At 40.9% G+C, this 128,878-nt stretch overlaps 1 protein-coding gene and 1 non-coding gene across 2 annotated transcripts; one reads left to right on the plus strand and one right to left on the minus strand.

Annotated features, from left to right (window-relative positions):
• Positions 1-42,420: 42,420 nt before the first annotated feature.
• LOC122646970 lies at positions 42,421-42,533 on the plus strand. The gene has a single exon (XR_006330768.1). It is a non-coding gene; the product is annotated as a small nucleolar RNA snoR100 (small nucleolar RNA).
• Positions 42,534-72,335: 29,802 nt separating this feature from the next.
• On the minus strand, positions 72,336-116,072 carry LOC122645609 (rust resistance kinase Lr10-like). The gene is made up of 6 exons (XM_043838920.1): positions 116,061-116,072; positions 115,703-115,729; positions 114,442-115,608; positions 101,841-101,853; positions 88,475-88,477; positions 72,336-72,411 (listed from the first exon to the last, which is right to left on the minus strand). The coding sequence occupies exon 3, from the start codon at positions 115,568-115,570 to the stop codon at positions 114,491-114,493; it is 1,080 nt and encodes a 359-aa protein (XP_043694855.1). The 5' UTR covers positions 115,571-115,608; positions 115,703-115,729; positions 116,061-116,072; the 3' UTR covers positions 72,336-72,411; positions 88,475-88,477; positions 101,841-101,853; positions 114,442-114,490.
• Positions 116,073-128,878: the final 12,806 nt, after the last annotated feature.

A 128,878-nucleotide genomic window follows, 5' to 3' on the forward strand; every position in this document is an offset into this window, starting at 1 on the left:
AGGCATTCGATGAGCTGAAGCAATACCTCAAGAGTCCACCACTGCTCGAACGACCAGAACCTAATGAAGAATTGTATATCTACTTGGCAGCAACCCCTATCGCGATGAGCACGATACTGTTAAGAGAGGAAGGTAAGATACAGAGACCCATCTATTATGTTAGTCATGTTCTGATTGATGCAGAGACTAGGTACACAAGGATTGAGAAGGTTGCCTACGCGTTGGTGATCGTGGCTAGGAAGCTAAGACCTTACTTCCAAGCCCATACTATAGTGGTCCTCACCAACCTACCATTAAATAAGGTGTTGCACAAGCCGGATGTCTCTGGACGTTTGGTCGCCTGGGCGGTCGAGTTGAGTGAGCACGACATTAGGTTCCAGCCCAGGACGACAATTAAGGGCCAAGCCCTGGCAGACTTTGTTGCTGAATGTACCCTGCCAGAGATCGAACCAGGAGCAGAGGAACCAAAGGAGCATGATCGAGGATCGTGGGAGATGTACGTGGACGGTTCGAGTAACACAACAGGAAGTGGGGCTGGCTTCATACTCACTAGCCCTGAAGGATTTCGAAACCAGTGTGCTCTCCGATTCACCTTCCAAGCATCCAACAATGAAGCAGAGTATGAAGCACTACTGGCTGGACTCCGGGTGGCTAAAGCCATTCAAGTCACATACCTATCCATCCGGAGTGACTCCCAGCTTGTAGTGAACCAGGTGAACGGAGAATATGAAGCAAAGGTCGATCGAATGGCATCATACCTAGCTCGTGCTCGAGAATTGATCGGGGAGTTCGAGAAGTTCGAGATGGCTCGGGTTCCCAGGATCTAGAATGCCACCGTCGATGCACTGTCCAAGCTAGCCAATGATGAACCCAGAAAACTTAGTCAGTGCAGTGTACGTTGAAATACTACACGAGCCAACATATCAGGAGAAGCATTTTAATGAAATTGAGGAAGGACCTAGTTGGATGGACCCTATACTCAACTACCTACAGAACAATGTCCTACCAGAAGACAAGGTCGAGGCAAAAAAGATAAGGATGACAGCTGCAAAGTACACCATCCTTCACGGAGTACTGTATAAGAGGGGGGCCACAACATCGTGGCTTCGGTGCCTAAGACCCAAGGGAGCCCAGTACGCCCTGGCAGAGGTACATGAAGGGATATGCGGAAGCCACATGGGGGGAAGAGCCCTAGCCTATAAGATCCTCCGCCAGGGGCTCTACTGGCCAAGAATGCAAGAGGAAGTAGTACAGTACGTCAAAGTGTACCAGCAATGTCAGTTGTTCGCCCCCGTACCCCATCTACCCACCACTAAACTGACATCGATCCTCAACCCCATTCCCTTCGCCATGTGGGGGGTAGACATCCTAGGCGACTTCATAGCAGCATCAGGTAACCGCAAGTACCTAGTGGTCGCCATAGACTACTTCACCAGGTGGGTGGAAGCCAAGCCATTAGCCAAGATCACAGAGAATGAAATGGAGAAGTTCATCCAGGACGACATCATCTACAGGTTCAGCGTGCTCAAGATCATAGTCTTTGACAATGGGAAGCAGTTCAACAGCCCCAAGTTCAGAGCCTTCTGTCAGAGCTACAACATTGACTATCGGCCTGTATCGGTAGCCTACCCACAGGCCAATGGTCAAGTAGAGGTGACCAACAGAACGTTGTTAGATGGAATAAAGAAAAGGTTAGAAGGAGCCAAAGGGAAGTGGGTCGAGGAACTACTGAGTGTTCTGTGGGCATATCGTACCACAGTAAGGACACCCACAGGGGAGAGCCCATTCCGCTTAGCATATGGCACAAAAGCATTGGCACCGGTAGAGGTCCTCGCCATGTCTCACAGAGTACTACACTTCAATGAGAGAACATACAGATGGATTGCGATCCAACCTGGATTTCCTGGATGAGGTACATGAGAAGGCATTGCTAAGGAATGTGGCATATCAGCAGCGAACAACCAAGTACTACAATACCAAAGTGAGAGAGAGGCTATTCCACAAGGGAGCAAAGTCCTGAGGAAAGCAAGTGCATCGCAGCCAAGGAAGGAAGGAAAGCTATCAACAAACTGGGAAGGACCTTACATAGTTTCCAAGCAGGTACGTCCAGGGACATACTGCTTGAAACCTCCGGGGGCAAGAAGGTAGATCGTACCTGGAACTTGGAACACTTGAAGAAGTACTATTAGTAGAAGTGACGGCAGCAGCACCGCCAACAGTAGCAGTAGTGATAGTGGTAGTAGTAGTAGTAGTAGTAGTAGCAGTAAATTGCATTACAGTTTTCCAGAATAATTTGAAAAATTTTTATTTGAAGTAAATAGTTGGTTTCGGAAATACTTGTCTCCTTCTACTACTACTCAATGGAACCAAGGTCCGTTAACCACCAAGGCGTAATGCTACCAAGGTCCGTCGACCACCAAGGCTCGTTAGCCACCAAGGTCCATTGACCACCAGGGCGTAATGCCACCAAGGTCCGTTGACCACCAAGGTGTAATGCCACCAAGGTCCGTTGACCACCAAGGCGTAATGCCACCAAGGTCATTGCTTCATGCCCTGAATCAGAGAGTTTCATAGAGGTAGACATCGGCGTGGACACAGCCTTGCAATTGTCCATTCCAGATCGTTTCAATAAGTCTGAAAATATATCTTGTCTGACATAATAGAAGGCCCTTGGAATGGGGCAGCACCTCAATACCCAAGAAAAAAAGTAACGGACCTAAATCCTTGATAGAAAACTCATGAGCCAGCTGTTGTAAAGGAGATTGGACCGAACTAGAGTCATTAGAGGTTACCAGTATATCATCTACATAGATGAGGATGTAACATATCTGACGGCCTTGGCAACGAATGAATAAAGAGGTGTCAGTCATGGACCCTACAAAACCAATCTAAAGTAGAAACTCAGTGAGGCGTTGGAACCACGCACGCGGGGCCTGCTTGAGGCCATACAGAGAACGTTCAAGCTTACACACATGATGAGGCCGATTGGAGTCCACAAAACCTGGAGGTTGGGACATGTACACCTCCTCCTCAAGGCGGCCATGGAGAAAGGCATTGTGGACATCCAACTGCCGAATCTACCATCCCTGTGAGACTGCAATAGATATTACACTCCGAATGGTTGTAGGTTTTACGACAGGGCTGAAAGTTTCTCCATAATGAAGTCCCTACTGTTGATGAAACCCTTTAGCAACTAGCTTGGCCTTATACCTTTCCAAACTCCCGTCAGCCTTCCTTTTTATTCTAAAGACCCACTTGCACCCTATAAGATTCTGATTTGGGGCAGGGGGTACCAAATGTCAGGTGCCATTTCGAATCAGTGCATTGAACTCTTCGGACATTGCAGCCCGCCATTCAGCCACTTTAGACGCCTGTGTAAAACTTGGAGGCTCAACAAAAGCATTAGTAGCATTAGTAACTGTAAAAGCACTGGATCGATGAACAATCGGTTGGGTAGAAGCATAAATGTCCTGTAAAGGACGATACTTGGCAGGTGGGGAAGGAGGGGTGGTGTTGGGTGATGGGCTCGACTGGGGTAAAGGAGAAGGTGAAGACGGTGGTGTGTGGAGCTGCTGCTGGGCGGGCAGTGGGCTTGGTGAGGGGTTGGGGGATGGCAGCGGGCTTGTGGTGAGGTTGGGGGATGGTAAGGGCGCACCATCATGCGGAAGCCGCACTGGTGCAACACCCCACGGCGAAGGAGAAGAGGGAACCATGGGAGGTGGGGCACCAAGTACAGACTTAGAGAAAGGAAAATTACTTTCATCAAAGCGAACATGCCTGGATATGATAAACTTTCCTGTAGCGGGATTGAAGCAACGATATGCATGATGAGAAGAACTGTAGCCAAGAAAGATACAAGGAGCGGACCTAAAATCCATTTTGTGATGGTTATAGGGCCTAAGATAAGGAAAACAAAGACATCCAAACACATGCAAAAAATTGTAGTCAGGCACTTTATGAAACACAAGCTGATAAGGAGAAACACCATTGCTAACAAGGGACGACATTCTATTAATGAGGAACACAGCCGTCTCAAAAGCATAATGCCAATATATCCGTGGAACATTACTCTGGGCAAGGAGTGTGAGCCCAGTCTCAACTATGTGACGATGACGACGCTCAACACTCCCTTTCTGTTCATGGGTGTGAGGAGCAGACAAACGATGAGAAATACCCAACTAAAGAAAGAAAGAAGGAAGAGTGCGAAACTCGCCACCCCAATCAGTTTGAAAGGATTTTATTTTGCGCTCAAATAGGTGTTCAACCATTGCCTTAAATTGAATGAAAATAGAACAGACATCAGACTTGCGCAAGATAGGATAAAACCAAATATACTTCGTACAATCATCCACAAAAATAATATAGAAATGATGTCCATTACAAGAAACAGTGGGAGAAGGCCCCCAAACATCACTGTAAATAAGTTCTAAAGGGAACAAACTACGAGTACCAGTCATAGGTAAGGACAGACGACTAGCCTAAACCATTTGACAGGCACTACAAATGGAACTAAAACCAGAAGAATTAAAGGACAAATTATTTAAACGAAGCATATTTCTAAGAAGACAAGCTCGGCACATCAGAGGAAGAAGAGATGGCGCCAGCGGTCATGGAGGTGAGGGCTCCTTCAGTCATGGTGAAAAAAAAAAAATTTTAGAAGATCAGAATTCTCGTTGGAGTAGAGGCTCTGATTACCATGTTAGTGTAGGTAAATTGTATTTCATTCCATATCATTCATCTCTCAATTAGAGAGTATAAATAAGAGTACATTGTGAGATATTCACTATGGTTTTATATGGAAACAAATCACATGAAATATAGAAAGTGTAAGATAAAATATCCACTGAGGTGCCATTCCATATCACATGCAATACCGATTCTGACTTGCCATTCTTGGACTGATTTGATATCATATGTGGAGATATTGAGCTTCGGATGAGAAGGACAGTTATATCCTTGATAGTACACACAGGTAACAGCTTTGGGAACTTCTTGACCAAGTTAACTTTCATTTTGCACTGCTCATCAGAAGTAAGTCCGTTTACCATCCTCAGGGTCATCAGGATCATTCCAGGAATTTGGAAACAGGTTGGTCATTTAAATTAATAGCTTCAAACAAAGTGCATCGAAATTCCAGTTCAGTTGATGCATATCCTAGCTTCTGAAAGATTCTATATTCACTCTGAAAGCTCTTATATCTTTCTGTTGTTTTCTTTGTCTTTGCTACTTGTGTTGCATAAGATGTACGAGAGGGAGAGGGAAGTGGGAAGTAAATAAACAAATTATAAACTGGATATCCCCTGCCATATCTCAAATCCTTTTCAACACCAATTCTGACCAACTCATTTGGTAAGGAGTTGTCCGACTGATGCACCAAATGGAACATGATGTTCAAAGAGGATGCAAGGTCTCTAACCTCAATGATAAGCCTCATCCTGCATTAATAGGCTTATGTTGTAATTTAGTGATCAGTAGTTGGTAACGTATGCTGCCTTGGGCTCTTCATTCATCAACACAGTGAGTTTCTAATCAATGCATGGATATATCAACCTTCTTGTACTGACTTGGCTGCAAGTTCAGGCAATCTCTTCACGGTATAATGTGAATGGAGAGAGCCATTCAATTCATTATAGAGTGTTACCTTTCAGATTTCAATTTAAGGATGGTTTTGTTTGAAATGCATTGTAATGAATCTTTGCTTCTTCTTTTTCTCTGAAATGGCCTCAGGGATAAATTCTCATGTATACCTCAATCTGTCAACAAAAACCTCTGAACCGTACTTGTCTGGTTGCTCTTCCTCGAATGGAAGCTCTAGATCGAATTGAATAGATGCCCACCAGGAATTAACTAAAAAATTGATAATCTAGGAATGAACTAAAAAATTTAGTAGCATTTGCTGGCATTTTAGAGTAGTAGATTTAAGGTACATCAGCTAGGAAATTATATTTGGAATGGAAACTGTCTTATTAAAAAAAAAAAAAAAAAACAGTAGAAACCTACTGGTGCTATAGTTTTCTCCCTGATATTTAATTATTTTTAAAATAACTCCTTGAATTTCCTATTATGTGGATTCAAAGCACTTAAGATGCCTATATCTTTTTTAAAATTAAATTCCAGGAAATCTCTGTTCAAGTGTTTGACATTGAGCCAAAAGAACCAGACTACTGCTTCCCAACTTGAGCAGTCAACATCCTCACCTGCTTCATTGAGTTACAGAAAAATATCAATAGATCGAATAACTCAAATGTGTACTCCAGTAAATAAAAATAAATCTGTGATGTATGGTGTCTCCCCTGCAAAAGTTGCACAGGTAGAGCGTCAAAGCTCATCAGAAAGTGAAAAATCTTTAAACTTGACTGATGAACCATCTATGCAAAGAAGTCGCCCTCTCATAAGATCTGCATCACCTAGAAGGTCAGCATCTCCAATACGAAGTGTTCAAACTAAAACAAGAAAAGACTCAAGGAAAAACAGAAAAAAAACACTAGGCATTTGACGTGGTTCAGCCATGGTGGCCTACATCCACAGTCTCAAACCCCATTTTTTCTTATCTTCTTGGGGTGATTTCATTATTCTTAAATAGAGGATTACAACGGTGGGTATTGTTACCGGATTTACAGTCCTTCAATAATTCTAATTGATCTCTTTCCATATAGGTGAGATTTCCTTGATTCATATGAGTCCTTATTAAAGAAAGAAAGGCACAGCTTGCCGATCTTATCTCCATCTCACAGCTTGGCATCCTTATCCGATCTTCAATCGGTTCAACACTCCCCCTCCAAGTTGGACTGAAAACATCTTCTGAGGTCAACTTGGACAAAATATTTCTGAATGCTCCCTTTGGTAGAGCCTTAGTAAAAACATCTGCAAGTTGATCAGTACTCCGTATGTAGGGAGTTTCAATAGTCTTATCCTGGACCTTTTCCCGAACAAAATGACAGTCTACCTCTATATGTTTTGTCTTCTCATGGAAGACAGGGTTGGAAGCAATATGAGTGGCAGCTTGATTGTCACAGAACAATTTCATAGGATTTTTGGAAGAATTAACCCCCAATTCTTTTAACAGCAGACGAAGCCAAACAAGTTCACTGGTGGCAGTAGCCATTGCCCTGTATTCGGCTTCAGCACTTGATCGAGCAACAACACTTTGTTTCTTGCTCTTCCAAGTGACAATGTTTCCTCCCACAAATGTACAAAAGCCAGTAGTGGATCTTCTGTCAATAGGATTTCCTGCCCAATCAGCATCGGCGTACCCAACAATCTCTGTGTTTCCATACTTTTTCATCCATATACCTCTTCTAGGACAAGATTGCAAATGGCACACTATGCGATTAACCAGATTCATGTTTCCTTTCGTAGGAGCATGCATAAATTGACTAACATAACTGTTGACTGACATAACTGACAGCATAAGTGATGTCAGGCCTGATGATGGTTAAGTAAATCAAACGTCCCACGAGTCTCTGAAAACGACCCATACCAGGCAAAGGTGATTGGTCATCTTGGAACTTACTATTGTAGTCCATGGGAGAATCAACTGGTTTTGCCCCTAACTTCCCAGTTTCTTTTAGCAAGTCCAAAGTATATTTCCTTTGAGAGATGAACAGCCCCTTCTGTGAGCTTGCAACTTCAATTCCTAGGAAATAGCGCAATTTTCCCAGGTCCTTGATGTTAAACTTTTCATTCAAGTGCTATTTGAGCTTGGTGATTTCAAGATGGCTATCACCTGTAATGACAATGTCATCTACATAGACAAGGACAACAACTATCCCTTCATGTCCTCTTTTGACAAACATAGAGGAATCATATTCACATTTTATAAAACCAAAGTTTAGCAGGGTTGTACTCAGTTTAACATACCAAGCTCTTGGAGATTGTTTTAAGCCATATATGGCTTTGTTGAGCTTACAAGCAACACCTTCCGTGTTTTCAAATGGATGACCCAGTGGAATGGTCATATAGACTTCTTCTTCTAAGTCACCTTGCAAGAAAGCATTCTTCACGTCCATTTGGTATAGAGACCAACCAAGATTAACTGCAACCAACAAGAGAACTCCGACAGTAATCATTTTGGCAACTGAAGCAAACGTCTCTTTGTAATCGATGTCGTAGGTTTGGGTGTAACCCTTAGCAACAAGCCGGGCTTTGTATCTTTCAATGGAGTCATTGCTATTGTATTTGATTTTATATATCCAACGACATCCTACAGAACGAACCCCCTGAGGTAAATTAACAACATCCCAAGTGTGGTTCTTATCAAGGGCTTTCAATTCTTCATCCATAGCTTTAACCCAGTTTGGGAATTTCTTTGCTTCCATAAAGCTAACCGATTCCCTGTGGGTATCGATGGCAGTGATAAAGGCCCGATAATTGGAAGATATATTCTTATAGCTCACCTGAGCTTGAATGGGAAACGCTACTGTATGGTAAGTTTCATAATCCCTCAGTCTAGTAGAAGGTTGAATAGCACGGGTAGATCTTCGAACCGGTGGTATAGGATCAGTAGTGCCTCCAATGTCACTGATTTCATCACCATTTTCAACATCAACTGTTTCCAAAGTCGGATTTGGAGCAGGGCCTTCAGCCACTTCAACCAAAGTATCAACCAAAGTGTCATTATCAACAATTGGTACAGGGGAGGTACCAATATTAAAATCAAGGTAATCATCCACATGTCCATTCCCCCTGAATCTGATTCCTACCAGGAAAATACATGTGAGCTTCATCAAATTTAACATCACGAGAAATAAATAGTTTCTTGGTTGCAGGATCGTAACATTTGTAACCCTTCTTGACAGAAGAATAGCCCACAAAAACACATTTACGAGCCCTAGGGTTAAGTTTCCCCCCTGATTGGGAATGCACAAAACATATACACCCGAACACACCAAGGTGTGAAACATTAAAGGGGCGACCATAGAGCACCTCCAATGGGGATTTGGAGTTTAGGACCTTACTAGGAAGATGATTTATCAGGTAACAACTGGTAAGAACAGCATCAGACCAGTAATGTTTGGAAAAATTTCCATGAAACAGTAAAGAGCGTGTAACCTCCAAAAGATGCCTATTTTTACGCTCAACCACTCCATTCTGTTGAGGAGTGCCAACACATGAAGTCTTGTGGACAATACCAAGATTCTTGAGGTAGGTTTCAAAGGGTGTATTCGTATATTCAGTGCCATTGTCAGATTGCAAAACCTTTATCTTTGTAGCAAATTGATTTTCAACCAAGTGACAAAATTCTTGAAACACTTGTAAAACCTCATTCTTAGAGTGAAGCAAATAGAGCCACATGGCTCAAGACTTGTCATCAATGAAAGAGATAAAATACTTATATCCTTCTCTAGAATCAACAGGGGCATGACCCCACACATCCGAATGCACTAGATAAAAAACATTAGTAGAAAAATGAGTACTACTAGAAAAGGGTAATCTATGCAACTTTGAAAATTGACAAGTTTCACATGAACTAGAATCCAAAGATAAAGAGGAATCAGATGAAAGGAGCACTTTATCAGATGGGTGCCCCATACGCCAGTGCAATAGCTAAGACTTCTCAGTATTATTCCTGTGAGCAACAAACACTTCATGAGACACATCCAACAGATACAACCCTTGATGAAATCGCCCTTCACCAATCGTCCTCCCTGAAGTTCTGTCCTGAAACAAGACCTTGTTGGGCAGAAACATAACATTACACTTTAATTCTTTGGTGAGCTTATTGACAGATAATAAATTGGATGCAAGAGAAGGCACAAAAAGAACATCAATGGTAGTAGAAAATAAGGTGAGTTTCCCAACTCCCTCAACAATAACCTGAGCACCATTAGCAACAGTGATAGGGGGATGATTCTTATCACCCTGAATATCAAACAGATGATCCTTGGAACAACACATGTGATCGGTGGCTCCTGAATCAATAATAAAATAATTTTGAGCTAATGAAGTAAGGGCAAGAGTATTACCAGAGTTTTGAGCAACATTACTGGATTCGGGTGTGGCTTGAGCAGCATTGTTATGTTGAATGAGCTGTTGGAGTTGCTTAGCAATTTTTCCTAAAGAGTCCTGTAAATCACTTCCACTAGCTTGAGCAGCCACTTTAGGTCCCTCAGTTCCCTTATCTTTATTAAGGTGAAGACCCAACATCTGTCTTTGGTGTGACCATCTTTGTTACAATGGTCACAATGGTATGGGGGACGAGGTCCAGATCCACGACCTCTCCCTCTACCTCTTGTAGATTGAGATCTTCCACTACTGTCACTTTTATTGGTGTTCGCAGTGTGGGCAGAATTTTCAGCATTTACTCCCCCTATTTTGGATTCAGAATGCATTGCTCTACGCCTGGTTTCTTCTCTCTGTATAGTGGCACAAACAGTAGAGAAATTTGGGAGGGGTGTGCTCATCAACAGTTGTCTCTTTAGGTCTTCATAATCTGATCCAATACTAGCCAGTAATTGAAAAATTTTATCTTGCTCTTCACGTTGAGCATAGACATCAACAGATTGAGCAGGAGGTCTATATTGACGGACCTCATCCCACTTCTTTTTTAGGCTGCCCAGATGGGAGGTGAAGGACTGATCTGGAGCTTGCTTGATATGAAGTAAGCTCCTGTTGTAATTCAAAAACCCGGGCAGCATTATCAACATTACCATACATCTCTTTAACCGAATCCCAAAGTGATTTAGAGCTCTCAGAGTAGGCAAATATCTCATATATATGAGGTTCCATTGAGTTGAATAACCAAGACATAACCATATTATCAGTAGCAATTCAATCAGCATATTTAGCATCAGCCACATCAGGGGCCTTACTCTGCCCAGTAATACGTCCAAGTTTTGACCTTCCTCCCAAAGCAACAGACACAACACGAGACCATGGGAGGTAGTTCAAACCATTAAGCATAATGGAGGTGAGGCGATTATTCATCTCAGCTCCACTAATTTTATTAGAAGCATCAGATGTGGTATTAGAATCTCCCATAATGAAGAAAGGATGGAACACACTTATCTGAAAAACTGAAGTTTAAAGATGCTGCAGGGATACGGTTCAAAAGCCGATCAAAGGTGGTGATAATAATCTCAGCAAAAAATAGAATTTCTGCAGAAAACACGATCCACCAACGCTGCAGAGAGTCGCCGCAGCAAAAACAAAATTTCTGCAGGAATTTCTGTAGAAAACACGATCCACCAAAGCTGTCGAGAGTCGCCGCAGCAAGAGAAGACATGCCGGCAGAACTGCGACAAGATGAACCCAATATGGATGCACAGCAGAGAGGAGAGCACGAACGATCAGTAGCTTACCAGAATGGGTTGCTCTGATACCATGTTCAAACTAAAACAAGAAAAGACTCAACGAAAAACAGAAAAAAACCACAAGGCATTTAACGTGGTTCAGCCATGGTGGCCTACATCCACAGTCTCAAACCCCATTTTTTCTTATCTTCTTGGGGTGATTTCATTATTCTTAAATAGAGGATTACAACGGTGGGTATCGTTACCGGATTTACAGTCCTTCAATAATTCTAATTGATCTCTTTCCATATAGGTGAGATTTCCTTGATTCATATGAGTTCTAGTTAAAGAAGGAAAGGCACAGCTTGCCGATCTTATCTCCATCTCACAGCTTGGCATCCTTATCCGATCTTCAATCGGTTCAACACGAAGGATCCAAATTGGGAAGTTGGGATCACAGAGGGCTACCGTTCTGACCATTAAGAGCCTTAATAATGTTCCTGCCAGGGAAAGGGTACTATCTGTTAGAGATGCCATTGGGAATAGCAGTGAAGAGGAAGAATCTGATCAGCCACAGAAGAAACCTGAAAGTAGCACCCGGAGGATGAGTGTTCAAGATGCAATCAATCTTTTTGAGAGCAAATAGAGGGATCAAAATTCAGACATTCAGAAAAGGAGGGCTTCATTAGAGGTCTATTGAATCTTCACTGAAATTTCGGAAACTCAATGGGTTTTCTCTTTGAAGCAAGGTTTGTGGCAACATCTAATGGTTATAAATTCCAAATTCTATTTGATGGGTCTTTAGCTCTAATTGGTAGAGCTCTTGGAACATGAGCATGTCTCAAGCATGTTCCAAGGGGATAGAGGTTCAAATCCATTAAGAGCCTTTTTTAAACAAGGCAATTTTAAATTCAGATCTATTTTGTTCAAACACTCCCCCTAAGTCATAATTAATACAACCTCCTAAAGCTTCCGACTCTATTTTCTTGTTACTAAAGTTTAGAACTTGCCACTTGGGCTGTGTAATAGTTTCAATAGTAATTTAGTACAACTGCTTATATTTTCCCAAATTGTGTAGATATAATGATATTTTCATAATTACTATTAATGGCATTTTTTTGTAATTTTTGGTTATGGTATCTTGGATGGTAATGATATTTACAAAATTAAGGTTAATTATGATGATAATGACATTTCTGAAAATATTGGAAACAGTGTTGAGAAATTGTTCCGCAACAGGTTTTACCAAATGCCCTTTCTGTTCTTTTATATTCTGGAAACAATTCTGGAACAAGTTTTTTTTTTTTTTTTTTTTTTTTTAATGAGATTCTTGAACTAGTTTACCAAACACTAATCTAGACCCATATAATGTAGTTCTATAAAAAATTAAAAAACAAAAAAAGAGAAAAAGATGGTCCTGCCAAAGAATAATGCTCCTAGAATAGAAACGTTACCAAACGCAACCTTAACTCTCCCTACCTCCCCTGATCGTCATTCTCTCTTTGATTCTCCCTCACGTTCCTTCTCCCGGAAAGTCTCTCGTTCTCTCTATGATCTATCTACCCTCACTTGTAATATATATATATATTTATAAAAGTTTACCATAAGGTAAAAATACAAATGAAAAGAAACTTTAAATTACAATGAAGCAAAATAAAACAATCTCCCACTAACCAATCACATCCCATGATGCAACTAAGCCCATGCTCATGATATGTCTCTCAAAGCAATGCCACATTTCTTTACTGTCTCCTTTATGGTCAAATACTTGACTTCCATGTGTTTAGACCCTCTAAGTCCTTTATTGTTGTTTATAACCAACATAGCAGAACTGTTATCACAGTATATCTGGATGGGTCTATCCACAAAATCCACAATGGTCAACTCCTTTATGAGATTCCTGAGCCAAATAGTCTGAGTAGCAGCCCCATAGCATGCTACAAACTCTGCCTGCATAGTCGAAGTGGTCACCAATGTCTGCTTTTTACTCTTCCATGATACTACCCCTCCTTCCATCAAGAAAATATAATCTGATGTGGATTTCCTATCATCCTCATAGCCAGCAAAGTTGGAGTCTGTATACCCCACTAGCTTGAGTTCAGGAATGTGTATGTAAATCAATATATAATCTCTTCTCCCCTTTAAGTACCTCAATACTTTCTTGGCAGCAAACCAGTGGCTAAGACCAGGATCTGACTGACACCTACCAAGAAGTCCAGTCACAAAAGAAATACCCGGTCTGGTATAGGCCTGAGCATACATGATACTACCAAGTGCGCTATCATAAAGCACCTTCTTCATTTCATCCCTCTCAGCTTCATTTTTCGGGCACTGTGTCGAACTCAGTTTGTCACCCTTAAGAACAGGAACATTCCCAGGTTTACAATCCAGCATACTGAACCCCTTCAGAAGATGATTAACATAAGTCCTCTGAGATAGACTTAATACGGCGAGAACGATCCCTATGGATCTCAATGCCAAGGACAAAAGAAGCCTCACCAAGGTCCTTCATGTCAAATTCAGAACGTAGGGTATTTAGGGCTTGATGGATAATTAGGGCATCTGGAAGAGGAATGTTCAAGGCCTTGAGTTTAGTTTGGTAATCAACCATCTTAATAATGTAATCCCTAACACCCCCAGAACCATCATATTGTATATTAAACAACCCTTGTAGAAGTGTCCCAATCTCAGCATTCGATGAAACTCTGTATCTCTCAGAAATTGCATCTAGCAATTCTCTAGCAGTACATTGGTCAACACCCTATTCCTGATTGCCTGAAATTTGATTTAAAGCACAGGAACCCCTGACCAGACAACCAGGGACACTGTGGAGTATCACTCCAGTAACAAGGGTTGATGAAGAAACCATATGAGGATCATCCCACACACCTACCAGAAGATGGGTAGCTAATCCCTGCAGTTGCACAGCTCACAACTTGATGTATGGCCTGGATCCCAGGTAATCTCTCTCCTTCCCAAGTATGGTGGGACCCACCTTGTAAAAAAATGTGAAAAACATCTGTAGGGCATGTGGGGACAATACCCTAGCCAAGGGTCAGACCCTAGTTCAAACCCCACTGAATTTCAGCTTACTGGAATTCTTTGGGCAATGTAGATAAGGCCCATTGGCATCGCCCAGTGAGTGAAACAACACATTTTTAATAATTTTTAATTATGGGGACCACCCAATATGGACATGGACACCCTCCATAGATAGAGGGAAGTCTGAGGGACTACCTCATACTCTTAGTCCACTGTGGACCCCACCAAAGAGCCCAGAATCACCCAGAATCAATTTAAAAACACATTTTCAGAAGGGGCCTTAGTCGCCAAACAAGCCTCAGTGAGGGCTGGGCCTATAAATAGATGAGCTTTGGGCTCATTTAGAGCTCTATTTACTGCTCATTTCGTGGGAGAGAAAGGAAGAGAAAGAAGAGACAAAGAAGAGGAAGGAGAGGAAGAAAGCAGAAGAAGGAAGAGGGGGGAGTTGCACCCAACACCTGGGCCTGAATTTCGTGGCATCCAAGCACATCTCAGGTATAAACATACCTGCACATACCTGCTGCCCCCATTTCATCTCTATGTTTGATGTGTTCTTGCTCCCTGGGCAGCCCTGAACAGCTAGGGTTTGCCCAGAACAGCTCCTGATCTGCCATGCCGGCCTTGAGCATGGTAGATCTGAGTTATTTACTTAATTTTATAATTCTGTTTTGCTGTTCTTTGGAGCCGAATCTGGCAGTGCAGTCAGATTCACTTCTGGCTGACTGATTGAAGCCCTGGATGCAAGCCATGGCTGCAGAGACCAAACCCTAAGTGGTTGCAGGCTTGAACCACTATTTTGCATCCATTTCCAGCCTTGCATGTGGCTGGAATCGGATTCCAAGTTTAGAGAAAACCCTGTGACACTATTCACTAGGTTGTCTGGGCAGCCATTGGCAGCCTGATGGTGGGCCTGGTGGAGGATCCATTTGGATCAAAATGAAGACCATCCCAGGGGCTACACAGTACCCTAACATGCATGGGATGATGTTGAGCACATTTCCCAAGAAGCCCCACCTTGGAATCTTAGCCCATTTGTCGATTGCAGCCGCTGGGCGATGCCGACATCACCCATAGCCATCGCCCAGTGAATGGAGAATTGCTAGAATGATGATTTGGCTTTGGGAACTTCACCCATTAGCCTTATGACACTGTGGGAGGTTGGGAAATGACCGAAAAGCCCTTCCCCACATCTATCCTTCATGGGGGAACACTTTGGAACCCTAGTGGGCCCTGCAGGTGAAGAAAACCCTGCTGTGCTTGATCCTGCAGCACAGGTAAGCTGTGGACAGCACTGTGGACCTGATCTGACCTAGGGTCAGGTACTGTTACTGATAATGACCATTTTACCCCTGTGCCATAGACTCTGGCCATTGCACCGGAACATGAGCCTGAGGCCTAGTGCAAGGCCCAGTGATTCCAAGTGAGAACCGATTGAACACCGGGTCAACCCAATAAGCTTAGGTTAACCCTAGGACTATCAGAGACAGCCTGGTAACCTAACATGACAACTTTTGATTTATATCTAGGACTTGATCCCATGCTCGAGGTCAACAATCAGACTGCTGTCGGAACTGAGTTTGCAACTGAGTTCCTAGAACCAAACTCAGGTGAGTGAATAATATTATCATATGTGCGTGTGTAATTATGATGTTGTGCTGGCAATTAAAATTGGTAATTGTGAATGCTGTGATATTTACTTCTGTTCAAACTACTCAAATCACTGCATATTGATTGTCTGTTGATCAACACTATGAACTCTTGTCGATGAATGTTTGTTAGACTAGATGTCGTAGTCGGCTTGGAAATGAGGTCGGTGGTAGCCCGTAGTATGGGATATGGTTGACACTGTCTGACTCATACGATGCCATATAAACATGGGGTTAGAGTTCATCAACCGTGCTACACACCCTTGCCAACAGGGGTTTAGGTGTTGGATGCCTGTGAGGGTGACCCTATGTGAATATGAGAAAAAGAAAAGAAATGAAAGGAAAGGAAATTTGTTTACACCGGAATGGTGATTTTGCATTATATGCCAGGCTATGAGCCAGAAAAGAAAAGAAATGAGAAATGTGATGGATTACCTACAGGTTAATCACAGAGGGCTGGTCAGGCTGACCTTGGTGAATGAATGCAGAAGCTAACTGGTCCTCTCCGACAACTCAATGGGTGTATCGCGGGAAGGGGTTAGAAGCCCGCACCAGGGATACATGTATTGGGGATTGTAGTAGCACAGACCTGACTTAGCTGTATTGCTAGGTGGCTAATAAATAATCTGGACCTGCTTATCATATAGGATCATGTAGACTGTGAATTGTGATTGCATGTGCATACATGATTATATGATTTGCTCACGAGCTCAGTGGGGCTTACACTCTGTTATACATTGTTTTTCTTAGATGATTTTGTACATCGATGCTGCTGTGGCATGGAGGCTCATCTCGAGGAGGAGAGTCTTGGTTATTACGATGATGTTGGTGTGGACCCCGACAGAGGTCATACCGATCCTGTATACATTCTCGGTGGTCACTGATGAAGACCGTTGAAGAGTGCACGTGATGCTTTTATCGTGGGGACTCCTTTTTGGGTTGTTAGGAGTTTATCCCCGTCCTGACTTTGGCCTTGTTGTAGTTTTTACTTTCTTTTCTTTTTGGGGCTGAGTTAGCTCGCCCTGTATATATTATGTATGTAGTGACTGTAATTCTGCTCTTGTCAGCTTTGCTTTTTAGTTTATGGGTTGTTGGGAAATGTACAAACTTACTTATATATATATTATCATCACTTTCCCGTATCGCTATGCTTCTCTTTGTTACTGTTATTGTAGTTTTCCTGCAACACTCTGATCTTGCTTGTGGTAAGTAATGCATGTGGTTCCATGAATTGTAAGTACTATTTCTAGATCCGTGGGATTTGGCGGATTGCCGATACGTAATTTGGGTCACTTACCTAATCCTCCCAGGGTGTGGTTTGGGGTGTGACAACATTGGTCAGGCATACCACTTTTTAGGTGTTTCGGTATCGACCTCTTTATGGACAGTATACTGAGTTGATTACTCTTTTGTCATGCAGCATCCACGGATTTTTAGTCCTCAGTACTAACAGCAGTTAGATCCATTGGTTTATCCATAACAAGGGACGTGTGCACATCTGCCATTTCCATAGCAAACATAACGTCCTCTTTCCACTTCTTAAAGTTTGACCCAGTAAGAACCTCAATAGTGACCATGTTATTGTTGATAGAAAAGGTGACTGAAAATTTAAATAATAAACAGTATAACAATCAGCATGATGCAAGTATAGCTTGAAGCTTTATATGCTAATGAGAATTTTACACACATCATTGTAAAACACCTTTGGGCTGAATTCCCAACATGCAATTGTAAAAATTCCTACGTACCAGTGGCCATGGGAATACAACTCAACTTTCAAAATCCACTACCTTAGAATGTGTAGAATTTGAGGGTCAACCTATTCACATGCATACTGTATATGTACCCCTTCAAGTACCAATACATGACTACCACCTTTGGGTGTATGACCACACATTAGAGTTGAAGGACATCCCACAACTGTATGAGACCGATGTTTCACAAATCCAACAAAGAAGGTTGCTTTGGCGGTTGCATCCTATCGAACCCATAGAACCCTCTCTTGGGATTTTCTAAAATTACTTACATCCTTAAACAATTTACGTTATTTTATGATTTATGACAAGAGGCTTAAATATCTTAAAACTAACATAAAAAATCAACAATTTTGTTCATCAAGGTAGGTATTCCAACAAGTCAAAAATTGATTCGGTTTCCAATGGAACGAACTGACAAATTCCATAAAAGGGCATGCATCAAAAGAATATAAAAAATATTTAAAATATGCATATATGGTCAAAACAGAGGGTACCACTGTGTAGAACACAGAAAAACAGAGCCGACACAAAAAATGGGACTCCAAACAGAGTCTCGTAGCCCCTAGAAAAACCGGTCAAAGTTCAGGACAAAAAATGATTGACTGTACTGGTTCAACTGGGTCGTATGGTCAAACCAAAATCAATTCGGTTCAACCAAATCGGCTCAATTTTGGTTCAACCGGGTCTGGGTCAACCCCCAATCGGGTTAGAAATTTGGGTCTTCCGGTCGGGAAATGGGTCGACCCCGACCCGATCGGTCCACCCATATAGATGCTCAGCTCTCCGAGCTCTACATGCCTGCGTGATCAGATTTGCCTTTTGTCGGAGAAAAAAATCCGGCAGAATGCCAGTGTCCATATGGATTTATCAAAAAATTGAAAAAACCCTAAAAAACTTGATTCGAATAAATTTTTTTCCGATTCCCTTAGTATGATCTATTATTTTGAATCCATATAGGTTCAAGAATAGATCTATGGAGGCTCTGATACCACATGTTAGATTAATTTGATCCGAATAGGGACAAAATCCTAAAAGCTAGGGCGTTCAAGAACATAACCAAATAAATAATAGAAAATAAGGACAGAACCACCAACCTTGTTTCGCATCCATAGTGATGATGATCGCAACAAAAAATAAAGACCCAAGATCTAGGTACTTCCCCTCTATTCCCAAAGTAACTGGCTTGATGAGAATACCAAATGCATAGGGATGATGAACACTGAATATCTCCCTCTCTTACAAGAATGCACTTCTCAATAGCAATTGAGAATAATTAATAGGATGGGTAGAGGGGGGACCTAGCTCTCTTTATACAGAAATTCCTATAGGATCTGACTCATTACAGTCCCAATAGGAATCTATCTGCCCACACTAAAGCCAGTCCACATAGGATTCGTAATATAACCCAATGACCCCCTTAATTAGATCAATACCATAATTAGCCTGAGTTTTACGTTATTTAATATTAATCCTTAATAGATAATAAAGGATTCTATTCTAAATAGAATTTTAACAATGGATACTCTGTGTTAAGACCTAAAGAATTGTAGGTAAGAAGAATTAGGTGGACCAAGTAAGCTACTAGAACACTCCCTCAAAATTCTTGATTTATTAAATTTCACAGTCCAAATGAAAGTCCTTGTGAAGTAAACTTTATCATTGTGATAGGGAAAATTGTAAGCTACGTAGAATGGTGATAGTGAAAGGTCAATAATGGCTACTGCAACTTCCAAGGATTAATTGTTGTAGACCCTTCAAGTGGCATCACTTGAGTGAACAAATTAAATTGAAGGTTTCTGTTTCATCACTTTCAGAAATCTGATGTCACAGCAAAAAATATCGCTAGAGTATTCAATACTATGGGACTACTTGTACTGTGCATTGAACAATATTGTTGGACCATTAAGAAAAGAGGGATAAAACAATTTAATGATGTAGACTTCTTAATTATTTATTAATTAGATGTAAGGAACACAAGGGTTTATTAGAAAAGAGGGATATTAGTGAACACGTCTGTTTTCTTTTGTATTGGTTGTTTGATCTTCTCTTGAAAATTGTTCTTATGAAAGGTAGCTTATTGATATAACAGTAAAAGACACCTTGCAGAGGTGAGCAGTGGTGAGCAAAGGTGAAGGCTTCTTCGTTCGATTGAAGAAGAAGAATTTGCTTCACTTATTTTAAGTGGAAGGGTATAATAGTCTTTAAAACTAATATTACTTTACATCACCACTTAACAACACTATACGCTGTTAGTTTTTGGGTTCATTTTGATATTTAGGCTCCATTTGGTTTCAAGGGGAATTAAAGGGAAGGGAAGGGAAATTTTCATACTTAAAAAAGGAGTTTTGTAATCATTACCCCATGTGACATCATATGACAATATCAATAACTCCAAACCATTCCATATTTGGTTATTAAATTCCACTTTACTTTGCATCCAATTCCCTTTGATTTAAAATGTAAAATAAATATTACATGTAAAATATATCTTTACTATATATGGTAAGAAAATTAAGTAGTTTATACAATCACATGGGGTAATGATTACAAAAGTTTCTTTTTATGGTTTGAAAATTTTTCCTTCCCTTCCCTTTAATCCCCTTGCAACCAAACGGAGCCTAAGAAAAAAAGAAAAACAATATTTAGATTAGTAATTTTACCAAATAAACAAAAGATTTATGCATCAATTATACCCATGCCCCATGAGCCACAGCATGAATAGAAAACTAAAAACGACAATTCCTGATGGAGACCATTTGGAGGTCTTCTACTATTTTTGAACTCTTCCACCCCCGGCCCACGAGCCACGGCATGAATGGAAAACCCCTCAAGTCTTCGGGTCACTTCGAATTAGGGATGTAAACGGATCGGATTCGGCTCGGATAGTGCTATATCCGTATCCGCATCCGATTAGCTTTCGAATGGATTTAGATAGTACTAATCGGATACGGACACGGATACGGATCGGATATTTTATCCGTTTACATGTAAATATAGCTTTTCGGATAGCCACAGTCTATCCGTATCTGTATTCGTTTAGCTTTCGAACGGATTCGGATAGTGCTAAACGGATACGGACACAGATACAGAAACGGATTTCGGCTATTCATTTACACCCCTACTTTGAATCCTTCAATTAGACTAGAGAAAGATATGAAAGATATCATCTAAAATAAGATGTGGAAGTTTCGTGGTGTCCAGGGAATCTCCACTTACCGTGAAGTGATTAATAAATCACTGTTGTTACCTAAATTTTTTTTATAATAAATCTATATATGTATATATATATATGTGTGTGTGTGTCTCAAGGATATATTGGTTCCATTATTAGTTAATTATTTATTTATTCCTAAACACATGTAATGTTAAGTGAAAAATCAATTCACTTACATAAAGATTCTGCTTCCTCACGAGTAGGGCTGCAACAGGTCGGGTTGGGCCGGGTCTTTTAAAACCCCAGCCCAACCTAGAGTGCCCTTAGCTGGGCCTAAGCCTGGCTTGGCCTCGACTCAAGACTAGAAAATTCAACCCTAACCTGCCTTCAGGGTCAGGCTGAGCTGACCTTGACTGGCCCTAACCATGGGAGGGAAGGGAGATGCATGAGCTGGTCAGGTTGGGAAGAAGAAGAAAGAACAAGAAAAAAGAACATGAAGAAGAAGACATGGTCGGGTTGGGAAGCCCTGACTCAGGGCCAGAAATTCCTAACCTTGACCCACCCTCAGAGCCAAGATATCTCAACCCAGGCCTTGTTTGGGGTCAAGGCGGGTTTGGAACATCAAGGCCAAACTTGTGCCCCTACTCACGAGAGTTTGGATTAGGTCCCCAAATGGGAACATGTGAGGTCGGATCAGGACTCTCCATGGGGTGTGGGACCCATCTCTCCCCATGTGGGGACCTGATCTAGACTCTCCTCACGATATAAAACTTTGGAGAATGGTTTTTTTGGGGGAGCTTGTATGTTGCACCTAATATATACAGGAATGCAATGATTACTTTGTGCTCATGAAAGGCGAAAATGCCCATCTTGTTGATGCTTCTACTGCATGCACTCTCATTGGCCCCATTAATACAGGGGCCACATTCCCCCACAAAGAACTTCACTTTCAGATTTCGGGCTAGCCAAACTCTATCCAACAAATGATAATACTGTTCCTCTCACTACTGCAAGGGGAACAATAGGATGCATAGCTCCAGAACTGTTCTACAAAAGCATGGGAGGTGTCTCCTTTAAGGCTGATGTTTATAGTTTTGGAATGTTGCTAATGGACATGGCAGGGAGAAGGAAGAATGTGAATCCATTTGCAGATGCTTTGAGTCAATTTTACTTCCCATCATGGATATATGACAAACTAAATCAAGGAGAAGATATGGAAATGGAAGATGCAACAGACGATGACAAAAGAATAGCAAGAAAGTTGATCATAGTCGCATTATCTTGCATACAAATGCAACCTGTTGATCGCCCTTCCATGAGCAAAGTCATTGAAATGTTAGAATCCCCCACGGAGCTTCTACAAATGCCGCCAAAGCCTTTTCTAGCATCACCACTTGAAAGAGTGGAAGATGGTCATACAATTATAGAGTCATCACCCATATCCGGATCATCAAGTTATTCATTGTCATACAATTCGATGATTCAATCAAATTAAATGTAATCTGCTATAAATTAGTTATTTGGTTTCTAATTAAGGAATAGTTTGCCTATTGTAATCAAACAAAAAAAGCAATTCCCTTGATTATGTACATATGGGGATCGTGGGGAGATCATTTATGATCAAACTAAACCGGAGTCACCGGACTGTAGAGAAATGACTTGATTCTCATTTCATATGTTTTCTTCCCGGTTCAGTTTGGTTTAGAATCGAAATAACTGATGCTTCTAGACTGAATAAGAACTGATAAAACGGGACTGAATAAAACCAGTAAAACCGAAGTGAATAAACTCAATTTTCTGTACTACCTTATGTTCAAGAAAGTGTTGGTTCTTTTTCTAAGGGACTATGTTGCTAAGGTAGCTTTTTATGATGTTAGAATGTGTAGTAAGAGAATTCACAATATATATTGCGATGGTAAGCTTTAGTTATTCTAAATTTATCTGTTATGCTCTCAAATTAGGTGCAAAAGGAATCAAATTAAAGGAGACAAGGGTGAAACCAAAAGTGAACCAGTACTATTAGTTGCATATAAACAGGATGTGGAACTAGATACTGAAAAACTGAATAGAGAGTGGTAAAACCAGACCGAATACAAAATGATTCCAATTTTGGCTGATTCTTATCCTGTTTAATTTTGTTTTTGACCTTTAAAAAGAATAAATCGGACCAAGTGACACATTTAGTCAAAACATCAAAGACCCCGTTTGGATTGCACTAGGAAAACCAATCCAGGCAAACGTATTAATAAATAATTGGCTAATTTTCAAGTTGTTGTCGCAGACCTGTACTGGACCGGTTCGGATCAGACCATACCGTACCTGCAGTTTTATTTCCTTTTCTTCTTCATGCTTATCTGCTACTTCCATCAATGACGATCGCACCAACGATGGTGAAACCCCTTAATAGGAGCTTTCAGATGTAATTGATTCCTTAATTTTCATTTTTCTTCAAAATATGCAATTTCATCTTTCGATTGAATGGTTTGTTGGGTTAGTTCTTCTGTTTGAGGATTCAAGTTCTTCCCAGTTTATCTGAGTAGTAGTAATTGATTCCATTGAAGGTTTTTTACTTTTGAAACATTTAGGCTGTGCTTGGTATGCGTTCTTAGAAAGTATTGTGGGATTAGAATGCGTTCTGAAACACCAAGAACACAGTTTGTTATGCATTCTCGTTCTACAATCTTGGAATGTTCTTAGGAACGGACTTCGTTCTGAAACGAGATACAATCTTGGAATGTTCTTAGATGTATCTGGGGCCATGTCGTCGGTTAGACAGAAAGGCAGTGATGGTGATTGGCGCTTCTTCTGGTCTTGATCATGAATTCTGCTTGGATCTTGCTAAGGCTGGTTTCATCATCATCGCCTCTAATCATAGGAAAGATAGATTAATTGGTGTCTCTCTACAATGAGATCAATCAACTGATTTCAATTTCTTCATCTTTGGATTCTAATTCTGAGCCTCGTCCCAATAGAGTTGTTGTTGTAGAGTTCGATGTGAGAGCCAAGGAACTTGAAATTGATGTGTATGTGCATAGAACCTACACTGGAGTTAGAGGTGATGGGTCTCTCTCTCTCTCTCTCTCTCTCTCTCTCTCTCTGCACCCTAATCAAAATGTATAGATCAATATGGGGTTAGATGTATCATTTGAATTTTATTGGATTGCAGAAGTCTGACATTCCATCGAGTAGTGAAAATTTTGCCAATGAGTTGTTTGTTAAAATGTTTACATAGCCTTTTGTTTCTTGTTTGTACCTTTCTCGATCTTTTATACCGTATTGAATGTATATAGCACATAGTAGTAACCGCTATTAATCCATAAAATGATATTTGGGAAGAGCCTAAATGATGATAATTGTTTATCAAACCTGATTTTTAAGGACCTGGCTTGGATTTCATGACTGCAAATTCCTTTTTTTTTGTTAGAAGGTAGTTTGTTCAGTTGTTCGCTTGAGGGAGGAATGCATTTTTCTTTGTTTAATTATCTGTTTAAGGTGGTAACTCACCCTCTTATACTTTGCATGCTTTGTTGGTTTCCAATTGAAAAAAAGATGAATCATTTGATCATATGGACGGTATGTAAGGAGGCAGCAAGCTTGGTTTCCTAGTAAGGTTGGAACATCTGCAGAACAGAAGTGTTGGGGTGATCCTGTCATAGCATGAGATTGTCAATTAATACGTTCAAATTTTTATATTTTTATTTGTGAGATAGTGATGTCTAGGATTTTAACCAAAGAGATTTCACCAATGACGTATTTGATGAAATGGTTGCGTATTCTACAATCAAGAATGCATTTTAAACAAACATTCATCCAAACAATGTTTTCATTCTTAGTTAAGAAAACATTCTATATTATAAAAATGGGAATACATTCTATGTCAAGAATACATTATGGACTGTAAAAAATGATATTTGGTGAACATTCCATTCTCAAATTTCTGGAATGCGGTTAGAAATGCAGCCTATTCTGGAATTCCTAGTCTCCAGCTCAAGCCACTACGGATTCTCAATATTAACTGCCCTAAGATGAGAAGAGATTCACAAATGGACACTCAAGCCGGTTTCATTCCTGTTGCCCTATTCTCAAAACTTTCTCTTGTACCGATGAGTTTCATTCCTATTAGTCTCTTTCCTTGTTCTCCTTCACCTCGTAGGATTTCTTCTTCTCTCCTCGCTCATCCATGACTTCGGATCTCTCTTTTGTGTAGGGTTGTACTTCGATTCATGCTATTTTGAGGTCTGATCCGATGGAAAGCAGTGGTCCCCTGCGATTCTCTTACTTTGGAGTGTGTAATTTTTTTACTAAGATGAGTACGAGATTATTCTTCTTGTGAAGCAATGGATTGCATTTGGTGAATAAGGGCTTGAAGAATCGTTAGGGATGGATTTGCCAACTCTCTCAAAATCAGTTTTTGTTTGAATTTCTCACAAAGAAATGAGAAAATAAAAGGGGTTGTTCTTCTCCCTTTCAAGTATTCAGTCACAGGATTCATGACTCACGATAGTGTAGTTCAGCAGATAATCTTTGTGAGGTTAGGGTACTCGACAAATTGGTGAAAAAGAAGACTAATTGAGTTGCCATGATATTTCTGAAGCTTTGGTTGTGACCTACAACTTGAGGGATCACCAATATTACCCAATTGCAAAACTGAGAGAAGGGATTACTGAATTTTAAGACAATAGATTCAACGAATGAATTCACAATGAATATATTTTCAACTCAAAAACAAAATCAAAAGGTGTTGATCAGATTAAGTTGCCAGGCTTTGATCCGATAAGGTTGCCAAGCTGTGAAGATCGTGAAGATAAGATTATGTTGGCAGATTGTGTTTTTCTTGTTATAAAAGAAAATAATCCCTATATGGTAGGAGATAAATTAGTGATTCACAAGAACCATGATCACAACAATCGTTTTAATATAGGTCTCTATTGTAAAACCTATTTAAACTCAATGAACTCACCCCAAGATGATAAGTAAAACTGGGGTTTTCTTCATAGAGTAGGCAACAATGGTCAAACCACGTTAACTTTATTTGTCGTTTGTGTGTGTGAGAATTATGAACATGGTATCAGAGCTTCATCGAATCTACGAATGACGAAATTTTTTGAATCTGTATTCACATCCTTGCTCCTTTCCTAAAAGTTTTCTTGGTGCTCGGTGCGGTCTCCTTCTTTGATCTCTTTGTCTATGCATTCTCGGTGTTGAGGTGAGTGCTCTTGGTGTGCTGTTGTGCACTGTTGTTGTACAATTTAGATTCCTCATACTGATTCGGTGCATCCTAGGTGTCATTGGTTGTACTTCGGTGCATTCTCTGTGCCATCATGTTTGCTTCCTTTCTCAGATAAGTTTCTGTTTCACCTTCTCTTTTATTATCATGAGTGATTTAATTACTGGTTCAGCTGTTAATGGTAAAAATGGTGGGACTGAAATGCATAATCATCTTACGTCTCTTTTGTTGAATGGTTTGAATTATCTACCCTGGTCTCGAGCTGATTCTATAGCTCTTGGAGGTAGATCAAAATTGGGGTATGTTAATGGCCAAATAAAGGCCCCTGATAGTGGTGACACTAAATATGTTGAATGGTTTGCCACTGATAGCATGGTTATGTCAAGGCTTTTTAATTCTATGGAACCCCAAATATATGAAATATTTGCATACGCTGAGACATATAAATCCCTATAGGATCATTAAACGACATGTATGGCCATGCCAATAATGCTGCCCGCATCTTAGATATCAAGCAAGCACCAAATCAAACTTTCACTGAACATTTTGGTAACCTAAAAAAAAAAAGGGATGAATTTTGGCTGTATAGGCCACCTGCCCAATCTGTTGACACCTATACTCAACGTGAAGAACAAGACAAACTTTTCCAACTATTGGTCAACATTAGGCCTGAGTATGAAGACCTTAAAGGAACATTCCTATGAGTCCTATTCTTCCAAATTTTATTATTATTTGTGCCACCATACAAAGAGAAGAAACTAGACGCAGGGTAATGCACTCTGAATCCATAAGTGGAGGAGGAACTGTAGAAAACACTGCACATGTTGCTAATAGTAATTCTCACATTGACAATGGTGGGCGATCTCAATCTACAAGAGGCAGGGAGATAGGACGTGGATCCGGTTCTTGTGTTCCTTATCATTGTAATAAGGATGGCCACACCAAAGACAGGTGCTGGGTCTTGTTTGCACATCTTCGTCTCAACAAAGATAAAGGGGTAGAATCCACCAAAGATGTTGCACAAGCTAGTGTGACCGATTTCCAGGATTCTCTGGGAAAAATTACACACCAACATCAACAACTCTTACAACATAACATTACTTCCTAGCCAATTTCTAATTCCAGCAGTATTGTTCAGACATCTGGTAATACGTTTGCGTCTCTACATTATCTTAAAATGATTTTATTGTTGATTCGGGTGCCACTGATCACATGTGCTATTCTCAAAATTACCTATTTGATATCATAACTGATCATACTCGACCTCCCATTACTGTGTCAAATGGCAATTGAGTAGCGGTTGAGGGAATTGGAAAACTTACAATTTTTCTGCCATTACTGATGTCTTATTTGTTCCCTCTCTTGCATCAAATTTATTTTCTGTTAGTAACCTTACTAAAGACTTAATGTGTAATGTCAATTTTTGCCAAATAAGGTAATCTTTCAGGATAGAATCACCGGGGGGACGATTGGTGAAGGTCATTTTTATCAAGGGCTTTACTTGTTGGATCTGTCAAAAGGAGCGTTTGTTGCTCAACAAGATAAACTTGAGAAGGCTCACTTATGGCATTGACAAATGGGGCATCCCTCTGATCAAGTGCCTCGCACTATTAACGTAACGCCCCAAAACCCACCCTAGGAGTATGGGTCTGCAATGTATTTCTTGAGTAATGAGATGTGAAAGACATCATGTACTCCGGCTAAAGTTGGAGGTAGTGCAAGTTGGTAAGCTACTGGTCCGACCCTCTGCAAAATCTCAAACGGATCAATGAATCTAGGGCTAAGCTTCCTTTTCTTTCCAAAGCTTACTACGCCCTTCATTGGTGCAATCTTCAAGAAAACACTGTCTCCCACATTGAATTCCAACTCCTTCCTTTTTGTGTCGGCGTAGCTCTTCTGTCTATTTTGTGCTGCCTTGATTCTTTTCTGTATGAGCTGTATCTTCTCCTGAGCTTATTGTATCAATTCTGGTCCCATAACTTTTCGTTCACCAACCTCATTCCAGTGAAGAGGAGATCGGCATTTCCTGCATATAATGCTTCGTATGGGGCCATACCAATGGTCACCTAGAAACTGTTGTTGTATGTAAATTCAACTAGAGGCAAGTGTTTCTCCCAGTTTCCTTTCAAGTCTAGAGCACAGGCTCTCAACATGTCTTCAAGTATTTGGATCACCCTCTCTGACTGTCCATCTGTCTATGGGTGAAAAGTTGTACTAAACTTCAGTCTTGTCCTCAAGGCTTCATGTAGGCTCTTCCAAAATCTGGACGTGAACCTTGGGTCTCTGTCTGACACTATTGAAACTAGCACTCCATGAAGTTTGACTATCACATCAATATACAACTGACTCAACTTCTCCAAAGAATACTTTATAGAGTAAGCAATGAAATGTGCTAACTTGGTTAGACGGTCTACCACTACCCAAACTAAATAATGTCCCTTTAGTGTCTTCGGTAGTGCAGTGACAAAGTCCATGCTTATATGTTCCCATTTCCACTGTGGAATTTTCAATCATGTAATAATCCTGATGGTCTCTGATGCTCAGCTTTCACTTGCTGATAAATCAAACATTTTTCTACATGCAGAACAATTTCTCTCCTTATATTGTTTCGCCAATAATGTTCCTTTAGATCCTGGTACATCTTGGTACCGCCCAGATGAATTGTGTAAGGAGAATAATGGGCCTCCTTCAAAATTAACTCCCTCAGCTTAGTATCATCTGGTATATACAAGCGAGTGCCATACATCACAACTTTGTCCTCTATTAATTGGAACAGTATTTGTTTCCCTGCCTGGATTTTACCTCTGATCTTCACCATATAAGGGTCTGTAGTCTAAGCTAATTTAATTTGGTCAATCAATGATAGCAAGATAGTCAATTTGGAAAATAACGTTGCGGGGCAACTGACAATCAAATCTAGTTCCAGGCTCTTGATGTCCTCCTGAAGACGTATCTGCTCAGTCAAAATGGCTGCTGTAAGTCCTTGTGATTTTTTGCTCAATGCATCCGCAACCACATTCACCTTCCCTGGGTGGTAGTGAATGTCACTATCATAGTCCTTTATTAGCTCTAACCACTGTCTCTGTCTCATAGTTAGTTCTTTCTGGGTGAAGAAGTACTTCAAGCTCTTGCGATCTGTGTAAATCTCACACTTCTCACTATACAAGTAATGCCGCCAAATTTTGAGCTCAAACACCACCGTTGTCAATTCTAAATCATGTGTGGGATAGTTATTCTCATGATCTTTCAACTGCTTCAAAGCGTAGGCTACCACCTTGCCATGTTGCATAAGCATGTAACCCAAACCTTTGTGTGAAGCATCATTATAAATAACCATCCCTCCAGTTCCTACTGGTACAGTCAATACTAGTGTTGTCACCAATCAGTGCTTCAGTTCTTGGAAAATTTTGTCGTATTCCTCTAACCAATTAAATTTCACACCCTTCCTGGTAAGTCCAGTTAAAGGTATAGAAATATTGGAGAAGCCTTCAATAAATCTTCTGTAATAACCAGCTAAGCTCAAAAAGCTTCTGATGTCAGTAACTGTGGTCGGCCTGGCCCAATCTGTAATCGTCTTGACTTTTGTAGGATCAATTGAAATCCCACTAGATGATATAACATGACCCAGAAATACAACTTGGTCAAGCCAAAAATCACACTTGCTCAACTTGGCATATAATTGCTTTTCTCTGAGTCTCTATAGTACAACCCTTAAATGTTCCTCATGATCTTCTTTATTCTTGGAATATATTAAGATATCATCTATAAATACAATAACAGATTATCCAAGAAGTCATGGAATACCCTATTCATCAAATCCATAAATGCAGCTGGTGCATTAGTCAATCCAAATGGCATAACGACAAACTCATAGTGGCCATAACGAGTTTTGAATGCAGTCTTTGGTATGTCTTTTCCTTTGATCTTTAACTGATGGTACCTAGATCTCAAGTCAATTTTAGAAAAGACACTTGCACCCTGCAACTGATCGAACAAGTCATCGATCCTGAGTAAAGGGTATTTGTTCTTGATGGTCACCTTGTGCAGTTCTCTATAGTCAATGCACAATCTCAAGGTTCCATCCTTTTTCTTAACAAATAACACTGGTGCTCCCCAAGGAGACACACTAGGTCTGATATACCCTTTCTCTAATAACTCTTGCAGTTGGTCTTTCAACTCTTTTAGTTCTAATGGTGCCATTTAGTATGTGCCTTAGAGATCAGCGCCGTACTAGGTGCTAGATCAATGGCAAACTCCAATTCCCTATTGGGTGGTAACCCAATAAGGTCATCAACGAACACATCTGGGAAGTCTCTGACGATATGGATATCCTTCAATTGCTGCTCTTCATCCTTGAAATCAACTAGAGAAGCCAAAAAGCCATGGTAACCTTGAGCGAGTAACTTCCTGGCACGTACTGCTAATATCAAAGGGGATGCATGTTTACCCGTCCTCAACCCACTAAACTTGAATTCATTATCATCCTTAAGTCTAAAAAATATCTCCTTTTCATAGCACTATATTCTAGCATGAAAAGTAGATAACCAATCCATGCCAAGTATGACATCAAAGTCTGCCATGTCAAGAAGAATTAAGTTTACTGGCATATCTCTACCCTCTATCTGAACCAAACATGACTCAAAAATAGTGTTTACAATCAAAACTTCTCCAGATTGTAAGGTCACCAATAGGGAGGGTCTTAACGGTTTAGGGTCAACACTAATTTTCTTAGAAAATGATATAGATAGAAAGGAGTGTGTTGGCCTGAGTCAAATAATACATTGACAGATATGGTGGAAATGTTCAGTGTACCTGAAATATGTTCTAGGTTTTAGTTTTCATTTCCCAGTTCTGGATGCAATTCATCAATCAATCAAATTAATCATCAATTTATACAATAAATCAAGTCCTCAAATGTAGGCTTACCTGTAACCACTGTGGTTGAAACCTCAGCATCCTCTGTCGTCAGAGCAAAAACTCTAGCCTAGGTCTTCTGTGCCTGGTCCGCCTGCGCAGTCTGGTGTATCTGCTTCTGTTGCTGCCTCGGGGGCTGCTGTTGTCTCTGATGCGTAGGCTGCCCCTAGTAAGATGGCCTATGAAATGTCATTTGCAGCCTGGGTGCTTGAGCAGTCTGCTTTTCATTTTGTGGCACATTCTGAGCTGGAGGTGTAGCACAATTTTTGGCTCTATGGCCCTTTCCTCCATATCTAAAGCAATGCTCTGCTCCCTGTCTGCATGGTCTACTATGGTACTTGCCACAATTCCGACAAGTAGTCCGAGGTGTTTGCTTGTGATGCGTCTTCTGATGCCTCTGGGGTCTGTCATCCCTAGAGTGTTGTATCTCCATGAGCCTCTTCCCTTGTACCTTGCTAGTACTACCCTGAGTGGTCTCCCTCAGACTCTCCTCTAGGATAAGTGTTTTGTGTAGTACCTCAATATATGATCTCAACTCCAGTACTATGATCGTTCCCTTCAATTGGGACTTTAACCTTCTCAAAAATTTCTTTGCCATTTTGGCATCAGTATCGATGTGGTCTGGTGCAAACCATGCCAATTCTTAAAATTTCTTTTTGTAAGCCATCACTGAGTTTGACCCCTGGGTCAAATGTAAAAATTCCACTTCTTTTCTCTCTTTTAGGCTTTCAGAGAAGTAGTTCTTGTAGAAAACCTCTACAAACCTTGCCCAAGTAATCACCGGGTTCTCAGCTATTAAAATCTGTTTGGTAGTCTTCCACCAGTTATAAGCTTCCTCCCTCAACATGAAAGTAGCACACATAACTTTTTGAGGATCTATGCATTCCATAACATCAAAAATCTTCTCCATCTCTTCAACCCAAATAGATGGCCATACAGGGTCGGGTCCCACTCCCTTGAAAGCAAGTGGCCCCAGCTTCTTCCAGTCTAATCTTTCTAATCTTCTCTTCGTGCATTTTGTTGAAGTTGTTGCATCTGATTACCTCCAGTTGCGGCCTGTTGCTGCAAAAAGTTCATAAATGTCATGAATGCTCCCATAAAATCTTGCTGAGTAACCCCAGCTACCAAAGGTAGTGGTGGTGGTATGCAATCTTGAGGTGCTGTAGCATTCTCAGCTGGTCGTGGTGGAGGCGGTTGTCTACGGGGAGGCATTGTACCTAACAATAATAGGTGCACATTAGTTCGAAACATTAAATTATCTCCATACCAAAATTCTAATACAGAGAAAGTCAAGACAAACTTTTCTAGGGTTAATAGTTCAATCCTAGTTGTAATGTCTCTAAGTTCTCAAAATCCTATATCACCAGTTTCTAAGTTCAAGATTAACTACACCAATCTCCAATAATTCTCATGTGGTTTTATAGATCAAAGTTCAACCCAAACCACTGCTCTGATACCAAAGCTGTAACACCCCAAAACCCACCCTAGGAGTATGGGTCATCACGATAACCAAGATCGAAATACGGGTTATGATCGTGAACAATGATAAACCACCAATCATCTCAAAAGATCATCTCACATCATCAAGTCTTAGAATAAATACAGCGGAAGTCTTAATTAATAATAAATCTCATTAGGATCTAAAACTCTATGGTTCAGTGTGCTGGTGGCACCACAAGTAAAGATAAAAGTAACTACTAAGTTTCTATTAAAACCCTTGAAAATTCAAAACTAAAAATTAGTATCATCTTAAAACTCCAAATACTGTCAAATTTTAATCTATGCAAACTAAAATAAATAAGATCATCAATGCTAAATCAAAGTCTTGTGTGGTGCTCTTATGGTGGAGGAGGAATAAGGCATGTGTGGTGCTCTAAAAAATATGGCCAGCGTTGGTTATACTAGTGCCATACCACATTTGGATGGAACGAAATAGGCGGAGGTTCGAGAATGTGCAACGCAATCAAACAACAGGGTTAAAAGGTATTTGGAAGGACTTAATCGATATTTCAATTTCAGAACGGTGCAAATATCTACGGTGGCTGACCTACTGCTATCAAGGAAGCTTTCTCTCAAGGTTAATCGACAACCTCGAAGGCTGATTACCGAACTTTTTTGGCAGCCTCCAGCTTAGGGATGGGTCAAACTTAACATAGATGGGTGCTCTCTTGGAAATCCATGGCGATCAGGAGCTGGAGGAATTCTAAGAGATCACAATGGGCGATCTAGATGCTGCTTTGCTTATTACATAGGTGTGGGATCAAACTTCAAAGCGAAAATTGAGGGTTTGCTCAATGGCATACAATAGGCGATACGGCTGCAGGTGGAGTATTTGTGGATTGAAAGCGATTCAGCTGCGTTGGTGAGTTGTGTGGACAATAATTTGCTTCCTTGGGAACTTCAGCAGAGATGGAGGTTTTACAGTGGCTACCTTGCAAAGGTGCTGTGGAGGATAACCCATTGTTTCAGAGAGATTAATGGGGTAGCAGATATGTTAGCGAAGAGGGCTGCTTTAACAAGGATATCTAGTACAAGGATATCACGTTTTAAAGCCCACAACAAGGGGTGCAGGTTTAAACCTGACACCTGAGCGTGCCCTGACACCCCCTTGAGCCCGAACAGGACCTGGCTTGAGATATCTTGGCCCTAGGGTGAATTAGGTTTAGGAATTTCTGGCCCTGAGTTAAGGCCTAACTGGTCTGGGTTAGGGTTGAGGCTTCGAACCTAGCTCGGCTCGGCTCAACTCGACCCTGTCTTCTTCATGATATTTCTTCTCATTCTTTCATTTTTTTTTCTTTTGGGTAAATGACACTTAAGGTCCCTGACGTTTCAAGAAATTACAATTAAGGTTCTCAACGTTTCAAATATTATGTTTGGGATGCCTAAAATCTAGATAACCCTGAACTAGTTAATTAAGTTTTTTTTTTTTATTTCCAGTTTTTAGCTTTATACATCAAATTAAACCTACCTTCCCTATTAACCTCTCAGACGCACAATCCCACCTCTCATCTTCCTCGATTCCATAACTCCCACCCCCATCTCCCACCTCTCTCATCCTCTATTCCCGCCCCCCTCTCCCACCTTTCACCTCTCATCCCTTGTTCACTCTCCATCTCCCGTCTCTCTCAATTAATTGTTATTGATATTTTTGGATCTTGCATTTGAAGCAACATTGTCATTGCATCTATTCCTCTTGGCAATTTAATAATTCATGATCTAAAATATCCAATTTGAATGTATGCAAGACAATATAGAGAGCTGAGCAAAGCAAGATGGGTGGTTGGAGTTTTGATTAATAGACTTTTTTGTTTTGGTTGAACTAGACAATATTGTCACAAATAATTATATAGAAGCAAAAGCTAGAGGGCTTCTACAAAGCTTAATTTTTGTTATTTCTCATGGATACTTTGATTTACTGATTTCCAAGGACAAATTCTGTTTACTCCTTTTTTTCCCCATTTTCAGATACTCGGTTAGCCAAATAATTTTTGTTTTGCTTTCTTGGCTCACATGTAATGTCTACCACATTTTTCTCTAGAGTCCAAAATAGTTTCATGACTCATCAATCTTTCCATGTTTAAATTATTCTTTAATCACCATGATCATAAGCATCACTTCTGTTTTTTTTTTTTTGGTAAATACCATAAGCATCACTTCAACATCCAACAAAAGCAAAATTCAGTTCCTCATGCATATAGGACATTATTTAAGATGCAGCTTTAAATTCTCAAGTCAAAATTAGTAAATCTTGATAAATGATCAAAGCATTTTCCAACTTTAACCTTTGTTTGATATAGATTATAATTTTCAAAAGAGAATGGGTTCTCTGAACATGAGGTGTGGGTAATAACTACATACATGGATTTTGTTTAATTAAATTTCTTTAGAGAAAAAATTGTTAAAAAAAAAAAAATCAAATGGGAGTGGATGTTTCTTACACCTTATATTCATAGAGACTTTTCCCTTCTCAAAATTATCAATTTAGAGTTGCCTACCTTATGGGTCTGGAAAAAAATGATTATTAAGAAATTAGAACATTTTTCTAGAATTTACGAAGGTATGTCTTGTCTCATGTTGGAAATTTTGTTACCTTAGATGGATCTCATAAGGCTTATGTATTTGTGTGCCCTATGTGAATACATTGTTTTTTACAATATTATGGGTGGCCTAATTCAATTTTGGGATAATGACATATTATGTAATTATCTTAAATAATTTTATGATGTAAAATAAATAAAAAACAAACATGAAAAGTTTTACATGGAAATTTTTTGACATAAAATTTTACTTATGAAAATTTTACATCGAAACAAATAGAGCGTCAAGAAAAGATGGTTAATTGGTGAGGTTTTATCCCCTCCAGTTCCCTCCATGACCAGTTCTCCAGTTCCTCCAACAAGGGGGCTGGAATGACCACCCTACCCCTGCTCGAACACTCCGCTTGGGTGGGATCCAGCACCCCCTATTAGAGGAACTAGGGAACTGGGCCGGGCAGGGAATTGGAGGAGATAATTTTTTGAGAATAAATGCCACAAATAGTATAAAGTAGGAGACGACGCCCTTCTGAATGAAGGTTGGAGCTTCACTGTTTAGAAATTGTTTCCTCGTGGGTAAGCAACGAATTAAGAATCTATGGTGCTTGGTGGTGTGTTCATTGGCCATATGCCATCTCTGCAGAGAATCGCCCTGTCCTCTAGGCATGGCAGAAGAGAAAGGCACGTCTCTCCACAACCAAGTTCACCGAATGAAACCAAAATTGGTAGAAATTTGGTTTATGAATTATATGGGCTCATGTGCTCTGTGCCGCAGCGCAGGCTACGCCCAGACACATGTGCCTGCTACTTAGGGGGGCAGGGTGGTCATGGCACCCACCTCCATGTGTCTGGGCGCAGCCTGCGCCCCCGGCACAGAGGACATTTTTCTAAATTATATAAAGGAGTTCTGGAATTGGGATGTGGTAAAGGTAGGAAGGGGATGAAGGGGGCAGTGACGGAAAGAGAAAAAATGATGGGGGGAAGAAAACCGCTTGTTAGATGTCAGAAGAAGGGGAATCTTTGGAGGAGGAAGCGGTGGTGCTTGTCAGCGAGTTCTAGAGAGGAAGGGAAGCTCCGTCATGGGCGGTGGTTGAGGAGGTTTCAATTCTGAAACAATGATGGCAAGGGGGAGGGGAGGAGAATGGGTAAGAAAATGACAAAAATGACCTCATTAAAAATGCTGCAAGTGATATGACCAAGGGAACGAAGTCAGTCTATCTACTCCTTTTGAAGTGCCAGTCTACTTTGATATGCTTTGTTCTATCATGTTGAGCAATGCTTATAGATGTTATGTTATCACAGTAGAGCCGCATAAGTCCTTCAATGTCAAACCCCAACTCTTGGATCAATCGTCTCAAGTACACCTAGTTTTGTATAAAATTCTGCAATCCTAAATGTCGGTTAACCTTTTGAGTATTGGCATGTGGTTTGTGTATTTAACAATGTCAAAAAAGAGAAAAGAGGTTACAAGTGTATGTTGTAATTGCCAGTTAGGTTACAAACAGTTTAATCTCATTTATTTAGAAGTAATATGTTGCGATTTGCAAACCGAAATTGTTTATTGAAATCAAATCGAATCGTTTCAATCAAAAGTTCAGAACCAGAAAATTGTTTATTAAACAGTTCAATTTTGGTATTAAGAGATGAAGCAATTTATTAAATGGTTCTTCACCAAAAAAAAAAAATTTATTAAATGGTTCAATCTTGATTTTAAGTGAAACCGTTTAACCACCGGTTTTGAACTGACTAAAACCGATTAGACCCAGTATGCTATTGAACCGATTATCATACAAAACTAATAACAAAAAAAAATAATTGGTTTATCCTTGCATTCTACATATACTCTCAAAGTGTTTTTGCAGTTGATTTAAATTATGTAAATTACTTTAAATTGTTTTATTTCTCAAGTCACAATTTGAGCTAAACTAGCTGAATTGCAGGGACAAAATCCTATTAAAAGGATAGTATAACTCAATTGAATGAGTTGGAGTTGCCACTAAAAAGTTTCTACAGGACAAAAAAAATCCAAAACTCAATACATATGTCAAGGGGATAGAAACTCCAGGTTTTATCAAGTAGTAGCAAAATCTAATCTCCTATCTAATAGGTTATTGAAAAAGAACGCTAACCGGTCATGTGGTTCTTGCACCCAAACGTAAGATCACGCAAAATTACCACTCAGCCCCCAATGAACTAAAAAATCACATTCAGTCAGACGCTCCTGCAATCATTCTTATTGGCCCATGCACTGGTTCAGATGCTACATGACCAGATAGTGATCTTTTGCCCAATAAGTTATTAGGCATCAACAATGCAGAATTGCAGATGAAAGAGTGATAGACTAGTGACTGAAAGGCCTTATAAATTGCAATATTGCTTTCTCAACATCTTTGACAAATATATACTTACAACCAATTGGTCCCATAAGTACCTGAATCTCTATTTACTCCAGTAATTATCTCTGAAGATATGTACACACATCTACACCATCTCATGAGGAGATTAGAGAGAGATGATCTTCAACCTCTTAAGTCCTTTCAAAGCACCCGATTGTGATAGCTTACCAACCTTCTTCTATGATATAAAGGATTTTATCATCTAACTAGTTACATATTTCTTTGGAAGGAAAATTTGTTTTTTTTATTAGGCGAGTCATTCATATTCTTCTAACTCAAGGCTAAAAATAAAAAAATAAGGGTTTTAGAAAAGGGAGATTCCCTAGTGATAATCATGTGAGATTTTCAGCAGTTACTGTCCCTTGTATGTATAACTATTGAATGTTCACCTACTGCAGTTGAAGTATATCAGGGGAAACAGAAACCATTAAATCACACCATCATCTGCATCTGCAAGGAAACGGAGAAGTTCTAATTTAGTCACTCTGGGTCATTTACATGGCCAAACAGCTCATTCCAATGATCTGAAGCTTCTTCAGGTGTCCGAAAAGTCCAGATATGAGGTTTAGTTTTCTCACGAGTTTCCAAAATTTCCTGAGAAAAGCAAAAAGTCATACTGTCAAGAAAGAATTACGCATAAACTGTAAATGACGAGGACCAATAAAAAACTGCAAATATGAAACCATAGCAACAAAACATAAGGGAAGGAGAGCACAATTAAAGGAAATGTGATGAAGCAGATATATAGCAGCCTCACCGAAATACTCAAACCTGCGTCAACCTTCTTTCTGTTCTCCTCTCCTTTAGACTATGTTTGTATGCCAAGAATAGAAAAGGCGAAGAGAAAAAACATTACGAGACGAAAATCATGATGATGTAATGATTGATTTATGTGTCCATCTCTCCCCAAATTCAAATTTTTTATTATTTTATTTTTTCTATTCTTTTCTTTTCTTGAGATCCAAACGTTAGCTTAATATATCTGTCCCATATTTTAAGCAAGAAGAATCTGCGTCTTACCAGGGTAGGTCAAAATGGCCAAGTCAGATAATTCAAATCAAAAGCAAAACTCTTAAATTGCTGTGTCATGACCATGCATTATGGGATTACCCAGTGGCAAAACCAAACATTTCCATGGCATACTTAATAAGTTGGTGCAATTCCTTTTGCAATATATTACCATAAACCTGGGTTTGCATCTTCATCAACTAACCTACCAGCCCCCAAAATGCTAAAGACGCTTGTTCCTGACATCTTAAAATAGAGAAGTGTTTGCCATGGCAGAATTTCAGAAATTGAACTGCCCTTATTGTACAGAACACAAATCTAATACTTGCAGCAGGTTGCCCACCATACTCTTTGCCTGGCTCCCATTACCAGCCTATCGGATGATCGAGGTATACATCTTCCTTAAGTTCTGTTTTGGGATTTTCTCCTTTGAATTCCCTTGGATGCATTACCCACAATTATAATAGGGGATTTTCACTCCCTTGCCCACTTCACCAACATCCCAAAAGGCATATTAGTTATCCTTCAAAGATATTTGGATCCCTGCTATGAGACTAAGGTTCTGCTTGTTTTGTAGCTTACCTTTACAGCAAAAAAATTCTGGGAAAGTCAAATCATCATCATCATTGTTATTATCTTTTCCACACTCCAACATGACAAAGAAACATATTTGGGCATGGTTGACCGAGGAAAACAATCCAGCCATATGACCGGGGGAGGGGGGGGGGGTGGTCCAAGGGTGGCACTTGTATCATGGATCAAGATGCCACCATTATTTTTGGAAGGCTTAAACTTAGTGTCACAAAGCATTGTGAACTGACTCCTGTATCAAAGACAACATACACCCCTCACACTCAAAATATCCTCAGCCTTCCCCCTTGCCAACAATTCCCTTCTTTAATTTTTCAACCCCATATCTGCAACTATGGTGGGGGGTGAACTATAAGCAGCAAGCAACTCTAGTCCCGACGACCAGTGACTTGTGTGAAGCTCCAATGCCAGCAATATTTCGTTTCTAAAAGTCCCCCCCCCCCCCCATATCACCATCAAGTATCTCACCCTTTTTTACTTGTCTCCAACAAACTGATGTAGCCCTGATGATGAGTATTTAATGCCCACTTCACTTTCTCCCTCCCTTCCAATGTCTTTCTCAAGCAACGAATCTTTTTCAAATGCACTCTTTCCAAAACGTTTACAATGAATCTTTTCCAACAGCTATTTCTCTTACCCCAGGATTTGAGTGTGAAAAAAATTGGGAAAATTGCCAAAAATCTGAGTGAAATGTATCGAAATTGGAAACATATTTATGTTTCCACAGGGATCGAAATAACTTCACGAGTCGAGTTTCAGAAATTAACTTCATCTACAATGTCCTTTGCTTTCATGGACTATCAGATTGCTGCTGACTGACATAATTCCAATCTGTAAACAATTTCTTTGTCCCTTCCAGTTCCATTGCTTCTTATTGATTTGCTTCCTTATCACCTTCTTTAAAAATTCTAGAAGTGGATTTTGAATTTGTTCTTTTAGCCACTTCAGCAAAAAGCCTATTCATGGAGCTTGGCCTTTATTTTTTCCAGGTAATAGGAAGAAGGTTTCCAGGTTTGTGAAATAGACAGTTTAAATTGAGAAATCTAAAAAACTGGACAATTCAAATCTGTATGCAACATAAGGCATGTCACAAATCGTTGTTAGACTGGTCACAACCCTTTTTCAAGAACAGTATTGAAAAAAAGAAACTGGAAGTTGTTTTCCAAATTTTTGTATTACATTCAGTAAAATAATTTCTTATCTCTTTAGCCCTATATAATTTCCTTTTGCTTTTAAGACAGTTCTTGTAAAATATTTTCATTGAATCAACTAAAGCCTAAGTCAGCATAAAACACATTAGGCTTAGGAGGATCTCCGATGGCAAAACCATCAAAATAGAAAATATCTTGATGATACAAACACAAAAAGAAGTGGATCAAAATTATGTATAGAAAAGATTTTGATGATACAAACACGAAAACAAGTGGATCAAAAGTACTTAGCCTAACATACTAGGTGGTCCCATTATGCAGGCAAAAATAAACATGTTGCATGAACCTCAATATGACAAATAGAATCAGTTATTACTCACCTTCATCTCAGAAGATCGTTTTGTTTTGAGACTCAAATAGTCAAATAGAGCATTCCACTTCTCAGAACAGTTGTCAAGTACTCCAAGCCTGTAATATTGCTGCATCTGGTGAAATGGAGCTGCAAAGACATGAATTTCCTTCAGTTCAACAGCCTAATACGAAAATACAAAAGTATAAACAAATATGAAAATATATTAATGTAATTAAAACATCACCTAAAAATTAATTCACTTCAACTTTGTTCAGGAGTCAAAAAAAATCAGCTAGAAATTAAGTCAGCTCAACTTTGTTCAAAGAGTCAAAAAGGCGGTAAAGAATGATAACAAGAAAGTTACACAGCAGGTTAAAGCTGAAGCAGTAACCTAATGCTAAATCAGAGAAATTTTAAGATTCCAGTATCACACATCAATTATACATGTGTATCTCTTTTTTGATTTCTCTTCTGCTTATCATTTTTGATTGGTACAAAACAAAGTGCAACTTATCAAGCCTACTATGAAATTTTACTCTAAATCACTCCACTACTTGTAGCCCATTTCTTCCATTTGGAAGTGTTCAAATCTTTGGTAATGCAGGCTCAATCCAGTTGATGAGGTCAAACTTCAGCATAGGTTTGCAGTATTCTTTTTCTTCTACCCTCAAGAGAATCCTATTACATTTTTTTTTCCAAAGGTTCCAAGTAATGAATCCATATTAGGAGACATTTTTTAAGAGGATTGATGTGAAGCCAATTAGTATCAAATTCCATAATACAATACACATATTTCTGTCCAATAAATTAAACTACCATTTCTTCCATACATCTTTTTTCTTTGGTTTCTAGATAAATCAAAGAAGTTTTCTAATAAAGAAAGAAAAGATCCCCAAATCTTTACATGGTCCAAATGTACTAGCCAAAAATATGCTGGAACCCTAAGTGGGTTGTCTTCCATATCCTCAATTTGTTTATCTTCTTTTCTCTTCTTTATTTCTATTTTATCCTTTTTTCTTATAATAATTCCTAAATGGGTATTCTTTTCCAGCTATTATATTGAATCAGATTGTTCTGACTCTAAATTCTGAAAACCTTATTTCCAAATCCTAGAAACTCTATTCCTTAAACTCCAACGGAAACTACAGATCCAACAATTGTCAACATTTGATCACCTAACAAAATGAAAACCAAAAACTAAATGCCTCAAGTCAAACCCTCAGAAAATCTTCATCATTTCCCACCACCTTTTCATTTGGGTAGTCTTACAGCAGCATTTTATCCAAGGCCTTAAAGAGACTCCTTAACTTGTCAAAACCCTAGTACACAATAAGTCTCTAAATTATTAAATTTGAAATTCCATCTAAGTTAGGGATCCAATTAAACCAAGAACTTCCCAATGATAAAAAGAGATTGCCAAGGGAAAAGCTTTTAACCACCTCTGGTTTTTTTTTTTTTTGGAAATTTATACATACCACCCCTGAGGTTTGACGAAAGGATAATTTCACCCCCCCGTTTTGGAAAATTCTGCGTACCCCCCTGAGGTTTGCAAACGGTAACAAATAAGCCCATTCCGTCAGTTCATGACTAACACTGTTAAAAATTAGACATGAATTGACGGAATTGCCCTTCTAAGAAGAACCCAAAAAAAAAAAAGGTGAATGGACAAAATTACCCTTACAAAGGGATAAAAGAAAAAAAAACCTGCAACTCATCTTCCCCAATCGAATTGGGGAAGATGAGTTGCAGGTTTCAAAACCATAAGGGTTTTTTTTTTTGCTCCGCTGCTTGAATCCCCAATTCGAGCTCCCCTCCCTCCAACGCCACTGGAAATCTGGGAATTGGAGAGGTAATCTGGGAATCGTGCGAAAGTTTTTTAGAATAGCCGAGGAAGCTACTCTATTGGAGCTGGGAAAAGAGTGTTTTAAGCATGGTAGTGTGCACAGAGATTGAACAAACAAGGTCCTCATGTCTGCTCGCATTGAATCCTTTGTGGTTATGATTTGTGGGCCTGGATCCGACCTACATTCTTAGCATTTTTTTATTTTTCCCCTTTTCTCTTACTTCACAGAGACTTGCTCATGATTTCGTTTTCTTCATGTACTAAAATTGGCTATTGCCACTCCTTACATCCAAGAAACAATGGAGTTTGGCTATGAGAATTGATTTTAGGGTTTTTTTTATTATTGATTTGGGTCTATAAAACTGACTGACTTCAGTCCTTAGAATCAAATCTTCTATCCAGAAAAATAGAGTTTTTAGAGTTTTTGTGTGTGAATCTGTTTGTTGAAAGTCTAATATGAATCATTAGATTTCATATGTCGCTTTTGAATCTGTTGATTTATTGATCCAATTCTATGTCTTAAGTTTTCAATGGAGGCTTTAAGATGCAAATTCTGTGGGTTGGTGATAAAACACATCAATAGTTCGAATCTTTGATGACTTCGAATAGAGAGCTCCAGACCAACCATCCACATGGTCGAGATCCCATTTAATGGACTCCATTTAATTGGGAGAAAGGCTAACTTGTTGCAAGTGTGATCTGAATTGGATCTTGTCAGTTTGATCTAATTTTGTGTTGAATCAGTTGGAATGGATTTGTAGAATTGGCCACAATTAATCGGATTCCTTTTGAACTTGGATGGAAACCCAAGATATTTGGCATAATAAATCAGCCAATAGGAAATCGATCTGAACTGTTATGCCTCAATTGGCGTTGGAGGGAGGAGAGCTCGAATTGGGGATTCAAGAAATGGAGCAATCGAGGAGCAAAAAAAAAAAACCCTTATGGTTTTGAAACTTGCAACTCATCTTCCTGAGTTGCAGGTTTTTTTTTTCCTTTTTTTCCTTTGTAAGGGTAATTTTGTTCATTCACCTTTGTTTTTTTTGGGTTCTTCGTAGAAGGGCAATTCTGTCAATTCATGTCTAATTTTTAACAGTCTTAGTCATGAACTGACGGAATGGGCTTATTTGTTACCGTTTGCAAACCTCAGGGGGTACGCAGAATTTTCCAAAACTGGGGGTGAAAATATCCTTTCGTCAAACCTCAGGGGTGTATGTGTAAATTTCCCTTTTTTTTGGGGGGGGGGGGGGTTGTTTAGAACCATTTTCATAACATATGCACATTGGTTCTTCACTTCCTATAAGACCTCTACACTCCCTCCAGCCAACATCTCCAGCCTATATAGTGACTCTTATTCTTTGATCTTCCAGCCCATTTGGTCAAATATTCAAGTGCAATAAGATCAATGCCACTAACAGTTTGCCCATTACACCACATTCAACATTTATGCTTGAGGAATAAATCACTGATGATACGAAGATGTTTCGTATGTTCAGGAGGGGAATCGGAGAAGACGAGAATGTCGTTGATATACGCCACACAAAAAGAGAGAGAACCAAAGATGGAGTCAATCCAACGTTGGAAAATCTGAGGGGCAGTACATAATCCGAAGGGCATAACCGTCCATTGGTAATGGCGATTAAAAGGAGTGGAGAAAGCTGTGAGAGGTTTAGATTCCTCAGTGAGCTTGATCTGCCAGAAGCCAGATTTTAAGTCAAACTTACTATAAATCTTAGCTAGTTTGGCACGATGAATGAGAACGTCTTTGCGAGGGATGAAGTATCCGTCGAAGACAATGTGCTGGTTTAAATGTTTATAGTTTATAACCATACGGGCTTTACCACGTTTTATCTCCGCATGATTGCGTACCATAAAAGCTGGGCAAGAGTGGGGACTTGTTGAAGGTTCAATAAGTTGGAGGGCCAATAAGTCGGAAATTTGAGTGTCAAATTCTTCTATATCGGCCTTGATGTAGAGGATGGGTTTAACCCGAATAATCGTGTTAGGATTAGTCAGTTGGATGGAGCACCAACGAGGGCTTTTTTCCCAATGAAGAAGGGGTTGGTCACTAAAAGTGGGGGCTAATTTGTCAAGGAGCCAATGGGAGATGGCGTTGTGGACAGAACTAGGCCAATTAACGAAGGTAATCTGTTGAAGTACAGAAGAAGAAATCCGTTGTGGAGTGAACGCTGAATCATCACAGACAGATTTGTGAGAAGTCAGTAAAGGAAGAGACACATCACCAGTAGGATGGTGAATTTGAATAGAAGAAGAATGCAAGATGAATGGAAGATACTTATGCATAAAGTTCGTACCAAGAATGAAATCACCATGCATGTTCGGAAAATAAGTAATTTTAGGAATCATAAATTGCTTGTTCTGGAGAAAGATTGGGATATTATGAGCGCGATACTCAAGGGTCGTTGTTGGACCCGAAACGCCACTAATGTATGTGGGCTGTTCCAATTTTTCCCAAAGGTATCCAGGGATAGCAGTTGTTTTACAAATGCAGCCGGTAGCACCGGTATCCATTAGGACATCAAGAGTATAAGGTTTGAAACCAGAAAAATCAAAATGGCCCTTAATGTAGGTGTAGTTTTTGGGATTTTGATTGGATTGGAAGAAAATATCGGTGTCAGTTGTGACATACCGATGAAAGATATTAATGACAGCAGTAGAATCGGTGTCAGAAAAATCTTTTCGAAGAGGAGCTTTGAATGCTCGAGCAGAAGGAGGTATCCAATCTTGAGGATAAAGTCCAGGCACATGGTGAGGAACATAGGAAGAGTTAGAATGGCGAGAAGAAGAGCCAATCAAAGCTTTAGATGAGCCAGGTATGGCGGATCTAAGGGAAGGGGTACTAGCAGTCCTAGGTAAAGAAGGAGTAGAACCAGTAGAGCGTCTTCGGAAGTACAGATTGTTTCCAGAAGCCTGAAGCTCAAAGGTAGGAGGAGGAGGAGTAGTGATATTTTGAGAAGTGTCAAGAATATCTGAAAGCATCCATTCCTGAGGAAGTTGGATATCATGCCAATCGAGTAACCGAGGTTGGATCTCGTGTTCGAATGGTTTTGGTTCGAAAAGTTCTACAAACCGTTTATCCGGAAGAGGCAAAAGTTTGGTAGAGGTAACGTTGGTTAACTCGTGCAAACATTTCCAGCTAACAGCGAGATTATGGCTGTCGGCTTTCATGCCGGTCCATTGGGTCTTGATTTTAAGAACCACTGAATCACAAAGATTGGGATCATGGATGGAGAGGAAGAAGTTGGGTCGCAGTTTAAACCAAACTGAACCGTGAATGAGGTTTGACTCAATTCCATCGATTAAGGCATTAATTGGATCGGCAAGGAATCGGTTGTCAAATACAGCAATGACAACAGGAGTGTCTATGCCTTGGCGAAAGAGCGCCGTGAGTTCAATTTGAATGAGACCAATGTGAATGTATCTCAATCTAGGATGTTTGGCTACTAATCGCTGGATTTGAGCCGGATTGAACAGGGAGATTTCAAGAGAAGCGTCATCAGTAGATTGAGCAGTGGTATTGCCACAAGCTTGGTCAAAGAAACGCCGAGACCAGAGGTTAAGCTTTGAAAGCTTATACACCTCGTCATGCTTAATAGACTTAAGCTTAGTGAAGAGATTAGGGTCAAAAGAGACATCTTCACGAAGGAGGTTATTAAGAGAAACCGAGTCACTTTCAGATGGGGGAATCTGTTGGATTTCAATGGGAGTGGGAGTCGAATCGGTTGTAGACTCGTTTTCCATAAAGATGAAATCGAATGAGTCGTCATCAGATTCAGAGAAGACTTCGTAGAGAAGTTCTGTGGGGTCAGAAACTTTGGAAAAGAAAAGAATCTCGTAGTTACATTTGTCGAGATAACGAATCATTTTATGGGCATTCTTAGATTTGTTGGGACATTCGTTGGCAAAATGGCCCTTTTTATTACATAGGTAGCAGGTACATTGAGATTTGTCTTTTTTACCAGTGTAAGGGGTACGTTTGGAAACAAAACATTTTTTGGTGAAACGCTTGTTAGAATGAGAAGAAAAGTCTTTAGGGAAATCTTTTTTATGGAATTTCTTCCAATGATGCCTTTTTTTCTTTGATTGAAAAGGAAAGGGATTTGTAGATTTCGGTTTTGAGAAATGAGATGGCTTGGTACCAAACTCAAATTCATTTTGAAGAAGATCCTTACAGAGGCCAGGGGAGACCTTCTGTTTTAACTGTTTGGCAGCACGTGCCTTTAAACAGTGATCAAGGATGTGGCGAAACACGAAATTAATTCGGTTTCCAAGGGTATCAACACTTTTGGAGTTGTTGATGAAACCAGGGTATGTCGTGTGACATAGTTCATCCCATGGTGGGGGAAGTTTAGGAAAGAACTGTTCCTTCCAATAATCAGATTTTGTGGGATCCAATAATTGAAAAAGAGACATATATTTTTTAGAAAAAGCTTCAAATTCATTCAAATTATTAAGCTTAATCTTGGTGAGGTTGAAACTGACATCTTCTGCAAGCTTGTCAGGGTGATGGTAACCACAAAACTCAGATTTTAAGAGCTTCGTGAATTCGACCAGGACCTTCTCAGGGTTTGAGACATAGGTCAGGAGGGTAGTTTTGGCAATTTTGCCATCGTCTGTTTGGTCAAATTTTTTAATAAATTGCAAGACATCACCTTGCAGGGAACCACAAAAGTATTCTAGGAATTGTTCAACCTTCCATGTGGCTTTGTTATTGGTAATCAACAAAGAAAAGGTTTGAGCCCATTCAGTGATTGCCTTATCATAATCTTTAATGGCAATATTGGTAAGATCCAAATAAGTGCCATAGGAGGCTAATCCGTATTTATGGAAGTCGTCCTTTCGGGTAAGGATAGGAACCTCAGGATTAGTGGTAAAGACTTCATCTGTACCAAAAGAAGTGCGGGCCCCGGTGTGGGGTTGGAAGTCCGCATCAAAATCAAGATGGTCTGTTGAACCAATCTTGCGTTTAGAAGAAGAAGATTCGCTAGCAGTGGGGGTACTGTGGATAACGGGAGGTGAGTCAGGGATAGACTCGGGAGGTGACTCAAAGTCCGAGTCAGACGAAGCTGAGTCAGAGGACGATTCGTTAAGAATTACGTCGTCGTCGTCATCGTCAGAGAAGAGCACAAAATTATGTGCGACAAAACTCTGTTGGTTGTCAACATAGAATTGTTGCATCATGGAGAGAAGTCGGGATTGTTCATTGTTATCTGTTGAATCTTTATACCGGTCTTTCCAATGATCCATAATTTCCTTATGATAGATGTAGGAATCGTCTTGCGGAGGAGAAGAAGAAGAGTCCTCATCATTAAGGGTGCTAATAACAAGAAAAGTAGCCCGGGGAGGGCACTCAGGGGGTGTCTCCGGTTGTTGGGCAACCAGATCGGACAAGAGAGTGAGGGTATTATCTAATTTTTTTGATTTTTTTTCATTATGTTCTAACGTGAGATCTATTAAATAATTAAGTGCACCACTATTGCTTGTGCGATCGTGCTGTGCGTGAGTACAGTGGTCATATGGTATGAGCAGGTCATCACAGAAACAAGGAGGAAAAGAAGCCATCAATAAACTAAGCAATTAAAAAGATAATTTCCTGGGGGCTAAACCCGTTTGCAATACTGGGAGAGACAAGGGTCCTAAACACGTACGGTTCTTCCAACCTGGTGTTCCTCAGGACATCAATCTCCTATGCAAATATATGGCCGTGGAAATCACAAGATAAAAGCCAAGAAAATAAACAGCAAAAAACCAACCTCTGTGTGTGCTAACCGGAACTCTAGATCGATGAAACGACCTTCGCAGTACTCAAAGGGGGGAACCCTTAGTGATCTATCACTTCACAGACAGTCTTCGGATGGGTGCGCATAAGTCTCAACGAAGAACAGAAGTAAAATACAGAAAAGAAAACTTCAATATATGTTCATATGCTTACAAGTAGTTGGCAATAAGTTTGCCGCTTTCACTCTGTTGCAGATCTGAAGATAGGATTGACGATCCGTTGTAGATCCTCGATACTATCTAGCGATCATTAACAAATTCTATACCTGTTTGGTCAGGTGCAGTTACTAAAGAAAAGAAAAAGAGCGTACTAAAGCTCTGATACCAATTTTACATAGGGTCGATCCTTAGAGAAGGTATAAAAATGGAGATAGAAGAGAGAGAGGAGGACAGAGAGGGAGGCGAGAGGCGGAACTCGAGAGCTGGCGAAGCAAGGTCTGCTTTCTCTGAAGAAATGAGCTGCCTTATATAGAGGGAGAGGTTGGCTATGGATTCCAAAATTTTATTTCAATTCCGGAACAGTAACTGCTGACGTGTGCTGACGTAGGGCGGCTGGTACTATTCAGCACTGTTCATGGGTCCAGATGACATCATGGGTGACGTAGGGCGGCGGCACTGTTCATGTGGGACCATGCTGATGTCAGGGATGACGTTAGTCAGATCCGAGGTTGACATCTGAATCGTCATTGGCGGGGTTAAAGAAGGCGGCTGCGGCGGCTTCTTCGGCGGTGTCTTCAGCGGCTGCTAAAGTTTTGGCTGCTTCGGCGGCATCGGCCAAGAGCGTGACAGGGATGTCAAGCAGAGGTGAGAATGTCTGGGGCTGATCGATAAGCTGGTAGGTATCGGCAGCAACTTCAAGAGGGACGTCATAATCCATCGTGAACTGAGTGGCGAAGATGCGTCGTCCGTCAGAGACAAGGTACCGGTAGCGAGGTCCTCCAGTAGGGAAGGTGAGCAGTGAGGCTTCATCGTGAAGAGTGATGAGAGACTGCTTGAACAGATCTTCGGTGTGGAGGCCGGCAAGATTGGCCGCTTGAAGGGCTTGATCTTCATCTGTGATGAGTTCTGGTTCCTGTAAGGTGTAACAGGAGGCTGGAGAGAGAAGCCAAATTTGATAAGGTTGGAAGAAACGTTCGTGTTCGCGCCAACCGAGGGTGCTGAAGATGGTGAAGAGGAGTCCACCAGAGAATCTCCAATGAGAGATGGCACGAGAAACCATCGTTCGGATCATCATGGGAAGTTGGTCGAGGATGGTGGTATTGTCAAAAGAGAAGACAAGTTGATTAACCATGCCCCATTCAACAGCCGAGATACTCCAAGGTTCGGAGTCGGGGTAGAAGACGAGCCTGTACTGGTTGTGAGTTACAGTCCGAAGTATATTTTTGGGAAATTCCAGCAAGAAATTTTTATAACGCTGGTATTGTTCTTCTTCGCAATGACGTTGTATCATTGGAAATATTTCCCGGGGGAGAATTTCTTTAGCCTTTAAGTATAGGCATATTTTAAAAGTTTTATAGAAGAAAGCATCCTTAAGATGATCTTCGATACAATCAGCAACCTGAAGAAAGCTGTGTACTCTCTCAGGGGAGGTGACATCGTCCCAATTAGTTTGTCTAAAAGAGTCGAGCAAAAAAGACTGAAGGCTGAGCTGCTTGGAATAGAAGGTACCAAGAGCCTTTGAGAAGGCGGTAAGAGTAGTACGAAACGGCTTTTTCTGGCCGGCAACCTGCGCCTTCCACAAGGTATTCAACTGATGGTACCAGTTGGTAGGTATGCCATCGTGAAGAAAGAAGTCAGTGATGTTTGTCATCATCTGACCAAAAGATGAAGGTGGAATATTTGCAGCTGATTGTTGTTGTACAATCTGGGAATAGCTGGCTGGGGTCATATTCCACAAATAAAAAGGATCCTGACTGTCCTGTTTTTGACTATTCCCGGGGAGGAAATAGGGACTAAAAGGCTGAAAAAGAGAAGGAGAGAATTCCGCTGTTGTGGCAGGAACTCGAATGAAACCAGAAGGCGATCCTTGGGTGGGTATCGCAACTGTTTCCGGGGGTTCTCTTATGAGAATACCACCTCTGGGGGTAGGGAGTAAGCCAAGAGAAGAGGCTTTTTTCTTGCTCTTGCGATGTGGTGTCGTGTGAGCTTTACCTTTGCCTTTATCAGGCGGATGCCGAGGATTCATGGTGGCCTACTAAGATAATCAGCCAAAAAATTGTCAGTACCTTTAACATGTACAATTTCATACTGATATTGATTAATAAGATTGGCCCAATTAATTCGGCGAGAATTAGTTTCTTTGATTTTAGTTTTAAGAAAATCACGAACAACTTGGTTATCAGTTCGAATAAGAAACTTCTCAGGTAAAAGATAAATTCTAAACCATTGAATGACATTTACAATGGCAAGAATCTCTTTCTCATAAATATTATAATTCTATTGAGCAGGGGTGAATTTACCAGAATTGTATCCGCAAATTTGCTCGTCAGAAGGGTTTTGAGGGGTCGTGCTTTCAGGACACAGCCGCAGTGTTCATTGCTAGCATCGGTCTCTAGGATTAAGAGATCACCAGCAAGAGGGAAGTAAACCGAGGGACAAGATTTGATAATCTCGGCCTGGATAGAGAGAACGGTCTGGGTGTCAGATTCGTTCCAAGAAAAGTCAACATCTTTTTTCAATTTTAATAAAAGACTTTGTTTTTTAGAGGAGAGGTCTTTTATGTAATTGCGTCCATAATTAAGAATTCCGAGGAATTATTGGAGATGCTGTTTGTCTCGTAAGACAGAAGGGAAATCCTTGATTTTGATCAAGATGTGATCTTGGAGTTGGAGTCCATGATCGGTCAGGATTAGTCCAAGAAATTCGATTCGAGTTTTTTCGAGTTCGATTTTCGTGGGGGAGAGGATTATTCCATGCTTGAGGAATAAATCACTGATGATGCGAAGATGTTTCGTATGTTCAGGAGGGGAATCGGAGAAGACGAGAATGTCGTCGAACAAGCAAGGTTTAAGATTCAAAAAGAGACAACTCATTCAATTAAGATTGTTGTCCTACCATGGGAACCCCTGCAGAGGGAAGAGGCAGAAATATTGTAAAAGTATATGAAAAATAAAAGATAAAAAGGAAAAGTTTTTTTTATTTTTTTTTGGGTGTAAATAAATAGGAAAAGTTCAAAACAGTAATATTCAGAAGGGTGAACGCAGGTAACAAAACGAAATGCAAAGGCTTCTAAGCTTTTAGAGATGAATCAAACCGAGTTTCATGGTAGAGAAGGCAAGTGTGCGTACAATAGCAAAACGAGAGAGCATTGAAGCAAGTGGTGCAGGATAAGTGCGATCCAGAACTGGATGACTCTGACTTTTTACTCATTGATCTTTGAGAAGAAAGCCCCTGTATCAAGCTTCTGATAATTTGTGTGTCCTCGTCACAATTCCTACTTATTCGAGCAGAACCAATCAAGTAAAATCCTCCCTCTCATAATCAACTGGAACGATCGCTCTTCAAGAAATTGGAATGTAGCAGAAGAGTAGTGAGCTATCGAGGGCCCCTTCTCCCTCTCCCTCTTCCTCGCAGTCGCGCGGAATGGAAAACAATCAAAGGAATATATTAATGGGAGAATTTCCTCAAATTTGGATTTCTTGCACCCCATCCTTTTCCAATTCTCTCCCTCTTTTTTCTTCCCAAGTACCACATTACCCTTTCTACCAAAAAATGAGCCAATTGCATGCCCTTAAATTAGAACAGTGGACAAAAGTCAAAAATCCATTTTGAATGTTCACGTACGTGAACAACTCACAGCCGTTCCGATGGAACATTCCCACAAAATAGATACCATCTGAACGGTTGTGAGTTGTTCACGTACACTCACATACATGAACATTCCTTGCCCTCTCAAAAATGTACTCCGGCTCTGGTTGTTTCGACATAAAATAGGTGAAAACTAAAATTTTACAATCAAATTTAAATTTTCGCTATTTGTTTTGAACTATGTAAATTTATAACAAGGAAAATTTTAATAGAATTCATACATTCTTTGTTTGTTTCGGCATGAAAAATTTTATATGTTGAAAAGTTTTTCACTGTTTGTTTTTCTTCAGGTAAAATTTTATGTCCAAACAATCGAAGCTCCAAAAAGGAAGCAGAAAAATTTTACTCTCTAATTAATGAATTTTCACTCGATTGGAGAAAATAAAGTTTTCGTCCCATTGTTCATGATCACGATATAATCGTTCACAAGTTCTTTCTGAGGACCACCTGCAACTCCATTTCGTGCTTCTTTTGCTATCAATGGAGAAGATTATCTGTTCAACTCAACTGATGTACGTCTCGGCCTTTGGGCATCCTGAGCTTCCTGAGGATCCCCTGCAATTCTAGGGCCGAGATGGAGTTGTTGCCATCCTTGTCAAACACGTTAAAGGCCTCCATCAGATCTCCCTCCTCCTTTGATGACGACGATTCATGGCTACTGGAGTGCCACTCCAAATGCAATTGATGGTTGATTAGCGGATTTCGTCAGATTGTGGGTACTGCAGTGCTTCTTTGCTTCTCACACTCTAATGAAAAGCATCTCTCCTACCATTATTCTCCCCGTTTTAATCTTTCCACCTTTTGTAAATTAGGGGAGTTGTGGCAGAAAACTTTCTTGGAGCAAGGGCCGCACGCACGATGCATGCGACCAAGTAGTGTTCTCTTTCCCAATAAAATATTGTAAATTATCATAATCAAATGCGGGGTATGACATAACTCAATGGTAAAAACAAATTCAACTATAAAAAAAATGATTAAGACCCTAAGCTAGGGATGATATGATGGAGAATGAAAAGTATCAGAATGAAAATGTAACTTGAGAGCCAAAATTATGAAAGTGCCCCTCTAGAGGGCCCACATGTGTACAAAGACATAAAATCACATTTAAATGTTACAACTGCTGGAAACATGACTAAATAACATTAAAGTCATGCATGTGAATTACTAAGAATACTTACAAGCCATAAACGTGCAGAGTGGTTAAAAGTACAAAAATGCCCTTATTAGGACAAAAATGCAAATATGCATGAAAACCTTATGAAAATGCAAACTTATGTTTGAAACATGTTTGTGAAGGTTAGTTTATTCAAAGAGAATGATAAGAGCCTTCCGGAGCCCAAAACATGATTTGGTCGCAAAATGACCAAAATACCCCTAAAGAGAAAAATGGTAAAAAAGTTTTACCACAAAAAAAAAATAAAAAAAATGGTAAAATGCTAGGATGTGTAATTTTAAGTCATTTCAATCACTTCAAATGATATTAAACATCCGAAAATGACCAACGTGCCAAGTTATGGTGGTGGAAAGTCATCTTGGAACTGCACTTGGTAAATTACCAAAATGTCCCCAGAGAGCAAGAGTGCCTTTTTATGCATGGTTGTGACATGTGATGAGCATGTATGCACATAGAAAATTTCAAAAATTACTTGAAACAAAATGGAATGCATGAAAAATATTTTTTATGATTTGTTTTTTTAATTTTATCGTGTTTTTGAGATTTTCATTTATAAAATTAGCATCACCCCTAGAATGATTAATAAGGTAGGGAAAATATTTTGAATCACACGGGAGGGCATATGATTAATAAGGTAGACCGTAGTCTCAAAGGCAAAATGTTAATAAGTTTGAAGCACAAAACTTTGGCAAGTAAAGTGAGTCCTGTGTCTACAATGTGGCGATGATGCAGTTCAATAAAGCCTTGCTACTCATGGGTGTGAAGATATGCTAACTGATGAGCGATTCCTAGATGAGCAAAATATTGAGGAAGAGTGCGAAACTCGCCCTAGTCAGTTTGGACTGACCTAATTTTTCGATTAAAATGGCGCTCAACTAAAATCTAAAAATGTCTGCTTCGCCGAAGAAGCCCTTTGCAAAATGGCTTTGAACCAGATGTTGCCATCTAAAATTGGTTTTTTTTACTTGGCAAGTGCTCTGCGGCTCGATCTCAATGGATGTGACCATAATTCATGAACCCAATTACCATAGGGAGCATATCGTGAATATCTATGAATAAAATTCAAATAATTTGATGTTTTTTTTTCTTGTTTGAGAGAAGGTATGAATCTATAATCTAGAATATGGTATTCCTTTATAGATAGATCAATTCCTTTCCTTAGAACCGTACTTGAGAATTTCCTACCTCATACAGCTCAACAATCAATTCTTTTGGCGTCCCGTCTTAATCTACAATATCTAACTGAATGAGATTTCTTGTAAATGTATCCCATTTTTTTTTCTCGGTCATTGGAAAAGGTGATGCCCCTAATCTCAAAAATGAATATAAATCTTTTTTTCTTTCTTTTTTTAGTATTTTGTATATAAGAGAGATATGTGCCTTCCCATCGGAAAAGAGCGTTTTTTTCTTCTCATACCAAAAAATCTTGACCCCAAACAACATAAATGCACTAATGGTGATTGTATGAGCGCTAACTCTTCGTTCAACTTGGTGATGGGCATTCCCTTTGTTTCTAAATGCTTATGTTGTGGATCTCCTATATGGGAGTCAGCAACACACTGTTTGGTGGTAGGAGGAACGACTAACAAGATATGGGTTTTTTTCTCAAAACTGGTTGACATAGAACTGGTGCCCACCCAGGATGCGAGATGTAGAATTTTGTTCTGGTATGGTCATGCTCATGGAAGGGATTTCGGTGTTGTGATCATTGCTTTGCTTCCCTCTTTTGTTGTTTGGGAGTTGTGGAAAGAGAGAAACAATCGTAGGCATGGGGAAAGAGCACATTCGGCCAGTCACATTGTTGAGGTAATCTGTAATTGGGTGAGAGAGGTTCCTTTTTTTCTTGCATTTCGTAGGCATTCAAATTTCCGGGACTCTATGATTCTCCAATTTTTTGGGATTGCTCAAAAATTGATTGTCCAACGTCCTCCTATCCCCGTGTTCTGGTGCCCTCCTTTCACTATGGTGAAGCTCAATATCGATGGTGCTTGCAGGGGAAATCCAAGGGAGGGTGGCGGTGGGGGGCATAATCAGAGAGAAGAATGGTCGTGTCATTGCTGTTTTCGCTAATCACTAGGGTGCTTGCACAAATAGCATTGCAGAATTGAGAGTATTGAGGGATGGCTTGAGCCTTTGTGCAAATTTGGGGTTTGTGGGAACTCATGTTAACTCTGACTCGGAGATGACTATCAAGTGTGCATAAAAAAGAAGGTATAGTCTTGGGAAGGGTTGGTATTGGTTCTAGGAGATTATGGAGCTCATCGAGTCTACTAGGCCGTTGATCTCCTTCACCTATAGAGAGGAGAACAGGACAGTAGACTGGCTGGTCAATTTAACTTGTGATTCAACATCTGATAATTATTTTAGTGGGAAGATGAATCTTCCTCTGGAGCTTCGGCGGATTACCAGAGAGGATGCTCTTGGTTTTCCTGTGTTATGGAAATAGGTTTTTTGCTTGGGGTTGCTTGTAAGGGCTGTGAGCTTTTCTTGAGTGTTGATGGTTTAATATCTGTTCGATTTGGGTAAGGCTGGTATGTCCCTCCCCTTGTATTCTTTCATATTCTTTGATTGATCTTTTAATAAAATTGTAGGGGCTGGCTGTCACACCCCAAACCACCCCCTAAGAGGATTGGGTAGGTGACCCGAATTGCATAACGGTAATCTGCCAAATCCCACGGATCTAGAAGCTGTGCTTACAATCATGGAACCTCAACCATTACTTAATCAAAAGCAAGATCAGAGTGCTGCAAATAAACTATAATTCAATAATAAAAGGAAGCATAGCGATACGGGGCAATGGTGATAATATATACATAAGAAAGTTTGAGCATTCCCCACCAACCCACAACAAAGAAAACAAAGAAACAAAGCTGATAAGTACAGTACTACATACAAAGACATGTACAGGATGAGCATACTCAACCCCAAAACAGAAAAGTAAAAAGAAACTACAACTGATCCATAGTCAAAATGGGAAATCTCCTAGTAGAACAAAAAAGAGTCCCCAAAACAAAACATCAGATGCACTCCTCAATGGTCTTCATCCACGACCACCGAGAAAGTACGCAGAATTGGTATGACCTCTGTTAGAGTCCACACCGGTCAACATCATCATAACAACCAGGACTCTCCTCCTTGAGATAACCCTCCATGCCACAGTGGCATCGATCTGCAAAATCATCTAAGGAAAAACATATATAACAGAGTGTGAGCCCCACCGAGCTCGTGAGCAAATAACATCAGTCATGCATGCACCTACAACCACAATTCACAATCATATGATCCTACGTGATATGCAAGTCCAGATTATTATTATTAGCCACCTAACAATACAACTAAGTCAGGTCTGTGCTACTACAATCCCCAATACATGTATCCCTGGTGCACGTTTTTAACCCCTTCCCGCGATACAGCCATTGAGTTATCGGAGAGGACCACTCAGCTCCCGCATCAATCACCAAGGTCAGCCCGACCAGCCCTCTGTGATTAACCCGTGGGACAATCAATTTCTTTTCTCTTTTCTTTTCTGGCTTATAGCTCAATATCACCATTCTGGTGTTCTTTCATTCATGCACCATTCTGATGTTCTATTCATTTCTTTTTCTCTTTTCTCATTTTCTGATGGTTGCCCCCACAGGCATCCAATACCTAAACCCATGTTGGCAAGGGTGCGTAGCACGGGTGATGAAACTCTAGCCCCATGTCTATATAGCATTGTATGAGTCAGGTGGTGTCAATCACATCCCATACTATGGGCTACCACAGGCCTCATTTCCAAGCCGACTACGGCATCTAGTCTAACATTCACAGTCATCATACAACAATTCACAGTGTTGATCAATAGACAGTCATTATGCAGTGATTTGAGTAACTTGAAAGAAATAAGTAACACAACATTTATAATTCCAATTCATATTAGCCGGCATTAAATCATAGTTACACATACACAAATGATAATGTCATTCACTCACCTGAGTTGGGTTCTAAGACTTCAATTGCAAACTCAGTTTTGAAAGCAGTTTGATGGTTGTCCTCGAGCACAGGATCAAGTCCTAATATAAATCAGATAATGTCTTATTAAGTTTTTTTTTTAATCCAACATTGGTAGCCCTAGGGTTAACCTAACTTACTAGGTTGACCCGGTAGTTGGTTGGTACTCATTTGGGATCACTGGGCCTTGTATTGGGCCTTAGGCTCATGTCCCGGTGCATGATCCAGTGTCAGTGGCACAAAGGGTAAAATAGTCATTAATAAAATTTACACCTGACCCTAGGTCAGAATATGCTTATAGTGCTGTCCACAGCTTGTCTGTGCTGTAGGACCAAGCACAGCAGGGTATCTTTCACCTGTGGGGCCCACCAGGGTTCCAAAACATTTCCCAACCAAGGACAGATGTGGGGAAGGGTATTTTAGTCATTTTCCAACCCCCCTACAATGTCCAAGGGCCATTAGGTGAGAATCTCCAAGTCTGTCCATCAATATAGTAGGTTTCCACTCACCGGGTGATGGCTCTGGGAGTTGGGTGCATCGCCCAAAGGCTGCAATCGATAGTAGGGCTGAGATTCCAAGGCTGAGCTTCATGGATAGAGGCCTAGCCTTCAGCCCATGCATGCAATGGGGTTATGTAACCCCAATGATGGTCTACATCATGGTCCAAGCTGATCATCCATTAGATCCATTATCAGGCTGACAACGGCTGCCCAAGCAGTCCCAGTGCATAGTGTCATAGGGTTTTCTCTAGACTTGGAATTCGATTCCAGCCACAAGCAAGGCTAGATTTACACATGCAACACTGGTCTGGGGCTGCAACCACCTAAGGCTAGGTCTCAGCAGCCAGTGCTTGCTTCCAGGATTCCAAACTATCAACCAGAAGTGAATTTGGGCAGTGCAGCCATGCACAGCCAGATTCGGTTGTCAAGAACAGCATATTGGCCTGATGAAATTACACCTACATTATAGATCTTCCATGCACAATGTTTGCGTGGCAGATCTGGAGCAGTATTGGGCAAACCCTAGTTGTTTTGGGCTGCCAAGGGAGCAAAAACACAGTAAGAGCAAGGAAGGAATAGGGAACAACTGGTGTGAGCATGGCTGTATACCTGCACAAGGCTAGGAGAGCTCGGTTCCAGGCTGGGTGCAGGGCTGCAGCAGGTTCCCCCCTCTTCTTCTTCCTTCTTCCTTCTCCTTCTTCTTCTCTTTCTCTCCTTTTCCCTCTCTTTCTCTCCTCTCGGTTTCAGCAGGATAAGAGCTCTAAATGAGCTTAGACCTGCCTATTTATAGCCCCAGCCCCAACTAAGGATTGTTTGGCCATTAAGTCCCTTTTAAAAATCAGTTTTTTTGAACTGATACAGACTGATTCTGGGCACACTGGTGGGGTCCACTGTGAACTGAGGGTATAAGGTGGTCCCTCAGACTTCCCTCTACCTATGGAGGATGCCCATGTTCATATTGGGTGGTCCCCACAAATAAAATCCATTAAAATATTCAAAATCAGGTACTGGACGATGTCACTGGGCTTTGCTGCATCGCCCAGTGCCATCGCCCAGAGAATTCCAGCAAGCTGAAATTCAATGGGGCTTGCACAGGGGTTGACCCTAGGTTAGGGTATCGTCCCCATATGTCAAATAGGAGAGTTTTACACATTTCTCATGGGTGGGTCCCACTGTTTAGGGTGGAGAGAGATTACCTGGGATCCAAGTCATACATCAGGCTGTGAGCTGCACAGTTGCAGGGGTCTATTATCCATCTTCTAACAGGTATATAGGATGACATGCACCAGATCCCTTCATCAGTCCAAGTCACTGGAGAGATGCTCCACAGTGGTCCTGGTTGCATGGTCAGGGGTTCTTGTTCTTCAGTTGCAATTTTAGCCAGTCAGGGGCAGGGTTTGATATTTCTTCCCACCTTACAAAAATTTCATCCTCGAAATTTGCTTACCTTGTAATCCAAAGAGTTGAGGGTACTTCTCTTTCATTTATTCTGCACTCTATAATTTTAATCTTTTCCTATTAAGGATGTGTGGTTTGTGAGTTGTATTTATTGCTTCTTAGATCCTGGAGGTGGTTGGATACCATTGGTATTTGGGTCACTAACCGAATCCTCCCAAGCGGTGGTTTAGGGTGTGATAGGTTATCCCTAAATCTAATTCCTTTTTGTGTTCTTGTAACTAACATAGGTTGAATGTGTAGAAATGCATTAGTTACATGTATTCAGGTTGGGATTATTTGATTTTATCAATTGTAAGACTTACTGAGTAGGTGCTCAACAAGTGTTTGTAAAAAGACCTTACAGATAATGGGTGTTATTGTAAGGGGGTTGTAGCCCTATAAAGTGTTGGGCCATTGTCAAAAGCAGGAGTTGGAGCTTTTGAACTGTTGTAGCAATTGAATAGTGTTGAGTATTAGGTAATATATGAACTTCCCCATGGATGTAAGCATACTGTCGAACCACGTAAATTGTGCTTGTGATTGTATTTGTAAATTTGGAGTGCAATTTGTGTTTGCAACATGGGTATGCAACCCTTGGTAGACCTGACCTCTTTTGGTTAAGGGTAAAAGTGGAAGAGTTCTAGCCAGTGGTGCTTATAAGGGATTAGATTATAGTTTGGTTAGGGATGATACAGGGATAGTATTGTATGGACAATTTATACAGTTGTGGGAATATTTTTATTGAAAATTAATTCAAGCCTCCCTCTTAGTGTCGGTCATTGAATATTATATGATATCGGAGCCACTATATAACCACTTAGGGATTTGCACTGAGATACAATACGAATGGCTTTAGGTGATGTTCATGGTAGTAGGATCCCATACTTTGATGGAACAAGCTACAACTTCTAGAGGATAATGGAAGCATATTTGAATCTTTGAGTTATGGGGTGTTGTTTGCAGTCAAGAATGGATAAACATCACCCAATATAAAGATAGTACTTAAAGTTGGAAAGGCATCAACTTTGCTTCACAATTCACTATCCACAAATGAGTTTGCAAGAGTTATAGGGTGCTCCACTTTAAAAGAAATTTGGGACAAGATCCAAAGTGTGGAAGAGGGGGATGACCAGACTAAAGAGGCTAAGCTACAATACTATATGACCTAGTTTGAGAGTCTAAGGATGACTGAAGATGAAATAGTATATGGTTTCATGAACAAGGTAAATGAAATTGTCAACTCTATTAGGTAAGAAGAAGAGCTTGATGACAAAGAAAGAGACTTTCAACCAAAAAAAGACAACGAAAGAGACTAGTACTTCTGAAAAAGAGACATGTGAGGATGAATTTGAAAATGAGAAATATGAGACATTATTCATGGTACAAGTAACACCTCTCACAGGATTGATAAAAATATGATGAGGAAGAGGAAGTTAAAGGTCAATATGACCTTGAGGCTCAGCTATGATCTGCTTTGATAGAGCTCAAAATTGAAAGAAAGAAGAATAAGAAACTACAAAGTAATTTAGTTGGGTCACAAGAAGAGGTCAATTAGTTGAAGTCTACCATAGAAGAGTTAACCAAGACAACTGAAGACATAAGTGTTATTTTGCTTCAAAGACTAAGGAATATGTTGTATTGGAAGATCAACTGTTGTCACTGAGAGCTAAATTGGTGGAGGCATGTAGATGGAAGTGAGAATTCAAGTGGAAGAGGAGGATAATTCCATAAACACCCCTGAAGGTAATATCTTAGATAAAATCTTGAGTTAACAAAGACCCCTCCCCTCCCTCCCCCCCCAAAACAAGACTAGACTTGGTTATGAGGCCGGCACATCTAGTTTTGTGAAGAGAAAAGGGAGGGGATTACAAACAATCTAGTGAGATTTGTGAAATAAAAACACAAGAGCATAAGAAATGAAAAGGCTATTAAAAATAAAACTAACAGCGATGGTTTCACTATAACTAGTTACCAGAGGAACAGAGGCTATCTAGGTAATACTTGGCAGAGACAGCTATTTCTATGTTTATTGTTTTGGCTGCAACAGTTTTGGTCAAAGGTTAGTGGATTGCAGGAGGCAAGTCAAACCTATCCCTATTACTAGTTGTAGACACTCATTCTGTCATTTTCATCAGAGGATTCCCATGATGATGATGAGCATCCTCCAAGGTGTAGAGTAGATGTATTTGTGGATGTAGCATAAGTATGCACTTCCTGACTTCGTCCACAGATTATTCACTCTTAATAACCCCAAGAGAGAAAACCCAATAAATTCCTATTGGAGCAAAAACTAGAGCCCTTGGATACTCCAAACCCCTTGGAAGGGTTAGTCCCCATCCTAAACACCTTTGGAACCAGCCTGGCCCCACATAGAACCAGCTCAAATAGCCCAAAACCTTATTGTCGACACCAAAACTAGCGCTGACACTGGAGCCCCGAGTCGACATTGACCCCCTTCCCTTAAATATCAAACAGAACCCTTTGAATGTCTATCCTCACTCGACACTTAGACCATTCATACTGACATCCAGAAATACCTCCACCAATTTCGACAGTTGTCCATCAGCAACAGCTTGATGTCGACCTGTCCCCTCCTCGATGTCGACTCGACCCCACTTCACTGTCGATTTTGTATAAATCCGAGACACCCAAACTTGCCATAGTTAGCCCCGATTTCAATTCCTTTTGTGCCCAAGCTTAATTTTGGCAAATAGGATGTGAATTTTGGCTTCATTAGGCCCCAAGCAATACCTACTTTGGTAAAAGAACACTTGCCCACACCCTATTAGTCATTACTTTGACCAAACACCCGCCTTCAATGCAAAGACACTTATTCCGATGCCTCAGCAATGATCCTTGCACGAATTTGGGAGCGCATAATAATACACCCCCTGACACGTTGAGGAGGGTCCTTGGATTTTTATTTCGTAGTCAAAAGCTTAGAAGCATTCCTACTTGGTAATTTTTGAGTTCTACGACAAAGTGCTATCCAAGGGAGAATCAAAGCAGTTTGAACTATTGGCAGTACCATCTCTGAACATCTCTCCCCTAAGTCACAAAGGGAACTCTCCACTTATTTTAGTTCAAGCCTTACTAGCTAGGGGAGTTTTTCCTTATTTCAACTTGTTTTACCAGTTTTATTGCTTTCTCTTTCACTTTTATCTCACATTTGATAAAAAATAAAAGGTGTGTGTGATCTCATATTTTTAGATGGTGATCACAAACACCCTATTGTTGTTTCCTCATAAGTTTCTATTTTACTTCTTATTGTATGATCCTCACCCCCCCTTCCATGCGAAGACTTACATTACATGATCCTCTTTCTTTATCTCCTACTTTTATATCATATTTCATGTATTACAATCATGTCTATATTGTCCATATGCCATAATTTGTCTTTTATCCATTACATTTATATATTTATTCATCTAATGATTCATACATCATACCACATTTTCATATTTCTCCATACCTTTATATCTAGCTTCTTATATGCATGCACTTAGAATAGGCTTTTCTCTTCTCTTTTTCTCTATATTTCTTGTTTCATACAATCATATCCACACATATTCTATATTGTGTTTCGCACCATTCTCCATGTCCGTCACTCACCTTGCATGTTCACCATGTGTTTAGTTTTATATGTTGATTTTTATGCCTTTGCTTTCGTGTATACTAACTCTTTCTATGCAGGTTAACCTTTTGGGATTGGTGTGTGGTTTGTGTGTTATCACAATTAAAAAAGACCTCTTTCTGTGTAGCCAAGCTGCTAGGTATATTTTCTACCCCTCTCTATACTTCAGTTTACCTTTCCTTGTACTTTAATTTTATAGTCTCTGTGCGTTGCTTTAACATGCCTAAGATGTTATACCACTACCTAGCCAAGTAATAGAAATGCCAGCTAGTCTTGGCATACTGGGGTGCCTAATACCTTCTCTGGACCGTAACTTGACCCATATCCAAACCCATATCCAATCCAATGAACCTATTAGTCCCCAAGAGTTTGGGAAGAGAGTCATTTTTACATCTTGGATCCTAGACCCTCCTCTAGGTGACGACTCCTACAATTCATTTCATCTTCAGCCTCTCTTCATCATAAAGAGGGATGAAATGCACACATAGTGATCCATGCCATGTCATTTGTCCTCACATTAGCAACTCCACTAGGGACTACTACTTATTTAGTATATGTCAGACTTTTGATGTGCTTGGTATATATGTTGTGCTGTTGTAATATGCTCTTTCTTTTTATTGTATTCTTTTAGATGATAACTTTTGTGCATTAACCTTTATCATGTTTTGCATACACTATCACACACTGTTGGTAATACCAACTGCTGCATGGTTTAACCCATATTACATCTCGTGGAATAGTCCTCGGCCTAGTATGTAGACATGCGGCTTACCCTTGGTGAAACCACAACTCTTAGCACAGTACCTTCGGGTAAAAAAGAGGCTTGTGCCAGCATACCATTTGATCATCATACTCATATGAGTGGTGAAAGGTATATAGGTGCACCTTGCTAATGGAAATTTTCTTGTCCTATTTTCCTTAACCAACATGCATCATGTACAGATTTAGAGCCCAACACTTAGGTGGTAACACACTACTTTAACATTTTATGAGAACCGAACGACACATTGTTGACTTTGTTCTTAACAGTCATGATTATTCTTAATCCCATCTTGGGTCCATTTTGCCTTCATGTGGGTCTTGGTGTATGTGCCAACTTAGAACTTGATCAACTTTGCACCTACACTTACTAGCCTGTATTTGTGTATGACATGCTGGTTGTAAAATCGTTTGTGCATCATGTGTATATCACCCTTTTAGAAGATGAATTTTATGTGATATGAGGTTCACTCTTGGTCTAGGTTTTTTCTAAATCTCGCTTGATCTAATCGTGGTCCTACTTAATTAGGAACCGTTACTTCATGGCAGCAGGATTTTGATTCGACCACAAGGTTCACTAAGATTGGGAGAAGACTAGTCCGTGTTTCGAGTTCACTCGAGTCAATAATGAGTGATGCAAAGAATTACCATTTATGCAATTCTTAGTCGGTTAGTGGCTAAGTTAGTACGAAACACCAATGTGCCAGCTGCACCACAAGCTAATACGAACCAGAGCCACATGCGCTTGCATAGAGTTACATCACATAACCCTAACTAGTCCGAGAAGAAGAAGTCATCACTTTTGGACTATAACCATCGATCAAGTCAATTGAGACTCGGATGTTGAGGCAAAAATTAGATAAATTGGAATAGGCAATGAAGAATGTCAAAGGAGTTGAGGATCAAATGATAGATTCTAAAGGACTTTATTTCTTTCCAGAAGCATGTTTACCTGAAGGGTTTAATTAGAAGTCTCAAAATTTTTATGGGACTAGTAACCCTCGTGCACATCTTTGGGTCTATATTGGCTAGATGTAGAACATAAATTTTACGGACCAATAGATAGACCAAGCATTTTAGATGTCCCACTTTGAGATCACTTATGTCCTTAGACTCTTCCCAAATGCATACTTGGGACAATATGGTGAAGGCCTTTACGAACAAATACTCATACAACACTAAGATGGAGTTGATCTAAAGAGATCTTGAAACCAAAAATCAAGAACCCAATGAAGAGTTTACATAGTATTTGAAGAGGTTAGATCTAAGGTCGCACTAAGGTGGGGTTGACCAACTGAGAAAGAGCAAGTCAAGATGATCATTAAGAATTTGTAGATGCATTACAAGGCCTACTTGTTCACCCAATTTTTAACCACCTTTGAGGTTTTGTTTGAAGGGGGCTAACAAATTGAAGATGCTTTGAATCCACTTGAATTGGTTCAAGGGAATCCCAAATAGAACATGGTACTGAGCAATCAACCAACTGAAGCTATTCCCAAGTAAGAATCCTGAAGTTAATGTTGTGGCCCCAACAACAGAGGCACCTCTCCTCTTTGAACAAGGAAACAACCCTAAGGCAGGGTTCTCTAGATAGAGGAGACAATTCGTCAATTTGGGTATAGCTTTGGGGTTGACCTTAAGAAATTACTTCAAAAATGGCTATTAACCAAGATCCAACAGGCCAACTTACTAACTTTGTTACTCAATGTTACAAGCCAAATCTATATTTCGCCTATTACTAGCAGTATGGGTAAGCAACCGATGAGTGCTACCAATTAAAGCATGCCATCCAAGATCTTTTGGATAAAGGGAAATTTCGTGCAAAATGTCAGCTAATGTCTAGACCAACCCACTCACACCACACGACGGAAGCTCTGAGTCCATTAATAATCTTGAGGACGAAGATCATCCATACCATTAATTTTCAAGTCTTGATCACACCTATTGAGGATCAACATGATCCTCCTCAAATAGAATGGACTAAAGAGATGTTCAATGCCCTGGTAGTCATTACCTTAGGAGAGGTACTTTTTGATAACATCATCATGATTCACATTGGAGATGATGAAAATGAAGAAACCCATGATGGCAATGCAAGTTGTAACCGTTCAGATCAAGAGGATTGATTCATCTCCACAGTCCTATCGAGATAGTGAGGATTTTGAAAATGAAATCATAGACATAGTAGTTGATGAGCATCATGACAATCAAACCGAATCACGACAATGAATTGTTTGGAAGTGGTGATCCGATCGACCCAATCCAAGAAAAGGACGAATTAGCATCAATCGTCGAACAATTGAGAAACATGATCGTTACACTTGGACATGATCATCAGGATCAAGATGAAAAGATGTACAAAGACATATATTAGAAGCCGTTAAACTCATACAAACTTATGTCAAAAGAAGTCCAAATCCATTCGGACAACACAACAGAGGTGCATATGGACAATATGTACATGTAGAAGATATTGGTTAATAGCCATTTTTGCCAGGCATAGTGCAAGAACTCAAGATGGTGGAATGATTTTCGTGAACAAGTCAATGCCATCTTTCAACTAGTTCAAGGAACCAATGCTTATCTTCGTAGAAATGTAGTTAGAGCCTTGATCTTGGCATGAGGCAAAGCACCAGTCTCTCCATTCCTGGTCAGAATGATGACATTTTACCTTTTCCAAAGGCTTGATCAAGAAGTCTATATGGCAGAAGCCTTAGTATGGAATATGTGTGATAAGCTAAAGGAACAAAGTATGGTGGCTCCCTCCAATGAATCCATAGTGAACATGACCATTAAAAGTAATGGGGAATCGAACGATCCGGATGTTGATGTTGACCATCTTCTAGCTCAGTTTGACTACAAGTTGTGCTTCTTCCTGATGAGGAATTTAACAACGTAAACACTTGAAGTGGAAAAAACTTTAAACCTACTCAACTCAATGTTGGCAACACAACAGAATTGGCAAGATAAAAGAATCAAACCCACATCGACATTGAACCAGAAAATGAGGTTCTAAAGCAAATCAAGAAGACTCAAGTTAATATCTCAATCTGGGGTTTGTTGACTGATTCATAGGTCCATCACGAGGTAGTCCTAAAAGCAATGGCCAATGTACATGTGCCAATCAAGACTGAACCAACCCATCTCGACAACATAGTAGGAGCTCTCCATTTTGCCCAATTTCTTTAGAAAATTGGGGCTGCCTTCGTTGTCAAGGATATGGGTTCCCTATGTTACTTTATTGGAATCAGTGTTTCACAGCTTTGTCAGAGTTTACATCTTTCTGAGCGACAATACATTATTGATCTCTTGACCAAGGCTAATACGGTAGATTGTATACCAGTCACTATACCCATATCCACAACTAGGCACCTATTGATTTCCAGTCGAGTGGTGCCACATCACCCTCAATTGTCTGATTTGTGATCTAGTGGTTCCACATCACCCTTGATTGTTTGGTTTCTGATCGGGTGGTGCCACATCACCCTCAATTGTCTGATTTTTGAGTGGTGCCACATCATCCTCACATGTTAAACGTCTGGTTGAGGAGTACAACATTACCCTCAAATGATTTGGTTTCATCCAAATTTTCTTTTGAAGTTTATGTAAATATTTTATCGTGATTAACCACTTGCAACTCTACCACCTTTGAGCAAAGCGTTAGCAGTAAATGCTCTTGGTGATAAAATCATTCGTTCTTTTATCTTTGCACTACAGTTGTTAGCACATGCCTCAGCCAAAAAGGGGTGAACTGTAAACACTGAAAGTTTGCCACCACCCTTGGCGATGATGATAACAAGACACAGATGGAAAAAGTCGCACCCATACCCCCTGAGAAGCCCAAAGTAAGCCCAAACCAGCCCAGGAAGGCCCACAATGCTGGTGATGTCATGCCTAGAACACGGCACTGTAGTAATTCACCATGGCATCGTGAAAGGTATTCCACGGTGCCGTGGTAATTTACCATGGCACCGAGGAAAAGGACGAAAGTCACCAAAGTGACATCATCCATGGCACTGCGGAAAAATCTTCTAAGGCGCTATGGTGATCTTCTACGGTGCCGTGGATGACCACCACGATGCCATTATCTGTGTGGCACCCCTATAAATAGGAGGGCCCCCTACCCCCATTTTCATGAAAAAAGAGGCAAGGGAGACCCTCCAAATCGATTTCTCAGTTGTTTTCCCTTCTTTTGGGCCATCCTTGAGTGATAATGATCAGTTTCTCTCAAAGAATGGATAGATCCTTCAATTATCCCACTTGAGTGATGAGTGATTCCCTCCTAACCCAGTCGTTACTCCGTCTATATATGGGTAACAAAAATCTTCTTTCATAGCCATTATTCCATTCGTGTATGGATAACAAGAAACGCTCTCAGTAAGCCGTGACTCTGTCTGAAGAACCGGTGATGATACGCCCATCCATCTTCACCTGAGCCAGGGGATCATTGACAATCAAGGAGTTCCCGTGTGAAGGTATAATCATTTCATTTTTATTGTTATAATGTAATCTTTTGTGTTTTCCCGTCTCTGTTTTAGTGTATATAGCATAAATAGAATGTATTCTGTATAACCATTTTAAACATACTTTATGAGGAGAGAATATTCAAAATTCAGCATATAAAATAGAAAGACCAATTCAATCGGACAAGATGGGTGCCTAACACCTTCCCATGCTTGTAACCTGATCCCTTACCCGATCTCTGACCAAACCATATGGGATCTCGTAGCCCTCTTCCACTCATACTAGATAAGGCTACCCCCCATTGGGTCCTAGGCCCTAATCCTAGGTGGCAACTCCATTCTTATGAAGCATGATCCCCATCCCCATGATGATGTGTCACAATGACATGTCGTCAACATCATAAGACTAATCCCTGTTGCCATGAGATTTGGGTGGAACCATGTCCCCGAGGACTACGGTACTTACACGAACCAATAGATGGACCAAGCATTTCAGATGTCCCACTTTAAGATGGCTTATGTTCTTAGACTCTTCCCAAATGCGTACTTGGGATGATATGGTAAAGGTCTTTAAGAACAAATACTCATACAACACTGAGATGGAGTTGACCCAAAGAGATCTTGAAGCCAAAAATAAAAAACCCAATGAAGGGTTTACATAGTATTTGATGAGGTTTAGATCCATGGTGCCGCACTAATGTGGGACCGACCAACTGAGAAAGAGCAAGTTAAGATGATCACTAAGAATTTATAGATGCATGACAAGACCCACTTGTTCACCCAATCCTTAACCACATTTGAGGTTTTGTTTGAAATGGGCTAACAAGTTGAAGATGCATTGAATCCACTTGAATTGGTTCAAGGGAATCCCGAATAGACCATGGTACTGAGCAATCAATGGACTAGAGCAGGGATGTAGCCCCAACAACGGAGGCACCTCTCCTCCTTGAACAAGGAAACAACCCTAAGGCAGGGTTCTCTATACTGAGGAGACAGTTCATCGATTTGGGTATAGCTTTGGGCTTGGTCCTTAAGAAATTACTGCAAAAATGGTTGTTGACCAAGATCCAATCGGCCAACTTACTAAGTCCATTACTCAAATGTTACAAGCCAAATCTATATTTTGCCTATTACTAGCAAAATGGGCAAGTGAGTGATGAGTGCTACCAATTAAATCATGCCATCCAAGATCTTTTGGATGAAGGGAAATTTATTGTGTAAATGTCAACTAATGTTCAAACCAACCCACTCCCACCTCATGATGGAAGCTCTAAGTCCATAACAATCTTGAGGACGAAGATCATCTGTACCATTATTTACAAGTCTTGATCACACCAATTGAGGATCAACATGATCCCCCTCAAATAGAATGGACTAAAGAGATGTTCCATGCCCTGGTAGTCATTACCTTAGGAGAGGTAGTTTTTGATAATGTCATCATGATACATATTGGAGATGATGAATATGAAGAAACCCATGATGCCAATTCAAGTAGCAACCGTTCAGATCAAGAGGATAGAATCTGATTCATCTCCACGGTCCTATCGAGATAGTGAGGATTTTGAAAATGACATCATAGATATAATAGTCAATGAACATCATGACAATCAGACCGGAAAGGATGTACAAAGACTAGAGGAAAGGATGTACAAAGACTAGAGGAAAGGATGTACAAAGACATTGAGGTAGTTTATTGAGTCATATTAGAAGCTGATAATCTCCTTTGAACTTATGCCAAAAGAAGTCCAAATCCATTCGGACCACATAGTAGAGGTGCATATGGACAATATGTAAAAGTAAAAGATATAAGATCTTTGCCAGGCATAGTGCAAGAACTCAAGAATGTAGCCCAATTTCTTAAAGGGCATGCTAAGATATACTCAAATGAAAAAAGAACTTGCTCAAGCGTAATAGAAATGGAAATGCAATCCATTCAAGTAGGAACATAGTCAGAGCTCAAAAGAAATAGATTGATACTCTCTAGAAAATATATCAAAGGACGGATGAACAATACTGGTGAATATGGGACCGACATATAGAATGGTGGAATGATTTCAGTGATCAAGTCAATGTCATCTTTCAATTAGATCAAGGAACCAATGCTTATCTTCGCAGAAATGTAGTTGGAGCCTTGATCATGGCATGAGGCAAAGCACCAGTCTCTCCACTCCTAGTCAGAACGATGACATTTTTACCTTTTACAAAGTCTTGATCAAGAAGTCTATATGGTAGAAGCCTTAGTATGGAATTTGTGTGATAAGCTAAAAGAACAAAGCATGGTGGTTCCCTCCAATGAACCCACAGTGAACATGACCATTGAAAGTGATGGAGAATCGAACAATCTGGATGTTGATGTTGACCATCTTTTAGCTCAGTTTGACTCCAAGTTGTGCTTCTGTCTGATGAGGAATTTAACAATGCCAATACTTGAAGTGGGAAAAACTTTAAACCAACTCAACTCAATGTCGGCAACCCAATAGAATTAGCAAGATAAAGAATCAAACCCACATCGAGATTGAACCAAAAAATGAGGTTCTAAAGCAAATCAAGAAGACTCAAGTCAATATCTCAATTTGGGGTTTCTTAACCAATTCACAAGTCCATCAAGAGGTAGTCCTAAAAGCATTGGACAGTGTACATGTGCCAATCAAAACTAAACCAACCCATTTAGCCAACATAGTAGGAGCTCTCTATTTCGACCCAGTTTCTTTAGAAAATTGGGGGTGCCTTCGCTGTCAAGGATATAGGTTCCCTATATTACTTTTTGGAATCAGTGTTTTATAGTTTTGTCAAGGTTTACATCTATCTGAGTGGCAATACATTATTGATGTCTTGACCAAGACTAATATGGTAGATTGTATACCGGCCACTACACCCATATCCACAACTATGCGTTTAAGTAAATTCTCTAGCGCTCTTATGCTTGATCCAACATGTTAGAGGAGCATTGTTGGTGCTCTACAGTATGCCACCTTAATGCGTCCTAACATACTATATGTTGTGAACAAATTTAATCAATTTATACACGGTCTAACTCTTGATCATTGGTTTGCCATCAAACGCATTCTTCGGTATCTTAAGGGCACAATCTCACATGGTCTACTCTTTCATCGGCATTCCAAAATGACTTTGTCTACCTTTTCAGATGAAGGCTTGGTTGGGTGCCCTGACGATCGTAAGTCAACAGGAGGGTTTGTAATTTTATTTTAGGCTTCAATTAAATATCTTGAAGTTCTCACAAGCAAGCCACAGTCGCACGATCTAGCACTGAGTCAGAGTATCATCCTCTCGCCAACGCAGCCACGGAATTAACTTGGCTGCACTCTTTGTTAAAGGAACTCCGTATTTTTCTTCCTGCTACTCTACTACTCTGGCGTGACAATGTTGGTGCCACTTACTTGACGACAAATCTTATCTTTCATGCATATACTAAGCACATCTAAATATATTTCCACTTTGTCCAGAACAAAGTTGCTAAGGGTAATCTTGATGTTAGATTCTTATCTTCAAAGGATTAGTTGATAGATACTTTCACTAAACTGCTATCCCATCTGTGGCTCTCCACTCTAGTTACCAATCTCAAGGTGTCTCTTTCCCCCTTGAGTTTGCGGGGCAGTAATGATACAGTCGCCCCTCTCTCTATTCACAGTCAGGAACCAGCTCAGCGAAGTTGATCAAGATAAGGCTCGGCATGGTAGGCGGTTAGGACTTAGGACTCCTGAAAAGAATCCTAGATGTTATGTACATCTTCATAAGGAAGTATCGTAAATGAGGTTTCTTTAATTAGAGGCACATTACTTTCAACTACTCGACATATTAAGAATTGTAATTCCTTCAAACCTCAATAATGAAATCTCACCTTTACCATGGTTATAGGTTGAACTCAAACGAACCACATAAGCATTGTCTCTCTCTCTCTCTTGCTCTCTTCTTCTTCTTTTAATTGTCCTAAAACATATATATAGTATTTGATAGTAATACCGTAAACCAAAACTAGAGTCTTTAGTTGTCCTTTGTCCAAAACTATTTGGAAAAGTGGATCAATAAGTGCTATCCTTAACAATGCCCCCAAGCGTCTTTCAAAAGTGAATGGAGGTGGATCAAGCGGGTTTGCAAAGGCAAGTCAATTTCTATCTCTTCTTCTTTTTAATATAGTTTATTCATTAGAAAAAAAAAAAATAGAGTCAAGACCCATTTTTAACCCTATCCAGTTCAAACTCTTTCCATCAAAGTAGTTGCCTAGTTGGACAAGTAACTACACCATGTACTATAACTCCCATTATGCTGATGTGGTAATTGGGCCACACACACCAACTACACACCTCCATACCAAAATAATGTTGAGGACTTCCTTTTTCAATTTTTATTTTCCTCTCAGTGAGCACCCCCCTCCAAAAAAAAAAAAAGAGAAAAAGATATATAGCCATAGATAGAATAAATTTAAGACCGTTCACAATCAATTTCAAAGCTCCTTAAACATAATGGCTGAAATGAGTGATAGTGTCACTCCCCTATCCCAACCTTATGAATAAGCGCTGTCAAGAGGGTGATTAGGATGACATGCGTCACCCCAATTCCTACCAAGATCAATGACATATTGTCCCAAGCCATAGTCAACAACCAAGGACCCACCCAAATGATTACATTTGCATAAAAAAAAAAGGAACATTCCTTTAAACATCAGAGTTAATATAAGCGAAAGCAATATATATATATATAGCAGTTACAGTATGTTCAGTTGGCTAGGTGATACAGTAATAGTTTAACACTGACTACCAACTGACTATGATGTAATTACTCAAAAGATTAATAAGTTATTACAGAAAATGTTTATAATGGGCGTAAAGCCCCTAAAGAATCAAAAGTGGGGACAAACCCTAACAACATCAGTGCCCGTAGGCACAATCATCACAGGGGCAACCATTGCCGTGTTCATCTGACATAAATTCGGGTTCCTCTGTGCCAATACTATCATAATCTGCTGGCTGAGCTTCTAGGCTAGCTAAATAGCCATCATCTGCATCAAAATCGAAAAAGTTATGTACACAGGGGGTTAGCTCCACTGAGACAGTAAGGGGAAAGGGGAATGCACAAATACACAATCACACATAGTCCATGATGCATGTAATGTTAAATAGATTTTTCACCTAACAAACAATCTATGTCATAGTATATGCTACTGTGATAACTCGGGAGACACTGAGGGTCACTTAACTTATCGCCCCAGTGAAACCTCAATTATCACGAAGGAGCCTACGCCGGTAGAAGCCATAGACCACCTAGTAGCAAACCCCGATAGACATCACTACCCCTGACATGGCCTCTCCCACCTCCACAGGCAACATGTGCTTAGACTATCCAACACATAAACCCCTGTTGGCAAGGGTCGTAGCATAAGGGAGCAAGAATCCTAGCCACAAATATACTACATACAAGGTCTATCATCCTGAGAGGTATTTCGGGTGCATCAACGTCCCATTCCATCTAGTACCTGGATACCAGCATGGCACGACGCATATAGACCAAGATGGCGAGCAATGAATATCATAAGCATTTCTGGGGTTCTGGTACTAGCATACTTGATATCGTAACCCGATATAATGAATAAAGTAAACATATTCACATTTCACCAATTCGTATCTAACATGGTTTTATATGCAAAGATGCAACATGGTAAGAATGAAAGCAAGCATAAAAACCATCATGTAAACTATATAGTTGTATGTATATTTATATCAAGCCCAAACATCACCTAAAACCCACTCACAGTTTGCTTGATTATTGTTCGGTGTGTTCGATAAGATTTGCCTTGGTGCATGCACTCCCGCACAGGTTACAAAGTCTAAGGATGCGTGAGAATATAGTTAGAAGTGTATAGGTGGGTCCCATGAGGGGTCCCAATAATTTATTTGAAGTTTGGATCAAGACAGCAAGGGCAGATGCAGGGACGGAGGCAGCCAGGTGAGTCTGTTCCTAGATCCGTCTAGGCCAAACACTGCAAACAGATGGAACGGATTCACGGACAGAACTTCCAAGTGAATCTGCTCGTGCATCCATCCAACCCCTAAGACATTCCTGAGATTGAACTAAGCTACGGGCGGATTTACCAAGTGAATCCACTCGTGGCTCCACCCAGGTCAATCTGTTGGATTATACCGGACGGGCTAATGGGCGGAAACATGATAGTGGATCTGCTCGTGGATCCGTCGACTCTTTCTTTGAAATCTAGGAAGATTTCCACCTCTAGCCTTTCATCTATGGAATCACCAGGGTCCTAGGGTTAGGGAGGTGAGTCTAATCCTTCATTGGGAGTCCAAAACATATAACCCAATATAGAACTTAGAGGATTCAAGGGACTAGATCCAACTCAAAGGTTTTTCACAACTTAATTTTAGGTCTTCCATGCTTTGAGCAGCATTTAGGTCATCAAACCATGAAGGCAGCAAAGGAAAGGAGAGTGACTCTCAATTTGGGGATCTATTAGAGGTTATTGGGTTCCCAAGAGAAACCCTAGGCTGACGATCGATCCCAAGGGGATCCCAAAACTTGAAAATGGAAAAGGGAGGGAGAAAGGCGAGAACATTCACCTCAAGAATGGACCAATGGATGCCTTCCACCTCCACAGCTCCCTCCAATCTCCTCTTCAAAGCTTTTAAAGCTCCCCAAGTCTCCAACTTTTTGGGTAGGTAGGAGAAGTAAATAAGCCTTCAAGGCTAAGCTTTGCTTTTATAGTTAGTCCCCACTTAGGGCCTATTTGGCTTGGGGCTTTAAGAGTCGAAACTCATTTAAAAGCCAACTTAGGTTAGTGGGTCCACCTATATGACACACACACAACTCAAGGAGACCAAGGGTGGGGCCCACCTTGTCTAGGTGTCTAGATAAGATGCCCAGGGCACGGGGTGTGGGTCCCACATGAGGAAAATACCCAAAAGCCTAAAACAGTATGAACGGACTAACGGACGGATGTGGTCTTTATGAGTCCGTTCGTGCGTCCGTTGTTGCTATAAAGGGCAGAACCCTAAAGAAATTGATTGGGCTTTGGCCCACACTTCAAGGCCAACAAGGGGAAGGTATACTAACATTCACAAGGGCAATATCTTACCCCTCGACCGTAGAGATGTGTCCTTCGTGATCCTGAAGAGTTTTCTGATCGCGATGCTAAGCTCATCACCAAAAGATACATCTAAGTGCGGGGACACGGGAAACACCTTTCGGTACTCTTCACTCTGGGGACTCGTGCTAGGAGGATAGTTGTCACACCCCAAACCACCACCTAGGAGGATTAGGTAGGTGATCCGAATTGCATAACGGCAATCCATCAATCCCACAGATCTAGAAGTAGTTAATACATTCACGGTCCCACATTCATAACATTACCATAAGTAAGATCAAAGTATTGCAGATAATCTACAATTATAAATAAGAAAGAGAAAGCGTAGCGATACGGGAATGATTGTCATATATATACATATGTAAGTTCTGATACATTTCCAGTACTACCCACAAACTGAAAAGTAAAGCTGACATATACATAAGCAAAAAGAAAAGTACATATATATACAGGGTGAGATAACTCAACCCCAAAAAGGAAAGAAAAGGGCTAAACAAGAAATAGGAGCGGGGAGAAACTCCTATCAAAAGCAAAAAGGAGTCCCCAAGATAAAAAGCATCAAGAGCGCCCCTCACTGGTCTTCATCAATAACCACTGAGAAAGCTCGCATCATCGGCACGACCTCCATCAGGGTCCATACCAATAGCATCATAATCACAATGGCTCTCCTCCTCGAAATGAGCCTCCATGCCACAGTGGCATCGATCTACACAATCATCTAGAAAGAAAAAATATATAACAGAGTGTGAGCCCCACTGAGCTCGTGAGTAAAACATATTATCATGCATGCATATGCAACCACAATCCACATGATCCTACATGATATACAAGTCCATATTATTTAATTCACCACCTAACAATACAACTAAGGCAGGTTAGTGCTACTACAATCCCCAATACATGTATCCCTGGTGTGGGCTTGGTTACCGTTTCCCATGATACACCCATTGAGTTGTCGACGAGGACTAGTCAGCTCCAGCATGCACTCCATAGTCAGCCTGAGCAGCCCTCTGTGATTGAACTTGTGAGGTAATCGACTCAATATAATTCCACCTTTTGGTGCTTTCTGACATGTAATACGAGGATAAACGTTATGTGGCATATAGCCATGATTCACCTATTGGTGATTCCCAAACTTGTAGCTTGAGGCTTCCCGGTATATTTACCCTGGGGCATCCTAGTTGAGCTGAGGCTTCCCGGCATAAACGCCCGAGGTTTTACAATAGTCCTCACAGTTATCCAACACCTTAAGCCCTGTTGGCAAGGGTGTGTAGCACGGGTGGTGAATCTCTAACTTCATGTCTATATGGCATTGTATGAGTCAGGCGGTGTCAACCGTATCCTATACTACGGGCTACCACCGGCCTCATTTCCAAGCTGACTACGACATCTAGTCTATCAATCACAATCATCATGGTAATTTCAAGCAGAGTTGATCAACAATCACACAATGTGTAATAATTGAGGAACATTAATTGAATAAGTAACACAATATTATAATTAAAGAATTTAAATTTCCAGCATAAATAATATGGTTACACGTACATACACAATAACATTTCACTCACTTGGGTCTGGTTCTAGAAATTCAGTTGTAGTTTCAGTTCCGGCTGCAGTCTGGCAGTAGGCCTCGAGCGAGGGATCAAACCCTAGATAAAAATCAGAAATATGTTACTTAACAATCCAAACTATTTTTGGATGTCCTAGGGTTAATCTAGGCTCACTGGGTTGACTCGGTGTACAGTTGATCATCACTTGGAATTCTCTAGGCCTTGCACTGGGCCTTAGGCCTATGTCCCGGTGCATCATCCAAAGATTGTGGCCTAGGGGTAGAATAGTCATTTACCATAGTGGTACATGTTTCTAGGTTATTTAGGCTTCACAGTACAGTCCCCAACTTAGCAGTGTTGTAGGACCATCTTAGACAGGGTTTTCAAGCCCTGCGGGGTTTCACTTGGGTACCTAAGGTATTCATTCATGTGAACAGATGTGGGGAGGGGTAGTTTGGTCATTTACCACCTTCTTACACAGATTTGTAGTCCATGGGTGAAGATCCCCAAGTTAGATCAGCAAAATTGTAAGTTTTCATTCACTGGGTGATGTCTACATCGCCCAGAGATTCCAAAAACGTGAACAGACTGAGATTCCAATGTTTTTTACCATAAGCAGTACATGAATCTGCTCCCCATGCATATTAGGTCATCATGGACCCCTAGGGGTATACTTTGCACTGGTCTTCATGGATTTTCACTTGGGCCCACCAGTTGGCTGCCAGGAGCTGCCTAGACAGCCCAGTGAATAGTAACCAACATATCTTAAGTTGCAAATCAAGGTTTTGGCTGCATGCAAGGCTGGCTTTATGTGTAAAACAGTAATCTAAGGGTGTTGCAACTCAAGGCTAGGTTGCATGCAGCCAGGGCACACAGATCTGAGCCCAGACTGCCTTTTCTTGGTGTAACAGTACAGTGCAGTCTGGCACAACCTGTTTTGGTCTCAGGTGTAAAACAGCCATCAAATTATGGTTAAAATGCTCAGATCTTCCATGCATCATGCTTACATGTTAGTTCTGAGATGGTTCATGGCAGCCCCCAACTATTTTGGGCTACCAATGACCAGAATAACCTCAAAAACACCGAAATCGATGGAGAAGAATGGTAAACAGTAGCATAGCAATATGAGAGACATGATTTTTATACCTTACAGCAGGTCTGGTAGCAAATCTGAGCCAAGGTGAGGTCTCCTTCTCCTTCTCCTTCTCTTTCCTTCTTCTTCTCCTTCTCTTTTCTCTCTTTTCTTTCTTCTCCTTCTCTCCATGATTCCAATAGTACCAAGAGCTCTAAAATGAGCTAAGGTACCCCTATTTATAGGCCAGCCCTTAACTAGGGCCTATTTCGCTGCCTAAGCCTCTTTTGAAAATGCATTTTTGACTAAATTCTCAGTCATTCTGGACACTCAGGTGGGGTCCATAGTGATCCAAGGGTATGAGGTGGTCCCTCAGACTCCCCTTAACCTATGGAAGGTGCCCATGTCCAATATGGGTGGTCCCCATAGATCAAACCATTAAAATGCTGTATTTTTCCACTCTGGGCGATGTCTCTGGGTGATGTCTACATCACCTAGAGATTTCAGCAAGGCTGTATCTCTATAGACTTACAAAAGGGTTTGATCCAGGGTTAGGGTCTTGCAGCCACATGCCACTCAAAGTCTTTTACACCTATTTTTAGGGGTGGGACCCACATTTATGGAGAGGAGAGAGAGTACCTGGAGTCCAACCAGTACATTATGCTATGGGCTATGCAATTGCAGGGAGCTGCAATCCATCTTCTGACAGGTATGAAGGAGGACATCCACGGGGGTTCTCCGTAGAATTCACTCACTAGGGTAACACTCCACAGTGTGCTTGGATGCCATGTCAAGGATTCCTCTCCTTCAATCAAAATTCCAGCCAGCCAAGGGCAGGGTTTGACATTTCTCCCCACCTTACAAAAATTTCATCCTCAAAATTTGCTTACCTTGAAGCTCGAATAGTTGAGGATACCTTTCTTTCATCTCTTCTTCATGTTCCCATGAAGCCTGTTCTATGGGATTGTTTCCCCATCAAACCTTTATGAAGGCGATCGTAAGGTTACGAAGATTATGATCTTTTCTATCCAATATCTCCGTAGGCTGTTCTTCGTAGGTCATGTCCACATTCAGCTGTTCAGGTTCAGTTGAGAGTACATGTGTTGGGTTGTGGATGTATTTTCTTTGTATCGACACATGGAAAACTTCATGGACGCCTTGCAAAGATGGCGGTAATGCCAGTTGGAATGCTATGGGTCCCACTTTGTTGAGAATTTCATATGGACCAATGAATCTTAGGCTCAGTTTGCCCTTCTTGTTGAAGCGTAGCAATCCCTTTATTGGAGACACTTGAAGGAATACTTTTGCTCTGACATTAAATTCAATGTCCTTCCTTTGGTTATCGGCATAACATTTTTGCCTTGATTGGGCCGCCTTGATTTTCTCTCTAATGATATCCACCTTGTCACAGGTTGCTTATATCATCTCTGGCCCAAGATATCTCTGTACACTAACTTTGTCCCAATATAGCGGGGTCCGGCACTTTCGGCCATAAAGAGCTTCAAACGGTGCCATACCAATGGTGGAGTGGTGACTATTATTGTATAAAAATTCCACTAAGGGTATGTGAGCATCCCAATTGTCGTTCATTTCCAAGATGCAGGCTCTGAGCATGTCCTCCAGAGTCTGGATGGTTCTTTCTGATTGTCCGTCCATCTGCGAATGGAAAGCCGTGCTAAGGTTTAGTTGAGACCCCAGTGCCTTTTGTAGACTTCTCCAAAACCTTGAGGTAAATTGAGGGTCCCTATTAGATACAATATTGGCATGCACGCCATGTAAGCGGACTATATTTTCTATATACAGTTGGACAAGCTTCTCCATCGAGTAACTTATTTTGATTGGTATGAAAGGGCTGCCCTTGTCAGTCCGTCTACAGTCACCAAAATTGCATTCATCCCCTTCCTGGTGTTGGGTAGATTTGTCACGAAGTCCATAGTAATTCTTTCCCACTTCCATTCAGGTATAGGGAGTGGCTACAATAATCCATACAGTCGGTGTCTCTTTGCTTTAATTTGTTGACAGGTGAGGCACTTAGACATGTATATCACTATGGTTTCTTTCATCCCAATCCACCAATAGTACTTCTTTAGATCCTTGTACATCTTCATGCTTCTGGGGTGGATCGTATAGGGTGAGTTGTGTGCCTCTTTAAGGATTCGGTCTTGGACATCATAATCGTCAGGCATGCACAATCTGTTTCAAAACGTCAATGCACCATCATGGGCGAATGAAAAATCTGGGTCCTTGTGGACTCATTGTTAAACTTCCCAAATTATTTTGGCAACTCAGGGTCTAAAGGTTGCTTCGTAATTACCCCCTCTCGTATCGACGGTTGTAAATCCATAGCTACTAATTGTATAGTCGTTCCTTCGATCACGAGTTCCAGATCAAACTTGCACCTTATTTGGGTCAACTTTAATGTCATCCTTGGTGACGATGTATCCCAGGAATCTGATCTGGTGAAGCCAAAATTCACATTTACTGAACTTGGCATAAAGCTGGTGTTCCTACAACCGCTGTAGCACGAAGGTAAGGTGCCTAGCATACTCTTCCTCAGTCTTGGAGTACACTAGAATGTTGTAGATAAATACGATGATGAACTTATCCAACACATCATGGAATACTCTATTCATCATGTCCATAAACGTTGCTGGGGCATTGGTTAACCCGAACGACAAGACCAAGAATTCATAGTGTCCGTATCGAGTTCTAAATGCCGTTTTGTGAATATCACCGCTCTTGATCTTCAATTGATGGTATCCGAACCTAAGATCAATCTTGGAGAAAACTCTTGCTCCTTGTAGCTGGTCAAATAGGTCATCAATGCGCGATAATGGGTATCGATTCTTGATGGTCAACTTATTTAGCTCGCGGTAGTCAATACACAGCCGCAAACTACCATCCTTCTTCTTCGCGAACAGCACGGGTGCTCCCCAAGGAGACACGTAGGGTCATAAAAACCTTTCTTCAACAGGTCTTGCAATTGGATTTGCAACTCCTTCAATTCAATAGGTGCCATTCGATATGGTGTCTTGGATACCGGTGCTGCACCAGGAGTGAGATCAATTGTAAACTCTGTCTCATGATCAGGCGGTAGTTGGGTCAGATCTTCTGGAAAAACATCAGGAAATTCTCTGACGACGTCAAGTTCCTCCAAGGGCTTTATCTTTGCCTTGGCGTCTATCACAGTGGCCAAAAAGCCTTGACATCCTTCATCTAGCAACTTTTATGCCTGTAGGGCGGATAAAGTTATCCTTCTTGGTTTCCTCTTTGGCTCACTTTGATAGGTGAAAACTGATCGATCTTCCAACTTGAATATTATCTTCTTTTCCACACACATGATGTTTGCTCCATAGGCGGATAGCCAATCCATGCCTAATATCACATCAAAATCCTTCATATCGAGCTTTATTAGCCGTGTGGTCAAATTCTTCCCACAAATCTCTATCTCACAGGGGTCGTAGACCTCCTTCAAGCTTACGACACTACCCGTTGGTGTGCTAACTACTGAGTCATGCCTAATGTCTCTCGATTGGTCTTCCATCCTACTCGCAAAGGTAGTAGAAACGAAAGAGTGGGATGCGCCCAAGTCAAATAGCACTCGTGCAGGGATGGTTGAGACACTCAGGGTACCTAGGGTTTGTATATAGCTTGAGTTATGTATACACATTGATTATTCCCTATAACTTAGCAGCATTTAGTAGACTTACCTATCATTACATCGAGATTTACTTCAGCTTCTTTATTCATCATTGCAAACACCTTTCCTCATGTATGATTATCCCGTGGCTGAAAAGGGCTAGCGTAGGACTGATTCAATGAGTTGTTGCTGTACCCATGCAGCCTACATTCCTTGGCCATGTGCCCTTCTTTGTTGCACATGAAACATTTATAAGGTGGAATAGCTGGTGTCGAGGCTTGGCTCACTTGACTTGTGGCTGGTCTGGCTGGCGAAGCTACCGTTGTCGCTTGACTCGTAGTCGGTTGGGTAGGTCGGTTAAAAGTGGGGCAGAAAGGGTTCTGACCCACTTTCGGCCTACGATACGGAGTCTTGGGGTTTGAACTGGTTCCACAAAAAACCTTGTTTGGCCATCCAAAGGTCTGAAAATTATTTGGCCTTTTGTTCAACTCAGGCGACATCGTAGTCTTCTCTTTTTCCTTCTCTTTAAATCTGTCTTCCATGGTCTTCGCCTTGTCGACCATCTGAGCATTATCCCGGATGTCCATAATTGACAGTACTGACCCGATCTCAGGTTCAAGTCCCTTCTCAAACTTCTTCGTCTTGCTAACTCCCCCTTTCAGGTGTTTTGGAGCGAAATGGAACAGGTCTTCAAACCACTGTTGATAATCCAACACTGACTTGGTTCCTTACACCAATGCAGAGAACTTAGCTTCTTTCCTATCCCTAAAACTCTCTGGGAAGTAGTTCTTGAAAAAGACTTCTTTAAATTGCTCCCACGTGGGATTCGGATGAGTGGCTTTCAGATTTGGCTTAGTAGCGTTCCACCAAGCTTCAGCCTCATTCTGTAGCTGATAACCCGCACATATTAGCTTTCGTGCATCTGTACACTCAAGCACATCAAATGCCTTTTCTAGTGCGCTAATCCACCATTTCAGCTGCATTGCCTCAGAATTTAACTTGGAGAATGCAGGTGGTTGGAGTTTCTTGAATCTCTCCATTACCTTAGCAGTAGAGTTTTTTGCCTAGTGTTGAGGCACAAGTGGTGGGAAAAGTACGGGCAGGTTAGGTGGTGGAGGTGGTGTTGCACGCTCATGCATCATGGTTGCAAATTGCGTAGACATCTTACCCAGCAGTTCTTGTTGTTGTTCTATGGTCTGTATCACAGTAGTCATTAAGACACTCGCCTCACTGGCTGCTATACCCGACTGAGGTGCTACAGTAGTGGCTTGAGCTACCGCAGGTGTCCCTGACAAAGCAGCCGATGCTTCAGAATTTTGGGCCTCAGTTCCATTTGGCAGTTCAACCTCCCCACGAGGGCATTTTCCTTTATGACCACCTTGAGAACTTCTTGTGTTGACCATGGTTGCTTTTCTGAAAAGAGCAACACACTCAATAATCCAACATTTCCTTTCGGGGTCAACAGAATAATTCCTAGTTAAGACATGTACACACCTATTCCACAGTTCCAGTGATTTTATGTTGTCATACTAGCAAGGTGTAATATTATGTATTGTTATATTTGTTTCTTTCTTCTTTTTTTTTTTGGTAGTGTCTCTTTTTACTTGTGTTTTTATTCTTTAGGTATTTTATGTCAAACCCTGCTCCTGACCAAGCAACCAAGAACACTGTGGAGTATCACTCCAGTCATTTGGATTAATGAAGAAACTCTGTGCATGTCTTCCTACATATCTGTTAGAAGATGGATAGCTGACCTCTGCAACTGCACAGCTCATAGCATTATGTATGGCTTGGACTCCAGGTAATCTCTCTCCTCTCCACAAAAATGGGACCCACCCCTGGAAAAGTGTGTAAAAACTCTAATTGGCATGTGGGGACAAGGCCTTAACCATGGGGCAAACCCCTATGCAAGCCCCACTAAGTTTCAGCCTTGCTGGAACCACTGGTCAATGCACTGGGCGATGCAGGCAACGCCCAGAGCCATTGACCAGTGTCCAAAACAACATATTAAATTGATTTTAAATTATGGGGACCACTCATAATGGACATGGGTACCCTCCATAGATAGAGGGGAGTTTGAGGGACCACCTCATACCCTTGGTTCTCTGTGGACCCCACCAAGGAGCCCAGAGTGGCTGTGAATGCAGTTAAAAATGCATTCTTGAAAGAGGCCTTAGTAGCCAAACAGACCCTAGTATGGGCTGGGCCTATAAATAGCAGTGCCATGGGTTCATTTAAACCCCTTGGCTACTGTTCAAATCATGGGGAGGGAGAAGAAAGAAAAGAGAAGAAAGGAGAGGAAGAAGAAGAAGAAGAAAGGGAAGAAGGCAGGGAGGAGCAGCTCACACATACGAGCTCTGATTTCATGGCACCCAAGCTCAGCTCAGGTATATAAATTTCTGCCCATACCTGCTACTTCCTTTAATGCCTGTGTTTTGGATGATTTTCTGCTCTTTGGCAGCCCCGAACAGCTGGGAACTACCTAGAATTACCCCAAATCTGCCATACAAGCATGGAGCTTGGAAGATCTGGGATTTTTAAGTAATTTAACTGATCTATTATGTTGGTTTTGGAGCCAAAATCTAGCTGTGCATAGCTGCATTGCCAGATGCATTGTTATTTGGCCGTTTGGAGCCCTGGATGCAAGCCCTGATTGCATGGGACCTAGCCCTAGGTGGTAGCAGCCTTGAATCACCATTTTACATTTGCTTACAGCCTTGCATGTGGCCAAAATTCAGATCTTCTACTGGAGAAAACCCTGTGACCCTATTCATTGGGCTGTCTGGGCAGCCTCTGGCAGCCTAGTGGTGGGCCCAGTGGAAAATCCACATGGACCAGAGTAAAGATCACCCCTGAGGGTACCTAACACCCTAACATGCATGGGGAGATGATTTGGTCATTGCCCATAAGCAGCAACCTAGGAATCTCAGCCAAATCTCGATTTGAAGACTCTGGGCGATGTACCCAACGCCCAGAGCCATCGCCCAATGAGTGTAATGTTGCTGTTTTGGCAATCTGACTTGGGGGGACCTCCCCCATTGGCCAGGATACAGTGTAAGGAGGTGGAAAATGACCTGAAGGCCCCTCTCCACATCTGTTCATAGGAAGGAATGCCTTGGGAACCCAAGTGGGCCCCGCAGGACTTGGAAACCCTGCCTGTGCTTGGTCCTGCAGCTCAGTCATGTTGAGAACAGCACTGTAAGCCTACTAAGACCTAGGGTCAGGTACTAATACTATAAATGACCATTTTACCCCTAGGGCACCATCTCTGGATGATGCACCGGGGCATAGACCTAAGGTCCAGTGCAAGGCCCAGAGAATTCCAAGTGAAGACCAACTGAACACCGGGTCAACCCAGTGAGCCTAGGTTAACCCTAGGATCACCAGAGATAGATTGGAATAATAAAATGACAATTTCTGATTTATATCTAGGATTTGATCCCGCGCTCGAGGCCTACAACTATACTACAGTTGGAACTGAATTTGCAATCGAGTTCTTAGAACCAGACCCAAGTGACTGAAATATTATCATATATGTACATGTAACTGTGTTACTATGCGGATAATTAAACTCAAATTATAAATGCTGTGTTATTTAAATTCTGTTCAATTATTCAAAATATTACACGTTGATTGTCTGTTGATCAACAATATGAATCTTATCTGATGATTGTGATTGTTTTACTAGATGCCGTAGTCGGCTTGGAAATGAGGCCTGTGGTAGCCCGTAGTATGGGATGCGGTTGACACTACCTGACTCATGCGATGCCATATAGACATGGGGTTAGAGTTTCATCACCCATGCTCTGCACCCTTACCAACAGGGGTTAAGGTGTTGGATGCCTGTGAGGGTGACCATATGTATATATGAGAAAAGGAAAGAAATGAAAAGAAAAGTTATATATTTGCACTGGAATGGTGATTATGGGCTATAAGCCAGAAAAGAAAGGAAAAGAGAAAAGGAAAGGATTGCCCCACAGGTTAATCACAGAGGGCTGGTTGGGCTGACCTTGGTGAACGAATGCGGGAGCTGACTGGTCTTCTCCGACAACTCAATGGGTGTATCATGGGAAGGGGTAACCAAGCCCACACCAGGGATACATGTATTGGGGATTGTAGTACCACTGACCTGACTTAGTTGTACTGCAAGGTGGCTAATAAATAATCTGGACTTGCATATCACGTAGGATCATGTGAATTGTGATTGCATGTGCATACATGATGATATATTTTGCTCACGAGCTCAGTGGGGCTCACACTTTGTTATATATGTTTTTCTTAGATGATTTTACAGATCGATGCCACTATGGCATGGAGGCTCACTATGAGGAGGAGAGGCCTGGTTATTATGATGATATTGGTGTGGACCCCGACGGAGGTCTTGCCGATGATGCATGTATTCTCAATAGTCATTGATGAAGACCGTTGAAGAGTGCACTTGATGTCTTTTATCTTGGGGACTCCTTTTTATTTTTGTTAGGAGTTTATCCCCATCGTGCATGTGGTTTAGCTGTAGTTTTCTTACCTTCTTTTTGGGGTTGAATCAGCTCACCCTGTATATATATATATGTATGTATTTTTCTTTGGCTTTTGCACCTGTCAGCTTTACCTTTCAGTTTGTGGGTAGTTGGGGAATGTATCAAACCAAGCTTATGTATGTATATATTATCATCATTTCCTATATTGCTACGCTTTCTCTTTGTTATTGTAATTGTAGTTATTTGCAGCACTCTGATCTTACCTGTAGTAATGTGATGAATGTGGGACCGTGAATGTAATAACTGCTTCTTGATCTGTGGGATTTGACAGATTGCCGTTACACAATTTGGGTCACCTACCTAATCCTCCCAAGGGGTGGTTTGGGGTGTGACAGAGCTTGGTATCAGAGCGTGAGGCTCTTCTTACATTCACGGGATGCAGATTAGGGTTAATAAGCTACTAATAATAAAACATGTAATAATTAAAAGCTACAAGGGATGTTAAATGAAATTAAATAAAAGATGCATAATTTCCATTAAATTAAAGATAACTGTGGCTGAGCCACTACATAAGTTCTGATTGAAAGTACTACTTCCAAATATTTACATAAACTGACAAAGAAAACTAAATACATCACGAACAAAAGAAAAGTACATAAGCTAATAAAAAAAGAGATAAGTCAGAACCACGTAGCATAGACACCAATGCTGGCCAAAAGAACTACTCAGTCGGAGGTAAGTCGCTCGATGGAGGCTGTGGTTGGTGCGAGTCCACACGGTAGAACCTATCCCAAAAGTCCAAGCGCTGCTTGACAGATCCCACCCTGCTCTCCAATGATGTGAAGCCCCGATCCATCCTAGCCGACATGTCAGAAAGCCGGGTGTTGAGACCCTGAAAATGTGACATCTTCTGTGCCCACTCAGAAGGCCCTGGAACCTAAGAACTAGTGGCACCCATCACCTCATAAGTAGGCAAGTCTATAAACTGTGCACCAATGCCCTCAATGTCATCATGCCCATCAACCTGCTCCTCTTCATGCTCGCCCTGGATGTCACCCTACACCTCCTCACCCTGCTCGTCACCACCCTGCACCTCATCCAACTCCTCATCCCTCTGCTGCTCATCTCCTGGCATCATCATCTCCTCATCCTCTGGTGGATCACCTCTTGGCACCTTCATCTTTAGGATTGAGGTCTTGTTGATAGGTTTAGACCTATCTCTCTCCGCATACTCGCCCGCCAAAGGAACCTCAAAGTGCTAAAAGACTAAACTAAGGAACTTCCAATATGGAAGGTTCCCATCAGTTGGGTTCTGTGCATGGTATAACATGGCCTGAAGTAGCAAATAAGGTAAGTTTATAACGGGACCCCCTCTACCTGATTCTAGAAGGCAATAGGTGATGTAGGCCCTCATTATAGATATGCTACCCCTATTCTTGCCCTTCGGGTAGTTGTTGTAGGACACACACCTACTAATCACTCGAGCACTAGGCTTGTAGGAAGCCTCAGATTTGGGTGTGTCCTGTGACCCTATCAGTGCTTTGAAGACTATCCTCCTGGTCTCCAAAGAAAACATCTCAGAGATGTCCATCCTAGGCTTATAGTAACACCTCTCTCCAGTATTGGGCAGTCCCAATATCCCTGCTAGTGAGGCAGTGGTCAATCTGAGATTGACTCCCTTCACCCTACTCTCCAACCCTAATTCTTGTGCCCCAGATTGCACCAAGTTGTAGTAGAAGTACCGAACCAAGTTGGGATAACAAGGTTCAATAGGTGTCAACATAGAGGTCCAACCTAAGGTGTTGAACCTAGCAAAGAGACTGTATTGGTGGAAGTCATCAGCCTGAACAACCCAGCCATTTACAATTTTTAGGGATCTAAAGTTCTTCCAATCTCTAAAATGCTCGTACCTAAAGAATAGGAATCGGTCAAACTTTCGTTCCTCCGAAGAGGAATCGTTCCTAGGAGAAGAAGGTGGCACTTTGGATGATGAATAATCCTCAGTCTCAACCCAAAGCCTCTTCTGTGCCACGGACTTCCTAGCCGTACGGTGACTAGTAGACATTTTGCTGCAAAAAGAGAAGGAAAAGAAATAGTTAGGGCAAGGAAATTTAACAAAACCCTAGCTAAAGCAAGAAAGAACAACAAGAAAACCTAATAGGTGAATGTAGTCAAGAAATCTTACCTAAGCTCGCATGGATTCGCGGAAAACCCAAGGGAATGCGAGGACTTGGTGTGGAAATGGTCACACTACCCTCCAAAGATCTTCTCTAGGTGTTTAAGGAAGTTTAGAGAAAGATAGAAGTGAAATGGGCCCCTCCCGAACTCATATACCTGGGCGATGGCACTGGGCGATGCATCCAACGCCCAGAGACATCGCCCAGTGAATGCATTTTTGCTGTTTTTGAAGTTTTAACATATGGGAAGTTGGATTTCACCGATAATAACCTTGTTAAATATAGAAATATAAATTTTCATTAATATTTTATGAAATTACAAAAAAATATAATTAAATACAACTCCTGTTTGGGGATTTCAGTAAAACACATGTAAATTGATTTCCTTATTAGTGTAAGTATCCAATGATATATATATACTTATAAGAATTGGTGTGTGTGTAAATACTCACTTATTATGTGCTTGATATTGTGATGTACAAACTGTGTGGAGTGATGCTATGCAAAACCAAACATAGGTATGTAGGTATATTGTAGTACGTATTTACGATGTGTAGGGAGCATAGATCTTACCATATCCAAAGTCTAGGTCAGCCAAGAATAGGATCTAATAGGTTGTTTAGCCAATCAAAACACCTTAGATGCTAGGGTACCTCAAGCCAACCCAAGTATATTTTTATTGATTCTTAGTCATTTAAATTCCAGTGGACATGTACTTAATTCTTTTAATTAAGTATAACCTGATGCTTAGAACCATTTTCTATGACAGGACCCATTACCTCAGCCAAGGCTGGGGACCCCAGCATTATGATCTATATTAGACAACTACGAGAGAGACTGAGACGGATACGACTAGTACTACCCCGAGCTGAGAACCGATTGGACTTTTATCTAGCCCTTGCTGCCATTAGTGGACCAGGGGAGTGAGACTTTTATATGTCCTTAGCTAAAGATGTGAGAGTCGACATAGAGTACCTACTTGCGATGGAGTTTGTGACGGGCAGGAAGTTGGAATTGTTTGCCTGCTAAACCAGATAAATAATTGAAAGTCTTCTATTTAAAAATTTGAAGCCTCTCATATAGTGTCATGTATAGCATACCATTACATAAAATGCTTAAGAAAATAGAACCAAAAAAAAAAAGAAAGAAAGAAACATCTCATAAGAAACCAAGATAATACATCTAACAATCCACCTTACTGGTGCGACTAATGAAAATCACTGGAACTATGGACTAGGTTTGTACCTGCACTAACTAGGAAATAATTGTTGACCGATGAGCAATATTGGAATATTGAACATGCTCCTCTTTCCAGAGAAACAGCAATGGTCAACACAAGAAAAAGTTCTCGTGGTGGTCGCAAGGGAAAACAACCTCGTGTTGTATCGGAGGTTGAACTGCCTAATGGGAGTGAGGCTCAAAATTTTGAGGCATCGGCTGCTTCGTCAGAGGCACTAGTGGCTACACAAGCCACTACTATAGCACCTCAGCCAAATGTGGCAGCCGACGATGTAACTGCATTCATGACCACTATGATGCGGACCATGCAACAAAAACAAGAATTGCTTGGTCAAATGTCCACACAATTTGCAACTATGATGCATGAACGTGTGGTATCACCACCACCACCCAACCGGCCTGTATTATTTCCACCACCTGTGCCTCAACACTTAGCAGAAAACTCTACCGCCAAAGTTATGGAGAGATTCAAGAAACTCCAACCGCCTGCGTTTTCCAAAATAACTTTCAAGGCAATGCAGCCAGAATGGTAGATTAGTGCCCTAGAGAAGGCGTTTGAAGTACTTGAGTGCACGGACGCACAGAAGCTGATATGTGTGGGTTATCAGTTGCATAATGAAGCCAAAGCGTGGTGGAAAGCTACTAAGCCTAATTTGGAAGCTACTCACTCGAATCCCTAAGAAGATTTCTTCAAGAACTACTTCCCAGAGAGTTTCAGGGACAGGAAAGAAGTTGAATTCATCCCACTGGTGCAAGGGACCAAGCCAGTGTTGGATTAACAACAACGATTTGAAGACCTGTTCCATTTTACTCCAGAGCACCTAAAAGGGGAAGTTAGTAAGGCAAAGAAATTAGAGAAAGGACTCAAGATTGAGATCGGATTAGTCTTGTCCATCATGGACATCCGGGATTATGCTCAGATGGTCGATAAGGTGAAGATGATGGAAGATAGATTTAAAGAGAAAGAGAAGGCTATGACGTTGCCTGGGTTAAACAAAAGGCCAAATAATTTTCAAACTTTTGGATGGCCAAATAAAGTTTATCGAGGAACAAGTTCAAGTCCTAATCTGACTCTGTATCGTAGGCCGAACGTGGGTCAGAACCCTCTCTGCCCCACATACAATTGACCTGCTCAACCGACTATGAGTCAAGCGATAACCACAGCTTCGCCAGCCCGACCAGCGACAAGTCTAGTGAGTCAAGCCTCAATACCTGCTGTTCCACCCTATAAATGCTATGTGTGCAATAAGGAAGGACACATGGCTAGAGATTGCAGATCGCGTGGGTATGGCAACAACTCGCCGTATCAGCCCTATGCTAGACCTTTTCAGCCGCGGGATAATCGGACGCGAGGAAAGGTGTTCGCGATGACGAATGAAGAAGCTAAGGCGAACCCCGATGTATTGATAGGTAAGTTTGCTAAACACTACTAAATTATAGGGAATAACTAGCTTACTTTATGTAACCTAAATTATGTACGAACCCTAGGTACCCTGAGTGTCTCGACCATACCTGCACGAGTATTATTCGACTCGATTTCTACCACTTTTGCAAGTAGGCTGAAAGACCAACCGAGAGACATCAGGCACGAACTAGTAGTCAGCACACCAATGGGTAGTGTCATGAGTTTGAAGGAGGTGTACGACCCTTGTCAGATTGAGATTTGTGGGAAGAATTTAACCGCACGGTTAATAAAGTTGGATATAAAGGATTTTGATGTAATACTAGGCATAGATTGGTTGTCCGCCTATGCTGCAAACGTCTTGTGTGCGGAAAAGAAGATAATGTTTAAGTTGAAAGATGGGTCGATTTTCACCTATCAAAGTGAACCAAGAAGGAAACCCAGAAAGATAACCTTATCTGCCCTCCAGGCGTGAAAGTTGCTAGATGATGGATACCAAGGATTTTTAGCCACTGTGATAGACACGTAGGCGAAGATAAAACCCTTGGAGGAACTTGAGGTCATCAGAGAATTTCCTGATGTTTTTCTAGAAGATCTGATGCAGCTACTGCCTGACCGCGATATAGAGTTCGCAATTGATCTAATTCCTGGTGCAACACCAGTATCCAAGCACTATATCGGATGGCACCAATCAAACTGAAGGAGTTGCAGGTTCAACTTCAAGACCTACTGAAGAAGGGATTTATATGACCCAGAGTATCACCCTGGGGAGCACCCGTGCTGTTTGTTAAGAAGAAGGATGGAAGTATGGGACTGTGTATCAACTACCATGAGCTGAATAAGCTGACTATCAAATATCGATATCAGCTACCACGCATCAATGACCTATTTGATCAGTTATAAGGAGCAAGAGTTTTCTCCAAAATTGATCTTAGGTCAGGATGCCATCAACTAAAGATAAAAAAAGGCGATATTCACAAAATGACATTCCGAACTCGATACAGACATTACGAATTCCTGGTTTTGTCGTTCGGATTAACCAATGCCCCGACAACATTCATGGACATGATGAATAGAGTATTCCATGATGTGTTGGATAAGTTCATCATTGTGTTTATTGACGACATTTTGGTGTACTCTAAGAATGAGGAAGAACACACTCAACACCTTACTTTCGTGTTGTGACGGTTGTGGGAGCACCAACTTTACACCAAGTTCAATAAATGTGAATTTCTGGCTTCACCAGATTGGATTCTTGGGACACATCGTTACTGAGGACGGCATCAAAGTGGATCCAGGAAATGTGAAAGCAGTTCTTGAGTGGGAGACTCCGAAGAGTGCCACTGAGATTCAAAGTTTCTTAGGATTGGCTGGGTATTACCGCCAATTTATTGAAAATTTCTTGTGGATTTCGGCACCCATGACAAAACTTACAAAGAAGGGAGCCAAATTTGAATGAAATGAAGCATGCGAGAAGAGTTTTCAGGTATTGAGAAACCGATTGGTGACAGCTCCAGTCTTGACCATTCCGGATGGCACTGGAGGAATGGTAGTATATATTGACGCATCTAAGATAGGATTGGGTGGCGTACTAGTGCAGAAAGGTAAAGTAGTCACCTACGCCTCTAAAAAATTAAAGGAACACGAAAAGAACTACCCCACTCATGACTTAGAGTTGACAGCGGTGGTTTTCACGTTAAAGATATGGCAGCATTACCAATATGGTGAAAAGAGTGAAATCTTCAGCGATCATAAAAGTCTGAAGTACTTCTTCACCCAAAAGGAGCTGAACATGAGACAGAGGTGGTGGTTAGAACTAGTAAAAGATTATGACTGTGAAATCCAGTATCACCCTGGTAAGGCCAACGTTGTTGCTGATGCATTAAGCAAAAAATCTCAGACTGCATCTCTCACTTCCTTAGTCATAAGTGAGCAGTTGGTAGAAGAAGCTCAAAAGTTTGATCTGGAACTCGTAATCGAAGGAACAAATATACAATTAGCAGCCATGGATCTACAGCCATCGGTATGGGAAGAAATTATTGCAAAGCAACCATTGGATCCCGAGCAAGCCAAGATTATTTTAGAAGTGCAATAAGGAACCCATAAGGACCCAGATTTTTCATTGGCCCGTGATGGTGTATTGAAGTTTCGAGACAGATTGTGCGTGTTGGATGATTATGATGTCCAAGACCAAATTCTTAAAGAGGCGCACAACTCACCCTATACAATTCACCCCGAAAGTACGAAGATGTACAAGGACTTGAAGAAGTATTACTGGTGGATTGGAATGAAAGAGACCATAGCAATATACATGTCTAAGTGCCTCACCTGTCAACAGATAAAAGCAGAGAGACACCGACCGTATGGATTATTGCAGCCACTCCCCATACCTGAATGGAAGTGGGAAAGGATCACTATGGATTTTGTGACAACTTTGCCCAACGCTAGGAAGGGCATGAATGTGATTTGGGTGATCGTAGATGGACTGATAAAGGCAACTCACGTCGTACCGATCAAGATAAATTATTCCATTGAGAAGCTTGCCTAACTATATATCGAAAATATAGTCCTCTTACACAGTGTGCCTGTCAGTATTGTGTCTGATAAAGATCTTCAATTTACCTCAAGGTTTTGGAGAAGTTTACAAAAGGCATTGGGATCTCAACTGAATCTTAGTACAACTTTCCATCCATAGATAGACAGATAGTCAAAAAGAACTATTCAGACTCTGGAGGATATGGCTCCAGGCCTGTGTTTTGGAAATGAACAATAGTTGGGATACTCACATACCTCTGGTGGAATTTGTATACAATAATAGCAATCACTCCACCATTGGCATGGCACCATTCGAAGCTCTTTATGGATGGAAATGTCGAACTCCGCTATATTGGGATGAAGTTGGTGAGCAAAAATATCTCGGGCCTGAGATGATATAAGTGACCTGTGACAAGGTGGATGTCATAAGAGAGAAGAACAAAGCAGCCCAGTCAAGACAGAAAAGTTATGCGGATAATCGAAGGAAGGACATTGAATTTGAAGTCGGAGAAAAAGTATTCCTTAGAGTGTCTCCAACTAAAGGATTGCTAAGTTTCAACAAGAATGGCAAGTTGAGCCCAAGATTCATCGGTCCTTATGAAATTCTTAACAAAGTGGGACCCGTAGCATACCAACTGGCATTACCACCATCGTTGTCAGGCATCCATGATGTTTTCCATGTGTCGATGCTGAGGAAATACATTAAAAACCCGATACATGTACTATCAACTGAACCCGAATAGTTGGATGTGGATATGACCTACAAGGAGCAACCTACGGAGATATTGGACAGAAAGGAGCATAACCTCCATAACCATATGGTCGCCTTTGTAAAGGTTCGATGGAGTAACAACCCCATAGAAGAAGCTCCATGGGAACGTGAGGAAGAAATGAAGGAGAAATATCCCCAGCTCTTCGAATTGCAAGGAAAGCAAATTTCATCCTTGAAATTTTTGTAAGGTGGACAGAAATGTCAAACCCTACTCCTGACTGGTTGGAATTTTGATTGAAGGTCAGGAACCCCTGACCAGGTAACCAAGAACACTGTGGAGTATCACTTTGTGCATGTCTTCCCACATACCTGTCAGAAGATGGATAGCTGACCCCTGTAATTGCACAGCTCATAGCATTATGTATGGCCTAGACTCCAGGTAATCTCTCTCCTCTCCACAATAGTGGGACCCACCCCTAGAAAAGTGTGTAAAAACTCTAATTCACATGTGGGGACAAGGCCTTAACCATGGGGCAAACCCCTATGTAAGCCCCACTGAGTTTCAGCCTTGTTGGAACCACTGGTCGATGCACTGGGCGATGCAGGCAACGCCCAGAGCCATCGCCCAGTGTGCAAAATAGCATATTAAATTGATTTTAAATTATGGGGACCACCCATAATGGACATGGGCACCCTCCATAGATAGAGGGGAGTCTGAGGGACCACCTCACCAAGGAGCCCAGAGTGGCTATGAATGTAGTTAAAAATGCATTCTTAAAAGACGCCATAGCAGCCAAACAAACCCTAGTATGGGTTGGGCCTATAAATAGCAGTGCCATGGGTTCAATTAAACCCCTTGGCTGCTGTTCAAATCGTGGGGAAGGGAGAAGAAAGAAAAGAGAAGAAAGGAGAGGAAGAAGGAAGGCAGGGAGGAGCAGCTCACACATCTGAGCTCTGATTTCGTGGCACCCAAGCTTAGCTCAGGTATATAAATTTCTGCCCATACCTATTGCTTCCTTTAATGCCTATGTTTTGGATGATTTTCTGCTCTCTGGCAGCCCAAAACAACTGGGAACTGCCTAGAACTGCTCCAGATCTGCCATGCAAGCATGGAGCATGGAAGATCTGGGATTTTTAAGTAATTTAACAGATCTGTTATGTTGGTTTTGGAGCCAAAACCTGGCTATGCATAGCTGCACTACCAAATGCACTGTTATTTGGTTGTTCGGAGCCCTGGATGCAAGCCCTGACTGCATGGGACCTAGCCCTAGGTGGTAGCAGCCTCGAATCACCATTTTACATTTGTTTATAGCCTTGCATGTGGCCAAAATTCAGATCTACTACTGGAGAAAACCCTATGATACTATTCACTGGGCTGTCTGGGCAGCCTCTGGCAGCCTAGTGGTGGGCCCAGTGGAAAATCCAAATGGACTAGAGTAAAGATCACCCCTGGGGGTATCTAACACCCTAACATGCATGGGGTGATGATTTGGTCACTGCCCATAAGCAGCAACCTAGGAATCTCAGCCAAATCTCGGTTTAAAGACTCTAGGTGATGCACTGGGCGATACACCCAATGCCCAAAGCCATTGCCCAATAAGTGTAATGTTGTTGTTTTGGCAATCTAACTTGAGGGGAGCTCACCCATTGGCCAGGATACAATGTAGGGTGGTAGAAAATGACCTAAATGCCCCTCTCCACATCTGTCCATATGAAGGAATGCCCTGGGAACCCAAGTGGGCCCTGCTGGACTTGGAAACCCTGCCTGTGCTTGGTCCTACAGCACAGTCATATTGAGAACAGCACAGTAAGCCTATTATGACCTAGGGTCAGGTACTAACACTATAAATGACCATTTTACCCCTAGGTCACCATCTCTGGATGATGCACTAGGACATAGACCTAAGGTCCAATGCAAGGCCTAGAGAATTCCAAGTGAAGACCAACTGAACACCAGATCAACCCAGTGAGCCTAGGTTAACCTTAGGATCACTAGAGATAGATTGGAATAATAAAATGATAATTTCTAATTTATATCCAGGATTTGATCCTGCACTCGGGGCCTACAACCAGACTGCAGTTGGAACTAAATTTGTAACTGAGTTCTTAGAACCAGACCCAGGTGAGTGAAATATTATCATATATGTACATGTAACTGTGTTACTATGCCGACAATTAAACTCAAATTATAAATGCTGTGTTATTTAAATTCTGTTCAATTATTCAAAATATTACACACTGATTGTCTGTTGATCAACACTATGAATCTTATCTGATGATTATGATTGTTAGACTAGATGTCATAGTCGCCTTAGAAATGAGGTCTGTGGTAGCCCGTAGTATGGGATGTGGTTGACACCACCTAACTCATACGATGCCATATAGACATGGGGTTAGAGTTTCATCACTCGTGCTACGTACCCTTGCCAACAGGGGTTAAGGTGTTGGATGCCTGTGAGGGTGACCATATGTATATATGAGAAAAGGAAAGAAATGAAAAGAAAAGTTATATGTTTGCACCAGAATGGTGATTATGGGCTATAAGCCAGAAAAGAAAGGAAAAGAGAAAAGGAATGGATTGCCCCACAGGTTAATCGCAGAGGGCTGGTTGGGCTGACCTTGGTGAATGAATGCGGGAGCTGACTGGTCCTCTTCGACAACTCAATGGGTGTATCGCCGGAAGGGGTAACCAAGCCCGCACCAGGGATACATGTATTGGGGATTGTGGTATCACTGACCTAACTTAGTTGTATTGCAAGGTGGCTAATAAATAATCTGGACTTGCATATCATGTAGGATCATGTGAATTGTGGTTACACCTGCATGCATGATGATATGTTTTGCTCACGAGCTCAGTGGGGATCACACTCTGTTATATATGTTTTTCTTAGATGATTTTGCAGATCGATGCCGCTGTGGCATGGAGGCTCATTACGAGGAGGAGAGCCCTGGTTATTATGATGATATTGGTGTGGACCCCGACGGAGGTCGTGTCGATGATGCGTGCATTCTCGGGTCATTATGAAGACCGTTGAAGAGTGCACTTGATGCCTTTTGTCTCGGGGACTCCTTTTTGTTTTTATTAGGAGTTTATCCCCATCTTGCTTGTGGTTTAGCTGTTGTTTTCTTACCTTCTTTTGGGGTTGAGTCAGCTCACCCTGTATATATATGTATGTATTTTTCTTTGGCTTTTTCACCTGTCAGCTTTACGTTTCAGTTTGTGGGTAGTTGGGGCATGTATCAAACCAAGCTTATGTATGTATATATTATCATCATTTCCAGTATCACTACGCTTTCTCTTTGTTATTGTAATTGTAGTTATCTGTAGCACTCTGATCTTGCCTGTAGTAATGTGATGAATGTGGGACCGTGAATGTAATAACTGCTTCTAGATCCGTGGGATTTGGTGGATTGTCGTTACGCAATTCGGGTCACCTACCTAATCCTCCCAGGGGGTAGTTTGGGGTGTGACATTTTATGCGGTGTTTTGCCATGCGTGACACTAAATAGTAAACTTTAAATTTTATATAAAGAATCTTTTAATTATGTATCTAAGTCTAACAGGCAAGTCTCTGTAACTACCAACTGGTGATAATGTTCTACACGTAAAGGTAGGCTATGTCACCTCTAATTAACCTCGTCTGCTAGGTATAGGTAGGTAGCTTGATCCACAGGTTCACTAGCATCCACAAGAGCTAAGTAAATTACTAATTGGTTCTCAGCACGGGCTCGTATCTCACGTATCTTGATCAGTCTTCTCCTCAGTTGCATAACGTATCGCATGATGCTAGGGTCTCCAGGCTTGACTGAGATAGTAGGTCCTGTCATGAAGAGGTTCTAAGCATCTAGGGGTTCAACTTGACAAGACAACCTACGTACCCTAATCTCATAGATACGTATTACAACATACCTAATATCTATGTTCAAATTTTACATAGGATCACACCACTCGATTCATACACGCATGGTACTAGGCACATATCATTAACTACTTATGTACACACTAATTACCTATAGGCATAGGCATATTTATTTATCACCATTTATTTACATACAAAAGATAAATAAAATTCCTAAATTCCCTATGCAAATTATTTATATATATTTTAACATCCCACCAGCATTAGCTTAACTTTCCTTGAACATATTATTAGCTAATATTTTAAATTTAATTTTTATTTATTTATTTTTGTTCGTGGTGTATGTTTTTGTTTTTTTGTTTGTCAGCATATGTAAATTTGAAAGTAGTATTTTCAATCAAACTCGTAGTTGCTCAACCACAGTTATCTTTATACTAATGTAATTATACATCCTTGTCTTTTAATTACATCTACCTCCCCTGTAACTTTTACTTTGATACGCATTTTAATGTTGGTAGCTTATTATTCCTATTTTGCATCCCGTGAATGTAAGAAGAGCCTCACGCTCTGATACCAAGCTCTGTCACACCCCAAATCACCCCCTGGGAGGATTAGGTAGGTGACCCGAATGACATAATGGCAATCCGCCAAATCCCTCAGATCTAAACGTAATTAATACATTCACGGTCCCACATTCGTAACATTACCATAAGTAAGATCAGAGTGCTGCAGATAATCTACGATTATAACCAAGAAAGAGAAAGTGTAGCGATACGGGAATGATTGTGATATATATACATATGAAAGTTCTGATACATTCCCTAGTACAACCCACAAACTGAAAAATAAAGCTGACATATACATAAGCAAAAAGAAAAGTACATATATATAAAGGGCGAGATAACTCAACCCCAAAAAGGAAAGAAAATGGCTAAACAAGAAACAGGAACGGGGATAAACTCCTATCAAAAGCAAAAAGGAGTCCCCAAGACAAAAAGCATCAAGAGTGCCCCTCACTGGTCATCATCAATAACCACTGAGAACGCTTGCATCATCGGCATGACCTTCATCGAGGTCCATACCAATAGCATCATAATCACAAGGGCTCTCCTCCTCGAAATGAGCATCCATGCCACAGTGCCATCGATTTGCACAGTCATCTAGAAAGAAAAACATATATAACAGAGTGTGAGCCCCACCGAGCTCGTGAGCAAAATATATTATCATGCATGCATATGCAACCACAGTCCACATGATCCTACATGATATGCAAGTCCAGATTATTTAATTAGCCACCTAATAATACAACTAAGGCAGGTTAGTGCTACTACAATCCCCAATACATGTATCCCTAGTGTGGGTTTGGTTATCCTTTCCCGCGATACACCCATTGAGTTGTCAGAGAGGACTAGTCAGCTCCAGTATGCTCTCCATGGTCAGCCTGACCAGCCCTCTGTGATTGAACTTGTGAGGTAACCGACTCAATATAATTTCACCTTTCGGTGCTTCCCGACATGTAATTCGAGGATAAACTTTATGTGGCATATAGCCATGATTCACCTATTGGTGCTTCCCAAGCTTGTAGCCTGAGGCTTCCCGGCATATTTACCCTGGTGTATCCCAGCTGAGCTAAGGCTTCCCGGTGTAAATGCCTGAGGTTTTATGGCAGTCCTCACAGTTATCCAACACCTTAACCCCTGTTGGCAAGGGTACGTAGCACTGGTGATGAATCTCTAACCCCATATCTATATGACATCGTATGAGTCGGGCGGTGTCAACTGTATCCCAAACTACGGGCTACCACCGACCTCATTTCTAAGCCGGCTACAGCATCTAGTCTATCAATCACAATCATCATGGTAATTTCAAGCAGAGTTGATCAACAGTCACACGATGTGTAATAATTGAGAAACTTTAATTGAATAAGTAACACAGCATTATAATTAAAGAATTTAAATTGTCGGCATAAATAATATTGTTACACGTACATACACGATAACATGTCTCTCACCTGGGTCTGGTTCTAAAAATTCAGTTGCATTTTCAGTTCCAGCTGTAGTCTGGAAGTAGGCCTCGAGCGTAGGATAAAACCCTAGATATGAATTAGAAATAGTTACTTAACATTCCAAACTATTTTTGGATGTCCTAGGGTTAATCTAGGCTTACTGGGTTGACTCGATGTACAGCTGATCATCACTTGGAATTCTCTGGGCCTTGCACTGGGCCTTAGGCCTATGTCCCAGTCCTTCATCCAGAGATTGTGGCCTAGGGGCAGAATGGCCATTTACCATAGTGGTACACATTTCTAGGTTATTTAGGATTCACAGTACAGTCCCCAACTTGGCAGTGCTGTAGGACCATCTCAGACAGGGTTTCCAAGCCCTGTGGGGCCCACTTGGGTACCCAAGGTATTCATTCATGTGGACAGATGTGGGGAGGGGTATTTTGGTCATTTACCACCTACCTACATAGATTTGTAGCCCATGGATGAAGATCCCCAAGTCAGATCAGTAAAATTACAAGTTTTCATTCACTAGGTGATGTCTCTAGGTGACGTCTACATCGCCCAGTGCATAGCCCAGAGATTGTAAAAATGTGAACAGGCTAAGATTCCAATGTTTTTTACCATGGGCAGTGCATGGATCTTCTCCCCATGCATGTTAGGTCATCATGGACTCCCAGGGGTATACTTTGAACTGGTCTTCATGGATTTTCACTTGGGCCCAACACTTGGCTGCCAGGAGCTACCCAGACAGCCTAGTGAATAGTAACCGAGCATATCTTCAACTGCAAATCAAGGTTTTGGTTGCATACAAGGCTGGTTTCATGTGTAAAACAGTAATCTAGGCTGTTGCAATTCAAGGCTAGGTTGCATGCAGCCAGGGCACACAGATCTGAGCCCAGACTGCCTGTTCTTGGAGTAACAGTGCAGTGCAGTCTGGCACAGCCTGAGTTTCAGTCTCAGGTGTAAAACAACCATCAAATCATGGTTAAAATGCTCAGATCTTCCATGCACCATGCTTGCATGTTAGATCTGAGATGGTTCATGGCAACCCCCTAGCTGTTCTAGGCTACCAATGGCCAGAATGACCTCAAAAACACATAAATCCATGGAGAAGAATGGTAAACAACAAGCATAGCAATATGAGAGACATGATTTTTATACCTTGTAGTAGGTCTGGTAGTAGATCTGAGCCAAGGTGAGGTCTCCTCCTTCTTCTCCTTCTCTTTCCTTCTTCTGCTCCTTCTCTTTTCTTTCTTTTCTTTCTTCTCCTTCTCTCCACGATTCCAACAGTACCAAGAGCTCTAAAATGAGCTAAGGTACCCCTATTTATAGGCCAGCCCTTAACTAGGGCCTGTTTGGCTGCCTAAGCCTCTCTTGAAAATGCATTTTTGACTGAATTCTCAGTCATTCTGGACACTCAGGTGGGGTCCATAGTGATCCAAGGGTATGAGGTGGTCGCTCAGACTCCCCTCAACCTATGGAGGGTACCCATGTCCAATATGGGTGGTCCCCATAGATCAAATCATTAAAATACTGCATTTTTCCACTATGGGTGATGTCTCTGGGTGATGTCTGCATCGCCCAGAGATTTCCACAAGGCAGTATCTCTGTGGGCTTGCACAGGGGTTTGACCCAGGGTCAGGGTCTTGCATCCACATGCCACTCAAAGTCTTTTACACCTATTTTTAGGGGTGGGACCCACATTTAGGGAGAGGAGAGAGAGTACCTGGAGTCCAAGCAGTACATTATGCTATAGGCTATGCAACTGTAGGGATCTGCAATCCATCTTCTGACAGGTATGTAGGAGGACATCCACAGGGATTCTCCAAACAATTCACTCACTGGGGTGACACTCCACAGTGTGCTTGGATGCCATGTCAGGGGTTCTTATCCTTCAAACAAAATTTCAGTTAGTCAGGGGCAGGGTTTGACAATAGTCAACGAAATCACCATCGATAAATCTCCCCCACTGCCGGTTATGGAACCTCTCTTCCACAGGCAGGCCCGTGAACTGGTCAATGATCTTGTGGCTAGGTTTGACCACAAGTAAAAATAGCTCACCCGCGTACACGGTAGGAGAATCTACACGTCACAAGAGAGAGAAATTATAATTAATAGGAAATCTAGGTGCGGATGTAACTGATTGGTAGAAGTTCAGCCATGCTACTTAATAGGACACATCAACAAGAAGGCTTTTCACGGCTCAAAGAGTCACAACTCAAAGAGATAAGTGATGACTCGATTAGATAATCAACATAACAGACTAGTTTTATTTCTCCTGTAAAATTCTCTTCTATTGTTATCTATTCTAGCTCTTGTAGCCACTTACAATATTATAAAATACAGGAACTCCACACGGTACAAGTGTGAGAGAAATCACTTTGACATGGTATCGAGAGCTAACCAGGTTCCCTAACACATCTGGTGATTTTTTTTCTCTACGACTCTCATGGCTACCTCCTCTTCTTCCTCCACAACTTTTTGTCAGCCACGTCTTCTGCATCGTCACTAGTCACCACACCATTGGTCTTGGCAATATCTCTCATATATTGTAAATTAAATTGGATCGCAACAACTATCTTCTCTGGCATGCGCAATTCCTCCCGCTATTTTGTCTTCATGGTTATCTTTGGTTTGTCGGTGGGACATATCCATGTCTCCCTTCATAGCTTTGAATCATTAGGATCAACTGATTCTATGTTGTTTTCTATCCACACTGACTGAATCGATCTTCTCTCATATTGTCAGTCTCGATACTTCGCATGCGATTTGGAGCAAGCTTGAAAAGCTCTATGCACCTTCTTCTCAAGCCCGTATTATGCATTTGGAGTTCCAGCTGCGCTCCAAATGTGGGACTCTCTCCATCGCCAACTTCGTTCAAAAGGTGAAGACGCTTGCTGATCAACTAGCAACAGTTGCTCACCCAGTTTTGGATTCTCAGTTAGTTCTCAGCATCCTCGGCGGCCTCGGCCCTGAATATGATGCTTTCATCACTTCCATTACTTCAAGGATTGATCCCATTACCTTGGATCACATGCTCGGCCTACTGTTCAATCAAGAAATTCTCTTTCAAAGTCCCAATACCGATCTTCCCACTGAGGTCTCACCTGCTACCAATACTGTTACACGCCATTATGATGTTGCTGCCTCCTCTTCACGCCGTGGTAGGGGCTATGGTCTTGGCCGTGGCCATTTTTCCAATCAAACCTATGACACTCACCCTCGAGTCACTTGCCAGGTTTGCTATCGCCATGGTCACTCTGCTCTACAGTGTCACCAATGGTTCAATCCCAACTTTAAATATAACTCTCAACAACAACAGTTCATATCTGCCCCTTCGCAGCCCTCGACTATGTATGCTTCTCCACCATAATCAACCAACTATGATTCATCTTCTCCATTAGCTACCAATCATTATTGGTACCCCGACTCTAGCGCTACACATCACCTCACTTCGGATATGGCTAGCTTAAGTACTCGGTCTGACTATACTGGTTCTGATCAAATGCGTGTGGTCAATGGTTCAGGTTTGCGTATCTCCCACATTGGTTCCTCCAAATTACATACTCTGAATTCCTCTTTTGATCTTCGTCATATTTTTTATGTTCCCCGTATTCAGAAAAATCTCTTATCTGTTTCTAAGTTTACTTGCGACAATAATGTTATTTTTGAATTTCACCCCAGTTCCTGTTGTGTTAAGGATCCATCCTTGGGGAACATCCTCATACGTGGCCAGAATAGCGGTGGTCTCTACCGGCTTCACCTTGCCCACACCACCAATAAAGCATCTTTTTCTACCTCAGCTTCAAGGTCCTCTTTCCTGCACCCTCTTGCCTGCATTGGTGAAAGGGCGCCTGCTACTGTCTGGAATGAACGGTTAGGCCACCCTACCCATCGTGTGGTTTCCTCCATCATCAGTAAGCATAAGTTACCAGTGTTGCCATCTACTTCATCTAGCTTCTATGAACCGTGTCAATTGGGCAAGTCCCATCGTTTACCTTTTTTACCTTCTTTAAATTTATGTAATGAACCTTTGGAGTTAATTTATTCTGATTTATGGGGGCCTTCTCTAGTTACTTCTGTCAATGGATTTAGATACTTTATCAGCTTCATCGATGCATACAGTCGCTATACTTGGCTTTTTCCATTAACTGTAATATCAGAGGCTTTATCTATTTTCATCAGGTTCAAAGCACAGGTTGAAACATATTTTGGTAGAAAAATTAAAGCTTTGCAAATAGATGGCTGCCGTGAGTTTCTTGCTTTTCATAATTTTTTGGCACTTCATGGCATTCAACATCGCCTCTCGTGCCCTCACACATAGGCCCAAAATGGCAAAGCCGAACGTAAGCACAGGCATGTTGTTGAGTCGGGTTTGACCCTACTCACCCAGGTTTCTGTTCCTTGTACCTACTGGGATGAAGCCTTACTCACATCCGCATTTCTCATCAATCAGTTACCTACTTCAGTGCTTCACAATGTTATACTATATGCCAAATTATTTGGTCACAACCCTGATTACTTGCCACTCAGGGTGTTCAGTTGTGTTTGCTACCCCTGGTTACACTCATACACTCGTCACAAATTGGATGACCGTTCCAAGCAGTGTGTTTTCATGGGGTATTCACATCAACATCATGGCTATAGATGTCTTGATTGCAATACTGGCCGGATCTACATTTCCCACCATGTGGTTTTCAATGAATCCCATTTCCATTTGCCACATCCTCCCCATCACCTTACCCAAAACCACCGCCCCACGAGCCTATTCTACTTGGCCCTTTTTCACCTCCCTCCCCTCTCATTCAGGGGGTGTCTCATACACCAGGGAGTGCCCATACACCTTCCAATCAGGAGGTGCCTCTTTCAACGCCTCCCCCCTCCACTTCCCCACTTCCCTTGGCTTCCACTATATCTCCTTCACCTCCACCTCTTCCACTTGTCCCCACTCACCACATGATTACTAGATTTAAAAATAACATAAGGAAGCCAAAGGTGTTGCTGGCCACGAAACATCCAATTTGTGCTTGTTTTCATTCCATGGTCTTGGACCTTGAACCCATTTGTTTTTCATCTGCCAACAAAGATCTGAAGTGGCGTCTTGCTATGGCATCTAAATTCAATGCCTTATTCGGAATGGAACTTAGGAGTTGGTCCCTTATCAGGCTTCGATGAATCTGGTAAATTACAAATGGATTTATTATACCAAGACTAAAGCAAACGGTATTGTTGATTGATACAAAGCTCGTGTTGAGGGAAAGTCCTCACACACAAACTCCATCATCCATTATGATGATATCAAAGTTTTGATGATAACAAATAAACAAAATTATACTAACTATTTTTTGGGATACATAGAATCCCTCTACAAGAGCATGGCACCAAGTGAGGGGGAGCACTCAATTCAAGAGATTGATGATCAAAGCAATTGAAGTCATAGTCCAAGCTTTCAAGACATCAAAGAATCATAAAGTAAGAAGAACACATCATAAAGAAAAACACTCAAGCAAAGAAATGGAGCTCACAACTTGAAGTGTATTGAAGACATAAATTTGTATTAATTTATTCTTAGGTCACAAATTGATGTAATGCACACTCACACACACGCATGCATACATATAGAATGACCTTAGGAGGTTTATTTGAACCCATTCCATATGGCCAAGAACAGTGGAACCGTCCTAAGTCAGTCCAACAAAGGACTTAAACCTTTTCAGCAAAAATATGGATTCGGCAATACCGAATCGGTATACCGTTTTTGTATAAAATCGCAGACATAATTTTTTCGAGAGCAAATGGCCTGCTCTAGATTAGATTCGGCATACCGGATCATGATCCAGCATACCGAATTAGAAAATCTGACCATTGGATCAACGGCTATATTTCTATGTGATTTTGGCAATTCGGCATTCCGAATTGGAATTGGTATACCAAATTGATGCTGTTTTTTAATCCGAACTCAAAAACTGCTCACTATTGGTTTGAGCTCTCAAGTCTATAAATAGGCTCTTTGCTTAAGCTCAACAGCTATCTATCATCATTACTAAGAGACAACATCATAAGCTCTATCATTCTCAGTTTCATAGTCTCAAATGAGCACACATTAATTGTAAGCATTCATTGATCTCAAGCTCACACACCTAAGCTCCTCCACCACATCAAGCTTCAAGATTCAAAGTTGAAAGGTAGTACACACTTCTACTAAGGTTGAGGTAACACTTTTACTTAGTAGTTATTTATAATTGGTTAAGTCCTCTTACTTAGAATTAAGAGTTGGTTATGTCCTCTTGCTTAGAATCAAGATTGGTTAAGTCCTCTTGCTCGGAATCAAGAGTTGTTTGAGTTCTCTTGCTCAAATCAAGAGTTGTATAAGAATCCTCTTGCTCACTATCAAGATTGTTTTAATTAGTAAAATTCTCGCTAAGTTAGAGAGGAGTGGATGTAGGTAAGATTTGGCCAAACCACTATAAAATCTTTGTGTTATTTATGCAATTGTTTTAATTTGTATTAATAACTTATAATTTCACAAAAGATTTTATTATCTATTAACTTCACCTATTCCCCCCTTCTAGATGAATTCACAATTGGTATCAGAGCAGAAGTTCAAGACCTTGATTAAAGACTTAATCTTATTAAGAGTAAAAAATCCAGGGGTCCCTCTAACAATCGAAAGATCGAGGGATATAACATCTCCAAACTTCCTTTCTTTGAAGATGAAGGATTTGCTTATCAAAAAACTGTTTCAAGAATTTTGTCTGTGCTCATGGTATTTGATGCATAGGATGTCATTGAAAATGGACCAAACGTTATGACCAAACCCAAAGAAGAATGGACTACAGCTGAAAAAGTAAAAGTCCAACTTAACTTTGTAGCCATTAGTTATATATAATGTGCTTTAGGTGAGAAGGAATACAATAGAATTTACATGTGTGATTCTGCTAAAGAAATGTTTGACAAACTCATTGTAACATATGAAAGAACCACTGAAGTCAAATAATCCAAAATTGATATGCTAGTAAATGAGTATGAATTATTCAAAATAAAAAAAAAGATGAAGATATTTATCCTATGTTTACTAGATTTACTAACATTGTCAATAAGTTTAAAGGCTTAGGTATAGTCTACACAAATGGAGAGAATGTGAGAAGGATTTTGAGATCTCTTTCCAAAGAATGGAGATCCAAATCAACAGCCATCAAGGAATCAAAAGATATCGAGAAATTAAGCCTTGACGAGTTATTGGGATCTCTCCAAACCCATGAAATAGAACTCAAGTAAGATGCCAAAGAAAAGGAACCAAAAGATCCAAGGAAGAAGATCGTTGCCTTCAAAACTTGCTATGAAGTATGTGAAGATGAAGAAGAACTCTCCGACGATGAGATCGTATATCTCTCAAAGAAGTTCTCACGGATCCTAAAAAACAACGGTAAAACCTCATTCAACAAGAAGAGATTCTCAAGAGATAAAAAAGGTAAGCCTATCATTGAAGAAAATTTTGACTCTTCTTCAAAAGATATCATTTTCTTTGAGTATAGGAAACTAGGATACTTCAAGGGAGATTGTCCAAAATTGAAGAAATACAAAAAGACATACAAGGTCGAACACTCATTTGACTCAAGTGATGAAGAAGAGGAAAATGAAGAATCTCAAGATATAGAGCAAACCAACTTAGCACTCATGGCTCTTGAAGATGAGGATAACCAAGTCGAAGTAACTTCTATACATTCATCCCTTAAAGCTAAAGATAATTTAGAATTAGAAGAAACTTTTGAGGAACTTTACCAAAACAGCATAGATTTGACAACCACCAAGAAAAATCTCGTAAAAAAGATTAATTACCTTAAAGACCAAATCATGACTTTAATTTCTCAAGTAGGTGACTTGGAAGAACAAAAAAAAAAATTTGTTTAAGGCCTTAGAGTAATTTACAAATGGTAAAAAGAATCTTGATATTTTACTTGAAACTTCATCAAAAGTACCTTTTAATAAAGAAGAGCTAGGCTATGAGATGAACAACAATTCAAACCAAATCAAAAAGCCAAGTCCAAGAAAAATAGCAAGTAAGGGAACAAAGAAAAATAAGTATTGCAACTTCTTTAGAAAAAAAGGATATTCTCTTAAGTAATGCTATTTAAAAAAAAAAATCCACAAGTAGAAATCTAATCCCAAAGGAAAGATTAAAAGATTGAAAACTTCTCAAACTGTTATATGCAATAATTGTGACAAAAAGGGGGACATTCAATTTGGGAATGCCATGATACTCAATAGAAGAACCACTATATGGGTTCAAAGAATACTAATCAAGCATTTTATTATTCTAGAAGACCTTATAATGAAAATTGTCAATATAGAAGAAATTCTCTGAAGGTGCAAAGACCACCTAGGAACCCTCCTAAGATGCAAGGACCACATAGGGTACCCCAAAACCAAAGATCTTGGAACCCCAATCATACAACAATTAGTATGATAACCAAAGGATAAATGGAAACCGATGGTTTGAAGACCAAGAAAAATGTATGATACTAACCTTGATAAACCCAACATGTAATGGGGCCCAAAATTTTATTAGTATTATTGTTTTGTAGGTGCAAAAAAACAGTATGGAATGGTACATTGACAGTGGTTGCTCCAATCACATAATAGTCAACCCAAAGGTTTTCTCCGAGCTCAAGAAGCAAAAGGTGGATGGGTATCTTTTGGAGATAACGGCAAAGGAAGAATCATAGAAAATGGTTCCATCAAATTCATAGGTACAATCATTTCAAATGTTAATTTAGTTGATAACTTAAAGTATAACCTACTTAGTGTGAGTCAATTATACAACATAGGATATCATATAATTTTCAATACTACACAATGTGTGGTTAAAGACTATGATAACCATGTAATTCTTGAAAGATGTAGGAAAAACAACGTATATACTTGCATATTTAACTTAGATTCTCATGATGCTTGCCTTATATCTAAATTTGATTATGCTATCTTATAGCATAGGAAATTAGAACACATAAACTCTAAGTTAATTAAATCCCTTTCTTCAAAGAATTTGGTGAGAAATCTTTCTAATTTGAACTTTGACAAGCAACACATGTGTTGCATGTCAAAGAAGTACATGGATAAAAGTCTCTCACAAGGTCACAAACTTAGTTGTTACTTCTAAGCCCCTGAAATTGCTCCATCTTGACTTATTCGGACTTATCTCCACCACAAGTTTAAGAGGAAAGAAATATATTTTTTTTGTAGTAGATGACTACCTAAGATTTACTTGGACATCATTTCTCAAACATAAGAATGATGTCTTTAAAGAATTTGTATCTCTTTGTAAGAGAATACAAAATCAAAAGGAATTTTTAATCACTACAATTAAAAATGACCATGGTGGTGAATTTGATAATATAAATGAATTTAGAGACTATTATAGTGAACATAGTATAACTCATAATTTTTCAGCTCCTAGAACACCAAAATCCAATGGTGTGGTTGAAAGAAAAAATAGAACAATCCAAGAAACCGTAAGGACAATGCTCAATGAGTATTCTTTGTCAAAGTATTTTTGGGCCGAAGTCGTTCACACGGTATGTTATGTTTTGAACTAAGTCTTAATAAGATCTATTCTTTTTAAAACTTCCTATGAACTATTTCATGATAGACTTCCCAAAGTAAACTATTTTAAAGTTTTTGATTGTGCTTGTTTTATCTTAAACATAAAAGATAATTTGATAAAATTTGAAGAAAATGCTGATGATGGCATATTCCTAGGCTATTACATAAATAATCGAGCTTATAGAATATTCAATAAGAGAGCTCTTGTTGTTGAAGAATCTATGAATATTAAATTTGATGAATCAATGGTTAAAGAAAAATATAAAACCTTAAAAGAAAGATGAAGATGAAGTATTTGAAATAAAAAAAAAGAGTAGAAAACATCTCTCTAGAAGAACCTAATGATCATGAACATCAACTTCCAAAGGAAATTAGATCTATCAAAGATCACCCTCTTAACCTTGTCATTGGAGATTTAGAGAAAGGTATACAAACAAGAAATAAAATTCAAAATATTTGTTCAAATGTAGACTTTATATCTATCATTAAGCCTAAAAATGTAAAATAAGCTTTATTGGATAGTAATTGGATAATTGCTATGCAAAAAGAGCTCAATCAATTTGAAAGAAATTAAGTTTAGGAACTAGTACCAAAACCTATGAACAACAAAATAACTGGAACAAAATGGGTGTTTAGAAGCAAAACTGCTGAAGATAGAAATATAACAAGAAACAAGGCTAGATTGGTTGCTCAAGACTATAACCAACAAGAATATATTAATTTTGATGAAACTTATGCAATTGTAACTAGACTTAAATCCATTAGAATGTTACTTGCATTTGCATGTTATAAGAATTTTAAATTACATCAAATGGATGTTAACAGTGTATTTTTAAATGGTTTTATAAATGAAAAAGTGTATGTCATTCAACCTCCAAGGTTTGAAAATACCAAGTATCCAAACTATATCTATAAACTCAAAAAGGCATTGTATGGTTTGAAACAAGCTCCAAGAGCTTGGTATGAAATTTTGAGTAAGTTTCTTCTTGAAAATGGATTTTTTATGGGAAAGATTGACACAAATTTATTTGTTAAAATAAAATAAATGATTTAATTATTGTTCAAATTTACGTAGATGACATAATTTTTTGTTCTAAAAATGAAGTACTTTGTCATGAGTTTAGTCAAACTATGAGAAATGAATGTGAAATGAGTCTAATGGAAGAATTGAACTTCTTTCTAAGACTTCAAATAAGACAAACCCCTGATAGGATCTTCATTAGTCAAACTAAGTATCTTAAAGAACTTTTGAAAAAGTTTGACATTATTGGACAAAAATCATCTAGTATTCCTGTGAGTACATCCGTTAAAATGTCCAAAGATGAAGATGACACTCCTGTTGACCCGACAAAATACATAGGTATGATAGGAGGTTTACTATATTTATCAGCTAGTAGATCTGACATAATGTTTAGTGTCTGTGCTTGGGTTTGGTTTCAAGCCAAACCTATGCAATCTCATTTAAGTGTTGTAAAGAGAATCTTCAAGTATTTGAAAGGGACTCCAAGCATTGGCCTTTGGTACCCAATGAACCAAGACTTTGACCTAATTAGCTTCTTCGACGTCGACTTTACCGGGTGTGTTGTTGATCGAAAGAGTACAAGTGGGACTTGTCACTTCCTAGGATCGTGTTTAGTCTCTTGGTTTAGCAAGAAACAAAACTATGTTGCTTTGTCAACCACCGAGGCCGAATACATTGCAGCCGGACAGTATTGTGCACAAGTGTTATGGATGAGGCAAACTCTCCAAGATTATAAAATAAACTTTGACACTTCCTCAATCAATGTGATAACACAAGTACTATCAATCTCAGCAAGAATCCTATTTTACATTCTTGAGCAAAACATATTGACATTCGTCATCACTTTTTATGTGATATAGCTCAAAGAGGTGAAATTCGACTTGATTTTATCGAGACCGAGAAGCAACTTGCCGACATTTTCACCAAACCTCTAAGTGCAGAAAGATTTAGTATGTTAAGAAGAGAATTGGCATTTGTATCCCTTGTGAATAAATATATTTTATCCCATGCTCATAATCCAAAAAGTTTTTGCTTGCATCACCCCGCTTTTTGATAATGCCAAAGGGGAAGAGAAGATGGATATAGTTATTTTTCTTATGCAATGAATTTAAATTTATGTTTTTATGCAACTGATGTCATGTATTGAAACTATAATTTTTTATTTTTTTTTTTTACAAATTACATTATTATTGGCTTGTATTTGTCATCATCAAAAAGGGGGAGATTGTTGAGGGAAAGTCCTCAGACACAAACTCCATCATCCATTGTGATAGGATCAAAGTTTTGATGATAATAAATAAACCAAATTATACTAACTCTTATTTAAGATGCATAGAATCCCTATACAAGAACATGACACCAAGTGAGGGGGAACACTCAATTCAAGAGATTGATGATCAAAGTAGCTGAAGCCATGGTCCAAGCTTTCAAGACATCAAAGAATCATGAAATAAGAAGAACAAATCATAAAGACAAATACTCAAGCGAAGAACTGGAGCTTAAGACTTGAAGTGTATTGAAGATTTAAATATGTATTAATTTATTCTTAGGTCATAAATTGATGTAATGCACACACACACGCATGCATACATATAGAATGACCTTAGGAGGTTTATTTGAACTCATTCCATATGGCCAAGACCAGTGGAATTGCTCTAAGTCAATCCAACAAAGGACTTAAACCTTTTCAGCAAAAATGCTGATTCGGCATACCGAATCCAGAAACAGTATACCGTTTCTGTATACAATCCCAAACATGATGTTTTTGAGAGCAGACGGCCTTCTCTATATTAGATTTAGCATACCGGATCATGATCCAGCATACCAAATCAGAAAATTTGATCGTTGGATCAACGACTATATTCCGATGTGATTTTGGCAATTCGACATACCGAATTGGAATCGGTATACTGAATTGGTGCTGTTTCTGAATTCGAACTCAAAAACTGCTCACTATTGGTTTGAGCTCTCAAGTCTATAAATAGGTTCTTTGCTCAAGCTCAAAAGCTATCCATCACCATTACTAAGAGACAGCATCATAAGCTTAATCATTCTCAGTGCCATAGTCTAAAGTGAGCATACATTGATCACAAGCATTCATTGATCACAAGCTTACACACTACCACTTCAAGCTTCAGGCTTCAAAGTTGGAAGGAAGCACACACTTCTACTAAGGTTGAGGTTACTTTTACTTAGTAGTATCTATGATTGGTTAAGTCCTCTTGCTTGGAATCAAGAGTTGTTTAAATTCTCTTGCTTGGAATCAAGATTGGTTGAGTCCTTTTGCTCATAATCAAAAGTTGGTTGAGTCCTCTTTCTCGGAATCAAGAGTTGTGTAAGAGTCCTCTTGCTCTCTATCAAAATTGTTTTAATTAGTGGAATTCTCTCTAAGTTAAAGAAGAGTAGATGTAGGCAAAATTTGGCTGAACCACTATAAAATCTATGTTATTTGTGCAATTATTTTAATTTTCTATTAATAACTTATAATTCCACAAAAGATTTTATTACCTACTAGTTTCACCTATTCATCCCCCTCTAGGTGAATTCATAGCTCGACTTAGCGCCAAGGGCTTTACTCAACAGGCTGGCTTGGATTATGAAGAAATGTTCAGCCCTGTTGTTAAGCATGCCATGATTCAAGTGGTCCTCTCTTAAGCAGTTACCTATAAATGGCCATTGCGATAGCTTGATGTCCAACATGTTTTCCTGCATGCACATTTAAATGAACAAGTCTTCATGACCCAGCCCCAAGAGTTCATTGACTCACGATATCCTTCTAATGTTTACAAGCTTCACAAAGCTCTCTATGGCCTTAAACAAGCCCCATGAGCCTGGTATCATCGACTCAGTACATATCTTATCACATTGCATTGGGTTTTACGTGCTCTCAAGCTGATTCATCATTATTTGTTCAGCGCACCTCCCATCACATCCTTATGATCCTATCTATGCCGATGATATCATCCTCATAGGTAGCGATGTAAGGCCAATTACCACTCTTATCTCTCAGCTAAGTCAAGAATTTGCCCTCAAGGATCTTGGCACATTGAATTATTTCCTTGGCATTGAATGTCAACCTACCTCACAAGGGATTTACTTAACTCAATCCAAGTATGCTTCTGGTCTTCTCCAGCGCAACCAAACCCTACTCCACCCCGATGGCTACTTTTTTCGTCTAAGCTCTCCAAAGAGTCGGGTCAATCACTACCTGATGTAACCCTATATCGTAGCACCGTCAGTGCCCTACAATACCTTACCCTTACCCGGCATGATCTTGCCTTCTCTATTAATAAGGTATGCCAGTTTATGCATTGCCCCACTGTGGAACATTGGCTAGCGGTTAAGAGAATCCTTCGTTATCTCAAGGCCACTCTTCCTTTTGGCCTCCACATCAAACCACATAGCCAAATCTAGCTTACTGCCTTCACTGACGCTAATTGGGTTGGCTACCTTGATGACCGAAAATCAGCCAGTGGTTATTATATCTACCTTGGCCCGAACTTGATCTCCTAGAGTTCCAAGAAACAACGGTAGCACGTTCCAGTATTGAACCTGAGTACAAAGGTGTTGCTAACTCTACCTCTGAGTTACTATGGTTGCAATACCTTCTTCGGGATCTCAGATACTCCCTCCCTTGCCCACCGGTCATTTGGTGTGACAAAATTGGTGCGACCTATCTCGCGGCCAACCCGATTTTTCAGGCATGAACCAAACATGTTGAAATTGACTATCACTTCATTCGTGGTCAAGTTAGCAAGAAGAACTTGGAGGTTCGGTCCATTCCAACTCAAGAACAGACAGCTGATATTATGACCAAGCCCCTCTCCTTGTCACAGTTCACTTCTCTACGTTCCAAGCTCACTGTGGATGCTCCACTATTACGCTTGAGGGGCTGTAATAGGACACATCAGCAAAGGCTTTTCACGACTCAAAGAGTCCAGACTCAAAGAGTCACAACTCAAAGAGAAAAATGATGACTCGATCAAATGATCAACGTAACAGACCAGTTGTATTTCTCCTGTAAAACTCTCTTCTATTGTTATGTAGTCTATCTCTTGTAACCACTTACAATATTATAATATTCAAGAACTCCACACGTTACAAGTATGAGAGAAATCACTTTTACACTACTTAACTTATATCAATATCAAAGAGAACAACATATTGTCCACACCCTTATTCAGAGACGATTGGTAACTTCATGCAGAAGGGTCTTTCACTATTAGCTACATTAGTTTTTGAAGGCATTGTAGACTCAAAAGGACTGGGTGGCATGATCAAGCTCTCTCTCTCTCCTTCCAACATCTGAACCACTGCTTTCATTGAAGGGTGATCAACTAGGTACCACTGGATACACCAAAGAGCCACAATTGTTAGCTTGTTAGCAATGCTTGCATCTCCATCTTCATCTATCCTGATTTCCAACTCTTTCCCATGGCTCAGATGATTGTAGATCCATTGGGAGAAGTACACTTGGCTAGTGTTCTCTACAGTGTTGTCAATGTTCTTTCTCCCACCAACCATTTCAAGCAACATTATTCCAAAACTATAAACATCTGATTTATGAGAAACATGACCAAAGTTCCTAGAAAACACTTCAAGGGCAATATATCCTATTGTCCCTCTTGCTGTAGTCATGGAGATGGCACTCTCGTCCTTGGAAAATAATTTTGCAAGCCCAAAATCAGAGATCTTAGGGTTGAAGTTGTCGTCTAATAAGATATTATGAGGTTTAATGTCGAAATGAAGTATACGTAGATCACACCCTTGATGAAGGTATTCTATTCCTTTGGCTATGCCAATAGCTATATCTTGAAGTTTCTCCCAACCAAGGATTGGTCTCTTAGTATCTCTTGAAAAGATGAACTTCTCTAGTGACCCATTTGGCAAAAATTCATAGACAAGTGCTCGTCTATATCCATCTGCGCAGAAACCAACTAAGCGAACCACATTTATATGATGAATCGTACCTATTGTGCCAACTTCATTAATGAAGTCCTCTCCAACTCCAGTGGAATTGTTGAGGACCTTAACAGCAACTAGAATTTCATTGGAAAGCTTTCCTTTGTACACACTACCATAACTTCCTTGTCCCAACTTTTCCTTAAATTGATTTGTAATCCTCTTAATGTCAGCAAATGTGTACCTTGAGGGCTTGAGGGATTTGTAGCCATCTAAGAACTTTAGAATCCTCACTTGGTTTTCTTTTTCAATTTTATCTGATTTGTAGTCACGATATTTTTTGATGGACATCATTATTGCCACAACAAAAAGAAAGGTGCCTGTGGTTACCCCTGTAATGAAAACACTATAATTAATAAGCCAGAAAGTAGAATTTCTTAGTAACACATGAATCTTATTAAAGCTGAATATGTATGTGGCTTTTACCTATAAGCACTTTCTTCGCAGATGCATCTGGGAAAGGAAAGAAAAAAAAAGGAATCAACACATCTAGGTAGATAGATCAACATCTTCGCATGTATAAAACAGGGGTGCTTGGGTCATTTCATAGCCCTCCCCCCCGCCCAATGAAATAACTAAACCCCACCCCCCACCCCCCTCTGTTTTGGCTGGGCTGGATCCTCCAGCTCCCGCCAGGCTGGAGGAGAGCCGAATTAAGTGAACTATGAAGGCAATCGATCTAGGTTAGGCTCTCCATGACACCGAAATTAAAAAAACATGAAGTAGGCTGCTAAAGTGATACTTATGGCAGAAATTAAAGTGATAGAGAGAGCATAATACATACCCAAGGCTGGTGGTGAAGGAAATTTGTGAGGGATAAAGCATTCAGTTTGAGGTTGATTTGTGCTGGTGTTCTTCAATCTGCAATATTCTCTCTTTTCTTCACAATCCCTACACCACGGTTCAGACCAACCCAGCATAAGATAATAACCTGGGGCATTAATGTTAGGATTCCCATTCAGATCTCTTCGCTTTAGATAAGAGAGTGTCTTAATTTTTTTGCAGAACGACGAGGGTATGTATGATAGAAATGTATAGGACAATACAGCATAAACTTGGTGCCCAGGGACGTCAAGGCAGGAAATCAGCTGCCAATAGTAAAGAGTATTTCGTTCTGTTTCTGTTGTTGAACAATTGAAGAAAGTGACACTACTATAAACAGAAAAATCTTCAAATTCTTGATGAAAGGGAGAAGCAGATAAATTGAGATGAAGAATCCTTTGAGGAAGGCAGCGATCTGGATAATATAGATCCAGTGTCTGTGATGTATAGTTAATGTTCCTTACAAAGAATCCATCCCAAAATGGCAGCTCGAGCACAGTTTCCTTCCCAGCGGTGCAAGATACCGCAAAGCCGGGATAGCCACAGTGCTCCGGCACTGCTGATCCTTATAAAGAAAGGAAATCGAATATCAGGACCATGATGGCTGCACCGCTTTGATGGTAACAAGCAGTAGTCATTTAATTGGGTTTCAGAAAGTTCTGGAGATGAGATGGTTATGGTTAAGAGAAGGAAGAAGGAAACGAAGAAGAACACACAAGTACTCTGCATACTAGGGTAACTCTTAGCGCTCATCTCCAGATTTCTCGCCTTCTTAATCCACTCATTATTATTATAGCAGAATGTTTTTTCTACAAGACTGACAGCCAAGGAATTGAGATAATGGAATTTTAGAAAATACTAAAATCTAGAAAGGTATTTATGAACCCGAGGAGAATATTCCTGCTGCACTTCTTGCCACAAGTGTAGCGACGAAATTGGTTTGAATAGTCAGTTTGGATCTCTACTGCCTAGCAGGACCGTGCTGCGTGCTGCGTGCAGCCTTGCCTCACTTGGACAAGACGTTTGGGCAGGGAAAAGGCGGACATTGCACACAGCACCATGTCTAGGCAGCACGGTCCTGCCAGGCAGCTCGGCAGTAGAGGATTGGCAGAAGATTCAGGCCGTATCTGGATACTGATTTAGTTTCCATGGCTGGAGATTCACGCACTGGATTCTTTGTCTTCATCCTAGTGGGTTATCCTTATTCAAGAGTCAAGAGTGGTTGGCGGAAAAGAAGAGAAAATTGGGGAGTAATAGCAAAATACGAAGGTTCTCTTCAAGTGTACACTTAGATAGGTTTCTGGTAAACAGTAGCAACCACTGGTTCTCTTTTAGAATCAGGAGCTTGTTCATCTGAAAATACGATGGATTATGGAGATGTATTCTTCTCCTTCCATGTGTAGTTGTGTACTCCTAGATGATTTTTAAATAAATGACCCCCTTCCCCTCACTGAGTGGGGTTGGGCACCCAAAAAAAAAAAGGATGGGGAATCAATGTCGATATCGACATTTTTTTTCTTAATGATATTTTTTGTATTTAAAAAAAAAAAAAAAAAAAAAAAAAAAAAAAAAAACAGAAAATGTTACGTGGCTGTGTGTGTGGGCCCTGTGCTAGTCACATGCCAATGAGAGCGTGCACACAAGAATAAAGGGGGAGGACTTCTACATTTTCATGGGAGGTGGGGAAGTCATTTCGTGTCCCATGTGTCTAGACATAGGGGCCACACGACCAAGTAGCGTCCCCCCCCCCCCCCCCCCAAAAGAAAAAGAGTAAACCAATTAAATAATTGAAATGTAAAAGGGTTGATGCAAAGTGATATAAAATGATGGGGAAAGAATTCCTTTTGTGATGGGGGGATGTGGTTCTTGCGCACGCGGTGGCCATTGAGAGCACGTGCAAAAGCATTAATAAGACAAGCATTTTTGCCTTTCATGGGGGGCAGAGTGGTCATTTCGCCCCGTCTGTGTCTAAGCGTAGGCGGTACTTCCGCCACGGAAAACATTTCTTATAAAATGACAGAGCGAGTTTTCCTACACCCACGATCAAGGAAGGATCCTTTGCCAGATCTGGATATGAGCACATGTACTTCTATAAGGTACGGTGTAATTATATTCTATAACATGTATACGTTATGTCTACATATGGATATACCTTATATACTATTGCAAAAAAATAAAAAATAAATACCGTCAGATTGTACAATCCTAAATACAATATGAAAATATTCCCTGCCATTGTTGGTTCTTGGTAGAATGAGGAAGTTACACCTAGTGAAAAATAGTTTGCGGCCGTTAGTGACTGCAGAGGGATAACAATATTGGGGAGAGAGAGAGAGATGACAGGACTTGCAGGGGAAGCACAAAAGAGAGAGAATAAGAAGAACGACACAAAGTGGCCATGGTCAATCATGACATTGTTTGAAGTAAACTTCCATTTGATGCTTTCTTCCCATTATGGGAGATTCTCTGCCTTAAGAATGAGAACATGTTGTAAACATCAGGTCATTATGCTAGAGTGCTAGTAGACAATGAACTCTCTGCAGATCGCTTAGAGGAAGTGATGGTCGAGCTTCAACATCTAGGTTCTTCGGAACGGTTCTGGTTCCAGCAAGTGATCACCTATGAAGATAATCTGATCCATTGTGGGTTTTGTAGAAAGGTGGGCCATGCGTTTAGCAATTGTAAAGAGAGGTTGTAGGCTGAGAAGATCAAGGCTTCTCGTGAGGCTCAGAAGGAGGTTGTTGCTGGTTTGAGTTCTGATGATGAGGGTGATGTTTCCAGGTCTAAGTCCCCTTTGTCCGGGTATGTTGGAAGGGATAGTATGTCTCCGGTGGCTGGGTCCAAGGTGCTGGAATCTCAGTTTTTCAGCGTGGGTACTGGTTCCCTTGGCGGTGACTCTGATATGGAAGGTTCTCTCCATGGTGGGGAAGATGTGAAGGCCGAGATTGTTGGGGACGTTGCAAATTTGCCACAGATTGTGCCCTCTTCTTTGGAAACTCTTGAGAATCCTCTTTTAAATTCTGCTGAGGTGGCATCTCAATCTAGGATTCCTACGGATTTTCCTATCGGGAGATTGCCTAGTTTAAACGCTGTTGAGGTGGTTTCACCAACAAGGATTGCTCACGTTTCCCACACTGGGAGGGTTTCTCCTAATGTGGGCCCAGGTTTGGCTCTGTCCCATGGACCTGGGCATGGCGCGGGTCAGGGAAGCAGAATTCTAGGTCATGGTCGGGTGGAGTCTTTTTGTGAGAGCCACTCTGTTGGGGCTTGGGCGGCTTCTCCGGTGGGTGGTTTCCAGGGAGGGTGTGTTGCTAGGGGTGGGAACATCGAGGTGTTGCTTCCCATGGATGAAACTCATGTGGTAGATTCCATTGCACCTATATCTTTCCGAGATGGTATGGTGGTTGTGCAAGCAACCGAAGTGGCTCTTGTTGATCAGGTTTTGGTTGCTGCTGAGGTTGTAGGTGAGAAGGCTCAGCACAAACAACGAAAGGGGAAGACGACCATTGGCGTGGAGGTCACGGGTCACAAATGGTCTGGCCGTTTAGATGCAAAATGGGTGCTTAATGAAAGTCCTCTTTTGGAACATAAGAGGCCTTAAGAAGAATGCTGCTCGTGTGGCATTGGCGTCAATTGTGACGGATTTATGTTCGGATGTTATTTGTATTGCCGAACCTAAGCTGGAGGTGAGTCTCTTTCCTGGCTTGTTTTTTAATAAGATTGGTTTTATGGCTAACTTAATTCATAATGAGAGGGTGAGTATGGTTCCAAATCTCTAGGTGGTTTGGCGGTTGGGGCTGGCTAAACCATCGGTGGTCTCTTTTTCGGAGCAACAACTTTCCATCTCTGCTCTTTGGAATGGTGTTTCATCGTTTATCTCCTTTGTGCATGCTAGCTGCTTTAGAGCCAAGCATAGAGAGCTTTGGCCTAATTTTGGAGGCTTGAAAATGGTTTCTAATCCTTGGATGGTGGTTCGGGATTTTAATGCGACCCTTTCGTCTAATGAAAAGAGTGGTCCAGGTGCCTTTTCCCTGGGTTCAACTTTGGAATTTGGTGCAGTGATTGATTCTTGTGATCTGTTGAAAGTGTCTTCTCAAGGGAAAAAATTCACTTGGTCAAATAATAGAAAACGTGGACGTGTTGATGTTGTTCTTGATCGAGGTTTTGTAATGCTAAATGGCTAGAATGTTTCAAGTCTTGCAATCAGAGAGTTCTCCATGATGTAGCTTCAGATCATTCCCCTATTTTCTTGGCTGCAGTGGCTCTGGAGCAGCCCAAGAATGCCCCTTTTTGGTTTCACAAATTTTGGATGGAGAATCCGGGGATCTTGAGGTGGTGAAATTTTCTTGGTCCTAGCAGGTTGTGGGGTCGCCGTTATTTATTTTAAACCAAAAATTCAAACGTTTAAAACTAGTTTTGAGGTCTTAGGAAAGAGGGGTGTTTCCAAATTTTGATTTGGAGCTTAGAGATGCTAAAGTGGCCTTAGAAGATGTGTAGGAAGCTATGAAGGTGATTGGAGTTAATGACGATATTTTCAGTGTGGAGGCAGACGCTAAACCTAAATATTTAAATGCTTTGAAGAACAATGAAAAGTTATGGCACGAAAAGTCTAGAAACAATTGGTTGAAAGAGGGTGACAGAAACTCAAAGTTTTATCATCTTTCCACGATGATCAGGAGGGCTAAAACCCAGATCCATTGTCTGAAAAAAATCCAATGGTGATCTGGTGTCAAACTCAGCAGACTTGGCGGATTATGTTTCTGATATCTTCGAAAACATTCGCAAATCGATGCCTCTGAAGGCTCATTTAGACCTGTTGGAGGTGATTCCTTCGTTGCTTGGGATCAATGAGATGTCTAAATTGGAGTTAATTTCTTCTTCGAAGGAGATTAAGAGGGTTATGTGGGATCTTGATCCTAACAGCTCTCCTGGGCCAGACGGTTTTAATGGTGTTTTTTTTCGACATTGTTGGGATATTGTTGAGTATGATGTCTGCAGAGCATTCAACAATTTCTTCAGGGGGGGAATCATTCTTAAAGGAAGGAATAATTGTTTTAATTCTTTGATTCCAAAGGTGGAAGGAGCAATTTCTGAACAGATTTAGGCCTATTTGTACAGGGAACTTTTCTTGTAAAATTTTTTCAAAAATCCTGGTAAATAGATTGGATGAATTCCTTCCTTTGCTTATCTCGGAGGAACAGGGAGCTTTTCAAAAAGGGAAGGTGATTTTTAAAAACATTAGTCTTGCTTCGGAGTTGGCTAATTTAATGCACAAGGCAATGAGGGGTGGTGGTATCAGGCTGAAGTTGGACGTGTAGAAAGCGTATGATTCCCTCTCCTGGGATTTTCTTTTTAAAGTTTTGAGGAAGTTTGGATTCAGTGATAGATGGATTGGGTGTCTACTTCAATTATTCACTTCAACAAGAATTTCGTTTCTTTTAAATGGAGGTCCAGTAGGTTTTTTTGGCGTTGAAAGAGGGCTTTGCCAAGGCAATCCTCTTTCTCCTCTGTTGTTTATCATCGCTGAAGCGGTTCTATGTAGAGGGCTGAAAAATTTGATTCGAGAGGAGCGGATCCTTCCTTTGAGAGGTCCGAGAGATGTCCCGACCCTAGGACATCTCCTTTTCATTGACGATGTTATTATTCTTTTAAATGGCTCTGTCAAGTGTGTTCGGGCATTATAAAATTTTCTGGAGAAGTATCAAAATGTTTCAGGCCAAAGAATCAATCTGGAGAAAAGCAAACTCTTTTGTGGTGCCATTTCTCCTTCTCGCACACAACGGATTTCGAACCTTCTTAAGGTTCCCCCTTGCAATCTTCCGACTAAATATCTGGGTGTGAAAATTTTCAAAGGTAGAGTCACAAAGGACAAGGTTCTGTCTCTGGTGGTTAATTTCAAAAATAGGCTCTCAGTGTGGAAAGGCAAGCTCCTTTCAATGGCAAGCAAGGTGGAGTTGGTTCGTTTGGTGATGTTGAGCATCCCTGTTCACAATTTTGTATTTATTGGTGGTCGTCGTCTTGTGTTTCCCTCATGGAGAAATGGATCATAAACTTTATTTGGTCCGGAGATATTGAGTCCAGGAAACCAGTCACAGTGAACTGGGATCGGGTTTGTAAGCCAAAGTCGGGAGGAGGCCTGGGAATCCGTAGGCTGAGAGATGTCAATATGGCTTTGCTTTGCAAATTAGCGTGGACTATAAAGCATGGTGAATCAATGGTGAGTAATTTTCTCAGAGCCAGGTTTGTTTGTAGGGATGGTTCCTTGAGGCACCAACATATCGGTTCTTTTATCTTGTCGGGCCTTAAAAAAGTCTGGCATGTAATCGATTAGTAGGAAAGATGGGCCGTGGGTGATAGCACTTCGATTAAATTTTGGACCTATTGTTGGTTTGATAGTGAATCGATTGCATTGTCCTTGGGTTTGGACTTGGAATTCTTTGCAGATAAGTCGGCCTTGGTTGCTGACTTCTTGGATGGTTTGAGATGGGCGCGTCCCTTGATCCATTCAAAATTTCTTGTCGATACTTTTTCAGCTATTAGGAGTCTCCTATTGCCTTCTTTGCTCGGTAAAGATCTTTGCTGTTGGGGTTTGGTGCCTTCGGGTTCCTTTAATGTTCGGTCTGCCTGGGATTTTATTAGGATTCATAATCCGAAGGTCCCTTAGTTTGATGTCGTTTGGTACAAGGCCTTGCTTCCTAGGCACTCTCTTTTTGTGTGGCGAGTTATGTTGGAGAAAGTTCCGACTGAGGAAGCTTTGAGGTTGAAGGGTATCCATGTTGTGTCTTGATTTGTGCTCTGTTTGTCAGCTACAGAAACTGGGCCTCATCTGTTCTGGGAATACCCCTTCTATCGGCAAGTCGGGGATTTGTTCTTGAGCATGTTTGGTGAGCATTGGCTAGCCTGTGGCTCCTTCGCTGAGTTAGTGGCTTGGTGTAAAAGGAAGCGTAATGGTGTTCCTATGAAAGAAGCACGGATGGTGGGAGTTATTCATGTGCCTTATATATTGTGGGTGGAGCGTAATAGCAGGAAATTTGAAGACAAGTCTAGATCGGTGCTTGCTTCCTTTGAGGCGATTTTGGGTTCTGTCAAGGGGATTTCGTCTTCCTTCAAGTACTTGGTTTCCTCTGTCTCTGATCTAGTGTGTGCTAGACGTTTGTCTATTCCTTTGCTCTCTAAGCCGGCTCGGGTTATCAGAGGTTCACTGGTACCGTCCCCCTCAAGGTTGGGTCAAATTGAATGTTGACGGGTGTTCTTTAGGAAACCCACGCAGAATCGGTGTTGGTGGTGTTCTAAGGAATGACCAGACAATTCCTATCTCCTCTTTTGGCATTTTTATTGGTTCAACTACAAATTATGTGGCGGAATTTTGGGCTATTTTTCATGGAATTCTCAGGGCTAAGGACTTGGGTATCACTCGTCTTTGGATTGAGTGTGACTCAGTTTCGGTGATCACCGTGTTTTAGAGCGGTCATATTCCTTGGTTTATTCGTCAAATGTGGATTGGTTTACATCCGTTCCTTCAGGGTATCACCCAGAAAATCGTGCACTGCTTTCGAGAAGCTAATCCAGTCGCTGATCTTTTTACCAAGGTTGCTGCCAAAGATGGCACTTCCTTCTCAGTTTTGGTGGTGTTCCCCTGGATGGTTAATGGTTTCTTGCTTGAGGATGCTCTAGGGAGAGCTAGATACAGATTTGAGTAGTATGGGTTCTCCCTATTGTTTTTGGTGTTAAGGTGCTCTTCTAAGGCCTTGTTTTTTTTGTATCCGTCTGGATATGCTTGGGCATTAAATTAATAGTGTTTCTTTTTTCTTTTTTTTAATATATTCTTTGCTGATCTTTAGCCAAAAATAAAAACATGTTGTCAATTTTCATCTTTTATTCCTAATTGTTTTTGCTTATAGTTCTATACTATTTCCAAATTTTTTGGTATATTGTTTAGGTTTTCAATTACTTTCTGCAATTACCAATGTTTGTTGAAACCCATTTGGATATTGGGTTGTGATTTGCCCGTAAAATTCACTTCAACGTATCATCTATCATTTCATATAATGCAAGCTAATTGGGGTCGAGTTTTAGGGGAGGGGCAAAGTCGAGAAAGGGAGATGCAGTGGGAAGGGGATGGTCGAGGGGTTTTAAGAGGGGAGAAGGGAGGAGAGAAAGGAAGGAGGAGGAGGAGCTGAAAACGGAGATTGAGACGCAGGTGGGGTAGATGGTGAAAAACGATAATAGGTTTAAAGATTAGAAATTTATCAAAAATAAATAAAAGATTTTTAACATTATCGTATCAATCATCAATTTACTGCTAAGTTGTCTTTCAGAACTGTGCTATCTATTCACAGCAAGACGAGAAATGACTGTCTTACCCTTTCCCGGGCAGCTCCACAGTAAAGGATCTAGATCCATCAATTATAGTCAATATACACGCCTGACGTTGTCCCATGCTGGAAAGCCGTTCAAGGAATGCGCAATTCAAGGTCTAAGGAAGGGTCCATACTGAAGGGCCATATAAGATAACGAAAACCTATTGTAATGGATTATCCACCTCCTGAGGATAATCTTATCCCTTCAAGATAAGCAGAGTTCAATTAAAGTCCAACTCTATCTCTTGTAACTGTATTATTGCAAGGGAAAGCATCCAATTCAAACTGGAAGTGCTAACTCCTACTATTATGACTGATGGAGACCACCATTAATTGGTCTTTCTACTATTTTTGAATTCCGACTGATGGAGACCACCATTTGGTCTTTCTACTATTTTTGAATTCTTCCACCCATGGTCCACGAGCCACGGCATGAAGAGAAAACCTCTAAGTCTTGGGGTCACATCGAACCCTACAATTGGACTGTGGAAAGATAATATCATCTAACAATAAGATGTGGCAGTTTCAAGTCCAAGGGATCTCCACTTACGTGAAGCCATTAATAAATCACTTTACATAGACTGTTTATATGAAATATGTCAAGGATATATTGGTTCCATTATTAATTTACTAATCTTTTATTGGAGAATGGTTTTTGTGGATGGGTGAGTGGGTTGGGGTGGGGTACGTGCGCATGTTGCACCTGACATACAGGTAGGGGAGAAATAATCACCCCGCACCCATGATAGGTGGAAATTTCTGCATGTGCTTTCATTTGCTCCGTGTACACAGGAGTCATGCTCACCCATAAAGATCTCAATTTTTCTTGTAAATTTACCTGTTTTGTAATTATTATTTGCGGAAGAGATGTGTGTATCCCATGAACCAATGTGGGGGCCAATGGGAATTCTCGCGAACATCAACACGAATGAGATTTTTTATTTCTATGGGGATGAAACGGTAACTTTCTGTGTTCCTTGAGTTTGGGCGTAGGAGCTACAAGATTAGTTAGCGCTCTTTTTCCTTTATTGTTTTAATTTAATAGGATAAAGAACGCTAACTGGTCACTGTTTACGCCCAGTTTGCGCTCACTCTGGTTGGTCGAGAGAGAGGCCTCGGCCAAAGGGTAAATCGGCCAGGAGAATGACCGATCGTGCTCTGACATCTTCGATCAGGAGTTGTTTCATCGGCCAGGTAGGAAGACGGTTGCCATTTCAGGCGGTTTCTTTGTAGTTTACCCTGAGAAGTGGTGACCTGAATGTGGCTAGACCAAGGCCGAAAATCAGGGGAACCGTCTCCGACAGTTACACACTATAAATAAGCAGGAGAAAAGGCATCAATCAAAGACACAACAAACCTGCTATTTTATCTATCTTTCCTTTTCTTGCATTTTTCTTTCCTTTCCTTACAAGATGGTGTGAACTTAAGGTTTTCTTTCGCTTTATGCACCCTTTTGATTTGCACTGTAAATTGTTCACGTCAAGTAATTCAAGTGCAATTCTCCCCAGTATTTGGGTAACCTGTTTTTTCTGCCATCCTTGAGAAGTCCTCGGCTTACAGGGGCACGAGTAGAAGCCTAGATAACCACGCACGGTCAATGTCTCAATCTAGATTGGACCATGCTGCACCGATTGCAGGAAATTCAGCATAACATTTTTGGCACACCCGGTGGGATACTCGATAAGCGATGGTGATGGAAACTAGAGCGAGTAAATGTAACAGGGATGGCAATTCGGATGAGTCTGATAGTGGAAACGCTGGTCAAGTGGTCGCGCAGGGTGAATAGTAGTTGGATGCTGTTATGCCTCCTTACGTGGCTGCGTTGTTGCAAGGGCAGGCCCGCATAGCCGCAGAGACACAAGGGTGCCTCCAATCAGGAATTGAGGACATGAAGGCCATCATGGCTTCCATGGCCCAAGCCTATAACGACACCCAGGCCCGTTTTGAAGAGTTAGTCACGATGTTCCTGGCCCAAAAGCGGCCCCAGGTTGCCCAACTTTGTATTGGCCAAACCTCGGTTGATCAAGTCAGTAGCACGGTTGGGATAGGAATCGGAATGCCGGCAGCCCAGGGATCTTCTCCTAGGGTTTTCGGCCAAGCTGGGAGTTCGTCCAACCAGTCAGCATGACAAATGGTGCAGCGGTTAGGACTTCGCTTCCTTAGAATGGAGCTACGGCGGCGACAGAGCAGGTTGGGAACCCAACCGTGCGGCTGCCACAACCTGCCCAATGGCGGGACTTCAAATCAGAGGGGAGCACGCTGGCCGCGTGAGTACAAGATTTTATCAAAGGCTAGCAGTGCCCAAGATGAACCTACCAAAACCAGGGTGGTCGTATGCCGGTCATTTTCTTCCACCATCCAACAAGGGCCAGGCAGAGGCCCGGCCGAGGCCGGTGGTGGCGGAGCAGGCTAATTAGGTACTTGTTAACCAGGAGGATCTGACCCGGTTGATCCAAGAGCAGATCAATCCCTTGTTCCGGCCTACTACCCGATCGGTGTACAGGAAACCCTACCCAGAATATTACGACTAGTTAGACCTTGGGTACACCTAGAAAATCCCACAATTCACTAAGTTCTTAGGAGAAGACAATACGTCTACTGTTGAGCACATAGCAAGGTTTGTCGCCCAGTGCGGAACCTTAGGAGCTAACGAGATCATGAAATTGAGGCTGTTCGCAAATTCCTTAACTGGCTCAGCGTTTACATGGTACATTAACCTACCCGCCGACTCAATTCAAACTGGGCATAAGATGGAGGATCAATTCCATGCCCAGTTCTACCGGATTGATCCTCTCGTCTCTATTGCAGACTTGGCACGTATGTGTCAATTGCTTGATGAGTCGGTTGCAAAATTTGTTAATAGGTTCAAGCTGGCACGATACAAGTGTCCAACCGTTTTACAAGAGCCAGAGTATGCCAAGATGGCCTTGGGTGGGCTTTCTTTGGAGTTGCAAAAGTGCTTCGCCGGTCGAGAGTTCCCAAACCTCGGTCAGCTTGTTGCCCAAGCAACCAGCAATGAGTTGGTCCTCAAGGAGGAGGAAGACTGAAAGGCCTCGTCATCGGGGACTTATTATAAGTAGTCGGCTTTAGCAATCATGGGGGCTACAACCCCTTGTACAAACCCTGTTAATTTTTTAGAATGTGAGGTCGATGAGGAGTGCGAAGTTAGCATCATCGAGATAATCTCGGGAAAGCCTTATGTGTGCACGGCCTTGTCTCCCATGGCCGAGCGTGCTGAGGCAAGCCTAAAGCCAAAGCCAACTCCGGCAAGAAATCTCGACAATAGGGCTTGGTATTCGTATGATATCTCCATGGCCGAGTTGATTTTCAACAACCTTCTGAAAGACAAATAGATTAAATTGTCAGAGGGGCATCAGATACCTTCGGCCGAGGAGATTAAAGGGAAAAGGTATTGTAAGTGACACAATTCCTTCACTCATAATACTAATGGCTGTATTATTTTGCGCATGGCATTGCAGAAGGTTATTAATGATGGGCGTTTGAAGTTCACTGATAAGGGAAAAGGCATTATGTTGGTCGACGAGAATCCGTTCCCACCAGTCAATATAGGGGATGTTGACTTATCAAAATTATGCTTGCTCAAGAGGAAAGAGCCTTTGATCACCTTGAAGCACCTCTAGCATTTATTTGAAGAGAAGAAGAAAGGTGTCGACCCAGAGGCTATTGAGCCGCTGCCCGGCCAGCGCTTTCAGTGGGGGGCTTGTGTGCACTGCAAAAAATTGTACGAGAATAAGCCCCAGGGGGAGTCGAGTGCTCCATTGTTGGACGTCCAGCTAGGAGACAGGGAAGCGAAGCTTGCACGGCCCGCAGGAGCTAGCAGAGAGGTCAAGCCAAAGCGCTCGATCCCTGCTTATGATAGTGGGCGGTCAGGAGATTCCCCACGGCAATCAGAAACAAAGATAGAAAAATGATTCGTTGAAGATTTGGGTCATCAGGCAGCTAGCCGACCAGAGAGAAGAGCACAGCAGAAGCCATCGGCTGGCATGGCCGTCAGCATTGGCACCGACACGCCTGTAATCAGTCATCTCTATACCAGAGCAAGGAGTGCAGGCTTCTCCGAGTCATATTCTCCCAAGATGGTGATTCTCCGGTCACGTTCTCCCAGGATGGTGATTCCCCGACCAAATGCTGAGAGAGATTATCAGTGGAATGTGGCTAGACACCCAAAATTTCCTTTCGACCAGGGGAGAAGGTTGACCAGAACCCAAAAATGCAGGAGGCAGAGGTAGCAAGCCATGGCGGGTCAACAGCCTGAGGGGCTTCTGGACTACGCGAATACGTTCCCGTCCAGGAGGGAGCGAAAGCGACAGGTACGAAGGCTCCCAAGGGGACACCTCCCTCTCCATGTGTCAGCCGGAGGCTGGCAGAGGAAGCAGCCAGCAGACGGCCCACTCAAAGG

This window comes from Telopea speciosissima, chromosome 11 (genome assembly GCF_018873765.1).
Source record: "Telopea speciosissima isolate NSW1024214 ecotype Mountain lineage chromosome 11, Tspe_v1, whole genome shotgun sequence".
Taxonomy (NCBI): domain Eukaryota; kingdom Viridiplantae; phylum Streptophyta; class Magnoliopsida; order Proteales; family Proteaceae; genus Telopea; species Telopea speciosissima.

Excerpts from the sequence above, each read along its gene's own strand:
- LOC122645609 (XM_043838920.1), bottom strand. The coding sequence starts at position 115,570 with ATGATGTCCATCAAAAAATATCGTGACTACAAATCAGATAAAATTGAA.